The following is a 121896-nucleotide window of genomic DNA, read 5'->3' as shown; positions in this document are numbered from 1 at the left end:
CTCTCTCATATCCCTTTGGCAGCGAGAACCGCTTGCAGCCTTCCAAATGCGGCGGCACCATAGGTTTATTATGGTATATACCGCCTTATGATCCCATGAAATTGCAAGGAACGAGAGAGGGAGAGGTCCGGCTGTGTGTGTGTTCGAGAGTGCCTGGCGCGTTTCTGGAAAGCGCCTCCTGCGAGCTGCAAATGCGCGCATCTTGCAGAGAGTCCTTTGCAGGATTCCACCCCTTCTCTCTCCCACCTCCCCCCTCCCCGCCCCACTCTCTCCACCCCAATCAGGCCAGAGCCAGGTCCGGGAGGGGTCCGCCTGCAGCTGGGGATGGCTGCCTGGGAGCAAGAAGAGGACGGGGAGGTGGTGTGTTTTGTCTGTGTGTGTGTGGGGGGGGGAGGCTAAAAATACGCCCCGGCAGGAGGAGCAAAGTCCCCAGCAGGGGAGCGCAGTCGTGGCGGGGAGGCGGGGGCGCTGGCTAGCTTGAGCGAGCGGGGCAGCCCTCCAAACCCAGGCACAGCAAGGCTGGGGGTTGGTGGGAGGGAGGGAGGCCATGGGCTGGCGGGGGGCGGGAGAAGGAGGGCCATCAGCTGGGCCGGGCTGATAGCCTATCTGCCGGGTAAAAGGGAGCAGGCCGCCTCCTCGCCTCCTCCTTCGCGCCAGCCGCTGTCAGAGGATGGGCAGCATCGCCAGGGAGCCCGCCGACGGAGCCATGGAGCCCCGCGTCGAGCTGAGCGCCCCCGAGCCGCGCGCTCCCGTCAAGCGGGACTACCATCACCGGTAAGGGGGCAGGCGGGCCATCGGGGCGTGGGGAGTCGCTGCTACCTCCAGTACCTAGGGCAGAGTATGCCGGGCAGTATCCGTAGAACTGGAGAGCTGGAAAGGATCCCAGCGGTCATCCAGTCCAGCCCCCTTGCAGGGCAGCAATCACAACTCAAGATTCCCCGGACAGATGGCCAGCCAAGCTCTGCATTAAAAACATCCAAGGAAGGAGAGTCCACCACCTTCTTAGGGAGCCCAGGGCCAAGAGAGGCTGCTGCTCTATAGAGTCGGGTGGCGGGGAAAGGGGGGCAGCGGGCTCCCCCTCTGAGTGTGTGGAGCAAGGGAGTGTTTCTGAGTGAGATCTCTTAGCGATGGCAGTGATGTTTGTTTATCCAGTGGCAGGGAGTTACTCTGGTCCCCTTTGAGGATGTGGGGGCTTGTTGGGCAGGGGTGGGGGAATATGTCTCTCTTCAGCTGAATATGGTGCGAGGAGGCAGGCGGGGGACAATGAGGAAAGTGGGTTATTGACAGGAGCGGTGCAACTCCCACCTCCTCCACTTGCCCTCAGAGATTTGCAATGGTTGCTGATATAATTCCTGGCCAAGTTTGAGGTGTTACTTAACAGACTTGTTACTTGTTACTTAACCAGTTTACCTGCAGAATCACCTCGCCCCATAAGCGCCCAATCGACTGCTTCCATCAGCAGAACTGACCCTGCCACATGAGACCTATCCTGCCTTTGTAAGAACTCTAGATTTTAGGGTGGCAGCACGCCCACTTTGGAACTCCCTGCCTATTGACATCAGACAGGTGTCTTCACTGCACTCTTTTTCTTGCCTGCTAAAACCATTTTTGTTAGGCCAAGTCTCTACCCAGGTGTTCAGAAAGCTGACGCTGGTCTTAATCAGTTTTCAGTCTATTGCCATTTGAATGTTATGGATGTCTTCAATTATTATCGTTAATTTTTCTTAGTGGTAATTTCATTGTGTTCTCTCTTTTGTGAATCACTTGGAGGTTTCTCTCCTTTACAATCCGGTAGGGTAAAAATGTTAGGAAATAAATGAATGACTGAACAGATGAGTATTCCTGGGGATGGGTGAGGAGCAGGCCTTTCCCGGTCAGAGAAAGAAGCTTTGCTGCATCCAAATTGGCTTCTCTTCCACTTCAGGGCTCATTTCCATATCAAAAGCGCTTTCTGCTCTAATAACTTGTATTCTCTCTCCCCCCCCCAGTCCCCCTCCTCTCCTGGCAAGGCCTTTCCTTGCTTTCTCCTCCTGCTGGCTCTTTGGGGCCAGGACTACCCACTCTCCCCCCCCCCCCCCAGGACAATGTCAGCAGGGAAGCTGCCCTGCAGGCAGGACCCAAGGGCCAGGAAGGCTGGGGGAATGGGGTGTCCCTGGAGGGCGGTCAGTCCTGAACTGCCAAACCGCATTGCTGGCCCAGAATCTCAAGGTGGGGGAGATAGGAGGGGAAGGACTTTCCTCTGGGGTGCTCTTGTATTATTGTTGTTGTTTATTTTAATTTTTGTTATTTTATTGTATTTATATCCCACCTTTTCCTCTGCGGAGCTCATGGTTCTCTCCCTGTCCTCATTTAATCCCCCACAACAACCCTGCGAGGTAGGTTAGGCTGAGAGGCAGTAAGTGACTGGCCCAAAGTCACAACCAGAAGGCTCTGTGGCTGAGTGGGGAGTTGCACCCTGCTCTCCTGGGTCCTAGTAGAACACTCTAACCACTATGCCACGCTGCCTCTCAACAACAAGGGTGCCTCCTCCGGGCACTGGCGGCTGAATATGCAGCCTATGTGGGGGTGTCAAAAGATCCCTCCTGAGGCCCTTCTGTGGCAAAGGCGTCACTGGGCCCTTGTGACATCTCCCTTGAACCACCAGTAAGGAACCCAGATCAGCCTCATTGGTTCAGAATCTGGGTCAGGGGAGCTTGGGAACTTGACGGCAGTTTCCTCGCTTCCTTCAGATTCCGCTCACCTCTTGTTGGCAAGGAGGGTGGGAGAGACCCTGCCCTCGTGGCGTTTCGTGCCTCCCTGTTGCACCCATTTCTGCCTGCCTGGCATGTTGATGGCAGCCTGCGGGGGGCCTGATCCTTCAGGGCAAAATGGGGCACTGCTGGCCCCCACTTGCCTGCCTTCCCACTTTCAATTGGGTCCCTTCCAACTCTAAAAAAGGTAAAGGGACCCCTGACCATTAGGTCCAGTCGTGACCGACTCTGGGGTTGTGCGCTCATCTCGCATTATTGGCCGAGGGAGCCGGCGTATAGCTTCCAGGTCATGTGGCCAGCATGACAAAGCCGCTTTTGGCAAACCAGAGCAGCACATGGAAATGCCGTTTACCTTCTCGCTGTAGCGGTTCCTATTTATCTACTTGCATTTTGACGTGCTTTCGAACTGCTAGGTTGGCAGGAGCTGGGACCAAGCAACGGAAGCTCACCCCGTCACAGGGATTCAAACTGCCAACCTTCTGATCAGCAAGCCCTAGGCTCAGTGGTTTAACCCACAGCGCCACCTGGGTTCCAACTCTACAATTGTACAAATCCATGATCCCTCTGTCTCAGTTTTCAACTGCAATCTAGAGACCTCACACTTAGGAGATAGGGAGATGGGGAAGAGGAGACCGGCAGGCAGCAAAGCCACCCTTTGGAACTGGGGTGGGTGGACCAGAAGACCAACCAGAAGTGGAGACAGACCCTGTGCCAGGCGAAGCCCATCAGTTTTTGCTTTGTCCCCATGATTTGTTCATCAGTGATGCAGGGTTAGGGGTGAGCAGAGAGTGACTCACGTTTGCTGATGAGACCAAATTGTTTAGGGTAGCTAATGCATAGAATCATAGAATCATAGAGTTGGAAGAGACCACAAGGGTCATCCAGTCCAACCCCCCTGCCAAGCAGGAAACACCATCAAAGCATTCTTGACAGATGGCTGCCAAGCCTCTGCTTAAAGACCTCCAAAGAAGGAGACTCCACCACACTCCTTGGCAGCAAATTCCACTGCCGAACAGCTCTTACTGTCAGGAAGTTCTTCCTAATGTTTAGGTGGAATCTTCTTTCTTGTAGTTTGAATCCATTGCTCCGTGTCCGCTTCTCTGGAGCAGCAGAAAACCATCTTTCTCCCTCCTCCATATGACATCCTTTCATATATTTGAACATGGCTATCATATCACCTCTTAACCTTCTCTTCTCCAGGCTAAACATACCCAGTTCCCTAAGCCGTTCCTCATAAGGCATCGTTTCCAGGCCTTTGACCATTTGGGTTGCCCTCCTCTAGACACGTTCCAGCTTGTCAGTATCCTTCTTGAACTGTGGTGCCCAGAACTGGACACAGTACTCCAGGTGAGGTCTGACCAGAGCAGAATACAGTGGTACTATTACTTCCCTTGATCTAGATGCTATACTCCTATTGATGCAGCCCAGAATTGCATTGGCTTTTTTAATGCAAAAAGGGACTGTGGAGAGCTCCAAAAGGTTCTCTCCAAGCTGAGTGAGTGGATTTTAAAAGGGCAAATGAGCTTCAGTGAAAGCAAGTGCAAAGGGATGCAAGTTTGGGCAAAGCAATCTTTTAGATCTTCTTCTATAAACTTCCGAGGGAATGAGACCTTGGGGTCGCAGTAGATCGCTTGAGGAAGATGGTGATCCGGTGGGCAGCAGCCATAAAAATAAAAGGCATATACTCCTTGCTAGGTATCCTCTGGAAAGGAATCGAAAATGAAACTGCCAGTAATGTAAGGCTCTTTATACAAATCTACGGTGTGACCAGATTTGCAATACTGTGTACGATTCTAGCCACCTCACCTCCAAAAGGATATTGCAGGTTGGAAAAGGTTCAGAAAGGGGACACCCGAATGATCGAGGGGATGGAGCGAATCCTCTATGCAGTGGCTTTCAACCAGTGTACCGTGGTGCCCTGGGGTGCCTTGAATGACGGTCAGGGGTGCCCTCTGGCGTCTCTGCCTCCCAAAGGCTTGCACAGCTGTTTATTGCAGGGCGAATGGTGCCTCCCAAAGAGAGGTGCCTCTCTTTGGGGTGGTGGTGGGGGGAGCAGCTCAGAGAACCAGGACCCCCCAAGGAGAGAGGAGAGGAGAGGAGAGAAGGCTGAGGGAACACCCCACAAGGGAGGGTGTTCGAAAAGGGGTGAGAAGCTGCCAGCTCTGCAGGCAAGGGATGACCTAACTGGGCTCCTGAGCCCCACAGGGGTGCCGCAGAAAGAATGCAGTTGGTCAAGGAACCCATGGCCTCAGAAAGGTTGAAAACCTCTGCCCTTTGAGAAAAAAGGCTGCAGCATTTGGGACTTTTTAGTTTAGAAAGGTGAGTGAGAGGCGAAATGAAAGAATCATATAAAATTATGGGTGGAGGGTGGAGAGAGGAGAGAGAGAAGTTCTGTCCCCTCTCTCATAACACTAGAACTTGTGGTTACAGGTAGATAGCCGTGTTGGTCTGACGTAATCGAAACAAAATAAAAAAAATTCCTTCCAGCAGCACCTTAAAGACCAACTAAGTTTTTATTTTGGTATGAGCTTTCGTGTGCATGCACACTTCGTCAAATACACTGAAGCAGAAGATACACTAGAACTTGTGGAGAGCCAATGAACCTGAAGGTCGGAAGAACTTCTTCATGTAGCACATAGCTAAAACTATGGAACTAGGAGGCGGTGATGGCCACCAACTTGGATGGCTTTAAAAGAGGATGGGGCCACAGGATTAGGATATGGTTATCAATGGTTGCTAGTGGCTCTCTTTTACATCCACTCTGCCTCTGGGTTCCAGCTGGAATTGCAGGAAGGCAGAGTCCTGCTCATGTCCAGCTCATGTCCAGCTTGTGTGTTTCCTCTTGAGGCATCTGTTTGGCCACCGTGAGAACAGGATCCTGGGCTAGATGGACTCTGTTGGCCTGATCTAGAAGACCTTGCCTCATATTCTTAGGCTGTGTACCTTTTCCAGTTGGTAATGTTTATTAATTGTCAAGGAAGGACATACAAAATTATGCAAAACACAGTGTTATCAAAACAGGATCTGATGACGGTATTCTAGTCCATGGAGCACTGTCGAACGAATGGCCACATACTTTTGGGAGCAGGAACCTATTGAACTTAAAATGATACATGGTAAGGAAATTTGGGTGGGCCACAGCTCAGTGGCCAGAGCATCCTCTTGGCACCTGCACAGGTTCAGTCCCTGCAATCTGCAGGTCAGACTGGGAGAGGCCTCTTTCTGAAACCTTGGAGAGAGGCTGCTTGTCAGTGTAGACAGTATTGAGCTAGATGGACCAAGGGTCTAATTCAGTATAAAGCAACTTCTTGTGGCTTTAAAAGGAGATAAGACAAATTCATGGAGGAGAGAGCTATCGAGGCCTGCTAGCCATGTTGGCTATATCCTGCCTCCACAGTCGGAGGCAGCAATGCTTCTGAATGCCAGTTGTTGCAAACCACAGGAGGGGAGAGGGCTCTTGTGTTTGAATCCTGCATGCAGGCTTCCCACTGTGGGTGGCCACTGTGAGAACAGGATGCTGAGCTTTGGCCTGATCCAGCAACCTCTTCTGATGTTCTTATGTAAGCGTGAGCCATGGAAACTGCAGGGTCAGCTCTGGAAGCCGCAGAGTCAGGACTATTTGCCGTGGCTCAAAGCAAACAGGAGGGTCTCTTACCTTTGCCCGGGGCCTCCGCTCATCCTACCAGGATGGCTTCTGGCTACACACCTCCTTCCTGGCCTCTCCTGGCGGACTTTGCTTTGGCAAGAGCGGGATCCGTCCCCAAGGGAGGAAAGGTCGCTCTCCTGTGTGGCCACTGCCTGAGGCCATTACATCAGCCGGAGCTGGGGGAAGCGGCCAGAGGACCCTTTCCAAACTCTGATAGGGAAGCTAAAGCCACCACTTGTGATGCAAGGCTCTGACGCACGCGCTGAGGGTCAGGGGCCTCTCTTGGCTGCTCAAGGCCTTTCCGCAGCGCCCTGCTGGGCTTCTCCAGAGCAAGCAGCTAACACCTCCCTGGGACAGGGTGGACAGGACGAATCGCTGCATTCCCAGGGGTTAGAATCATAGAGTTGGAAGAGACCACAAGGGCCATCCAGTCCAACCCCCTGCCAAGCAGGAAACACCATCAAAACATTCTTGACATATGGCTGTCAAGCCTCTGCTTAAAGACCTCCAAAGAAGGAGACTCCACCACACTCCTTGGTAGCAAATTCCACTGCCGAACAGCTCTTACTGTCAGGAAGTTCTTCCTAATGTTTAGGTGGAATCTTCTTTCTTGTAGCTTGAATCCATTGCTCCGTGTCTGCTTCTCTGGAGCAGCAGAAAACAATCTATCTCCCTCCTCCATATGACATTCTTTCATATATTTGAACATGGCTATCATATCACTTGATAACTTTTTGGGTCCTTTCCAATGCTACGATTCTACAATTCTTCCCTACTAGCATTTTGCGGTTGGCCACGGGGGCCTTAATGGCAGGCTTTGTGCCTTGGACGTGGCTGGGTCTGCCCAGTTAAGGAGCTGGCAAGCAGCCTCTGGCAAGCACTGGCACCTTCCCTACAGAGCGGTCAGCTCCCTCCCTCCGTTCCCTTGCTCATTCAAGGAATTGGCTTGGTGTCTTCCAATTAGGCCACATTGCATTTAATGTAGAACTTGGAAGTTCCTTTGGAAGAACGTGAGTGTGAGATTTGCTTGGGCGTTTTGTTAGAAAGGAGGATTTACTTTCTAGACCTCATGGTGAGAGTGGGAAGCCCTCCCCCAAAGGCAGGGTTGGTTTCAGCTTGTGAAGGGGTGGGGTGGGAATGCAAGCAGTTGTTGTTGTTGTTTAGTCGTTTAGTCGTGTCCGACTCTTTGTGACCCCATGGACCATAGCACGCCAGGCACCCCTGTCTTGCACTGCCTCCCGCAGTTTGGTCAAACTCATGTTTGTAGCTTCGAGAACACTGTCCAACCATCTCGTCCTCTGTCGTCCCCTTCTCCTAGTGCCCTCAATCTTTCCCAACACCAGGGTCTTTTCCAGGGAGTCTTCTCTTCTCATGAGGTGGCCAAAGTATTGTAGCCTCAGCTTCACGATCTGTCCTTCCAGTGAGCACTCAGGGCTGATTTCCTTCAGAGTGGATAGGTTTGATCTTCTTGCAGTCCATGGGACTCTCAAGAGTCTCCTCCAGCACCAGAATTCAAAAGCATCAATTCTTCGGCGATCAGCCTTCTTTATGGTCCAGCTCTCACTTCCATACATCACTACTGGGAAAACCATAGCTTTAACTATACGGACCTTTGTTGGCAAGGTGATGTCTCTGCTTTTTAAGATGCTGTCTAGGTTTGTCATTGCTTTTCTCCCAAGAAGCAGGCATCTTTTAATTTCATGACTGCTGTCACCATCTGCAGTGATCAAGGAGCCCAAGAAAGTAAAATCTCTCACTGCCTCCATTTCTTCCCCTTCTATTTGCCAGGAGGTGATGGGACCAGTGGCCATGATCTTGGTTTTTTTGATGCTTAACTTCAGACCATATTTTGCGCTCTCCTCTTTCACCCTCATTAAAAGGTTCTTTAATTCCTCCTCACTTTCTGCCATCAAGCAGTTAGGGATGCTCAAAAAAGACTCTGGGGGACACATTGCTGAAAACTTTAAGACCACCGCCCAGAAGCTCTTCAAATATGTTAACAGCAGAAAACCATCTAGTGAGGCAGTTGGATGACGAGGGAGTCAAAGGAGTTGTAAAGGAGGATAAGGAGATTGTCGAGATGCTGAATTAGTTATTTACATCAGTCTTCACAATGCGGGATGTTGGACACACCCCAGTGCCTGAACTAACTTTTGCAGAAGGAAAGACAGAGAGTAGTGAGTTCTAGGCCTAATAGGCATTAAGTGTTCTTGTGCTTGAATCCTGCAAGCTGGTTTCCCACAGGTTGGCCACTGTGAGAACAGGATGCTGGAATAGATGGGCCCTTGGCTTGATCCAGCAGGCTCTTCCTCTCTCCAAGGAACCCAGGAGGTAGTTGGCAGGACCGGAAGCCCACAGCAGGGTGGCGTGGGAAGGGGTGATCTCACCAAGAGTGGATGGGCTTTTCCCTTTCAAGAAAATGACCTTTGCCACCCCGGGAATATCGACCCAGCCAGCTGCACCATCCCAGCTCCCAAACAAGCCACAGGCACTTCCAAATGCTATGTTTATTGAGCACTCATCCTGATCAAGGACAGGAAGGACAACCTCTTCCCATATGATCCCCCAGAGATCACCTTCTGACTTCTGAGACCCTCCTTTGTGTGCCTCCTCCTCGAGAGGTCCGGAGGGTAGCAACATGAGAACAGGGCCTTCTCTGCAGTGGCTCCCTGTTTGTGGAATGCTCTCCCCAGGGACGTTTGCCTGGCACCTTCATGATACACCTTTAGGCACCAGGCACAAACGTTCCTTTTTAACCAGGCCATTGGTTGATTTAGGGGACGCGGGTGGTGCTGTGGTCTAAACCACAGAGCCCTAGGGCTTGCCGATCAGAAGGTCAGCGGTTCGAATCCCCACGACGGGGTGAGCTCCTGTTGTGGCTCCCAGGGGGCCACGAGCACAGGGAGAGCATGGAGACAGATCTGTTATTTGAATGATGAGCAATGGGGAAAGGTAACCAAAACACTATGGGGACGTGGGTGGCACTGTGGGTTAAACCACAGAGCCTAGGGCTTGCCAATCAGAAGGTCGGCGGTTCGAATTCCCGCAACGGGGTGAGCTCCCGTTGCTCGGTCCCTGCTCCTGCCCACCTAGCAATTCAAAAGCATGTCAAAGTGCAAGTAGATAAATAGGTACTGCTCCGGCGGGAAGGTAAATGGCATTTCCGTGCGCTGCTCTGGTTCACCAGAAGCGGCTTTGTCATGCTGGCCACATGACCTGGAAGCTGTCTGCGGACAAATGCTGGCTCCCTCAGCCTATAGAGCGAAATGAGCATGCAACCCCAGAGTCGTCTGCAACTGGACCTAACGGTCAGGGAGGGGTACCTTTACCTTTACCTTGGTTGATTTGATTGACATCCTATGCCCTTTTAAAATGTTTTTTTTTTGGGGGGGTGTTATTGGGTTGTTGTTTTTATTTTGATTATGCATTTTGTGGTTTTATATTTTGATTTTGTTATGCGAACCGCCCTGAGACCTCCGGGTATAGGGCAGTATATAAATTCAATTAATAATAATAATAATAATAATAATAAATTACATTCTATACAAGATTTCAAAGCAGCTGTTTTATTACAGAAAAATTTCAGAAACAGACTGGAAAGAGAAGTTGCTGAATTGCAACTCATTAGCCACCTGGAATGAACAAAGACATAGGATTCTTATCTCATTATACATGATCAAGCTTTCCTTAGCACCTCAGCCCTTGCTCCCCCCCCCGCAAGACCAATTGCAGTCATTAACAGTCGTTAACAGTCATCAACAGGTTTACCACTCCTATCAGCCCATCACCCATTCCCATCACCCCCACCCTCTGAATATACTTAAGGGTCTGGTGACTTCTGTTTCAGTGTATCTGAAGAAGTGTGCATGCACACGAAAGCTCATACCAAAATAAAAACGTAGTTGGTCTTTAAGCTGCTACTGAAGGAATTTTTTAAATAAATTAGAAGAAGAAGAGCATATGCTGGATTAGGCCAGTATCCTGCTCTCATGGTGGCCAGCCAGATGCCCATTGTGGGCAACTCACAAACCTGATCCAACAAGAGGCCTGTCTCCTGCTCTTGGTACTATAACTTGCCAACTCCAAGAGGGAGTTTGCCACTTGGAATTGCAAGCGCTGGGCAAGTTTGCGGCTCCTCCTGGCCAGTCTGTGCAGGGTGTGTGACTCTGCCCTGGTGGTCCTGGAGAGTGAAAAGATAACTGCTGCTGCTCCAACCATCCCTTTGGGCCTCTTTCTGAACTCAAGAGCATCTGAATGTGTGTTGGCTACTTCTTCCGCGCAGTGGGGAGACCCCCGAGGGAGAAGAGAAAAGAGCAGCATTTTGCCTAGGTGCCTTTGGAAGCAACAGTCGGGCAATTGCAGAGCCCCAGTAATGATGATTCTCAGTATCATAAAACATAATTAGAAAATGCCTAGGGATGCCTGTGGCAGAACCCTCTGTGATCCTCGCTCAGTCTCAGGGAATGTGGGTGGGAGAGAGGAGCCCACCTTTTCTGGAGGGCTGTGTGTGTATAAGGGCTGGTGGATGTATTAAAAACTCATTTGAGAGCTGGTCTGGGTCTCGATATCTCACATTGAGGAATCTTTCGGTGAATGTTAGGTTCACGTGGTGTGTGTGTGTGTGTGTGTGTGTGTGTGCTGAGTTTCATAGCTCATAAATCCCTGTAATGGGAAATCTGTTGACACAGCCTCCCCAAGAGCCCTGCTAATGTTACACAGCTACCCTTGGTGCCCGCCAGGCCAGCTCCCTCCCCCTCTGTGCATCAAAGATGCTGCCAGGCTCATCACGCCGAGCCACCCAGGACCAGCAGCCACGAGTCAGGCCTGGGTGTGCAATAGATGCAGTAAAAAAAAATTTGATACCTGAAGAAATGGGATGCAGGGGGTCTTCCAGGAAGATTGGGCCATCTAGTCCAACCCCGTGATCTACAATTCGCACTCAGAACTCAGGGCTCTTTGAATTCGCACTCTTTGAACTCAAGGGAACTTTGAATAGGGTTTGATACATTCTTTGAGCCAGCCGGCTATAAAAGCAGGCCGCCTGAGCAGCTAAGTTCAGTTCTGCTCCAGCTTCCAAATAAAGACCTTCTTGAAGAAATCACTGTGTCGTCTGCGATGTCTACCCACAACTTAACAACACCAGTGAAGGCAGAGAGTGGAGTGTGTGTACCTTTCGAAAGAGGGTTTGGGTAGAAAACCTCCCCATGACATTGCATTCCAGTTTCCTAGGTCTTTTCCAGACAAAGCACAGCTGATTAGACGGGACACCCAAATTGTCAGCAGGTCAGGGGGCAGCTTGTGGCTCCTGGAAACCTCATGACACAGCCTCTGCTTTTCAGGATCTTTGTGAACCGGAGTCTGGCGCTGGAAAAGATCAAATGCTTTGGCTTTGACATGGACTACACTCTCGCAAGTAAGTAAGAGGCCACCAGAAAACAAGCTTGGTCCGTCTTCCATACGACACAAAGGAGACGGGGAACAGACCCCTGTGCATTTTAAGCTAGGGAACCAGATGATAAAACATCCAGCTGTGCCCCATGATGGCTAAAAACTCTAGTTTTCATACTTGGTTTTAATGTTTGCTTTCTGAATCACTTTGAGCTATTTTTGTGGAAAAGCAACTAATAAAGGGGATACCGAGTCCTTGGGGGAGTTGGGCTGTAAATGCCAACCCCCCATTTTTTTCTTACATCAAATACTAATACAGTGGAACCTCGGTTTATGAACACCTCGGTTTATGAATTTTCAGTTTATGAACGCTGCGGACCCATCTGGAACGGATTAATTCATTTTCCATTACTTTCAATGAGAAAGTTTGCTTCAGTTTATGAACACTTCAGTTTATGAACAGACTTCCGGAACCAATTACACCCATGCTTCAGTTTATGAACGCTTCAGTTTAAGTACTCCGCGGACCCGTCTGGAACGGATTAATCCACTTTCCATTACTTTCAATGGGAAAGTTTGCTTCAGTTTATGAACGCTTACTCCGCGGACCGTCTGGAACGGATTAATTCACTTTCCATTACTTTCAATGGGAAAGTTCGCTTCAGTTTATGAACGCTTCAGTTTATGAACAGACTTCCGGAACCAATTGTGTTCATAAACCGAGGTACCACTGTACAGTCATACCTCTGTTTAAGTACGCCTCAGTTTGAGTATTTTCAGTTTAAGTACTCCGTGGACCCGTCTGGAACGGATTAATCCACTTTCTATTACTTTCAATGGGAAAGTTCGCTTCAGGTTAAGTAGGCTTCGGTTTAAGTACTCCACGGACCATCTGGAATGGATTAATCCCTTTTCCATTACTTTCAGTGGGAAAGTTCACTTCAGGTTAAGTACAGACTTCCGGAACCAATTGTGTTTGTAAACTGAGCTACCACTGTACTAAATGGTTCCTCCCTGTTCAGGGGCAGTCTACCTCTGAGTATACAAGCAACGGGGGAAAGTTAGCCCGGCTTGGCTGCTCCCAAGGACACCTGGCTGCAGTTCTTGTCCATGTTGCATAAATACTTCATTTTGATTGCTTTCTAAAATTTGCTTGCTTTCTTGTTTATTTATTATTTCATAAAATTTATGCCCCGCTTGACTGTAGAAAACCTCAAAGCGGTTTCCAAAGACACCCCCCCCAAAAAAAAATCACTAAGAAAATTAACAGAATAAAAGTAGAATCCAGCTGCTACTCCAATGACTCTAGAATATCCAAAGCAAGAGGGTGGAAAAAGAATTTGAGACAAAATAAAAAAATTCCTTCCAGAAACACCTAAGAGACCAACTAAGTTTGTCATTGGTATGAGCTTTTGTGCGCATGCAGTGTACAGTGTATCTGAAGAAGTGTGCATGCGCACGAAAGCTCATACCAATGACAAACTTAGTTGGCCTCTTAGGTGCTGCTGGAAGGAATTTTTTTAAAATTTTGTTTCGACTACGTCAGACCAACACTGCAACCTACCTGTAAAAAGAATTTGAGGATATTGACATATACAGAAGTGCAATTGGAAGTTTACTTTATTTAGCAAACATATCCAGGCCTGACATAACAAATGCAACTAACATACTGGTACTTAGCAGGAAAACGTCCAAGCTTATAAAGAATGGTTCATTTAAAGTATCTTAAAACACGTTTCATTGCATTCCAATCTTGCTGTATAGGCTTGGACATTTTTCTACTAAGTACCTTAGTTGCATTGGATATGTCAGGCCTGGATATGTTTGCTAAATAAAGCAAACTTGCAATTGCACTTCTGTATTTGTCAATATCCTCAAATTCTTTTTCATCATCTTGCTTTGGATATTCTAGAGTCATTGGAGTAATCATTGCAAAGGGGGAAAAAGACTACCGGGCTGTATTTGATAGATGGGGCCCAAGATTTCCTGAGTTTGCTTTGCAACTTTTTTTGGGGGGGGGGGAATCAGACCAGCCTGCAAAGATATACCCAGGAAATGCCTCCCCAAAAGGACCGGATTTAGGCCCTAAGCTACAGAAGGTAATGGGGCCCTTTATATGTCCAGCTGTCCTTTGTCAACAACAAATTGTTGCTGTGTTTTTGTGTTGAATATATGCTACATGGTAATTTATGGACCTAATAGGTATCTCAAGCCATTTGCACAGAACAAAATATGCATTTTATCAAAGTAATTGTTGAACTGAAATACAATTAAGAAGTATATTGATAGTGAAACACACACTGTTGCTATATGTACCGGTAGGTTTTATTTCATTTGTTTTTTATCTTATATTTTGGAAATGTACATCCAAATTTTTTTCCTTTAAATTTTTTGGGGCCCCCAAGAGAGTGGGGCCCTAAGCTATAGCTTGTTTAGCTTATATGTAAATCCGGCACTGCTCCCCAAACTGCCTTTTGCCTCTGCAGTGTACAAATCTCCGGACTACGAGGAGCTGGCTTTTGAGCTGCTGCTAGAGCGCTTGGTGTCCATTGGCTACCCCCACGAGATCCTGGAGTATAGATACGATCCCACTTTCCCCACCAGGTAAGAGAGCAGAGATGCCTTGGCAGCCCAGAGGCGGGAGCCACGTGGCCAGGGGGAAAGGACCCACCCTCCTCACCCGCCCTCTCCTCTTCCCCAGGGGCCTCGTATTTGATGCCATGTACGGGAATTTGCTGAAGGTGGACTCCCACGGGAACCTGCTGGTCTGTGCCCATGGCTTCCGCTTCCTCAAAGGGTAGGTGTTGCCCTCCAGCAGCACAAGCAGGTATTACTCTCTCCAGTCCCCACCAGATATGGGCTTCTGCTGCTCCCCCAAGAAAAGCAGTCAGCCCTGGGAAGCCAGAAGGAGAAGGTCCTCTTATGTCTCCTGGGATGGACACACACACACACACACACACACTTTCCCCCGCTGGAGGTTTTTAAGAAGACGCCGGGATTCTTAAGCTGTGGTTCCTGCATTTCAGGGGATTGGACTAAATGACCCTTGTGGATCCCTTCTGATTCTTTCTATCTATCTATCTATCTATCTATCTATCTATCTATCTATCTATCTATCTATCATCTATCTATCATCTATCTATCTATCTATCTATCTATCTATCATCATCTATCTATCTATCCAGTGGTCCCTTGACTTACGAATGACTCGACATCCGTAGGTTTCGACTTACGAACAGGACAAATGGCCGCACGCTTACGATTTTTTCTACATCCGAACGGAAACCCTTGACGGCTTTAAATGCGGTTTCCTTCACTTATGAATTTTTTCGAATATTTTTTTTCCTATGGGAAGCCGTGTTTCGACTTACGAGCTTTTCGACCTACGATTGTGCATTCGGAACGGATTAAGTTCGTAAGTCGAGGGACCACTGTATATCATCTATCTATCTATCTATCTATCTATCTATCTATCTATCTATCTATCTATCTATCCATCCTCTATCTATGGTTTTTATTGGTTTTACATAAAATTATACACAGTTGCCATAACCATTCCATAACATAAAAACAGAGAAGGCCCTTTCAAACCTTCAGACCTTCCTTCCTTCCCTCCATGGCTTCCATTTCCAAAAAATTAAACTTTTTCCCTGCATCTTTTACCGTTATCAATCTATTATATACCGTAATCATATTAACCAAAGTTCATTTCACTTTATAAGTGTCATTTGTATCCCTGCCAATGATTTCAACCATTTACAGTGGTCTTTTAAGTACATATTACAAAGTTATTCCAGTCTTTTAAGAAATACTTGGTCTTCCTGGTTTCTGATCTTTCATGTCAATTTTGCCATTTCTGCATATTCCATCAGCTTGGTCTGCCACTCTTCTCTGGTCAGTTCTTCTCCTTCTTTCCATCTCTGGGCTAGAAGCATTCTTGCTGCCGTCGTTGCATACATAAACAATATTTCCTTTTCTTTTGGTAGTTCCTCACCTATTATACCTAACAGAAAAGCCTCTGGTTTTTTTAAATAAAATTTTATCAAACATTTTCTTTAGTTCATTATATATCATTTCCCAGACAGCTTTTACAGCCCCACAGGACCCCACCACATATGATAAAAGGTACCTTCTTTCCATTTCCAGCACAAATCTGAGCTGGTTCTGTACATTTTCGCAATTTTACTCAGAGTCAGGTACCTCCGATACATTGTTTTCATAAAATTTTCTTTCAACGAACAGCAGGCCGTAAACTTCAGGGTCCGCTCTCCATAACCTTTCCCATGATGAAAATTGTATATTATAACCAAAATCTCTTGCCCAGTGTATCACCACTGATTTAACTTCTTCTTCTTCTTCTTTTAAAATACCTTTATTTCAAATAAAAATTTAAAAATTGTTTACAACAAGTCTTCACAGGTGTACACAAGTAAAACGTACAACAAAATATATCAAACTAGATTCTTAAAGCTGAAATTATACATACCAAAATTATTTTTCAAGGTGTATTCCATTTCCACAAATAAACGATACTTCCAACCCTTCTCCATCATATCTGGTTTTCTTTGTTGTTGTTTTTCACAGGTTTGTTTATATTAACTTTAAAAAAAGAGTTTTTCCTCTCTATTTTTGATTTTATTTTTTATATTTTACAGATATCGTTCAAGTTCTGCCAGTAGAATGTTGTTGTTACTGTATGTTTTTAGATACTCTCTGAAAATTATCCATTCTTTTGATACCTTTTGATAACCTATATCCCGCACCCAGCCCGTTAGTTTTGCTAACTGTAAGTATTCGATCAGCAGGGCTTGCCACTCTGCTATGGTTGGGGGTAGTTTATCTTTCCATTTCCTTGCGATCAGGATTCTAGCGGCAGTCAAGCTGTACATCATGAGCGTTCTGTTTTCCCTTTTAAAATTATCGGGTAAAATGCCCAGGAGGAATATTACGGGTTTTTTCTTGAAAGTTATCTTGAATAGTTTTTTGATTTCATTATAGATTTTGTCCCAATAATCTTTAATTAAATTGCACGTCCACCACTTCTTCATCTTTAGTAAACCATTCTGATTCTTTGATTCTTCCAGGATGAGCCCCCCACCCACCCACCCCACAAGCCACATTGTTTCCACCTCTGCTGCTTGTGAACTAACAGAGGTCTAGGTTGGGGGAGCTGCTATGGCGCGGGGAGGAAGGGGGCAAGCTGGTTGCTCAGTCCCCATCAGGGTGGGCCTTCTGCCAGCTGGGGGGCCGTTGCAAAAAGGCTGCCACCGCTGAGATTGCAGAGGGAAACCAGGGCAGTGGGTGCGAGGGGCTCCTTCTGTATCTCCCTCTTTCCTGGCTGCAAGAGCTCTCCGAGGGTCATCTAGGAATTGCAGCTGAGCTATCCCTGACAGGTGGCTCCCCAACCTCTGTTTAGAAACCACCACCTTCTGAGGGAGTCTGTTCCATGGCCAACCAGCTCTTACCGCCAGGAAGTTCTTCATTCTTCTGCCACGTGCTGCTGGTGGGCTGCGGATGGGTTGTTGTTGTTATTATTATTATTATTTTATTATTTTTACTATTATTATTATTATCATCATCATCACCATCATCGTCATCATCATTTATTACTGTAATGTTTTATTAAATTTTCAACAAAAGTAACAAAAACAAAATAACAAATACAATAACAGCCACATATATATATATATATATATATATATATATATATATATATATATATATATATACACACAAACACACACACACACACACACACAAAAGCAATATCGAATCCATAAAATGGGATTCTCCGAATCCCGTGACTTCCCTCCCCCACCCCGGGTTCTTTAAATGTTCTTTTCAGCTGTATATCATTCCTACTCCAAATTATTATTATTATTATTATTATTATTATTATTATTATTATTATTATTTTTACCTCAGATTTCCTGTACTATTTCTAAATTTACAAATGTTTTTAAAATCCTGCCAATGTATTAACCTGTTTACAATACTTTTGCAAACCCATAATAAATATTTCCCATTATTGTTTAAATTTCTTGTCACCCTGATTTCTGAGCTTTCCTGTTAGCTTCGCCATTTCAGCACAGTCCATTTACTTGGTTTGCCAATCCTCTTTGGTCGGGACTGCTTCCTCTTTCCATCTTTGTGCTAACAATACCCAGGCAGCCGTCACAGCATAAATAAACAATTTTTTTTCTGGTCTTTTAGAATCTCCGCTCCTACAATACCTAATAAAAAGGCTTCTGTTTTTTTGGGTTTTTTTGACAAAGGTTACTCTTCGTGACTCCATGGGTCACGAAGAGTCGGACGCGACTAAACGACTAAACAACAACAACAACAACTCTAAACATTTTTTTCCATTTCATTATAAATTGTTTCCCATTTTTTAAAACCTTCCTACATTCCCTCCACATATGATAAAACGTGCCCTCTGTTTCTTTACATTTCCAAACCCTGATTACCGGTAGATCTTGCTCTATACATTTTTGTTAATTTAACCGGGGCTAGATACCACCGATTAGGACCCAGGTGGCGCTGTGGTTAAACCACTGAGCCTAGGGCTTGCTGATCAGAAGGTCGGCGGTTCGAATCCCTGTGACGGGGTGAGCTCCCGTTGCTTGGTCCCAGCTCCTGCCAACCTAGCAGTTCGAAAGCACGTCAAAATGCAAGTAGATAAATAGGAACCGCTACAGCGGGAAGGTAAACGGCGTTTCCGTGCGCTGCTCTGGTTTGCCAGAAGCGGCTTTGTCATGCTGGCCACATGACCTGGAAGCTATACGCCGGCTCCCTCGGCCAATAATGCGAGATGAGCGCGCAACCCCAGAGTCGGTCACGACTGGGCCTAATGGTCAGGGGTTCTCTCTTTAGATACCACCGATACATCATTTTCATATAATTCTCTTTCAGTAGAGAATTTCATATCTGTCTTCCAAAGCCTTTCCCAACCCGTCATTAATATATTATGTCCCACGTCTTTCGCCCATTTTATCATAATGCATTTGACCTGTTCCTCTTTGGTGTCCCACCCAAGAGCAGATTGTACATGGGTGGGTCTTTAACCTTCCCTCTGTGGGTGTTCCTACAGGGCCAGAGCTGGTAGTCACCTTCTCAGGTGGGAGCAGCTGGCATGACCTTGGCGGTGGCTTCAGCCTGCCCCTTGGAGAGCTGTCCCACCTCCCCCTCTCCTCCCACCCCAGCACATTCCTGCCTTGCATTGTTCCGATGTCTGGGATGGTTCTTTGCCTTCTACTGTACACAGGGCCGGGCGGGAAGGAGAAGGGACCCGTGGCAAGGTCACCCCCCCCCAATGTCTCCCTAGAGGAAGAGGAGCAACCTCTTCTGGGCATCCAAATCACCAGCCTGGCATTTGCTTGCTCTGAACCAAGAACCCTTTCGAGGTGTGTCCAAAGGGACCATGCTCTCACAGTGGCCAACCGAGTGCCCGGTATCCTGCAAGCAGGATTTGAACACAAGAGCAACTCTCTCCCCCCCTCCTGTGGTTTCCCGACAACTGGTATTCAGGAGGAGGCAGAACACAGCTCGGGTGGCCAACCAGTAGCTCTCTCTGCCACGAATTTGCCCAATCCAGGAGGCAGGATTGCTGCCTTTTCAGAATCAAGGCCCCACATCTCCCCTTTCCCAGGGTTGCCCAGTTCGGTGTTGCTTTGCCTCTGAATTTGCCCATTTCTGTGCCAATTTCAAGGTCTCTGCCATTCTGAGAGCAGAACCAGCACCCTCTGGGGCTCATCTTTGCCCTCCCTGCCAGCAAGATGCCCCTGCTCACCCTTTCCCCACGGAGGTGCCCCCCCTCTGTTTTTGTCCCTGGAACAGGCTGAGAATAGCTTTTGCAGGCGATCCAGCCTGCAGGAGGGGGAGGCAGGAGTTGGGGGGGGGATAGTTCCCAGCTGCTGTCATGATGCTAAATCCTGCCCAGATGACTTTCCCTTTCCTATAGCGCGGATACTTCTGCTTCCCTAAGTGCCAGGCTCATTGTCCCCGGATCGCACCAGCTCTGGCATCCCTCCTGATGCCACGGGGCACAGATCCCGCTTGCCTTAAACCAGGACAGGGTTGGGCAGCTGGGGGTGCAAGGAATTGGCAAAGAAATGAGGAGGCCCCAAATAGAATAATAGAATCATAGAGTTGGAAGAGACCACAAGGGCCATCCAGTCCAACCCCCTGCCAGGCAGGAAACACCATCAAAGCATTCTTGACATATGCCTGTCAAGCCTCTGCTTAAAGACCTCCAAAGAAGGAGACTCCACCACACTCCTTGGTAGCAAATTCCACTGCCGAACAGCTCTTACTGTCAGGAAGTTCTTCCTAATGTTTAGGTGGAATCTTCTTTCTTGTAGTTTGACTCCATTGCTCCGTGTCCGCTTCTCTGGAGCAGCAGAAAACAATCTTTCTCCCTCCTCCATATGACATCCTTTCATATATTTGAACATGGCTATCATATCACCCCTTAACCTTCTCTTCTCCAGGCTAAACATACCCAGCTCCCTAAGCCGTTCCTCATAAGGCATCGTTTCCAGGCCTTTGACCATTTTGGTTGCCCTCCTCTGGACACATTCCAGTTTGTCAGTATCCTTCTTGAACTGTGGTGCCCAGAACTGGACACAGAACTGGACACCATTATTCCTAATCCAGAATTTATTTCCACACCATCTATAGACGGTGGTCCAAATGCAACCAGAGCCTCTGTCAGTCTGGGGAAGCCTGCCCTGGGCCGCAAGGAGGCCCAGCTGATCACTGGGAAACAGGAAAAGACAGTGTTGTGCAGTGGTTAAAGTCTTGGATTGTGACCTTGGGGAGACCAGGGTTCAATTTCCCACTGCTGGGCGTGACCTTGGGGGGGGGTCGGTCCCTGCCCCTCAGTGCTACTTATCTCACAGGGGAACAGGTGGGATGGAAATAACTAAATAAACTTACAAAGGCGATGGCAGTCAAAGTGGAGGACTTTCTCCTGCCCCCCCCCCCGCCATCCAAGAGGGGGCCTGGTATGGAGAGAGTGGCCAGGAAGACTTCTCCCTCTTTCTCTTCTAAGAGCAGAACAGGGTTTGGGTGGGTCCAGAGCCAGAGTGTCACTCACCTGGCATCAGGTGACATCAGGTGCAGGGCAGGTAAGGCACAACTGCCAGGGAACCATCTGGCCACACAAGCCTCCCCCCCGCCCCCGTCACGGCTTTCAGCAGGGAGCAGATTGTCCACCTGATGTCAAGTGGTGGACAGGTGACCTATAGGTCAGTGATTAACTGGAACCCTGAGGTGCATCACTGCCAAATGACGGACAGGCTATTCAGGAGGTTCGCCCAACACATAATTTAATTTTCCACCATGGGGTTTAGATGAATTCATTTATTTCTTTTCTTTTCCTTCTCCTCTTTTTCTTTTCTTTTGTCTTCTTTTTTTCTCAGTATTCTATTTCTTTTCTTACTCTTCTTTTAATTCTTTTCTTTCTTTTTCTTTCTTTTTCTTTCTTTTCTTTTTATTCTAGGTAAATCTAGGAATCTAGGTAAATAATCACAGAGCCATAATGGTTCTGTGGTCTTTAATTTTTATGTATAAATGTTTTGCTCAGATCGTGTAAATACATTATTTGTTTTTTTGTTATTGTTTTTAATTGAATATATCAATAGAGGATTTTTAAACTTCAAAAAAAAGATAAATTCATGGAGGAGAATGTTATTTATTATTTTACATTATTATCTGTGATTATATATGATGATATTATTCTCCTCCATGAATTTATCTAAACCCCGTGGTGGAAAATTAAATTATGTGTTGGGCGAACCTCCTGAATAGCCTGTCCGTCAGTTTGGAGGGGTGGGGGATGAACTTCAAATTTTATTTTAAATACTGCCCCATCCCAAAGGAGCGCAGAACAGCAAGACAATCACAATGGAATGTGTATGTATCTCTGTCTCTGTGTAATATCTCCTGCTGGGGAGCCCAGGTGGGGAGAGAGTCTGCTTTTGTCCTCCTGCCCAGTTTGAGGGTTTCTCATCAGAGCGCTTTGTGGGATGCTAGGTTTACTGGGTCCCCTCTGGCCCAATCCAGCAGCCAGCCAGGCGGCAGCGGTGAGCAACGGGGCCACCGATTCACCACTCCCTTTGTGAACAGCCTTACTTTCGAAACCTCTGAACAGAGGGGGAGGTTTGGGGGACCCAGCCTGCCAGTTCCCTCCAAGGGTGCCCCCCTCACTAGCTTCTCCATTGCACACACACCCCACCTCATGCCTGTGTGCTCTCCCCTCCCCCTCCCTGCTTTTAGGGCTGAGATCTGGAATTATTACCCCAACAAGTTCATCCAGAGGGATGACATGAAGAGGTTCCACATCCTGAACACATTATTCAACTTGACAGGTGAGTGCAGATGGGGGACTGAAACCACCTTGGTCGTGCTGGTCGATGATCTCCGGCAGGCTGAGGACAGAGGTGAAAGCTGTTTCCTAGTCCTGCTGGATCTCTCAGTGGCTTTTGACACCATCGACCATAACATCCTTCTGGACCGTTTAGAGGAGCTGGGAGCTGGGGACACTGTCATACAGTAGCTCCGCTCCTTCCTCCTGGGCCGTGTCCAGAAAGTGGTGATGGGGGATGAGATTTCCCACCCCTGGGCTCTCACTTGTGGGGTGCCTCAGGGTTCCGTCCTCTCCCCCATGCTTTTTAACATCTACATGAAGCTGCTGGGAGAGATCACCAGGGGGTTTGGGCTGGGTGTTCATCAGTATGTGGATGATACCCAGCTCTACCTCTCTTTCAAATCAGAACCAGTGAACGTCCTATGTGAGTGTGGAGGCAGTTGGGGGTGGAGGGTGGATGGCAGCTAACAGATTGAGGTTGAATCCGGACAAGGCAGAAGTACTGTTTTTGGGGGACAGGACAGGCAGCTGTGGGGGACTCCCTGGTCCTGAATGGAGTACCTGTGCCCATAAAGGACCAGGTGTGCAGCCTAGGAGTAATTTTGGACTCACAGCTGCCCATGGAGGCCTCTGGGTAGGGATCCCTGCACTTCGACTGACCTCTTCCTTTGAGGTGCCCCACTGACCTCTCCCCTCTCTTTTCCTGCAGAGACCTACCTGTTTGCCTGCCTGGTGGATTTTTTCACCAACTGCTCCAGATACGTGAAGTGAGTGTGATGGATTGTTTTGCCTGGGCGGTCTGTGTCGAGGGGGCACGAGGTGCTGAGCAGTGCCCAGGGGAGGAAGGTTGCCTGGAATCGTCCAGAAATCCAAACATCTGTTTGTGGTGTCTGTTCCTCTTTCCCCAGCTGTGACACAGGCTATAAACACGGGAACCTCTTCATGTCCTTCCGGAGCATGTTCCAAGATGTCCGAGATGCCATGGACTATGTCCACCTCTCAGTGAGCACTGCAGGGTGGGGCAGTGAGGGGTGGGCATGGAGAGTGACAAGGGAGCATCACCCACCCTTTGGCCTCTGCCAACCTTCCCCAAGTTGGCGTCCTCCAGATGTTTTAGACCTTGGCTTTCACCAGCCCGAATCCTCTCAAGATCTCATCAAAGCAAATGCAGGAGGAGGTGTCGATTGATGGCTAGTTCTTTTATGTCATGCTGGGTGTGTGTGTCTGGGGAAGCCCCAAGGAGCCCTGGTGGCAGCCCCTGAAGCCTTGCCTTTCTGCTGGCCAGGGTGGGGGGGGACTCGGATGACCTCTTTGTGTCTTCATCTTCTAGGGCTCCCTCAAGGAGAAGACGCTGGAGAATCTGGAGAAATATGTGGTCAAAGATGTGAGTGTTGCCCAGGCAGAATTGCTATCAGACAGGAAATTTTCATTGGGGCTAAGGGCCCCCAGGACACAGTGTGTGTGTGTGTGTGTGTAAGTGGAAGCCAGAACAAATTACAGTGGTGCCTCGCTTAACGACCGCCCTGTAAGACGAAATTTTCGCTTAACGAAAGGATTTTTCTAGTGGAGGTTGCCTCGCTAGACGAATTCATTTTGCGAAAAATTCGTCTAGTGAATCGCGGTTTCCCATAGGAATGCATTGAAATTCAATTAATGGGCAAAAATAAAAAAAATAAAAAAAATCAATGCATTCCTATGGGATTTGCTAGACAAATTTTTCGTTATAAGAATTGACCCGTGGAACGAATTAAATTCGTCTAGCGAGGAACCACAGTACTGGGGTCCACCAGTCCAGAAGGGGGCCTGGGGCCAGACTATCGAGCCTCGGTTTTGTGCAATTCTTAACCAATCATATATTCCCTGTCAGATGCACACACAGTTCTGTATAGTGGCTTGCAAACTTGTGCTGTGGGCTGAGCATTTCCAACTCTCTATGAATGTTCACTTCTGCACTTTGACAGTATGAAACCGCAGCCTCGGCTTGTTGCGTACAGCTGATTTTTAGTGCACACCCTGTGAATGCAACACAGTGTTGTGTGGCACACGTTCTGTGTTACACATCCAAGCTTAATAGTTGATGTGTACGGTTAGTTCAGCAAGGATTGTGTGGGTGGCTGCATTATTGCTGTTGGTCATTGGGCTCTCAGTATTCTCAACAGGCACCAATGCATACCCTCCAATGTTTCTCCCATGAAAATAGGGATGTCCCATTCCATAACGATAATTTTACTATTTGTATCCCACACCTTGTTGGGTTACCCCAGCCACTCTGGCCAGCTTCCAACATATCACACACACACACACACACACACACCACATAAAAAAAACTTTCCCCTACAGGATTGCCTTCAGATGGCTCAGGGGACGGATAACTCCATACCCTCCAACATTTCTCCAATGAAAATAGGGACATCCCAAGGAAAAGTAGGACATTCCAGGATCAAATCAGAAACCAGGATGCCTTCTCTAAATCAGGGACACCCCTGGAAAATAGGGACACTTGGAATAGTAAACACTTCTGGGTCTGCCGCATTCTTAAGGTGAAAATAATAATAAGAATAATAACAACAACAACTTATTATTTATACCCCGCCCATCTGGCTGGGTTTCCCCAGCCACTCTGGGCGGCTTCCAACCAAATATTAAAACAATACAGCATCAAACATTAAAAACTTCCCTAAATAGGGCCACCTTCAGTTGTTTTTGCTTATTGCCTTGACATCTGCTGGGAGGGCGTTCCACAGGGTGGGCGCCACTACCGAGAAGGCCCTCTGCCTGGTTCCCTGTAACCTCACTTCTCGCAGTGAGGGAACCGCCAGAAGGCCCTCAGCGCTGGAAATATGCAACCCGCAGCAAACGTAACCAGAGATATGACTGTATTTATTATTAACAAAAAACTGAGATGATGCGTTTATTTTATATCCCTTGTAAAGATTTTTAGCTGGTCTGCCATTGCTGGGCAGGGACCCACTGCACATCTTGTTTTCACTGGGACCCAAATCTGCCCCCAGTGGCCCTGGTTGCCCCCCTACAAGCCCACAGCCTCTTTCCCTTCACCAGGGGAGCTCCAGGAAGCATTTGTACACTGCTACTGCCTTTGGCTTGCTCAGCACGCAACCCCCTTCCCCAGGCCACGAAGAGTCCAGTGCTGGCCCCTTTGGCCCTTGACAGACAGGCCTGTCCACCTTGAGCTCACCTTGCCTCCCTCCCACCAAGCCTGCTGAGGCAGGTGTCAGAGGGCCAGGAAGCGCGAGGCAGCTTCCAGCTCAGCAGCTGCAGCTGTCGGTGCAATTCCATTTTTCAAATTTCCTGTGCTCGGTTGTACTTCAACAGCTGTTGGCAAAGAATCTGGGGAGTGCAGATCCTTCCCCAAGGTCATTTCGCCCAGAGGAACCAGGGGGCTGAGCGGCAAGTCCAGAAGTCCCTAATTCGAATCTCGCCTCTGCCCTGACTTCACCAAAAGGGGGTGGAGCTTAGGCAAGCCCCTCCCACCCAGCCCTCCACCTTCCCTTCTGCAATATGGGGTAATAATACTCACCCTGCTTGGCGTTGCAAGGATTACATCAGTCCATTGAATGTACAGCCCTTTGGTCACACCGACGCAATTGGCAAATCCTAAGTATTAAAGGTAGGAGGTGCTTGGATTCTTCCTGGCTGGGCTCTGAATCCCCCTTATCTATCTTGAGGTCATCTAGTGATTCCTGGGTGGGTGAAGGTGCTTGGGCATCACTTGCCGCTCTCAAGATTGTTCCGAAAAAGAACAAAGGTTAGGTTTCTTGAACTTATGTACAGGCAACCCTCCATTGACCCCGGGGCTACATTCCAAGGCACTGAAGGCATCGGTGAAATCCTGTAGAATTGAAACCCATCGAGAAAGCCCGAAAACAAAAACACCCCTTTTTGCCACTGTTCTACCCTTTCAGTGACGCCTTTATGATGTTTTCTGGGGTTCAGCACAGTGAGCATATACATGTTCACACACGTATTGAACATGCATAAATGGGGGGGGGGGGGTTTGCCTGCATAAACTCCCACAGGGGAAACTCCCAATGTGATTTACAATGAGAATAAAATGCAATGATAACAATACTTCCAGAGAAAGGGCAAGGAGGAGGCTGCAGAACAGAAGTTTATAAAATTATGCGTGGCCGGGAGAAAGTGAATAGAGGAAAGTTTTTCTCCCTCTCTCAGGACCCCATTTTTTAAATTTTAATTATTGAGTTTATTACCTACTTCTCACCATAAGCTCCCAGGATGCACTACAACAGTTTAAAATACAGTACAGTGGTACCTTGGTACTCGAATGGCTTGGCTCCCAAACAAATCGGCTCCCGAACGCCGCAAACTTGGAAGTAAGTGTTCCGGTTTGCGAACGTTTTTCGGAAGCTGAATGTCGGCCGCGGCTTCCGCTTGAGTGCAGGAAGCTCCTGCAGCCAATCAGAAGCTGCGCCTTGGTTTTCAAATGGTTTCGGGAGTCGAACAGACTCCCGGAACGGATTAAGTTCGAGAACCAAGGTACCACTGTATTAAGAACGTAAGGACAGGCCTGCTGGACCCGGCCAATGTTCTCAACTCGTTGTCCAGCCTCCTGCTCTCACCATGGCAACCCAGAAGCCCAGAAGCAGGGCCCCAGCACAAGAGCCCCCTCTCCCCTCCTGCGGTTTCCAGGAACTGGTACCCATGATGATAATAATAATAATAATAATAATAATAATAATAATAATAATAATAATAATAATAATATTTATACCCCGCCAATCTGGCCGGGTTCCCCCAGCCACTCTGGGCGGCTTCCAACAAAATATTAAAATCCATCAAACATTAAAAGCTTCCCTAAACAGGGCTGCCTTGAGATGCCTTCTAAAGGTCTGGTAATTGTTGTTCTCTTTGACCTCTGGTGGGAGGGCATTCCACAGGGTGGGTGCCACTACCGAGAAGGCCCTCTGTCTGGTTCCCTGTAACTTGGCTTCTTTTAGCGAGGGAACCACCAGAAGGCCCTCGGCGCTGGACCTCAGTGTCCGGGCAGAATGATGGGGGTGGAGACGCTCCTTCAGGTATACTGGACCAAGGCCGTTTAGGGCTTTAAAGGTCAGCACCAACACTTTGAATTGTGCTCAGAAACGTACTGGGAGCCAATGTAGGTCTCGGCGGTCGCTCCCAGTCACCAGTCTAGCTGCCACATTCTGGGTTAGTTGTAGTTTCCGGGTCACCTTCAAAGGTAGCCCCACACAGAGCGCATTGCAGTAGTCCAAGCGAGAGATAACTAGAGCATGCACCACTCTGGCGAGACAGTCTGCAGGCAGGTAGGGTCTCAGCCTGCATACCAGATGGAGCTGATAAACAGCTGCCCTGGATACAGAATTAACCTGCGCCTCCATGGACAGCTGTGAGTCCAAAATGACTCCCAGGCTGCACACCTGGTCCTTCAGGGGCACAGTTACCCACACCTGCCCGCCTCCTGTCCCCCACAAACAGTACTTCTGTCTTGTCAGGATTCAATCTCAATACCCAGAAGCATTTACCACCTCTGCCTTGCTTCCACAGCCACGGGTGCCTCTCCTGCTGAGCCGCATGAAGGAGCACGGAAAGGTCTTTTTGGCCACCAACAGCGACTACAACTACACAGATGTACGTAAGCCCCACCCCACGGCTCACCGAGGGCGGGTGGGTGCACCTCTGCTCTCCCCACTTTGTGTCTGGCTTCACCCAAGGAGAGGAAACGTAGCCGGCTGCCAGACGTGTGCAGCGCTCAGCCCCCGACTTCTGTGTCTCTTCCCCACTGAGCTATCCAACGAGTGGCAGGCGTTGTTGGCTGGCAGGGGTCAGGAGGGAACCACACAGTCAGAGATGTGATGGCAGCCGGGGTGGCTCCTTTGGAAAGGAGGAAGACGAGCCTGTCTTGGGTTCGAGTTCCTGAAGGAAGCTCCAGTGACCCGTGGTTCTGTCCCTTTGCAGGCGATCATGACGTACTTGTTTGACTTTGGAGAAGACGACGTGGTGAGTCACCGCTTTCCCTGATTGCTAGCTCTCGCTCTTTCTCTTGCTTCCTGCTCCCAAGGACCAGTTGGAAAACTCCACAAGTGGGGAGAGCTTCTTGTCTCCTGCTGGGTGGCAGGAATGGGGGAGATTCCCCTTGGCGGGGTGCCCTGCCAATTCTGGGTTAGAGTGTTGGACTAGGACCTGAGAGACACCAGGGTTTGAGTCCCCTGCTTGGCCTTGAATGAATCTGTCACTAGGTGTGACATTCTATCTCAGCCTGACCTACCTCACAGGGTTGTTGTGAGGACAAAATGGGGAAGAGGAGAACCCCTGCAGGCCACCTTTCAGAGGAAAGGTGGAGTACAAATGTAATAAATAAACCAATAAGCTTCCAGACTCAGAGGTCAGCCTCTTCCCAACAAAGACTCCCTCCCTCCCAGCTCTCAGCTGCCCTCATTTTTCCTGTCCCCAGCAGGAAGCACCCCAGAGCCGCCCCTGGCGCTCCTACTTCGACCTGATTGTGGTGGACACTCGCAAGCCTCTCTTCTTCGCGGAGGGCACTGTCCTTCGGCAGGTCAACACGGTAAGTGCCCTTTTGGTGCCAGCTGGGAGGCTGGATGGGGGGGTAGAGGCATTGCAGGGGGTTGGACTAGATGGCCACTGGGGGATCCTTCCAGCTCTACTGTTCTATGATTCAATCTAGGAAGTGCTTCCTCATCCAGAATCGAGGCAAGATTGGGTGGGACGGGGCCTGACCTGAACAGACGTTGTCCTCCCTGCTGAGATGGGCCAGGATCTCTGAGTCTGGCTGGGAAAGCCCCTCTTAGAGAGGTTTCTAGAGCAGAACACATGGACAAAGGCAATTCCTATTGCTGTCGGTGGGATGCTTTAGCTTGGGTTCCTGCATTGCAGGGGGTTGGACTAGATGACCCCTGAGGATCCCTTCTCAACTCTACAATTATGTGATTCCATGCTGAGCAGCTGGAAAGCCAGTCACCCTGCCTTCCAGCTTCCCTCGTTCCTCCCCTGCCCGACATAACTCCTTGTCTTTTTTCTCAGGACACAGGGAAGCTGCGGATCGGTACCTACACAGGGCCCCTTCAACACTGCGCTGTCTACTCAGGAGGTAAAGCTTGCACCAAAGCTAGGGCCACACTGGGGAAACTGCCTAGCCTTTAAAAGAACTCTCCTTATTAGCCAGACATGGGCTGCTGCAGAAGGGAAACTGAGCCACAGGGAGTGGCAGGAACCCACCAGGTTTGGACTCTGTTGCCTCTTCTCTTTCCAGGCTCTTCAGACATGGTGTGTGACCTTTTGGGAGTGAAGGGCAAGGACATCTTGTACATCGGAGACCACATATTTGGAGACATCCTCAAATCCAAGAAGAGGCAGGGGTGGAGGACCTTTCTGGTGGTGCCCGAGCTGGCCAAGGAGCTGCAAGTCTGGACAGAGAAAAGCGGTGAGGAGGAGGAGGAAGGTTTCAATGGGTGGAGGCCGGCTCCTGTCACCCCTTTGCAATGGCCCAGAGAGCACCACCAGCCAGATTCTTTGCACACAGCCTTGTTAATCTCTGGAACTCCTTCCCACAGGAGTCAGTGATGGCCACCAACTTGGATGGCTTTCAAAGAGGATCGGACAAATTCATGGAGGAGAAGAGGGCTATCGATGGCTCCTATCCAGGATGGCTCTGCTCTGCCTCCACCGTCAGAGGCAGCAATGCTTCTGAATACCAGTTGCTGGAAACCACAGGAGGGGAGAATCCTGCTGGTGGTCTTCATCTGGTTGGCCACTGTGAGATGAGGATGCTGGGCTATATGGGCCATTGACCTGATCCAGCAGCCTCTTCTTATGTTCTCTGCCCTCCCGTGGTTAAGGGGGTGTCCCAGCCCATCCTACCTCCAGATCTTGGCTCCGATCCTTTTGCTGGTGCCAAAAGCCCAGGGACGTCTTATTTCCTAGATGTGTTTCAAAGGGCTTTGCTACTTGCTGATACCAAGAATCTAAAGACCCACCTCAGCCCCAGTCCTAAGAGGTTGAGCTGGCAGGCAGGGCTTTTGCACCTCCTTTTCAGAAGCCAAACTTAAGAATGTTCATTTCCCCCTTCATAGAACTTTTTGAAGAGCTGCGGAGCTTGGACATCTTCTTGGCTGAGCTGTACCAGTAAGTCAGGATTCCCACCCATTAGCACTTTGCCCGGGTGTTGCCTGTTGTGTGCACGTGAGAAATTTGCAAGGAGCCCATGTTTCGTATTGCTAGAAGAGAAACTTTGTTTTTAGAAAGACGAACAAGATTCTGAACGTGGAGTCGATTTCCAGGGAGTCGATTGCCATGGCTGGAACTTGACAGGAAGTGTCCTGTGGTGCCCCCTGCCCTGATTATGGCGATTATAGAATCACAGAATAGTAGACTTGGTTGGGACCACCAAAGGGTCATCAAATCCAGCCCCCTGCAATGCAGGAACCACAGTTAAAGAAGCCCTGACAGATGGCCATCCAGTCTCTGCTTAGGAGAGTCCGCTACCTTCCAAAAGAGTCCGTTCTATGGACAAACAGCTCCCACCCTCAGGAAGTTCTTCCTGAGGCTTAGTCGTAATCTCCTTCCTTGTCATTTGAATCCATTGGTTCAGGACCTGCTTGGCAGGGGGTTGGACTGGATGGCCCTTGTGGTCTCTTCCAACTCTATGATTCTAGGACTTACTCTCTGGAGCAGCAAAAAAAGAAGCTGGCTCCATCTTCCATGGGACAGCCCTGAAGATACTTAAAGATGGTAATCAGATCCTCTTTGTTTGTGTATTTAGAGCATCTTTTTGTTGTCTTCAGCCAAAAAGAATGGGCGTACATACAGTAAAAACGAGACAGGCTTACAATTAAAAAAAGAAAGTCCTGTGACAAACAAAGGAAAAAAGACAGAGAGGGAATAGGAAAATCTCAACATCCAAATTCAGGCACCAATTTCTAAACAGCTGTCCCTATAATGCCTAACTTGTACAGTTTAGGGGAAAGGAAGTGCTGGGGGGAACTGGGCCCCCAGCAAATCTTTAGGCAGGCAATGTGACCTCCACACAGAAGGGATTCAGGTGGGATTTTGAGCACAGGTGTCCTCTTTTCCCCCCAGGCACCTGGACAGTGGGAGCAACGAACGGCCAGACATCAGCTCCATCAAGAAGCGGATCCAGGTATCTCCCCCCCCCCCCACTGAGCCTCACTCAGACATAAATCCATTTAGGGTTTGCTTAGTAGGCAGCAAAGGGGACCCAGTAGTAGGCAGTAGGGGACCCAGGTGGTGCTGTGGTTTAAACCACAGAGGCTAGGGCTTGCTGATCAGAAGGTCGGTGGTTCGAATCCCTGCAATGGGGTGAGCTCCTGTTGTTCGGTCCCAGCTCCTGCCCACCTAGCAGTTCGAAAGCACCTCAAAGTGCAAGTAGATAAATAGGGACCGCTCCGGTGGGAAGGTAAACGGCGTTTCCGTGCGCTGCTCTGGTTCGCCAGAAGCAGCTTTGTCATGCTGGCCACATGACCCGGAAGCTGTCTGCGGACAAACGCCGGCTCCCTCGGCCTGAGTAATTTCGTTGTTCCCGCAAGGGGACAATGACAATAAAGATATCTTATCTTATCTATAGAGCGAGATGAGCGCCGCAACTCCAGAGTCGGACACGACTGGACCTGATGGTCAGGGGCGCCTTTACCTTACCTTTACCTTTAGTAGGCAGCAGAGCTGGCTAAAGAATGGAGCCTTCTTTTAGGCTCTGCTGTCTTATGGTCCAGATGCCCAGTAGCGTCCTCCTCTTGGTTCCTACCTGGGGGACTATGACAGGCCGCAGGTGACAAGCAACAGGTGTAACCAGGACATGAGAGCATAAGAAGAGCCTGATGTATCAGGCCAATGGCCCATCTAGTCCAGCATCCTGTTCTCACAGGGGCCAACCAGAAGCCCCAACGGGCAAGCAGGATCTGAGCGCAAGAGCCCTCACCCTCCTCCTGTGGTTTCCAGCAACTGGTGTTCAGAAGGATTGAGGCCTCTGGCTGTGGAGGCAGAGAATAGCCTTCTCCTCCACAAATTTATCCAATTCTTTTTTAAAGCCGTCGCTGCCTCCTGCAGGAGTGAGTTCCATAGTTTAACAATGCGCTGCGTGAAGAAGACCTGGCTTCTGTGGGCAGGAGTGGGGGGAGGTGGGTTTCTCACAGAGCCTGTTTTCTCCCACAAAGCAAAGGTCGTCTTGCTGGTCCTAGGCAAAATCCCAAAACCCACACGAGGGGCAGGACCTTCTTTTAGCCAAGCAACATGTTGCACAAAGGCTCCCCTTTATCAGTTGGTAAACAGGACGATGGGCAGGTCCAGCAGCGGGGAGAAAGTCCGTGGGCAATGGCAGAGGTTATAAGAAAAATACCTCTAATTCCCTTATGGGGTTTAGAGCCCGTATAGAGTCCCTCAGGAGATCTCTATTGGTCAGAGAGGAAGCGGAGGCCAACCAGAGTACAGTGGTACCTCGGGTTAAGAACTGAATTCATTCTGGAGGTCCGTTCTTAACCTGAAACTCTTCTTAACCTGAGGTACTACTTTAGCTAATGGGGCCTCCCACTGCCACCGCGTGATTTCTGTTCTCATCCTTAAGAAGCAAAGTTCTTAACCCGAGGTACTATTTCTGGGTTATCTGAGTCTGTAACCTGAAGCGTCTGTAACCCAAGGTACCACTGTATATTGAAAGCAAAGCGGCTAGCAAGCCTGATCTTTATTAAAGGAAATAAACTGTTGCAACAGGGTCCCCACTCACCACACACAGGAGTGAGGAGAACCCCGAACAATGGTGCGCAAGCCCCTATAAAGACTCTTGAAATTGCCCACTCTGCAGCCCAATACCACCCCCCAAAACATCATACCTACATCTAAGAAGGAGGTGGTCTCCATCAGAAATTTGAGAGTGTTGCTTCTCTCCTGTCTGCCAGGATACCTGATAATGCCTCACTTCAGTTCTTTAATCTCTTATCCACATTGATAGTGGGCTCAGCTTAACAGATACTTGCCAGACTGTATTTGAAAAGGGAGGTGTAAGCCCCTACAGTCCAAAGACAACTGGAGAGCTTTTCCCATTCCCTTCCTCCTTGCAGAGAAATATTTGAGGTCAATTTGGGAGAAACAAAATGGCTTCAGGATTGCTCTCCTGTACTGTTTCAGACACTATACTTATGCATGTGTGTTTGAGACCTTAGAATTCTTATAACAACCCTCTTAGGATGGAGTGTGGGAGGAGGGAGGAGGCCATGCAGTGGGGACAGAATGCTGGACCAGATAGGCCATTGGCCTGATCCAGCAGGCTCGTCTTATGTTCTTAAAGGTAAAGGTAAAGGGACCCCTGACCGTTAGGTCCAGTTGCGGACGACTCTGGTTGTGGTGCTCATCTTGCTTTATTGGCCGAGGGAGCTGGCGTACAACTTCCGGGTCATGTGGCCAGCATGACTAAGCCACTTCTGGCGAACCAGAGCAGCACACGGAAACGCTGTTTACCTTCCCGCCAGAGTGGTACCTATTTATCTACTTGTAGTTTGACGTGCTTTCGAACTGCTAGGTGGGCAGGAGCTGGAACCGAGCAATGGGAGCTCACCCTGTCGTGGGGATTCGAACTGCCGACTTTCTAATCAGCAAGCCCTAGGCTCTGTGGTTTAGACCACAGCGCCACCTGTGTCCTTATGTTCTTATTGATATGGGCAAAAATCTGCCTTTATTCCCTTATTGGGTTCTCCATCGGTTGGAGAATATAACAGAGGCCAACCAGAGAAGTTTGAGAAGCAAAGCCTTTATTTTCGCTGTTGCAACAGGGTCCTTCCTCTCACGCAGGAGAACAAGGAAGGAACCCCAAACAAAGATGTCTTGCCCTTAAAAAGAAATTTGAAATTGGTTTCAGCCCACCCCCCAGAAGCATCATCCATATGTCACAGAAGGGGTGTAGCCCAAGACCCCCCCTCCCTAGATAGATAGATAGATAGATAGATAGTTTATTACGGCCATAGGCCCATATTCAATACCAATATACATTGTACAACAAAGCAAATATGACAAAATAAAATTAATAAAATTAAAATACATATCTAAAATCATAAATTTCTAGATTCCATTAAAATAAGAGCAATACAGCACTTAAAATGTCAGATTATCACTATAGATCAGTATTATATAAGCGAGATCAATAATCATAAAGTAATCCATTTTTCCTCTTATAAGCTAAGACTGTAATCAGAAACCTGGCAACAAAAAGGGACCTACTCGGATCAGAATCTTGCAGTAAATGTGTTAACTGTGTTTCCAAGGAGTCACCCGAGGTTTCCGATAATAAAGGGAACAAAAATCTGGTCCTAGAAACTGAATGCAGTGGGCAGCAAAATAGTATATGTTGTAAGGATTCAATAGATCTATTATCACATACACACACAGCTGAAATCTGACCTTTGGAAAATCTATTGTTCATAACATTGGAAGGAAAGGCATTAAATCTTGCCTTAATAAAGGCGTATCTGTGGACCGCTACAGACAAGGAAGTCAAATAAGATGGTATCTGCTGGGAAGGCACTATGCCAAGATTTAGTGGTGAGCAAGTGCCACTACCCAGAATGGTGTTTTGTTGGAGGTCAATCTCCTCAAGTTTTTGAATGAGGGTTCTTTTAGCCGTGGCTAGGTCCAGTTTTAATAGTTCTGATGGGGACAATCCATAGGTCACTACTTTAGAATGGATCTCTCTTGCCCATGGGCTGGGAAAATCATCCCTCCAAAGACATTGAATCAGGTACAGATTCGGGAGCCTATGCCATAAGGACAACCAATAGCAAAGGCTGCGCCTCCAAAGAGTATTTTCTAAAGATGTAGTTTTTAATTCTAAGCGAAGAGCCGCATTGCTAACGCACTGAGGGAGTTTTAACAGCCGTCTTAGGAATTGGTTTTGAATTACCTCCAATGGCATCAAATTTACTGCGGTCCCCCATAAAGGGACAGCATATGCCAGTGTCGCGATCACTTTGGCTTTAAATACCTTCAGGGCGGATGGCACATGAAGAGCCCCATCGGAAAAGAAAAAGCGCAAGAGCGCAAAAAAAAAGGGCTTTAGCCTTATTTGAAATATATGCAATATGCGCCTTCCAACCCAGATTGTATTGGAGAAAAACTCCCAAATATTGAAATTTATAAACCTGTTCAATAGGTTTTCCATCTAATTGCCACTTATAGGATTTTCGACTTTTTGAGAAGATTAGTACTTTGGATTTAGATTGATTTATAGTAAGGGAATTGGTTTTACAGTATGAAACAAATATTTTAAGTGCTCTCCTGAGGCCAATTCTTGAAAATGACAAAATTACTGCATCATCAGCATAGAGTAGTAATGGGCATCGATAGTTTGCAAGACGGGGGGCATGAATAGTTGTCTCAGATTCAGCCAATGGTATCCTCATGTCACTAATAAATAAATTGAAAAGAAAAGGAGCTAGGATACAACCTTGACGGACTCCTCTGTTGATGGGCACAGAGTTTGTGAGATCGCCGACTGGGGCCCCCCTCCCTAGATTCATCATAGGTACATCATGAACGGGGAGGTCTGGTGGCAGTAATCTGAGCAGTCTGGACCCTGCCCCCTGCCCCCAAAACCTAATCAACAAAATTGAGAGATATTTACATTTCCCTGTTTCCCAGCCAAGTTAATCACAACCTTTTGTCTGGCACTCAGGTATCAGGATGCCAGGGATTATCACTTTAATTCCTGAGACAATGAGAAGGTTCCCCCCACCCCCCTTCTTCCTTGCAGAGGAACACCTGGTCAGAGAGAGAGTCAAAATGGTGTCAGAAAGGCCTGTCTTCCTGTGCTGCTTCAGACATGTGCCTGTACTGTACATTCATGTACATGTTTTATGAACAATTATTATATATATATATATATATATGACCTCAAAATTCTTATAACATTATGCTAGGTCAAATCAGCACAATAGCACAGGTAGAAGTTGCCTTCAGGTGGGGGTGGCATGAGCTCTCAAGGCTTCCCAATTTTTAATCCCGTTTTAATTTTTTATTTTTATTTTACCTAGAGGCTCTGCATTGTGATACCAAAAGTGGTTCCCTCAGAGCCCACCAAGTTTGTTTTAGCTTGATTTAAAAATCAAATAAAAGAATGGAGTGTTGTTGTTGTTTTCTTTTTTAAAAAAGATTAAAAGTAGTGCAGAATATCTGGTGGGCCAGCCTTTTGGACGGCACCCTCAAGAGCTGTAGCTCTCCCCATGTCCACTTTTCCCCATGCTCTTCCCCCCACAGGCCCAAAAAACGGTAAGCCACCGCCACCCTGGTTTTAGGAGGCCACAGAGAGGTCTGCTCACGTAGCACAGATTATTCAGGCAGTCTGGGAAACATGGGCTAGAACCACCAGATTCAGAACATTGCAACATAAGCTCGCCACAGAGGAAAGTTTGTTTTTTTCTCAGGCCCTTGAGCACTGCAATCCAGCTGACCACAGCTGGTTTTGCAACATCCTGAGGGGCTTACTCCAACTTTAATTACGCCTCTCTCTGTTTCCTGTGTTAAAAGTTAACCAATCCTGATAAGAGACTTCTGGTTGTTGTTTTTTTAAAAAAATGTTCTGTTATAGAGAAGTGGTTCCCAAACATTTTGGGGCCACTGCTCCATTGGTTCCATATTATTCGGCATTTTGCACACCCTATTATGGAAGCTAATAACAATAAAATTCAGAACATTAAGGATGAATTGCACATTTATTCAAAACCCAATCAGAACAGTTTTTGTTTAAGGAAGTCAACAAAAGTGATGAACTTGATCAAGTGGTACCAGCTTTTTGAAATATGATAGTCATTTATACCTCCAGCGCCCCCCACCCGCCCCCTTGGTCATCCTATGATTCCAGTGGGTGCTACAACCCAAGTTGGGAACTCACTGTTATGGAGTCCTGTACATTGGTTCTCAAACTCAATCTGTTCTTGAAGTCCGTTTGACTTCCAAAACGTTTGAAAACCACGGTGTGGCTTCTGGTTGTCCCCGGAAACCATGCCGACAGCCGAAACAGACGTTTGGCTTCCGAAAAACATCTGTAAATCGGAACACTTATTTCCGGGTTTGCGGCATTCGGGAGCTGATTTGTTTGTCAACTAAGCTGTTCAGAAACCAATGTACCACTGTACTTAAAATGCCCCTGGCACCTGGACATTGTTGGGCGGGTGAGGTGGGGGAGCATTAAATGTTTCCCTGTTGTGAAAGTCCCGGAAGAAAATGAGGAAGAACACACTGTTCTACAACAACACAATTAAGGGTTCAATGTGAAAACTTAAAATATTAGTCGGAGCAGCCAGAGATCACTTGAACTGCTGTTAAGGCTTCCCAAAACTAAACAAAACTACAAACAAAACAGTGATAAAGACAAAATCAATTACAAATCAATAAAGCAAAAAGCGGTCCTTAGACTATAGACCTGACCTCCCGTCCATTCCTTATTTCAGTTATCTATTATTTGTTGCCAATACACATTTTTATCTTAAATTAACCAATTATTGATTTATCTTAAGTTTCATATCTTTCTTAAATCTACTACAGTACTAAAGTTATTCAAAACCTGCAGCAGAGTTTAAACTACTGTAATTGTTTTTCAAATAAACTTTGAAGACTTCCCATTTTGAGCTAAATTCCTGTTTTGGTTTGTTCTTTATTTTTTTCTGATAAACCATCTAACTCCGCATAATCTGTTGGCTTTTGGATCCATTCATGGATAGAGGAGATTTCATCCCTCTTCCACTTTGTAGCGATAAGAACTCTTGCTGTCACTGTGGCATATAAAAATATACTCTTCATTTTTTGCGGGATATCCAAATCTCTGATCCCCAGAAGGTAAGTTTCTGGTTTTCTCTTAAAGGAAATCTTTATCATTTTTTGCATTTCTAAGTGGATACTCTCCCAAAATGCCTGGATTTTTTTTTTTTTTGCATAGCAACCACATGTGATAGAAAGTGCCTGATTTATCTCCACACCTCCAGCAATTACTTGGGATGTTTTTGTACATCTTTGACAGTTTCCAAGGTGCTAGATACCATGGGTGTTGCATTTTTAGGAAGTTTTCTTCACAAACTGTTATGTCTTAAGAGTAGTAGTATTAATTAAATAATTAATAGTTTAGTAAAACTTGCATACTAGAAAAAGCTACCTCACATGCGGAGCAAGAGCAACATGACAGGTCATTTGCCAAGAAGCTGCCGCCATCGGCGAGCTTTCTTGCTTGTAGGATCTGCTGACTTCTTCAGGGACGCTTCCCAGTTGAGGGAGTTGGGGATGTTTAGCCCGGTGAAGACTGAGAGGTGACACGATAGTCATCTTTAAATACCTGATGGGCTCTCAAGTGGAAGATGGAGCGGGCTTGTTTTGTGCTGCTTCCGAGGGGAGGACCCGGAACCAGATGACTCTTGGCGTCCCTTCCAACTCTACAATTCTAAGATTCACTTGGGCTTTCATTTGCAACAGTCCACAGTTCGAAAGCACGTCAAAGTGCAAGTAGATAAATAGGTACTGCTCTGGTGGGAAGGTAAACGGAATTTCCGTGTGCTGCTCTGGTTTGCCAGAAGTGGCTTTCCACATGACCTGGAAGCTGTACGCCGGCTCCCTTGGCCAATAACGTGAGATGAGCGCCGCAACCCCAGAGTCGTCCACGACTAGATCTAATGGTCAGGGGTCCCTTTACCTTTACACAGATGGTAGACTTGGAAGTTGTGGCCGCATCTCGCACAAAGCATTTGTGTTACCACCACAGAGAGACAGGGGCGTCTCCTCTCCCCTGACAAAGGTCATAAAACCAAAAAGGGGTAGCTGGTTGCCAGGACCCCACCTCCCAAGCCTAGGTTTCTCCGCTTCTATCTTTGCCACCTGACTGAGCAGGGTCTTCTCTTGCAGAAAGTCACCCACGAGATGGACATGTGCTACGGGAAGATGGGGAGCCTCTTCCGCTGTGGGTCCCGCCAGACCCTCTTTGCCAACCAGCTGATGCGCTACGCAGACCTTTATGCCGCCTCCTTCATCAACTTCCTCTATTACCCTTTCAGCTACCTTTTCCGGGCACCACCCACCCTGGTATGTGGGTAGGGCATCCTGGGGCAGGAGATGGGTGTGTGTGTGTGGGGGGGGGGCGTGCCTTTTGGCCCAGGGAAAGGGCTGAGGATTAGACAAATTCAGGGAGCAGAAGGCTATCGATGGCTGCTAGCCCTGTTGGCAGTATTCTGCCTTCACGGTCGGGGGCAACGATGCTTTTGAATGCCAGTTTCTGGAAACCACATGGCGTGTGGGGAGAGGGATTCCCACTGGGGCGTCTGGTTGGCCACTGTGAGAACAGGATCCTGTACTAGATGGGGCCCTTTCGGCCTGATCCAGCAGGGCTCCTCCAATGTTCTTACATCACAGGCTTTCTCCATGGAAGAGACTCCTGCTCTAAGCTGGTGGGGGGACGGGAGGAGAGGGGCAACTGTCTAGCCTTCCTGCACAGGCTTGCAGCTTTTGGCCAGTTCTGCAGGAGCTTCGCTTTTTTTCTCCTCTGGGAGGCTGTGTCCGCCTCCTGATGCCCACCCCCACCCCTGACAGTTGCATGACAATTCTTGCCCCTCCAGATGCCCCATGAATCTACTGTGGAGCACACCCGGGTGGAGTTCAGCGAGACGGGTCTCCTGGCAGGTCATGTGATGCCCCAACATAGGCCACTGCAGGTGAGTCTCTCTGCTCTTCTGCTGTTTCAACACACCCCTGCATTCTTCCTCCTTTCCCTCCCGTGGTTTTTGGCTGCCCTCTACTGACACCCACATTGGCACACTGAAAATGGCTTTAGGTTTCAGTAAGTCATTGCCAATACAGTGGCACCTTGGCTCTCAAACTTAATCAGTTCCGGATGTCCGTTCCAAAACCAAGGCACGCAATCATTCGGTAGCTGAACTGTGCTCCAAACAGTCACAAAAACAAAACAAAAAGAGCCTCAAAAACAAAAATGCAAAATAAATAGCAAAAACAGACAGACCTCAGCGTAACACTTTTCCTGCTTGGCAGGGGGTTGGACTGGATGGCCCTTGTGGTCTCTTCCAACTCTATGAGTCTAACACTCAAAACGGAGGTGTAGCACTCAAATTGGAAGTGTAACACTCAAAACAGAGCATGTTCGGCTTCCGAAAAAAGTTCGCAAACTTACTTTGCAGTGTTTGGGTTCCAAAGGTACCACTGTACTCCTAAAAGCTGTGCCACACTAACTGAAACATCCAAGGGTTTCTGCAATGCAGGAATATCAGCTGCCCCACATGGGGCTCGAACCTGCAACCCTCGCATTATCTGTACCGTGCTCTAACCAACTGAGCCATTGTGAAAGAATGGAGCAGAGATTTTGACCTCTTGGACACCTGAGTGCCAGCGCCCGGAGCCAATGAACACTCTGGGATCCAATGTCCACATTCCATGCAGCTTCTTTAACAGGATGACACTGTTCAAATCCTCACTTGGCCGTGAACCTCACTTAGGGGTGACCTTGGGGCAGTCACTGCCTCTTAGCCTAACCTACCTCACAGGGTTGTTGTTGAGCATAACATGGGAGAACTGTGCCACCTTTTTGAGCTACTTGCAGGAAAAGTGGGATATAAATGCAATAGCTAGCCAACTCCCCTCTGCCTATCCCAACAGAGGACAGGGTGGGTGAAGCACCAGGGCAGAGAGCGCCCCTCTGAGGAACGGGCGACCTTGGCATGATGGGCTGCTGGGGTGGAGCATGGGTGCCCCTGCAGTAGAGTGTGCAAGGCACCCACCCAAAATCCGAGGGAGATGGGCAGACATGTCTTCTGCCCGCTAGAGAAAACACACAACAGGTCACTAGCTCTAAGATAATTCCGCCCCACAATATAGACTTATTTCAATTCGCTTGTTGCTGTGAACTACCTTTAGAGGGCTGCATAGCCTTGAAAGGTGGGACGCAAATACCTACCTAAACAAAGAGGAGCAAAGGACCTACGTCCTACGACAACCAATTCTGAGCTCAGAGAATTGGGTTCTAGCACAAGGGTCATCTAGACCAACCCCCCAGGCAATGCTGATTTTCAGCTTTTTTTGGGGGGGGGCAGTCCCTGCATTTGGCTGCCATGTGGCTATTCACATTTTTCCTCCTTGCTCTTCTGTGTGCCTTACTGACCTTTCGAAACAGCCTTGGCCCAGTATACCTGAAGGAGTGTCTCGACCCCCATCGTTCTGCCTGGATACCAAAGGCCTTCTGGTGGTTCCCTCCCTGCGAGAAGTGATGCTACAGGGGACCAGGCAGAGGGCCTTCTCGGTGGTGGTGCCTGCCCTGTGGAACGCCCTCCCACCAGATGCCAAGGAAATAAACAACTACTGTGTTTCTCCGAAAATAAGACACTGTCTTATATTTATTTTCCTCAATATTTTCGGGGGATGTCTTATTTTTATTACGCATCCAGCCTCGCCTCTTCCTTGGCGCCCTCCAGAACTGCGCCTATCACTATGTCTTATTTTTGGGGTATGGCTTATATTGCGCAAATGCGTAGAAATCCTGCTACGACTTATTTTATGGGTATGTCTTATTTTAGGGGAAACAGGGTACCTGACTTTTAGAAGGCAGCCCTGTTTAGGGAAGTTTTTAATGTTTGATTCTATTTTTAATATTCTCTTGGGAGCCGCCCAGAGTGGCTGGGGAAACCCAGCTAGATAGGTATCAATAAATTTATTATTATTATTATTATTATTTTATTTTCCTCCCCCCCACTGCCTGAGGGTTATACTTCATGCAACTAGATTTGAGTCCAGGAAAGAAACTGCTTAAGTGTTTAGTTACAGGTAGGTAGCCGTGTTGGTCTGAGTCTTAAGTGTTTAGCATGCAACACTTAACTGCTGCTTAGGGACCTCTCTGAACGCTATACCACTGTTTCCCTGTCCCATAGAAGCTGCACAGCGCTTCCCAGGAAGACACAGACGATGAGCACGACTGAGCCAGACCCCAACGGAGGATGCAGAAGGGAAATCTTGAGTGGGATGAACGCCATAAGCTGCTAAGAGAGGGGTGGGGGGAGGAGAGTTCCGCCCCAGACCCTTCCTTGCGAGGCTCCCGATTCCAAAGTGAGGCAAAGGGCTTCTGCTCAGCTTCCCAGCGGGTGGCTCCAAGAGGTCATTTCAGGAGGCTTACCCCAAAGGGACAGCACCCCACGGCTGCTTTGCAGTGCCCATCAGCTTTCCAAAGTGGGAGCTTTCTGGGGAGCCCCCCCAGCTGAGCTTCTTAGGGCTGCTTGCTTCAACCACCTCCCCAAAGGGCTTTTGAGATCCCTTCCTACGCCCAAGCACCTGGGGCCCAGGATTTAAGGGAGAAATCCAGCGTGACCCTCTGCCGCTGTGCTGGAGGGAAGCCTCTTCCCTCAAGGCTCCAGCCACTAGGCCCACCTGCTCTTCCAAAGGCTCAAGAAGTCCTGGGCGGGGGGGCAGAAAGCAGGAGATGCTTACAGCAAAGGAGAGGCTCTCTGGTGGCGTCGGAGAAATCCCAAGCCCCTCTTCTGCCTGGGCACCGAGGGAGGTTGCCAAAAATGTAGGGGGCTGTGGCTCTGTGTTTTGACAGGAACAGCTGTGGCCTTGTCGCTGAGCACTGGCAACCCAGGCAAGGCCCTCAGCTGTCCCTCGAGCACAAGGACCTCCCAGAGGAAGAGAGTGCCCGAGGGAGAAGAGGCAGCCGGCATTTGGGGGCACCGTGGCCGCCCACTGAGGGTGGGCTTGCAACGGAGCGGATTTGAGCCTGAAGTGACTTGCAGAGAACTCAGAAGCAGCCCTAGAAAGGAGTTTAGCAACAGCCCCACGCCAGGTCCAAGGGAAGCCCTGAGCTTCAATGCACCCCCCCCCTTTGCCACAATGCCCTCTCTTGCGAGAAACATGGAAGAGCAAACAATCCACTCGCAGCTCCCAGGAAATCCGCACAAATGCCACCACCATTCACAGGCACCTGGCAGCCAAGACTTGGACTTCGTTGAGGTCTAGGGTGAGGCCCCGCGGTGCCAAGCCCAGGACACCAGGCCCCACCCCTCTCTGAAAAACCCATTCCACAACCAGGACATGGGGAGGACCCTTCTCTGCCTATGCCCACAAAATGGCAGGCAGAAGCTCTCCGCCCCCCAGATTCCTTTTGCCCAGAGAGAAATCCAGCTGAAAGAGATGAGGAACCCCCCCACATTTCTTGGAGCTTCCTGAAGCCACCTGTGTTGTCAAAAAGGTTGTTTTCTTTTTTAAATCATTTTAAAAATAAAGATGCTTATATATTCTGGAAAGTCCCATGCTACCATCACACATTTCCAGTCCACCAATGCAGCAGCTCTAACAGAAAAGGGTTAAATAAACTGGAGTTCTCGTTAGTAAATGCACCAATAAAAAACAGATTTTTGTTGTATATATCCTTATGGCTTTGAGTTTATAACTTCTGTATGGCTATATGTATTCTTGTTTTTGCAATTCATATTTGATTTGTCAGGAGGGATTATCCTCACTATTGAATCTTATATTGGCCCGAGTTCTTGGTCTAACAGAAAAGGGGCCTGCGCAGGGGTGGGGCTGCGGAGGTTGGCGCCGAGGTCCGTGGCAGAAACCCCTCCATCTCTACTGTCTCTGGCAAAGCTTCGTTCTTGCGGAAGATGAAGCGACAGCTGTCCTCTGCGTCCACGATTTCGTCCAGACAGGACACGACGGGGTTGTGGTCCCTCAGCATCTGTGGGTAGTGAGCAGACGCCCGCTCAATTCGCAGGGACCGCCGCACTGGGGTCAAGAGCTTCAGGCCCGTCCTATCACTTTGCTCCTTGGCTCTGAAAAGGGACAGAGGGCATGGAATCACACACACCCCCAGACCCAGAAAGCGGCCCTTTTGTTGCAAAAAGCAGAGCTTGGGTTTGAACGAGGCCCCCGCATGCCACAGTTGCCCATGCCTGCTCTGCCGCCTCCTTTCTTTCCTGGTTGCCCCACCTCATCAAGGATAGGGTAGAGTTGAAAAAGACAGAGCTAAGGCCCACCCCTTACCTGGGCAGCGATGCCACTTGGAGCTTGATTGCCGAAAGAGGCTGGCAAGCCGGTCCTTGCCCGTTGCTCTGCGCCTGGTCCTTGCCGGGAAGTCGGAGTTCAGCAGGGGTTGCTGTTGGGGGAGAAGAGAGAGAGTAGCCAGTGGAGGACAGGCAGTGGCTGAAGAGGAAGAGCCCTGAGCTGGGTCTTCTTTTGCCCAGAGCAGCCTGGAGGGGCCTTGTTGGCAAGGGCAAGAACGGCAAACCTGTTCTGGTTTTGCAGAAACTGCTCCATGTCCCCATGCAGAAGACTTGTCCTGCTTCCAGGGGCAAGCAGTCTCCCAGAGGGCCCATTGCCACAATTGGCAACTGATAGCAAGCTGGGCCTGAGGGACCCAGGTGGCTCTGTGGGTTAAACCACTGAGCTTAGGGCTTGCTGATCAGAAGGTCAGCGGTTCGAATCCCTGTGGCAGGGTGAGCTCCCGTTGCTCGGTCCCAGCTCCTGCCAACCTAGCAGTTCGAAAGCACATCAAAATGCAAGTAGATAAATAGGGACCGCTACAGCGGGAAGGTAAACGGCGTTTCCGTGCGCTGCTCTGGTTCGCCAGAAGTGTCTTTGTCATGCTGGCCACATGAACTGGAAGCTATACGCCGGCTCCCTCGGCCAATAATGCGAGATGAGCGCGCAACCCCAGAGTCGGTCACGACTGGACCTAATGGTCAGGGGTCCCTTTACCTTTACCAAGCTGGGCATCTTTCTTTCAGGCTGGCTCCAGAGCACCCTGACCTGTTTCTGCCTGCTGCCTACCCAGACACGCCGCCAGGGAGGCAACTCCAGCGCTCCCGGGCCCAACAAGATTTAAATGGTGCTGAGATTCTCCAACATTACCCCTCCCTGCCCGCCCCCGTCAGTCCAGGCCCAAAGCTCTCTCCCTGCAGGGCTGCATTAGGGCATTTCTGACCAAGGACATGCAGAGCGAGCTACGGTACATTAAGGCACAAGAGAAGCAAAATATAAACTGAACGTAGACTTATATATGCAGAAATCGCAATCTGGTAAAAAGATAAAAGAAACACACACACTGCCTTCCCCGATGATCATTGCTTGAAAAACTGAAGAACAGGGAAGGCTGAAGGAACTCTGCTGAAGGAAAGGCATGAATCAAGCAGTCCATGGCCACTTTGGGGATCGAGAACGGGGTCACGAGATCCACTGTGTTGGATTTGGAGGTGCACGGTTCCTTGCAGATACTAGGGCCAACCTGGGACACACTCTTTCAGGGAATGGTCCTGAGCTCTAAGGAAGCTTTGGCAAGAAGCAGAGGAACATCCCGGGAAGGGGGGGGGGGAGAGCTCCGCCAGCAGGAGGGTTTTGGCACAAGGGGGCCAGAAAATGGAAGCTTTGACTGGGACCCCAAGAAAGCTCAGCCCAATCCCATCTGGAAAAACCAGGAGCCATTGCCTGCAGAACCGAGAGAGGGATGCAGGACTTGCTGTGGGCATTGTCCGCAAAAGGCCACCTGCATATATTCCCAGATGCAGAGGTACATCATTAACTTCCAGTGAGGAAATGGAAAAAATCATTTTGGCTACAATTCCTTTGCTAGGCACTGGCCTTAAAGCAACAGTAAGGTATTCTACACAGGGGAGGAGAAGCTGCTCTCTCCTCACTCTTTCGTGTGTGTGGTTTTTTGGGGGGCAGAGTTTAGCTGGCAGGCTCGAAGGCCAGACTGACCAGCGATGGTGGCTATGCTCTGCCCTCCACAGTTGGAGGCAGCGATGCTTCTGAATCTCAGCAGCTGGAAACCACAGGAGGGGAGAGGGCCCTAAATGGCCTCGGTCCAGTATACCTGAAGGAGCATCTCCACCCCCATCGTTCTGCCCGGAAACTGAGGTCCAGCGCTGAGGGTCTTCTGGCGGTTCCCTCGCTACGAGAAGCCAAGTTACAGGGAACCAGGCAGAGGGCCTTCTCGGTAGTGGCACCCACCCTGTGGAATGCCCTCCCACCAGAGGTCAAAGAAAACAACAATTACCAGACCTTTAGAAGGCATCTCAAGGCAGCCCTGTTTAGGGAAGCTTTTAATGTTTGATTTCTGTATTTTAATGTTTTGTTGGAAGCCGCCCAGAGTGGCTGGGGGAACTCGGCCAGATGGGCAGGGTATAAATAATAAATTATTATTATTATTATTGTGTGGGTTCCCAAAGGCATCTGGCTGACCACTGTGAGAACAGGATGCTGGCCCAGATGGGCCATCGGTCTGATCCACTGCTTACCCCAGGCTTGACTGGAATGCTTCAGAGTGTCAACGAGGGCATCTCTCAACTCTTGCAGCGGCTGGAATGAGAGCAAAAGAAAGTCCACCACTGAGCGACCAGAGCAAGCCTCAGAGCGCTGCCTGCAGGGTGTCACAGAATCATAGAATTGTAGAGTTGGAAGGGGCCCTAAGGAGTCATCTAGTCCAACCCCCTGCAATGCAGGAACCCCAGCTAAAGAATCCTCGACCTCCGCTAAACTAATATCCCATGAAGGCAAGTCCACCACCTTTTGAGGGAGCAGGTTTCCTGCGCAAACATCCTTTTGCTACAGCTATTTGGGGAGCAGGGGGAGGGACACACAGCAAGGGAAATCACACAGGACTGGCTGCTTAATAGCTCGACCCCAGGACGGATGGTGCTTTATAGCAGAGGTGGGAGGACCACAGCCAATTGCAACCCTCCTCCCTGCCTGTGGGCACACGCGTCTTCCAGCAACCCCCAGAGAATCGTAGACTTGAAGGGACTCCCAAGGGTCACCTAGTCCAACTCCCTGCAACACAGGAAAGTCCAGCCCCCGTGATCGGATGTGAACAAGAGCCCATAGCAAGAAATGGCTCCTTCTTGGGGATGCGCCCCACATTCTGGGGGCATCTCTTGTGCAAATCCCAGTCAAGCAGATGCTCAGAGAATTCTCAGCCCAGGTGGGATGGCCAAAGGCATCCCGCTTTGGGGTCCAGGAAGCTCAAGCCCAGACGGTTCCCGAGGAAGATGCCCTGGTCTCCTTGCTTCTGTGCACCGTCAGCCAGGGATGGAGAGCCCAGCGGGAGGGAGGCAGGAGGCTGGCTTAGGGCTCGGGCTCTGCCTCTGCTGGGGAGCCCTGCACCTCCCCACCCCTCTTGGCATGTCCTTGTAAGGGGAAAAGCTCCTTTGGGCCTGACTTGATTTTGAACCCTGGCCTCCCAGGTCCTGGCCCAGCACTCTAACCACTACATCACACTGCCTCTCTGCCGTAGACACAGCAGATGAGAGTCCAAGAGTGAGGGAATGCCACTTACCACAGCTCCAGCACAAGCAGCAGCATGGTACAGCCCGGCTGCATCAAACGAGCCTTGGCGGGCCAACAGCTTTGCCTTGCAGGCCCAGAACCGGGCAAACTTCTCTGCCTCTGGGATGCGGGACAGCATGGCCAGGAGCTCTTCTGAAGGAACCCCCTGGAGGGAAACAGAAAGGAGTCATAAGGAGGCCGGCAGATGAGGGACACTTGGGGCTCACTCTGTAGGCCGGCTGTTTTCATTGGGCAGCGCCAGCCCAATCTTAAGGGTGTGTTTGTGCAAAATTGGTTTTTGTTTGGCAAAGTCACTGGCACCGAAGACAGAACACTGGCTGGGCATTCCTGTACCTCCGGACATTACAGAGCCAGGCATTGGGAGACCCGGGCCTGCCAAAAAAAGGAGGCGTAAAAAAAATCAGTCCCTCTTGACCCTGGAGACGTATATTTTAGAACCCTCCTTATTTCTGTAATTTTGAGTTGTTTTAAATTGTTTTTTGTTTGGTGTGATTTTGTGCTTTAATTGTTACCCGCCACTTGAACCTTAGGTCACCCAACCTCCCTTTAAAAACCTGAAGGAAGTCAGCCACTTTCCAAGATAGTCTGTGAAACAGCTCTAATAAAAAAAATGCATACAGGTCCTGCATTCTGACTTCCCCATAGAAAATGGGCTTGAACTCACTGCCCGTCAGGCCTGACATTGTCCGCTTTGGTCTGCAAAGCGTCAGGGAGTTCCACAGGCTCAATGCAGATCCCCACCCCCCACCCCCCGGATCTAAATGATTTAGGGAACTTTCCCTTTGATGTTGGACAACGGTCACTTCTGAAAACGTCTCTGTTTCAACTGACTCTTGGACTGCCCAGTTTGTTTCTTGAGAGTTACAATGCAATGGGCCAAGGGCAGAAAACAATAAAAACCTGATTGACTTCCTTATTTCATTTATATCCTGCTTGACAGTGAAGAACTCTGCTCCCGGCAGGGTGGGAGAAAGGATAGTTTCAAAGTAAAGAAAAATACTATTGCACCAGGACAGGTTTTTCTTCCCGCTTTTATCATTCCTTGTGGGTTTTAATGATTGCCATAGCTGCCAACTACCCCGTTTTCCCCGGGAAACACCCGTTTTTACTTACCTTTTCCCGGTGGTCCCCCGTATCACTTCATCTCCCGTTTTTCTCCATTATTTTCTCCTGCTGGCGGCCATTTTTTTCTTTCCGATTTGCCCTTCTATGGGCACCAAAAATGGCCGCCGCCGGCTTCAAAAGTCGCATCTACGCATGTCCGGAAGTGCATAGATGCGACTTCCGGTGTTGGCCATTTTTGGTGCCCATAGATGGGCGGAGCGACACCGGAAGTTGCGTCGACGCACTTCCTGACATGCGTACAAGCGACTTTCGAAGCCGGCGACCGCCATTTTTGGTGCCCATAGAAGGGCAAAGCGACACCGGTGTCACACGGCTGCCGGTCCCGGATTCTGCAGTCCGGGACTTGGAAGGTAAGATGATTGCATGTTTTGTTTTGTAAACGGTTCTGCTTTTAAGCCACACAGTGAATATTTATTGATGAGTCGCTGCTTATCAGGCACTTTCTGCCCCATCTAAGGATGCAGTCTCCCAGGACGACCCAAAGCTCACCTCGTCTGCCAGCTTCATGCACTCTGCCAAGGTGCTGGCGATTTGCTGTGCCACCTTTTGTTGCTCCATCTCTTCTTCCATGCAGTCCCAGAAGGAGCGGTCCAGGGCCTCCTTCTCCTTGGGCGGGGGTTGCCTTTTAACGGGGAAGGTCATTGGGGGCCGCTTGTAGCATTTCCCTTTGGATGCCAACCATTCCTCTAGCAGCTTCCTAAGGGAGAGCAGGGAGAGGTTAGACGACATCAGAACCGAATACAGGCCGGCTGGATCAGCCGCCAGTTTCATTTCAATTTTAATTTGTGTACCGCTTTTCTATATTACTACAAACAAGGCTGTTTACAAGCTGAAGGAACAACAAAACAGACAGCAAAGATCATGATCTGACCCAATACAGTGGTCCCTCGACTTACGAACTTCATCCGTTCCGATTGCACACTCGTAGGTCGAAAATTTCGTAAGTCGGAAAGCGGATTCCCGTAGGAAAAAAATATTCGGAAAAATTCATAAGTTGAGGAAACCGCATTTAAAACCGCCAACGGTTTCCATTTGGATGTAGAAAAATTCATAAGCGTGCGGCCATTTGTCCCATTCATAAGTCGAAAACTTCGGATGTCGAGTAATTCTCAAGTCGAGGGACCACTGTACAAAAAATTCCATAACAATAAATCTAATGAAGACATATTCAGTAAGGCATTGAAATATAACAGTAAACAGTAAAATTAAATGCCAGCAGATAATAATTAAATAGTTCACACGTAACAATAAAGAATTGCAAAAGTATAATCAATAAAAATGGCAGCAATTTACAATGCATAAAATACCACAAAACATACCATATTTTTCGCTCCATAAGACACACTTTCTTCCTCCTAAAAAGTAAGAGGAAATGTCTGTGCGTCTTATGGAGCGAATGCATGGTCCCTGGAGCCGACTTTCCCAGGGGTGAAAAGTAGATCGTGGTTTTTTTGTTTTTTGTTTAAATAGAAAGAGCTAAAGGCTAACAAGAGGGAAAGAGAACCCACTCAGCAGCTGATTGCAAGAGATCGGGAGGGAGATAAGAGAAGCTAGCTCCCTTCCTGGCCCCACCCCCTTGCCCAGGCCTCCATTGTTGTGTTTCCCCAGCGACATGTGACTGGCTGATTAGATTATCTGTCTGGAAACTGTAGAAATGGCTCCCTTTCCTTTCCTAAAGAAGCTGCAGAAATGTGAGTTGAACTCCATAAAAACAGGATTTTTTCCCCTTTGCAAGGTAAGCTGCACAACTGTGAGCTGATCCTCAAAAAAATGGAGCTTTCCCCCTTTGCAAAACAAAAAACAAACAAAAAAACCTGCACAACTGTGAGCTGATCCCCCACAAAACAGGGCTTTTCCCATTTGCAAAAGAAGCTGCACAACTTTGAGCTGATGCTCAAAAAATGGAGCTTTCCCCCTTGCAAAAAAAACCCCTGCACAACTGTGAGCTTATCCCCCCAAAACCAGGGCTTTCCCCCTTTCCTCCTCTAAAAATTAAGTGCGTAGTTTGGTCAGGTGCATCTTATGGAGCGAAAATTATGGTACCAGATGACGTAAAAGGGTCAAATTGAGAAACGGGGACACACAACTTATTATTTTTTCTTTATTTATAAAAAATACCCCTTCTCTCTTCCCAGCTGCTTCTGCTGTTCTTAAAGCCATGGTCTGGGAAAGACTCCTAGAGCTGAAGGATGGGGCTAGGCAGGTAGAAAAAGCCCTCTTCTCCTCCATGAATTTGTCTAATCCTCTTTCAAAGCCATCTGAGTTGCTGGCTCTCCCTGCCACCCTTGACGCATCTCCCAGGCTACAGTGAGAAGCCTGTTATTGATCAGAGCCTCTGTGGCTTTGTGGGCAATAGGATGGCCAAGGACAGGGGTCAGCAAACTTTTTCAGCAGGGGGCCAGTCCACCGTCCCTCAGACCTTGTGGGGGGGGGGCGGGGCTGGACTATCTTTTGAAGGGGGAAAAAATGAATGAATTCCTATGCCCCACAAACAACCCAGAGATGCATGTTAAATAAAAGGACACATTCTACTCATGTAAAAACACGCCGATTCCCAGACCGTCCGCGGGCCAGATTTAGAAGGCGATTGGGCCGGATCCGGCCCCCGGGCCTTAGTTTGCCTACCCATGGCCAAGGAGGTTCAATTAATAGTTAGAGGCCAGAGCAAGATCTATGACCCCCTGCAGGCCTATCACTTTTCTTCTTCCTTGTCCCTCCTTTGTCCGGAGCTGCTTTCTGCATGCCTTCAGTATTCATAGAATTGCAGAGCTGGAAGGGACACAAAGGGCCATCTAGCCATAGCTGTCAAGTTCTCCCTTTTTTAAAAGGGAAATTCGCTTATGCTGAATAGGCTTCCTCGCGAGAAAAGGGAAAACTTGACAGCTATGCATCTAGCCTGACCCGTTGCAATGCAGGAATCACATTCCCAAGATGAGCTCCTGCCCTTCAACCAGAGGGTGGCTCCTCATGCACACGGACATGATGTCCCCGGTCAAGTGTGGAAGGTCTATTTGCAAGCAGATTCACTCACAAGGAGGCACTTTAGTGTGTCTTTTCTGAACTATAATCTTGAATCTCTTATTAGACCATCAGCAGAATCAGGTGGAGAAATTGAACACCTCAGCTGAACAAGGATCTAGGGGTTCCTCTGCACATTACAACACACAGGTGCATGAGGGATTGAGGCAGCAGTTTGGCCATGCGCTGGCCCACCCTTAAGGGACACGCCTAGAGCCCATTCCCCATGCAGGAAAGACGGACAGATGGAACAAGACGGTGGCATCAGTCCAGTCCTGTGGAACCCTCTGCCACTAGATTCAGCAGGCAACCTCTGTGCCGAACTTTAAATGCCTGCCTGTGCAGACAATTAAGAATACAACATCGTTGTACCTTGGAACTTGAACATTCGAAAACCAAATCGTGGCTTCTGATCGGCTGCAGGAACTTCCTGCAGCCCATCAGAAGCCGCGGAAGCCCCGTCAGATGTTCGGGTTCCAAAAGAACATTTGCAAACCGGAACAAACAAACCGGTTTGCGGCATTCGGGAGTCAAAACATCCAAGTTCCAGGGCGTTCGGGATCCAAGGTACGACGCTATAGTTCTATCGCATTATTGGCCGAGGGAGCCGGCGTATAGCTTCCAGGTCATGTGGCCAGCATGACAAAGCTGCTTCTGGCAAACCAGAGCAGCACATGGAAATGCCGTTTACCTTCCCGCTGTAGAGGTTCCTATTTATCTACTTGCATTTTGACGTGCTTTTGAACTGCTAGGTTGGCAGGAGCTGGGACCAAGCAATGGGAGCTCACCCCGTCACAGGGATTCGAACCGCCGACCTTCTGATCAGCAAGCCCTCGGCTCAGTGGTTTTTAACCCACAGAGCCACCTGGGTCCCTAGTTCTATGGCATAGTTTTATGCATTTATTGCTTTGATGTATTTTTATAAATAAATCATTGAAGTGGGTGCAAGAGCCACCCGGGTACCCACTTTTCTTATCGATTGTGAACAAGGGCCCAAATATTCCAGGCATAAACCCAAGAAGGGGCACCTTATCGGCCCAGATCCCCACACCGCAAAGCCCAGATCCCCACACCGCAAAGCCCAGATCCCCACAATGCACCCTTGCTAGTCGCTGCTCAGGGCAGCCTCAGCCCAGATGGGATGAGTGAATGCAACCCGCTCTGGGTTCAACTTGCCTCCGATCCTGAGTCCCTGGGGTCTTGGGCTCTCGGCCTGCCTCCCTCGCCGGCTGCTTTGCTCCGAGTGTGCCTCTCCCATGTCCGCCAGAGCCCTGCTCCGAGGCTCTGTGCCTGGATTTTGGCTCAGGAATCCTGGGCGCTTGCTTGAACTTCTTGCTGCCTGGGTCCCTCCCTGCTGGGCTTCTGTTTTGCTTGGTGCCACCAGGCGCCGCTGAACGACATCTCTCCGGAGTGGCCTTCCGTTTCCTCTGCAAGGCCCCATAGCGACTGGGCAGCGTTCTCTCCTGGAGAGCACCAGCCTGCGGCCTGGACCGACCCCTCTGAAGAATGCCCAAGGATGAGGATGATGCGGTTTCTTCCCTCCTAGCCAGAGATCCTCTGGGCCCAGGCGGACCAACGGCCTGTGGAATCGCCACAGGCTGTTTTATTAATCTGGGATTTTGGCCTCGGACTCCTGGCCTAGAAACAACCGAGGGCCGCCCGCGGGGTGGTGAAGTCGGCACTACTGAGTTGCTGTGGCCTTGGCTCTGAGGACCCCCTAAGGGTGCTCTGGGCTTAAGTTTTGCTGCGGCAGCCCTGTGGTTTTTCGAAAGGGTACTGTTCCCCACAGCCTGCTTGCTGTTCTTCCCGGGCGGTTTTGAGCCAACTTGGGATTTCGATTGGAGGCTGAAGCGAGACGTCTCTCTCTTCTGAGGCTGCCCAACATGCTTCAGCCCAGAGTTCTCTTTATCTCGCTCTGCCTTGCATGAGTCTGAAAGGACTTTTGATGTCCCAGATATTGTGGCCAACTCCCTCTTTCCAGGTTCTCTCGTCCTGCCTAAGCGATGTCCAGCGGATGAATTCCTGCTGATCAGCTTCTCAGGGTGTTTTCTAGCAGGGGGCTTTGAGGGAAGAGGAAGTACGGGGCCCCCCTTCCTTGGAATTTGTGTGGGTGCATTGTTTGGCTCCCGATGTACAAGAGCCCTGGAAGGCTTATCTGGAAGGACTTTGCTAGCAAGTCCCGACCCCTTTGCCTCCCTTGTCAATGCACTTCTGGCTGTGCTTGGGGCAATGTTTTTCCAGGATCCGACAGTCTGGAAATGGAGAAAACAATATGGTGAAATTATTTGAGAAACTCTTTAAATCAACTTTTCACCAAATAGAGCTTTCAGGGCATTTTATATAAATCAGAATTAGAAAAAATAGTAAAAGCTTTTGAACAAACAAAAATATTCAAATCCTTACAGACCCCAATTGCCTTTAGTGCCATTGTGCCCATCCTGTGGAACTCTCTGCCACTAGATTCAGCTTCTGTGCCAACTTTTAAGCACCTGCTGAAAAGCATTCTATTCCGTCAGACCTATGTAGGCAACTAAGAACAAATTCTTCCACAATGGTTAACTGGTGTCTGATTTTAGCTTTGTTATGCTTTTATTGTTTTTATTGCTGCAAAGCAAAAACACACAGTATACAGTGGTACCCCAGTTCTCAAAAGTCTCCGTTGTCAAACGTTTCAGAACCCGAACGCCGAAAACCCAGAAGTAAATGCTTCCGTTTTTTAATGCACCTCGGAAGTCGAACGGCTTCCGCTCCGTGTTTTTCAATTTTCTTAATTGCATTTGCAGCCAGCCCCTTTGCATCTCAGTTTTTGAACGTTTCAGAAGTCGAATGGTCTTCCGGAATGGATTACATTCAAGAACCAAGGTACCACTGTATATATTTATGATTTAGCAGTATACATTTATTTTTATAGATAAATAAAAATAATAATTATAGCATGGAGACCTTGGACAATTTCTTCTGATGCTCCACAGAGCCTGAGTAAACAAGTGCCTCTTAACCTGGTCCTGCGAACCCAGCAAGGCAGGCAGCCTCCCCTGCCACTATTCAGATCTCAACTTAGCTTCAAAAGTGCCATGACTGTTCAGCTATTTTGAAGGAGTTTTAAAAAATATATATAGATGTATAATGAGCCCTATGGACAAATTTGCTTTAACAGAACATTGTGACATACTCAAGGGATAACTTAATGCCCGTGCAATCATCACATGAGGATAATTTTAGTGAGGAATACCTTTAAGCTGAGTAAGCCAATGTATAGAAAGACAGGAGCATTTGGGAAAAGAGTTTTTAGACAGCAGAGAAAAGGGTGAGGGGGGGGGGAAGGAAGGATAAGAAATATCACACTTTCACAGTAAAACAACAGTGAATCTGACATGTTACTTGTTTGAATTTGGGGAAACTAAAAGCATGTGCAGAGTTCCTTGCAGAAAACATGGTCTGAAAATGCATTATGTGCATGAGATCTTTGGGGGAGGCTTTTTTTCCACCTCACCACCCTCACAGGCATGCTTCAGGATGTGGGAGAGGGCTAGTGGAACTCCCTCCCTATTGGAACTCCCTTCCTAATGACCCTAGACTGCCTCCCTCCTTGCTTTCCTTCTGCCAGCAGGTGAAGATTGTTTTATTCTGGCAGGCCTGTAGGAACTGACTGGGTTTTTTTTGGGTTTTTTTAAGGAAAGAGCTTTCAATAGGGTTGTGCTGTTTTTATTATCTGTATTTTAATAGAATTAAAATAATATAAAGAACAGATCTAGTTGAATTTACCTACTTTAAAACTTTTTTTTAATGCTTTTAGCATCCTGTATTTTGTCTGTCTTGTTTCAATATGTGCAAGTCACCTTGAGTCCCATTATGGGGAAACGGTGCGATATAAACAAATATAGTGATAATTCAAGAAATGGTCACCAAATTTGTACGGCCCCAGAGGAGAGAAAGAATGAGGATGATATTTGTCGGAAGTGGAGACCAGAGGAAGCCTCCCTTCTTCCTGTGACAGGAGGTTTGGACCAGTGTCAAAGCAAGGTTTTCCTCCAATGCGAGTTGCCACCTTCCGAGTGGCCTTGGGCTCCACTGACAAGACTCAGAGAGCTTGCCAGCTCACACCAGCTATTGTGAGGAAAAGAGAGATTATTTATGCTGGTAAAAGGGACTGGATCTAAATCGCATGCAAGGGTGGCCCCCAGAAAGATCTAGAGCCTCAGACACACTTCATGCCATTGGTCAGAATATACCATACATTTCTTATTTATTGATTGCACTTATATTGCACTTTTTCCTTCAAGGAGCTCAAAGTGGTGTAAACATGGTTCTTCAATTAACCTGAGAGGCAGTGACTGCCCCGGGTCACCCAGGGAGCTTCATGGCCAACTGATTTGAACCCTGGTCTCCTGGATCCCTCATTGACTATGCAAAAGCCTTTGACTGTGTTGACCACAGCAACCTATGGCAAGTTCTTAAAGAAATGGGAGTGCCTGATCACCTCATCTGTCTCCTGAGAAATCTCTATGTGGGACAAGAAGCTACAGTTAGAACTGGATATGGAACAACTGATTGGTTGAAAAATGGGAAAGGAGTACGACAAGGTTGTATATTGTCTCCCTGCTTATTTAACTTATATGCAGAATTCATCATGCGAAAGGCTGGACTAGATGAATCCCAAGCCGGAATTAAGATTGCCGGAAGAAATATCAACAACCTCAGATATGCAGATGACACAACCTTGATGGCAGAAAGTGAGGAGAAATTAAAGAACCTTTTAATGAGGGTGAAAGAGGAGAGCGCAAAATATGGTCTGAAGCTCAACATAAAAAAAACCAAGATCATGGCCACTGGTCCCATCACCTCCTGGCAAATAGAAGGGGAATAAATGTAGGCAGTGAGAGATTTTACTTTCTTGGGCTCCTTGATCACTGCAGATGGTGACAGCAGTCAGTCACGAAATTAAAAGACGCCTGCTTCTTGGGAGAAAAGCAATGACAAACCTAGACAGCATCTTAAAAAGCAGAGACATCACCTTGCCGACAAAGGTCCGTATAGTTAAAGCTATGATGTATGGAAGTGAGAGCTGGACCATAAAGAAGGCTGATCGCCAAAGAATTGATGCTTTTGAATTATGGTGCTGGAGGAGACTCTTGAGAATCCCATGGACTGCAAGAAGATCAAACCTATCCATTCTGAAGGAAATCAGCCCCGAGTGCTCACTGGAAGGACAGATCGTGAAGCTGATGCTCCAATACTTTGGCCACCTCATGAGAAGAGAAGAATCCTTGGAAAAGACCGATGTTGGGAAAGATTGAGGGCACTAGGAGAAGGGGACGACAGAGGACGAGATGGTTGGACAGTGTTCTCGAAGCTACGAAAATGAGTTTGACCAAACTGCGGGAGGCAGTGCAGGACAGGAGTGCCTGGCATGCTCTGGTCCATGGGGTCACGAAGAGTCGGACACGACTAAACGACTAAACAACAACTCCCGGATCCCAGTGCAGCATTCTAACCACTACACCACTCTGGCTCTTTAGATCACAATACAGAGGCTCACTGCATCTTGTCTACTTACAGGCTGTCCTTTGGAGGGAGCTTGAGTCTTCTGCCTGCTATTGTCCTTCAAGTAGGGCCTGTGCAGCATAAGGAAAAGTTTGAAAATAATTTACTTTCTTTTTTTTAAAAAAATTCTGTGTTACAATTTAAAGTGCTCATCTTTACATCCTTAAGATATCAATGACTTCCCTTCTTCTGTTTCCATGGTTCATTATTCACACTGTTGAATTTATCTTAATGCTGCCAGCGTTTTCAGCTGCACACAGTTTATTCTCATAAATTCAATAAACATTTTCCAATCTTCTCTAAACATATGCTCTTCTAGTTCTCTTATTCTATATGTTAAGTCTGTAAGCTGTGCATAATCTGTCAACTTAAGTTGCCATTCTTCTTGGGTTGGGACCTCACTCGTTTTCCATTTTGGGGCTAACAAAACACGGGCTGCCATAAATATTTATTACATAAACAATCTGTTTTGAAACCTGGGAATTTCAGTCTGAATTATCCCCAACAGAAAGGACTTTGGTTTTTTTTGGGAAAGTAAACATTTTTTTCAATTCATCATGGATCATTTCCCAATACTCTTTTACACCACGTATGGAAGAACGTTCCCTCTACCTTCCCTCTACTTTCAAGTGATAAAAAAATACAGACCACCTTGAACTCCTTGGAGAGAAAGGTAGTGTTGTAAACAAAATCTGCCCTTAGTCCCTTATGGAGTACACAAGAGCCCTTATAGAGTCCTTTGTAGGTTCTCCACCAGTAGGAGAAAATAACAGAGGCCAATCAGAGAATATTGAGAAGCAAAGCAGCTACAGTAGTAAGCCTGATCTTTATTAAACTGTTGCAACAAGGTGCTCCCCCACACGCAGGAGAGAGGAGGACCACAAACCATGTGTGCTTGCCCTTATATGGCCATTTTGAAATTGCCTGCCCTGGAGCTCAAGACCACCCCTCGATAATAATAATAAATAATAATAATAATAATTTATTATTTATACCCCGCCCATCTGGCCAGGTTCCCCCAGCCACTCTGGGCGGCTTCCAACAAAACACCAAAATACAGAAATCCATCAAACATTAAAAGCTTCCCTAAACAGGGCTGCCTTAAGATGCCTTCTAAAGGTCTGGTAATTGTTGTTCTCTTTGACCTCTAGTGGGAGGGCATTCCACAGGGTGGGTGCCACTACCGAGAAGGCCCTCTGCCTGGTTCCCTGTAACTTAGCTTCTCGTAGCAAGGGAACCACCAGAAGGCCCTCGGCGCTGGACCTCAGTGTCCAGGCAGAACGATGGGGGAGGAGACGCTTACATCATACGGTACCTACATCACAGAAGGGGTGTAGCCCAAGACCACCCCCCACAAACATCATACCTACATCACAGAAAAGGCGGTCCACTACAGAAGATGGTAATTACTTAATTCCTGAGACAATGGGAAAGTTTTTTTCACCTCCTCCCTCCTTGCAGAGAAACACTTGGTCAGCTTGGGTGTCAAAATGGTTTCAGGACTGTCTTCCTGTGCTGCTTCAGACATGTGGTTTATATATTTATGTACGTATTTGCTTGGTACATTTATGAACATTTTAAGGTAGATATATAATATATATCTAAGACCTTAAAATTCTTATAACAGTAGGATGTAAATGCAATGAATGAATGAGGGTTGTGATCCCAAAGGACAGAGTGGCATTGAAAGCCTGTTTGGTTGCAAGGGAGAAGAATGAGCGCCTTTGACAGAAGCCTGCACCCCCACTTGCATGTTTCCAGGCCCCAGTCCTGCCACTCACCACCTGGCCTGGGCAGGGCCTGAGGCCTATAAGAACTGCTGCTGCTACCAGCCAGGAGGACTCCCCTGCTTATCGCCTGAAGGCCACAGTCCTGCCATTCACCACCTGGCCCAGGGTGGGGCCTGATGGGCTTTATAAAGGACTGTTGCCGCTGCCGCCGTTGCTGGGCAGAGAGGGCTCCATTTTGTTTTGTTTTTTGTTTAAATTCCTGTTATTTTTTTACCTATGTTATTTTAAACTGTATTAAGGATGTATTCTTAGTTTTTGATTTATGTCGAAATTGCTTTCTATTCGGTTGTGTATTTTTTGATGTGGTTTATGTATTGTTTGTGACTTTTGTAATTGTGCTATTGCTGTATTGTTTTGATATTCGACTGGAAGCCGCCCAGAGTGGCTGGGGAGACTCAGCCAGATGGGCGGGGTACAAATAAAAAATTATTATTATTATTATTATAAGTTCACTTCAGGTTAAGTAGGCTTCAGGTTAAGTACAGACTTCCGGAACCAATTGTGTTTATAAACCGAGGTACCCCTGTACTAAATGGTTCCTCCCTGTTCAGGGGCAGTCTACCTCTGAGTATACAAGCAATGGGGGAAAGTTATTATTATTATTATTATTATTATTATTATTATTATTATTATTACTACTACTACTCCAGCTGGCCCACTGAGGCAGGCAGGCAGGAGGACAGGCAGGGGTTCCCAGCCCCATCAGAGCTCCTTCTTCCTCCAACTGCCACCTCAGGCTGCCTCAGTGGAGAGCCAAGAGGAAGCAGGAGGCTCTCTTATTGCACTAGTTTTACAGGAGGGCCAGATCCAGGGAGCAACTCTTTGCCGTTAAACTGTGCCTCCTTGGTGCCTGCATTCTGAGTTTTCCTCTTCCCTCCTTGTCCCTTTCCCCTTGCATGCCATGTGATGATGATTGATTGTAAAGTTGAGGGTAGGATAGGGACTTTATTGTTTCCATGCCTATGTAAGCAACTCCGAAATCAAAGACTCACTTGGTGCTGGGAGGTCTCAGCCTTCCTTTGGCCGCTAAATATTCTTGCAGCCTCTGCCGCCGCTCCTCCACTGCTGCTGCTGCTGCAAGAGAAAGACAGGGAAAGCCCTCAGGGGCCGCAGCCAAACGGGCGCCCCCAATTTTCTGGAGACCCCCCACCCAGGGCCCAGCCCCTCTGGAGGGTCAGCAAAGAAGTCCAGAGAGAAAGGGAGAAAGGGAGAGAGGGCGATCCCCCCCCCACGGCCGCTTCCAGAGGTTCCTTTCCTCCTGGACACCCTTCTCCGTTCGCGCCTGCTTAGAGGCACTCTGCACATGCTCCGGGGACCCCTGCACCCTTACCGATCTCCTCTCTTCCCCCTCCTCCGCGCCGCAGCCCCGGTCCTCTTGCGCTCCGAGGTGCCTCCATGACATGACAGCCAGCAGCAGCGGCTTCCCCCTCGGGCGGGCGTTTCCCCGTAGCTCCCGTTCAAAGGGACCAATGGGCTGCGGGGGGCGGGGAGGAGTCTATCCAATTGGCCGGGGAGAGCTGAGTGGGCGGAGCCGGCGATGGCCCTTCAGAAAGGGAAAGGAGACTCCTCCGGCCGCGCCCTTCGCTGCTTAGCCACGCCCAGGGCAAACTCCCTTCCTCTTGCCACGCCCCCGTCTCCTGCCGAGTTTTCCCACGTGCAAAAGGCCCGGCCTCGGTGGTGGGGGCGGGGCTGCGCAGGGCCATCCATTTTCTCCCCACCCCCACTTTTTAAAGGGTGTCCAGCCCCTCCCCGCCCCCTGCAAATCCTGTGCTCAGACGGGAGCGCCGGGACTGCAAGGGGGTTTTGTCCTGGTTGGGTGCCTTGTCAATCATGGAATTATGTGATTCCTGCACTGCAGGGGGTTAGACTAGATGGCCCTGGGTGGTCCTTTCCCAGTCTAAGATTCAGTGACGGTTCCCGCCCACCTATCAAAGTAGGGCCCTAGGTAGAGATCTGGCAGCCGCCTCGCACCATCCAGACAATGGAACCCCACTTCTCGGCTAAACTGTTCCTTCTAGGGGTTTCTCCCTGGGGAAATCTTGTTCTTTTGGCTCTGGGACCGATGCCTCCCTCCTTCCACCCCTGGAGTCAGCGGGGACCCTTCTTCCGCCACTGAAAGGGGGCTTTGGCCGCAGAAGATGCAGCTTGCATTTTTATTTCAAGGTATTTTCTCATGGAACCATAGAATTGTAAAGCTGGAAGGGGCCACGTTTGCAATATTAAGTCCCCATTTGTAAACAGGATTTGGGTTGTTGGTTTGTTTGAATAACCTAGTGCTGCTCCTCTATAAATTGTATGAAATAAATAAAAATTAATAAATCTGGAAGCCCCTCCATCTCTGACCGTCCACTTTTTGGTGAGTCCAGGAAGTGTATGTGGATCTAAAGTCAAAAGCTACTTGTATGCGTTAATGTGAAGTGAATGCAGAGGTAGCAAATCCACATTTAACCAAAAACCAGCATGTATTAAGTAAAGTACTTTTTAATGCATCAAAATGTTCAAGTAGGTCAATGTTAATAAATAAGTAAGCAAGTGAATGAATAAACAAACAAATAAATAAATGCAACATTTCCATAAAAACAGTATATACATGATAAAAAAACTTGTTTACAAAAACTGCTCTGAGGTTGTTGTTTTTTACAACATATATATATATATATATATATTGTATAAATTTTATGAAATAAATAGACAAATAAATAGACAAATAAATAAATAAATAGTATAAAATGCAAGCACAGGAATTGGGATTTCTGTATGTGGTACATACATGGCCCCTGAGAAATTCAGGCAGCCTAAAAAGACAACCAACCAACATATCACTGTGGCTGAAAACATGAATTGCTAAAAAAATAAATGAAAGTCCGTGTAGAAACGTTCTCCGGTGACGTTGTGCATCTGTACGTGGCCGCTATGCTTTGGGGTGGCCACGTACCACCCGGGACAGACCAGGGACTGGAAAGTGAAGGTGGTGCTCGCTTGGCTCTCGCTGGTGGGCTTGTAATAAAAGAGGAACTTCTGGTTGTCTCTGGAGATTTCCCTCAGGGGCTTCTCTGCTTCCTAGAGGAAGGGGAGAGCGGTCAGGGGGCTGTCACACTCCCCAGCACACACAGCCAGAGTCTTGGGGGCCACACAGAGCTGTCTGAGGAGCCCCATGCATTTTGTGGGGGGGGGGTGCTGAAGCCCTACTGCTCCCAGCTGAGCACCGGCTATCTTGCAGGGGCCTCTACCACCCACCTTGCCAGGGCGATGGGGCCAGCTCTCACTTGGTGCTGCTGTGACTCCAATAGAGGCGGAGTTGGCAACCAGCACCGGAGGGCATGGGTGTACCCAGCATGGGGCAGCGGGGTGCAGCTGCCCCCCCTTAGAAGGCCAAACCGCGGGCCCGACTAGGGAAGCAAATACCCTGCGCAGGCGCCCCGCTTATTGACACGGGAGGGGAGGGGGGGAGGAAACGCTGCTGGTGCCGTGGTTCCTCGGTGGCGGCTCCTCCTCTCAGCCCGCCCTGCCTACATTTGCACCAATTCCCGCCCACTAAAGCCTTCGCACCTCCCAATGGAAAGCCCTGCCGGGCGGCAACCTCTCCTGCCTAAGAGTTCTGCTGGGCTGGCAAGCAAAGGAGACGCGGCTCCCTGCATTGGTTGCAGCCGTTGCCACGCTCTGCCTCCCGGTAGGCTGCACTGCGATCGTCGGCGCCGCGGGCTGGGAATCGCCCCCTTCCCCCCTCCGCACCCCCCTGAACAGCTGAGAGGCGCGCCTGGGGCGGCCTCCACCGCGCCTCTCAGCGGGCACACCGGCGCCCCTGGTGGCCTGGCACCCTGGCGCCCCGCGCCACCGGACCCGGGCCTAGAGACGGCCCTGCTTCAGAGCAGGGGAATTTCGTGTGAGAGTTTAGGGGGTTCATTTAGCGGCTGCAGCCGTCGCCGCAGAGTCATCAGGCCCGCTGGTCCTGTAGCCCCGCCCACATTCCCACTTTGTGGCCCCTATCCTCCCATGCCTTGGTCCCGCCCCTGAACGACCATGGCTTGGGGCCCCCCCCCCAGTTTTGATCCTGGGTACGCCCGTGCCGGAGGGCCCTTTGGGGCAGCAGGCTGGGGGAGACCGCCCCTCTCCTGAAGGGTGGACCCCTTCTTCCCTCCTTCCCTCTGGGATACTCACCTCCAGCTGCAGGTGGCACCCGTCTCCCTCCTTGATGCACGTCAAGTACAGCTTGCTGTCTACAATGTCCAGAGCGACCAGCTGCCCAGAATTGGCATCGCTACCCAGAGGTGAGCGATAGAAACGCAGGTCCAGTTCCACTAGGAAGAAACCAAAGGGCAAATCCTGCCTCAGTTCTGATGAGGACACAACCCTTGCAGAGGGAGGGCCTTGAGCTTTGGCTATCTCTCTCTAAGCGCATGCATTTCCAGTACACAGAGTCATAGATCAGGCACAGGGTGGGTTTCTTTCTGGTCTCCTGCCTCTGCCCCTAGCTGATGTTCTCACCGATTCCCTGCTGAAACGTCTAGAGGGGTGACTTAAAATGCACCCCTTAAAATGACAAGCAGGCTGTATCGCTCTCTTGGGACACTTGTTCATGTGACCCAGGTCAGCAGACTTTCACAGCTCAAGCAGGAGGTCCTCCTTGGTGCTAGATTTCCCCTCTTTTTTTAATTTATAAACATTTATAAATCCCATGCAACTCGGTACATTTGAACCACCTAATGCATGGGTAAGCAAACTAAGGCCCAGGGCCCGGATAAGGCCCATTCACCTTCTAAATCCGGCCCGTGGACGGTCTGGGAATCAGCATGTTTTTATATGAGTAGAATGTGTGCTTTTATTTAAAATGCATCTCTGGGTTATTGGTGGGGCATAGGAATTTGTTCATTTCCACAAGGTCTGAGGGACCCTGCTGAAAAAGTTTGCTGACCTAATACATAAGCATTAGATGCCAGGAATGTTCTGATCTCGCCCTCTGCCTGCAAAGACCTGGGCAAAAAGATGTACCTTGCCCTGACATTGAAATACAATGGTACCTCTACTTACGAATAACTCTACTTACGAATGGAGCTCCGTCCGCCATCTTGGATGCGGTTTAGATAGGATGTTTTCTACTTACGAATGTTTAGATAGGGTTGCTTCGACTTACGAATTTTTTCTCCCAATGCATTTCTATGGGATTCAACTTACAATTTTTTTCAACTTACAAATGTGCGTTCGGAACACATTAAATTCGTAAGTAGAAGTACCACTGTATATGCCACGAGGAGGCTGGGCATGCCAGAAACTGGGAGCCAGCACAGAGAAGACCCTCTTACTGTTTCCCTATGTTTCATTGAACAAACCGTTGGAGACCATTGGAGGAGGAGACAGATCCAGCATGGACGTTGGCCAGCCTTCCCTACCCTGGCGCCCTCCAGATGCCTTGGAGCATCTATAACTCACCCTACAGTGGTGCTTGGCAGGAGAAAGGAGGGAGGCTGGTGTATGAGGGAAGATGGAGAGGTGGCAGGCTGGCACTTTCAAATATCTGAAGGACTGTCCCACAGAAGATAGAGCCAGCTTGTCTTCTGCTGCTCCAGAGGGTAGGACCCAGACCAATGGATTCAAATGGCAAGAAAGGAGATTCTGAGTAAATGTTAGGAAGAACTTTCTGACAGTAAGAGCCATTGCACAGTACAACTGGACTCCCTTGGAAGGTGGCAGATTCTCCTTCATTGGAGATTTTAAAGCAGAGGTTGGATGGCCATCAGTCAGGGATTATTTAGCTTTGCAGGGGGTTGGACTAGATGCCCCGGGGTCCCTTCCAGCTCTACACTTACATGATTCCTTACCTGGCTTCTCGTTGGCTTGTAAGTGCAAGGCAAGGAGCTCGGGCTGCCCTGGGGTTCCGTCCAGGAAAAAGCACTTGTTGTCAAGGTCTTGGATGTTCCACCTTTGCACCTTGACATAGGTGTAAGCGGACGGAAGCCCTGAGGACACAAGGCTGGCTTCAGCAAAGGAGGATGGACCTGGACAGAGCACAAGAGAGGGGCCAGCAAGACTTGGAAACTCTTCCACAACCCTTCCAGAACATTCCTCTCGACGCTCCTTCTGGTGGAAGCGATATTCTCCCAGTTTTATCACATCTTTATCCTCTAAAGACCTCTGGTTGCTACACATGGTTCTCTGCCAGCTCATGTTTCCCTGTGAGGTAGGTTAGGTGGGGCGAATGTCACCTGGTGAACCTCATAGCCGTGTGGGAACTTGCATAAGAACATAAGCAGAGCCTGCTGGATCGGCCCAATGGACCGTCTTAAGTCAGGCACCCCCAAACTCAGCCCTCCAGATGTTTTGGGACTACAATTTCCATCATCCCTGACCACTGGTCCTGTTTAGTGATGATGGGAGTTGTAGTCCCAAAACATCTGGAGGGCCGAGTTTGGGGATGCCTGGTCTAAGTCCAGCTTCCTGTTCTCACAGCGGCCACCCAAATCCCTGTAGGAAACCAGCAAGCAGGATTTGACCACAAGGGTCCTCTCCCCTCCTGTGGCTTCCAGCAACTGACGTTCAGGAGCACTACTGCCTCCAACTGTGGAGCCAGAGTCTGGCCGTGGCTAGTAGCTGTCAATAGCTTCCTCCCCCTCCATGGGGACGTCCAATCCCCTTTTAGAGCACTGCCATCCTTTGGACCTCCTCCCCACTCAAACTGGAACTGGCTGAATAGAGGGTGCTCAGTACCTTCCACCAAGTTGCTGCTCAGCATCTCGCTCAGGTCGGCATCTGTGAACAGCCTGCTGCGGCTGGGCCTTCTCCGTCTCGGCGGCTGCATGCTGCGCTTGGTTGTGGCATCTTCTAGAACGGAAAGGATATCTGCATGCTGGACAGACTCATAGAAGGAGATCTATAGGGGGGAAATCAGCCGGAATAGTCAGAAAGGGCCCCCGGAACAAACAGCGCAAGGTGTCCCCTTATAAAAGAGCTCAGGGGAGCAGCCCCTCCCTCACGGGCTCTGGCACATTCTGATGAGACCTCCTGCTGCTTCCCCCCCCCAATACACCCTGCTTTTGCGTCCTCCCATTGCTCCCATTGCACCCATCCAAGGGAAGGAAGTGGCAAGGGAGGTCTGTTGTCTGCTGCTGATAAGAAGGCTCGGGCTCAGGCTCAGGCCCTTTTATTGGAGTGGATTTTCTTCAACTGACTAATGCTGTTGTTGTTTACTGCATTTATATCCTGCCTTGCTTAAGGTGGTCCGCATGCTTCTCTTTTTTCCTTATTTAATCTCTGCAACAACTCTGTGACGTAGGCTGAGAGGCGGTGACGGGCCCAAGTGGGGATTTGAACCCCCCTCTTCCGGGTCAAACACCCTAACCACTGTACCACACTGTCTCTCAGTTACAAGAAATGAGATTCCAGCTAAACATTCAGAATAACTTTCTGGTGGCAAGAGCGGTTCAGCAGTGGAAGGTGGTGTGGACCCTCCTTCATTGGAGGTTTTTGAACAGAGGTTGGATGGCCATCTAACAGGAATGCTTTCCCCCCTCGTAATCCCTGCATTGCAGGGGGTTGGGCTAGATGACCACTGCAGTGCCCCTTCCAACTCTGTAATTCTAACCAGACCCAGCTGTGACGTTTGAGACAGCTTTGCTCGGCCGGAATTATAGCAGCCGCTGGGGAACACACGAAGGTGGAGTCCGTAAGGCATTTGCTTTCCACAAGCATATAGAGAGGCATTCCTCAGCCTTAGCTTTACACATACGTAGAAATTAAGTACAAAAAGAGCAGTTACAACCAGATAACTAAGCTACAGCCTTATCAGAGGAGCAGAAGTAACATCCTAGGCCAGAACTGCAGAGGAGCTGTTGAGGGAGTTGAATATGTTTAAGCTTAGAGAGGAGATGGCTGAGAGGAGATAGGATAGCCGCCTCCAAATATGTATAGGGTTGCCACATGGAAGGTGGAGCAGGAAGAGCTTTCTGACGGTAAGAGCTGTTCGACAGTGGAGCAGACTCCCTCAAGCAGAGGTCGCCTGGTCATCTGTCATGGATGCTTTAGTTGAGATTCCGGCGTTGCAGGGGGTTGGGTAGATGAGCTTGGGGGGTCCCTTCAAACTCTACAGTTCTAGGATTCTATTATCTACGAGCATCAGCAAATTCCTTCACGCTTCCTCACAGACATACTGACTTCACACGTACTTTTACTGCCTATACATCTTAGGCTATCTGTTAATATGTTTTTCTGCCAGAGGACCTATGGCTCCCCTGCCTAGGACTAGAGCCTTGTGATGGGAAGAGTGATAGCTCAGTGGTAGAGCATCTGCCTTGCAAGCAGAAGGTCCCAGGTTCAATCCCCGCTGGTACCTCTGGGGAGGAATGGAAGAGATCCCTGCCTGAGATCCTGGAGAGCTGCTGCCAGTCAGTGCAGACAATACTGAGCTAGATGGACCAGTGGTCTGGGTCAGTCAGTATAAAGGCAGCTTCCTATGTTCCTCCGATAGGGGCATCTGCATGACATCGTGATGACATCATTGCCCTCCTCTGTTCTATTGTTAGCCTTTCTTCAGATTGCAGAATATCCAAGTTTTTCTTTTTGTAAGTACTGCAACAGCAGCAGTAGTAGCTGCAGCAGGTCACCACAGAGGTGGATCCCCCTTTTTATTTGTTCCCTCAGAGCAGTGTGGGGGAGTGGGATTGGCGGGGATGCTAAAAGGCAAGCAGGCAGCAGGGGGCACTGGAGGTATAAAGGAATATCAGACTTTGGAAAGCTGGTATCACCAGATCAAGTTCATCAGTTCTGTTGAATTAATTCAGCTAAACAGTTCCAACTGGGTTATGAATAAAGGTGCAATTATTAATAGTTGCAGTTTAGAAATTTTCATTGTAGTAATGATACATTGGGCTAAAGATATCGGGCATAATATACCAATAGAATAGACAATTGGGGGTGGTTATGGAGAGAAGGAATAAATTTTACTGCCTGCAGTGCATTAAAAGAAAATATAATGAAAATGATGTACAGATGGTATATAACACCGGTGAAACTAGCCAAAATGTATAAAAACGAATAATATATGTTTGGAAATGTAAAGAAAAAGAGGGCACGTTTTACCACATGTGGTGGGAATGTAAAAAAAGTGAAAGACTTCTGGGAAATGATTTATAACGAAATAAAAAAAAGAGACAAACCTAGACAGCATCTTAAAAAGCAGAGACATCACCTTGCCGACAAAGGTCCGTATCATTAAAGCTATGGTTTTCCCAGTAGTGATGTACGGTATGGAAGTGAGAGCTGGACCATAAAGAAGGCTGATCGCCGAAGAATTGATGCTTTTGAATTATGGTGCTGGAGGAGACTCTTGAGAGTCCCATGGACTGCAAGAAGATCAAACCTATCCATTCTGAAGGAAATCAGCCCTGAGTGCTCACTGGAAGGACAGATCGTGAAGCTGAGGCTCCAATACTTTGGCCACCTCATGAGAAGAGAAGAATCCTCGGAAAAGACCCTGATGTTGGGAAAGATGGAGGGCACTAGGAGAAGGGGACGACAGAGGACGAGATGGTTGGACAATGTTCTCGAAGCTACGAACATGAGTCTGACCAAACTGCGGGAGGCAGTGGAAGACAGGAGTGCCTGGCGTGCTATGGTCCATGGGGTCACGAAGAGTCGGACACGACTAAACTACTAAACAACAACAACAACAAAAAAGTTGAAATATACATTCCAAAAAAACCAGAAGCTCTTTTATTGGGTATGGTAGGTACAGAAATTCATAAAAATGATTAAAAAAACCTGTCTTTATATGCGACCACGGCAGCAAGAATACTATTAGCCCAAAGATGGTAGCAAGAAGAAATGCCAACAAAAGAAAAGAGTGGCGAATAAAATTGATGGACTACATCGAGGGGAAATTCAAAACCAGCGGGACCGGACTTTCCTAAAGGACTGGAAGAAATTTATGTTGTGTTTGAAAGACAACTGTAACTACTTAAGATCGCTTGTAGGATTGCAAGAAGTTTTGTAAGGAGGACTATCCAAATTATTGTGAGAAGTATTAAGATTATCTGATGTAAGATTGGATTTAAAACAAGAAGCATAGTAATTAAATGCATAATTAGAAAGGAATTCAGAAAAGCATTAGAAGGGGTTGATGGAAGTCCTAGGCTATGACAGCCAAGAATTTGCTACCGGTATGTTGTGTTGGAAAAATTGTGTAAAATTATATATATATATATATATATATATATATATATATAGAGAGAGAGAGAGAGAGAGAGAGAGAGAGAGAGAGAGCAAAGAAAAGAAATTTTCATTGTGTTATCTTCGTCGGCAGCTCGTGCACACCACTATTCTAAACAATGCTTTTCATAGGGGAGGGTAGAGGGAGGGAGGGAGGGCAGGAGGCCTGGCGGAAAAGATCTGGGGCTGTCCCCTCCCCAACGATGGCCCTGCACCCAACTATGGCACTGCGCTTAAGTGCCAGGTGAAAAACACCTTGGGGGCTCTACAGCTCTCTTTCTGGAAGGGCGACTTCCTGGGCTGAGCCCCAAACCTCCCCTGCCCTCTGGGTACCATTGAAGCCACTCCGATAGCCCTGCAAGCCACCCCTATTCTCAAGTGGGAGCCGAATAAGGGGGTGAGCAGTGTTATGGGGTTTCCCCCTCCCACCCCCCAAAATGCTTAAGGTTTCTTACCTCGTTGCTGAATGAGAACTCCATCTCCATCTCTTCCTTACTAGAAGGGAAGGAGGTGAAGAAGTGAATTTGGATTCTGAGATATCAATCAGACCCTTAAGGACAGGACTCAGTAATGCCCGCCACTGCCCTGGCCAACTGGCGACTCTTCCCATCCAGGCTACAGCAGGGCCAGCACTGGTTGGGGTGGGGAGATGCCAAAGAGGGTGGCACTCCTCAGAAGGGTACCTAGGAGCCCCACAATGGGAGAATGGACTTTGGGTTGGGGCAGAAAAATAGACGGCAGCGCCAGGGTCAAGCCAGAGGCTCTGGCACCTGGAACGGGGCACATGCTGTGGACCCAGGGGGCGGGGCAAGCGTTCCAGTGGGGCACCACGGTGATTGGCGAGTGTCCTGGCGGGCAGTGATGTCACCCCCCCAGGGATGACACACCCAGGGCGAACCACACCCCCTTCCTCCCCCAGTGGGTCAAGCAAGGCCTACATATTTCATAACATTTATACAGTGCCTGAGCATTAAAAAACAACAACCCTCAAAGCAATGTACAAATGAAGATTGGCAGAGGGAGGTGGGAACTGTCTCAGGTGGCAACTGCTGGAAGGCAAGGGAGGCTGTTCCTCCCAAGGTTCTCAGTCAGGGCCGGGTGCAGAGATTTAGTTGCTTGAGGCAAAGGATCAATTGGTAACCGCCTGGAGCTACAGCTGAACCTCAAATGCTAGAGATGGGGCTTCATCCTCCCCCATCCCTGAGGGCAGCAAGCTGGCACCTGCATGGCATTCATAGCTGCTCGGCCCTCCAGCATCTTCCGCCTGAGGCAACGGCTTGCTCTGCCTTTGCCCTGTTTTCCTTGGGGCCCTCAAGGTTGGTGCAAGATGCGGTCCCATTGCTGGCAAGATTCAGCTGCTGGTCGATTTGGCTTCTGTGTAAGAGCATCAGAAGAGTCTGCTGGATCAGGCCAAAGGTCCAGCTGGTCCAGCACTCTATTCTTACAGTGGCCAACCAGGTGCTCATTATGGGAAACTTGCAAGCAAGTGCCCTCTCCAATCCCACTGTTTGCCAGCGACTGGCATCCAGGAGCATTGCTAACTCCAACTGGGAAGGCAGAGCGCAGCCTCTGACAATGGCTAGTAGCCATTGACAACCCTACTCCTCTTTTACAGCCACCCAAATTGGTGGCTCTTGCGTGCAAAGCCGTGGTGTTGGTGAGCATCTTGTCCTCTGTTCCAGGCAGCAAGTGGGTCAGCCCTGAGACCGAGCCCTGCTAAGGAGCAATGATGAGGTTCATGGGCTATGTGAGGGGTGCCCCATGACTTCCTATGGGGCCACCCATTATACCACACCACAGAAAACCCTGCTTCTGCCTCTGCATAAGCAGATACCAGGAGTGCAGATGAAACATTAGGAAGAACTTCCTGACAGTAAGAGCTGTTCGGCAGTGGAATGTGCTACCAAGGAGTGTGGTGGAGTCTCCTTCTTTGGAGGTCTTTAAGCAGAGGCTTGACAGGCATATGTCAAGAATGCTTTTATGGTGTTTCCTGCTTGGCAGGGGGTTGGACTGGATGGCCCTCGTGGTCTCTTCCAACTCTATGATTCTATGATTCTATGACCCAGCAAGGAAAAAGGGGGAAGATGCTCACCTGATGTCTCTCAGCAACACATCTGGGACTCTGGCCATGGTTGTGTCTGGAAAGGGAAAAGTGCAAGGGTGAGCCCCACTCACCACAGCCCTCCCCTGAATAAGGTTGCCATGTGTCCCCTTTTTCCAGGACACGTCCTCTTTTTCAGGGGTAAAATTTCTGTCCAGGTGGATTTTTTTAATTTGCTGAAATGTCTCTGGCTAATACTTTCTGGTTGAGTCATAGGCATAACTGGTGGTTGAAGACTTGCTTTACTCTCCCCCCCCCATAGCAATATATCACAGCTTCTATAGCCTACATAGGGTGTAGGGGTATTTAAAATGAGAGTCATCATAGCGTCCTCCTTTTTGCTCTTCAAACTATGGCAACTCATGCCAGCTGGCCTTTGGACATACCACAGCTCAGGGTGTTTTGTTGCTGGAAGTGGAAAATTGGCACCACGCAGTGAAAAACAAATCCTTAGACCCTTATTTATTGTATTTATATACCCCACCTTTTTCTCAAAGGAGCTCAAGATGGCGTACATGGTTCATTCCCCCTCCTCATTTAATCCCCACAACAACAATCTTGTAAGGTAGGTTGGGTTGAGAGGTGGCGGCTGGCCCAAATTCACCACCCAGCAAGCTTAATTCATGGCTGCATGGAAGGATTTGAACCTAGCTCCTATTCCGTCACACTAAGCCAGACCTTTCCAAACTTTTCGTATTGGTGACACACTTTTTAGAAATGCATCATTTCGCGGCACAGTAATTGAGTTTTCCTAGCAAACCAGAGGTCAAGCGAACCCCTTTCCAGCCCCGGGAGGAGCACGGGGAGCGTTTGCGTGACACGCCAACACACAGTTTGGAAAGCTCTGCTCTAACCACTATGCCATGTTGGCTATTGAGCTGCAACCTGCCAGTAGCTGAAAGACATGACCATTCCCTGGAAGCTTCTCTTGGCAACCCCAATTGGCAGGAGGCAAGCTCTGGCAATCTGGGTGGAAGGGGCTGCTGCCATTGCCCCAGGCAGGGTGGTGAAGGGGAAGGAGACTCAGGATGTGGCTGCAAAGGTGAGTTTGGGTATCCTCTCCAAAGGAAGTCTCCCCATCCATCATCTCAGCAGAGCCACCAAGAGAGGAGGATGCCTGTGACCAGGAACCAGGTGGGAGGGGAATCTATGGAGGCATCCTTACCTGTGGTTCTCGATCCAAGGCTGCTTGAAGCTCCTCCGCTTTGGTTCTCACTCCAGAAGCCTCTGTCCAAATTTATAGCATGGAGAAGGTGGGGCTTGAGCCTGGAATTTCCTCTTCTGCCTTTTCTACAAACCTGCTGTCAAGCTCAGATTGTGCAATCTACTTTTGCGTGCCTGCAAGGCTGGAAAGTCTGTGCGTGGGGTGGAGAACTGTCTTGGCTCCACTCCACCCATGAGGAAGACCAGCTCCTTCCTTCCAGCTGTGCCTGGGGTCAGAGATCAGATATTGGAAAGTTCTTGGCCTCTGGCCTGGTTTCTCTAAATGCAAACCATCTGGGCTGAACATTTGCTGCTGGATCAGCCCAAGCTGCAGAATCCATCCCCCCAAGCAAGGCTTTTCTCTGCTTCTCAAGAGCACAAGCCCAGAATTATTACCCCCCCATTTTTTTTGCAAACACTTTATGCCAAATGTATGCTTTCAGTTTTTAGCCCCATACCGGTAGCTATTCAAGCTGCAAATCCTGGGATACAGCAGATATTCTGGAGATGTCCCCAAATCTGGGAAGATATTGCAGTGGAAATTGAAGGAATAACTGACTATACCTATGGACCTCCTAATTTTACAATGTTGATATGTATTATATGAACTCTTAACTGCTGCCAGAGTTATTATTTATCAAAACTGGGGGGGGGGGGGCGCGCGATAATGAGGACACTATCTATGAAAGAATGGAGAACTAAAATTTTGGGACTTTGTATGCATGGTTAAGCTTGCATATATGGTGAGAAACAGAGAGGGCAGGCAACAAGATAATGTGCCCTTATTGAGAAATAGGTATTTTTATAATTTCCTGGAATAATAAGGTATGGGCAAATGTAAACACATTTGTGTTACTTGTAGCCTTGTGATATTAGTTAATTAATTATGTTTGACTTTGGTGTGGAAATTTGTTCCTATGTGTTTGGTTCTAGATATCCCCTTCTACTTTTGCTTTATTGAAAGGGCATCTCCTTCATGCCTCCCGTCCCATTTTACAGCTTGGAGAACTGAGGCTGGGGGCTTTCCTTATTATTTATCACTGAACATAGTTTACTTCTGAGTGAACAGTTACAGGATGACACAGCTCAACAGCTCTTACATATTTGGGCATATGGAAAAGCCAGTGTAGTGGTTAAAGTGTTAGATTAGGACCTGGGAGACCAGGGTTCAAGTACCGACTCAGCCATGGAGCTCACTGGGTTACCTTGGGCCAGTCACAGTCTCTCAGCCTAGCCTACCTCACAGGGTTGCTGTGAGGATAAAATGATGAGGAGAACAAAGGTGGGATATAAGTGCAAGGAATAAATGAATAAGCTATTTATTTGGGCTAATAGCAGGACAGGCTCAAGAGCAAGCACAGAGTCTGAGGTCAGGATCCTTCCAAGGTTCAAGGGCAAGGGAAGAGCTGCAGGACGGAGCAGAAGCAATGAAAACGTCCCAATGGCTGCCATGCTCCCTCCTTCAGGGCCATCTGATTGGCCACTGTGGATACAGGATGCTGGACTAGATGGGCCAGGGGCCTGATCCAGCAGGCTCTTTTAATGTTCTTATTTTGGTCCTACGAAGCAAAATTCCAGTGTAAGCATCTAGCACTTCCTGTGACTCACTTCCTTGTCATTTTGTGATGTCATTCACCAGAGGCTCCCATGGACACTCCATTGAGTTTTTCCCCACTTTAGATCTCTCTAAGAAAAGAGTAGTTTAGTTCCTTGTTTTGAAAAAAGGCGGGGGGAAGGCATGGAAAAAGCAATTCATTAAAAAGCAAGAAAGGCAACATATTGTTCCAAAATTAGAATTGAAAATCTACAAGAATATTTTTCATTATGATGGGAAACATGAAAGAAACTCGGGGATTTCTTAGTAAGTTTTGATTCTAAATGATCAAATTTCAGAACCCCAAATGATATGTCCAGGTTTAATATTGTTATGAGTTTGTGGGTGCTAGGGTTTGTGGGTGCAAGACACCCATAATTCCTGGACTTAGTAAATGTTAGAATTTAACCAGTGCTTGGAGAGTTAAATTGGAAGTCAGACTTTCATCTCCCTGTGTTTAAAAGATCGCTTGAAAGATGCACCATTAGTGGGGGGGGGGGAGTTGGACTATCAGCAAACCAAAGACTCTGTGCCAACCTGAAACAGTGTGGGGAGGAGAGACCCTCCCTGAGCTCAGAGTTTTTATTAGGAGGAAGTTTTAGGATTTCAGTTGGCTGTGGCATGATCAAGGAAAAGAGGTGTCAGTCTGTTAAATGCAGCAAACTGGAGGAGTGGTGGTGAAAGGTCAATTTGGGCTGACAGTTTGAATCCAAGGCGGCAGCAATGGGAAAAACAGGCCCCTCTTGGAGTGTAATGCCTCCATGGCAGGCTCAGGATGCATATATGTGTAAATAAACCATCTCTCATAAAGACACCACAATCTCAGCTGTGGCTCATTTCCAAAGGAAAGCCCCTAGATTCCTGGAAACTTGCACCGCTCAGAAAGTGGGGTGGTGGCATGTAAGAATATCTTAGTTTTCTAAAGGATGTTTTCAGTCTGCTGTGACGGCCAACTCACACCCACAAGGATATTGACAAACTGTGCAGAGGAGGGCAACCAGGATGATCAAGGGTCTGGAAACCCTAAGGGGAGTTGGGTACTTTTAGCCTGGAGATGAGAAGACAGAGGTGACACGATAGCCATCTTCCAAAATAAAAATAAAAAATCCTTCCAGTAGCATCTTAGAGACCAACTAAGCTTGTCATAGGTATGAGCTTTCGTGTGCATCTTCCAATAACTGAAGGGCTGTCACACGGAAGATGGAGCAAGATTGTTTTCTGCTGCTCCAGAGGGTAGAACCCAAACAAATGGATTCAAATGACAAGAAAGGAGATTCCAACCAAACCATTAGAAAGAACATTCTGGCGGCAAGAGATGTTCAACAGTGGAATGCACAACCTCAAAATGTGATGGACTCTCTTTCATTGCAGGTTTGTAATCAGAGGTTTTAGGGATTCTTCAGCTGTGATTCCTGCATTGCAGGGGGTTGGACTAGATGACCCCTTGGGATCCCTTTCAACTCTGCAATTATGTGATTCCTTCATTTGAATTGCAAATAAATCCCCAAGGCTCCACCCAATGGCATGTGGCCCCCTGAGCAGACCTTCCCTCTGGGGAACTTCCATATCTCATGTCATCATCAGGAAACTGGAAACCACAATTTCCTCTGCGAGGAATAACCAAACTGGCTAGAACCGTCCAGATTTATAAGACATCCTGGGTGCTTCTGGGTGTCACCCCAATGAGGTTCATAGCTCTGCCACTGTGTGTGTGTGTGTTTCCCCCCACTTTATTGCGAAACAATTTACATATAACAACACAGACAAACAAAGACAATACCTCAATGGCAACTAAACATTAATTACCGTAGCAACGCATCGTCTAACATCACACACACTTTTGACTTCTGATTCACTTCATTGTGCTTTCTACGTATTCTTGACCTTTATGCATTTCCTGTTATATCTGTTACATATCCAGAAAATTTTCTACATTTATAGTTTTCCTTAATATTCAAGATTCAATCTAGACCTGTCAGGAGATTTGCATTTTCAAAATATTGTTTTAGATATTCTTTAAATGTTATCCATTCTTTACACACCTTCTGGTTTGAGTTTCCTCTTATTCTCCCAGTCATTTTCGCAAGTTCCAAGTATTCTATCATCTTCATCTGCCAGTCAAGCTTTGTAGGAATTGAGTCTTTGTAGGAATTGTAGGAATTTCCAGGTTTTGGCTACTAAAATTCTAGCTGCCGTAGTTGCATATATAAAGATGGTTCTAAAGTTTTCTGGGATTTCATAGCTCTGCCATTGTGAACCTTGTCATCACAATAGGACTTGTACACTTCCTCAAGAAAGCATGCCATTACACATGTGCAGAGGGCCTTTGTCTTCGCACTAAAAAAAATCTCTGCACTTCTTTCGACAGGGAAAGAGCTTCCATGTGAGAGCGTCAAAATATGATTTTGAGATAAAAATAACTCTATATCTCTTATTTTGAAATTAAGCCATATTGCATGCCATAAGTTTATGAATTTATGTATTCATTACATCTACACATCCATTGCCCCCCCCCCAAAAAAACTAAAACACTAAACTAAAACCAGGACACTTAATTCCATTTGCATGCAGTTTTCCTCCCTCCAAAAATTAATTTAACTTTTTCCTTGAAATGAAAAATATTCCAACCTACAGACAAACAATGATTTTATTTTAGCCAGAGTGTAAGCCTACTGGATCAGGCCAAAGGCTCAGTTGCGCTCCCTGCAGTAATCAGCTGATCACTGCTGAATGTGTTTCTTCAAAAGAGGTTGCTGCAATCGCTGATCAGCTGTTTGACAATTGCAGCAACCTTATTTGAACTGGAGCCAATCACCTGACATCATTATGACTGACAGGTGATTGGTCCCAGCCCCCTGCCCAGTTGACCGACCAACCCTGACTTATGAAGGGGTAGAGAGAATCCCTATCAGATTTTCAGACAACACAAAGCTGGGAAGAACAGCTGACACTTTGAAAACCAGGTACTGTATGTGTGTATACAATACAACACAACTGGAGAAGGTTTTGGGACAAGCCAGAACTCTGCAGAATTAATGGGAGCTACCTACTTAAACCCAATTGGAACTAGATGGCTGGCACTTAATATAAAAACTGTTGCAGAGTCGCTTTTAAACTGACCCCTGGGGGAATTCTGAGAGGAGCTGGGTACATCAGGCTTGGGATGAATCACCCCAAGGAATTAGGGCAAAAACATCTCTTGATAGTCCAAATGAGGGCAGAGAAGGAAACTGCAATGCAAAGGAGCATGACAGCCATTCAAAGAGGGCAAAGTACACACACCACAGACATTTGGATAAAAATCCCTCTCATTTATTTGTATGCTGCCTTTCCGTAGTTAAAACCATGCTCAAGGCAGCTTCCAACATGACAAGATTTGCACAATTAGAAATATATAATAAAAGTAGTTCCAAGAAACAGATTAAAAAACAACAACCCCAAAATGTACACAATAGAGTTATGCTCATACCAATGATAAACTTAGTTGGTCTCTAAGGTGCTACTGGAATGATTTTTTTATTTTATTTTGTTGCAATTCCCATGCAAGTCATAATAAGGTCTCAGAATAAAGATACAAATAATTCATATCAATGATCAGCAAAATTCACATCTCCAAAATCAAATCTTGACCCCAACGGAAAGCTTTAACCATACCCCACCCCAGGAGTCTGCAGGCATCTTGAGAGAGGTCTGGAAGGACTCGCACTCGGGCACTCACTGTTCAATAGGAAGTCAACCATTTTTTCCCCCATTTATTTATTATTACGGTCAGGGACCAGCTCTTAGAAGTAAAATAGAATAAAAATAAAAAATAAAACGGATCCCTTTGAAAAACAGTTTCCGGGAGCATAACATATAAAAGTTGCTTTGAACAAGATTTAAAAGAAAATTATTAATATATAACAGTGCTAAAAGTTTAAGCCTTAAAATAGTGGCTGCAGAAAGCTGAGCCTAGCTCGCTCGGGGTGCCATTGAGGAAAAAATCAGATGGGCTGGGAAGAAAGTCTGTGTCTGCATATTTGGGCACAGAATCTGGCGACCGCCCTGGTTGTTTTCAGATCTTTGCCTAGCAAGAGCAGGTTGTATAATTGCTTTTCCGGGAGGCTTGCTAAGCTCACCAGTATGGGGTCCAGGATCTCCCTTCGAGCTTCTTCAATAGGAAGTCAACCAGTCAAGGCCCTTCCCTGCCCAGCCAGGTGGAATGAGGTTAGCAAGACAGGAAGTAGGTCTTGCAAGACTCACTGCCTTGGATATGTGAAACCGGAGAGGTGATCTAATTGCCTCTTCAGATACCTGAACAGCTGTCAGGTGGAAGACAGAGCAAGCTTGTTTTCTGCTGCTCCAGTGGGGAGGACTTGAAGCAATGGATTCAAATGGCAAGAAAGGAGATTCTGACTAAACATCAGGAAGAACTTCCTTATGGTAAGAGCTGTTTGACTTTTAAGAAGAACTTTCTGACAGTACGAGGTCATGTTTGACAGCGGAACGGACTGTCTCAGAAGGTGACGGACTCTCCTTCCCTGGAGGCTTTTAAGCAGAGGTCGGGTGGCCATCGGGACCGGGATTCTTAGCTGTGATTCCTGCTTTGCAGGGGGTTGGACTAGATGGCCCCTAGGGATCCTTCCAATTCTTTCTATGGGGTAGTTTTGCTGTGATGTGTGTCAAAAAAGGCATTTCGCAACAAGCTAGAAATCCCAGAAAGGGCGGACTCCTCCACAAAGCCAGATGCATGAATACTAATGAACTTTTCCTGCTATGCAAATTGCAGGGGGGAAACATCCACCCCCACCCCCACCTGCACGTCATAGACAGAGCAAAGATTCTCCAGGCTCTTTACTAGGAAGTATAAATGATTCTCAGTACTATTGTTGGGTGAAGATTATGTCATTGCCTGCTGACAAAAGCACGATGATCAGCCAGGAAGTGATATTTCCAAACCACAAAATTTCCGGCAATTCGAAATATGACAGAGGCTTAATGCGGCTTCTATTTAGGCACATGGCCTCAGGGCTGCTAGAGAAGCAGTGATTTAGAGCGAGCAGTGAGTACGATTTAATGGCCAATCCATTCAGTGAAGGTTATCCATCAATTTGGAGGGCCAGTAAACCTTGCCAGATCATCACAATCCTGGAGACTGGAGTTATTTCCAGACAGTGGCTGGCTCTGATAATGCAATGATACGGTCACCAATATGAGGGCTGAAGTCACCACATGCTGGCGACTGCCTGCTGCATCACCTACATGGCAGGCAGGATTAGACCCTAGTTGGTAGAGTAAAACACCCAAAACACTTTTCCAAGTGCCGCATTAAACTCAATCATTTATTGCAGCAACACCAATCCTTTGGAACTCCCTGCCTATTGATATCAGGCAGGCGCCTTCAATGTGTTCTTTTTGACACCTGCTGAAGATATTATTATTTAGACAAGGCTACCCAGATGTTTAGATGTTTGTAGGAGTTTTAATTTGTTTTTGTCTATTTTATCGCATTTTTAACTTTCTGTACGTTCTAAATTATGGTTGTAAATTTTTTGTGATAATTTTATTTTATCTTCTTTGCAAACCGCTTGCGGGTCCCCCCCCCACAAGCAAATTTTATGAAATAAATAGCTTAAAAGAGCAAAAAGCCTCCTTTTCCCACCGGATCCCTAGCATCAATTAGCGGTGATTGGAGGGGGTTGGACTAGACCAGGGGTAGTCAACCTTTTTATACCTACCGCCCACTAATGCATCTTTCTTGATGGTAAAATTTCCTTACCGCCCACCAGTGCTCGATGGAAGGAGGATTCAGCTTGTGCTGTAGAACCCCCTACCGCCCACCTAGAATCCTGAAACCCCCACTATTGGGCAGTAGGAACCAGGTTGACAACCCCTGGACTAGACCCTTGGGGGTTCCTTCCAACTCTCCTACGATTCTAGTAGCAGAACTCAGATACCTTTTCCTCCCTGTTGCTCCCAGGGGACAAGGCAGGGTCTGGAAAGGAACCAGGGCTGTGAAACCAGAAGGGCCACCCCAATACATTTTGCTGCCCGAGGCCAACATGGCACCTGCACCCCCATGTCCATTCCATGCACCAAGAAGCTGATGGGATTTAAGGTTTGTTGAAGTGCCCAGATGGACATGCACACCAGGCATAGATCAGAAGAGCTGAAGGAGTGATGGTTTCATTAGAGTGTGATGCTCTCACCACAGAGATGGCCAATGGAGGCTGGGCCCTTGAGTGCAGGCAGGTTCTCCAGGAAAACCCTGGTTTAGCATGAGGGAGCCAGGGGCAGGCCTTGATTCGGGGAAAGGGAAAGCACAGGAATTTTTATGGGCAAATGATGTGGGGCACAACATCATGGTGGAGGATTGGGAAAGGTTATGGAAGCAAAATTTGAAATTTACCACGTGTACCGTTTTAAAAGAAAATGATGTATAGATGGTATCTGACTCCGGTAAAGTTAGCTAAGATTTATCATAAACAAGACAATAAATGCTGGAAATGTAAAAAACAAGAAGGTACTTTCTTCCACATGTGGTGGACGTGCCCCCAAGTGAGAGACTTCTGGGAAAAGATTTATAATGAACTGAAAAAAGTGTTGAAAAACACTTTCGTTAAGAAACCAGAGGCTTTTTTACTTGGGATAACGGGGGATGATATCCCCAAGAAAGATGTTGTTTTCTTTTTGTATGCCACAACAGCAGCAAGAATATTATTGGCAAAGAATTGGAAGAATGAAGAATTACCAACTGTGGATGAATGGCAGAAGAAGTTGATAGAATATATGGAACTGTCTGAGCTGACAGGGAGACTCTGGGATCGGAGCGAAGAAGCAGTGGAAGAAGATTGGAAGAAATTTAAAATTTATTTGAAAAATAAGCATGTAATAGATTGACTTAATGATAGTGAGGGAGATACAAGGAGGTGGTAGATAATACAAGGGTTTGAAAATATGTATTGTTAGAAGATAAGGATATTTTAATTGAGAAGTAAGATATAGATTGAGTGTTTAAAGGATAAGATATAATAGAGGTAGTAAAATGATAATATTGAAGCAAGTTTAGAATTTATATAAGATTCAGAACTTACTAAATATGAAATATAAAGAAGCGCAGCAGGAGGTGGGAGAGGAAGTTAATAGATTAGAAATAAGGTTTTTAAGTTAAAATTTTTTTTTGCATTTTTTGTATCTTTTGTATTTTTTGTGTTTTGTATTTTCATATTGTGTTTTGTATTTTTGTATGTTTTTTGTTGTTTGAAAAAATCTTTAATAAATATTTTTTTTTTAAAAAAGGAAAGCACAGGGTTTTTTTTATTGTTGTTTAAGGCCAAATGTTTCATTGATGACACAACTGGGAAATTTGTTGTGTTAAACAGTCAGGCACGTAATCGCAGCGTGTCTGTTGCCAGTGGTGAACAGAGTGTGTGCAAAGATGTACTCCATATGCCTTCCATCTGCATGCAAATCCCAGGCCATTTTTCACGGATACAGGGCTGCATGGATTCCCCTTTGACGTGCTGCTGCTGCTGCACACGCACGCACCCACCCCGTGAGAAATGAAGACCGAGTGGAGCGGAAGGAAAAACTCAAGTCCGCAAGACTCAGAAATACAACTATTTTAACATAGAAGCATTGCAAATAAGGAAGTGGAAGTCTGGAGCCAAAGTCTGGCAGCGTTGCTGAGTAGGCACTGGTAGTAAAAAAAGGGCAAACAGATTAGCCTGAAATTTAGCCATGCTAATACAGTGGTACCTTGGGTTACAGACGCTTCAGGTTACATAGACTTCAGGTTACAGACTCCGCTAACCCAGAAATAGGACCTCAGGTTAAGAACTTTGCTTCAGGATGAGAACAGAAATTGCGCAGTAGCGGCACGGCGGCAGCAGGAGGCCCCATTAGCTAAAGTGGTGCTTCAGGTTAAGAACAGTTTCAGGTTAAGAATGGACCTCCGGAATGAATTAAGTTCTTAACCAGAGGTACCACTGTATGTGTATTGTTGTTGTTGTTTAGTCGTTTAGTCGTGTCCGGCTCCGGCTCTTCGTGACCCCATGGACCATAGCACACCAGGCACTCCTGTCTTGCACTGCCTCCCACAGTTTGGTCAAACTCATGTTCGTAGCTTTGAGAACTCTGTCCAACCATCTTGTCCTCTGTCGTCCCCTTCTCCTAGTGCCCTCCATCTTTCCCAACATCAGGGTCTTTTCCAAGGATTCTTCTCTTCTCATGAGGTGGCCAAAGTATTGGAGCCTCAGCTTCACGATCTGTCCTTCCAGTGAGCACTCAGGGCTGATTTCCTTCAGAATGGATGGGTTTGATCTTCTTGCAGTCCATGGGACTCTCAAGAGTCTCCTCCAGCACCATAATTCAAAAGCATCAATTCTTTGGCGATCAGCCTTCTTTATGGTCCAGCTCTCACTTCCATACATCACTACTGGGAAAACCAACAACAGGCATCCCCTTCATGGATCAATGCCTTGTCGTGGCGAAGGGGCTTGAATAACTCAGAGAAGCTATGAGCTGTGCCATGCAGGGCCACCCAAGATGGACAGGTCATAGTGGAGAGTTTTGACTAAACGTGATCCACCTGGAGAAGGAACTGGCAAGCCACTCCAGTATCCCTGCCAAGAAAACTCCATGGACAACGACAACAGGTATGTGTGTATGTATGTATGTATGTATATATATATATATATATATATATATATATATATATATAGAGAGAGAGAGAGAGAGAGAGAGAGAGAGAGAGAGAGAGAGAGAGAGAGAGAGACAGAGCACCCTAAATTGAGACATGACTACAGTGGTACCTTGAGTTACAAACGCCTCAGGTTACAAATGCTTCAGGTTACAAACTCCGCTAACCTGGAAGATTTACCTTGAGTTGAGAATTTTGCCCCAGGATGAGAACGGAAATCGTGTGCCAGCGGCACAATGGCAGCAAGAGGCCCCATTAGTGAAAGCATGCCTTTAGTTAAGAACAGTTTCAGGTTAAGAACGGACCTCCGGAACGAATTAAGTTCGTAACTAGAGGTACTACTGTATTCTGATAAGCATTCGTTCTGCCCGGACACTGAGGTCCAGCGCCGAGGGCCTTCTGGTGGTTCCCTCACTGCGAGAAGCAAAGCTACAGGGAACCAGGCAGAGGGCCTTCTCGGTAGTGGCACCCGCCCTGTGGAACACCCTCCCATCAGAGGTCAGAGAGATAAACAACTACCTGACATTTAGAAAATACCTAAAGGCAGCCCTGTTAAGGGAAGTTTTTAATCTGTGATATTTGATTTATTTTAATGTTTGTTGGAAGCCGCCCAGAGTGGCAGGGGAAGCCCAGCCAGATGGGCAGGGTATAAATAATAAATTATTATTATTAATTATTATTATTATTATTATTAAATTTATTTATTTTATTGCATTTCTATCCCATCCTTTTCTCCCAGGAGCTGCTCTCAGAGCCTTTTCAGCTGAAGATAGGGGTACAAATGCTGCAAACAATAAGCAAGCAATCAATCAATCAAACCAACCAACCAACCAACCAACCAACCAACCAACCAACGGCTGCATATGTGGTCCCGCCTCTCCTTATTTAACCCCCACGACAACGACCCTGTAAGGTAGGCTAGCCTGAGAGGCAGCGACTGGCCCCCACCGAGCTTCGTGGCCGAGTGGGGATTCGAGTCCTAGTCTCTCAGGTCCTAGTCCAACACCCTAACCACTATGCCATACTTCCAGTGGAGGAGGCTTTGCTTGTGTGTTTGTGTGCTGTGCCCACGGGGACTGTGGAGATGGAGGTAGTGCCGGGGGGGGGGTTGCGGAGGAGGCAGTAATTTGGGGGCTGTGGAGGAGGCGGCAGTGGCGTGTGTGTGTGTTGCATTTTCTGGTTTTTCTCAGGCAAGCATCAAAACATCCTGGGTCAGCCCTGACTTCATCCCAAAGCATGGCGAGGGCACATTGTGCCAATGCCCCCCCCCCAATTCCAGTGTGAGACAAGAGCTTTGAAAGGGTGTGCTGGTCACATGGACCAGGAATTCCTGGGACCACTCAGGAACCTACCAGGCTCCATAAGTCTCCAAGGGCAGGTCATCTCAGTGGATCCCCTACCCTTGGCAGAGCAGAGGAACCATGCACAGGTCGTGACCCGTCAATGAAAAGAACTGACCATGAACTCCCCCTCCCCCTCCAGTCAACATCGCGCCACTAGTCCGCTCTTTGGCAAAGACCAGGTCGAAGTGATGTCTCTCCACAAGGGCCAGGTGGACGATGTACCCGAGAGCAAATTGTGTGTGGTAGATGTTTGATTGTGGGCAGATTTGGCTAACTCCAGACCAGACGCTGGGCTAACAGGCAGCCTCAAATCCAGGCACATAGGAGTGAATCAGAGAGGGAAAACAAGGACTCTGATGTCACTAGCCCTCCTCTTGGGGTGCCTTGGCTCCAGGCCAGCCTCTCCCTCTTGGGGTCTGGCCAAAGGGACACACCCACCCTCTTTCGGAAGGCCCTTCTCTTTCCGTCCGGCTTGTTCAGTTGAGTGTCGGAGGTACAATGTACAAACAGCAGTTAGAGGCCAACCTTACACACCAGATAATTTATTCAGATGTCGCCAAGGCAACAATAATTATTAAATTATTAATAAATACTTGCAATAAATATACAGCAGAGTCAAAAGGGGCCCAAAGGGCCATTTAGTCCAACCCCCCTGCGATCCTCATTATTCACTGCTTTCTTGGCAACTCCCAACTCCTTCCAGAGAAAGGAGGCGAGTGTTGTGTTGTCTCAGTGTGATGGGACTTTCCTTGTCACAGAGTCAGGAGGCTGAAATTTGTCCAAAGGCACATGTAAGGATTCTGCGCTTATTCCGCGTTTTATGTGACAATATAATCCACGATGGAGACCTCCCCAATCCGGTTTGTCACGCCCACAGCTTTGTTGACCTGGGCAGATGTGCAGATGTACCACTGAGGGAAGGCAGCTGACTCGAACCTGGTGTAGTCCCCAACTGCAACTCTGTAGAAGAGGAAGCGCCCTTTGTCAGATTTGTCGAGGTCCCCTTCGATGCTGGCCTCCTGCGGGTGGAAAAGCTGAGATTACATCTAAGGAAATCCACTTTCCAAAGTGCCTACACTAGCTCCACAACAACACCAACAATGTATGTTTACCGCCCTATACCCGCAGGTCTCAGGGCAGTTCACGACATAAAACCACAACAAAAAAGCACAAAATCTATCTATATATATAAATGTAAATTGGGCATGTGGGTTATTATCCACTTTTCTCCGAAACCGCTTCACCGACTGCGTTCAAATTTGAACACAACGTCCAAAGCGAATGTCAGAAGGACCTTAGAAAGTTACCTAAGACAGATGCCACACCTGTGCCATGTAAAACCCCCAAAACAACGTGTTCCAGAACACACCACTCAGTCGAAAGTGCATGCTGGGAAAAGAACTAGGTTGCAAACCAGCGCCCTCTAGCGGTGGCTACACTGGTACTACACCTATAGAACCTTCCCTCTCAACAGCATCTCAGCTGCCGTTTACATACTAGGCTGAAGCCTTTACAGACTACACCGAATGGAGGCCAAAGCCTTTACAGACTAGGCTGAATGTAGGTACTGACCCACCTACGTGGGGGTTGGGGAGAGGAGGGGATGGGGTAGGTCAGGACACGGTGGGACCAGTCACAGGGATGTGCCAGGGGTGGGGGGGAGAAGGGGACGTGATACGTCATGGGTCGGGACAGGGAGGGGGGAATCTCAGGGATAAACTGGGGGTGGGGGGAGGAGGGGGCGGGATACATCATGGATCGACACAGGGTGGTGGCAGTCACAGGGATTAGCCACAGCAACGCGTGGCAGGGCCAGCTAGTACATAATAAAAACAAGAACAACCCAATAACCTTCCCCAACACATTTTAAAAGGGCACTGAATGTCAATCGGCCAAAGCCCTAGTTAAAGAGGAATGTTTTTGCCTGGTGCCTAAAGGTGGGCAGTGAAGGTGCCTGGCGAACCTCCCTGGAGAGAGAGCATTCCACAAATGGGGAGCCACTGCAGAAAAGGCCCCGTTCTTGCATTGCTCCCCCCCCCAGACCTCTCAAAGAGGAGGCACGTGAAGAAGGGCCTTGGAAGATGAACTCAGGGTCTAGGTGGGTTCATCTGGAGAGAGGCAGCCTTTAGGTGCTGTGGTCCTGAGCCGTTTACTCTGGCCATCGCAACAACAAAAGAAGAACCTGCTGGATCAGGCCAATGGTCCACCTAGTCCAGCATCCTATTATCACTGTGGGCAACCAGGTAGCAGGATCCAAGCACAAGAGCCCTCCCTCCCTCTTGGAAGCATAAGCTGAGAAGGAACCTCTCACCTCCAGCTGCAGTGCTGGTTGGTCTCCACTCTGCACACAAGACAGATACAGCTCCTTCCCTTTGATTTTCAGGGCGATGGGGATCTTCGCAACGCCTTCCTCGATTTTCGGCCGATAGACGTACATTTTCACCCTCGCTGGAAAATGTGAGGAAACAGGATTAATAGCAAGAAACATTTCAGCCCGGCTAGGACTGGCCGCCCGTAGGAGATGGTGGGTGAGGAGTTTTCAGGGGTGGGGGTTCCTACCTTCTCTGCTGATGTCAGCCTGTTGGAGCTCCAAGGCCACCAGCTGGGTTGTCCCGTTCAGGACAAGGGACTTCTGGTTGACGTCTCTGATGTTGCAGGAGATGCTCCTGCTGAGGTGGTAGATGGGATCTGTGGCATAGGTGCATTGGCGGATGTCAAAGTCAACCGGTTCTGAAGAGGAAAAGACACTCCAGGTCAAGACCTGCCACTTGCAAGGGAGCAATAATAGCTGTTCTTCAGTGGAACATATGATCTCAGAAGGTGGTCAGCTCTTTCCTTTGTCGGAGGCTTTGGAACAAAAGTTGGATAGCAGAGATCCTGTAGCAGTGATTCCTGCATTGCAGGGGGTTGACCTTGGGGGTCCCTTCCAACTCTATAATGCTATTTTTCTATGATCCTTTGAGGCTCGCCTCAATGAGACCCAGACCCCACCTGCTGCTGCCCCCACCCTTTCCAAGTCAGAGGTGCTCCTTGTTTTTTACCCCCACATCCAGCGGCGGAGCAAGCCGATTGGGTGCCTGGGGCGGTGTGCGTGCCCTGTGCCCAGGGGCAGGGCCAGCTGCCCGCAGGGGCCGGGGTGAGCCAGGGCAGGACACTCCGTGGGTCCTCCGAGGAGTCTGCCTGCCTCCTCCCACTCAGCAGCCATGTGGCTTGGGTGCGCTGCAGGCCCCGTGGTGAGTGCTGCCTGGCAATTTGTCACCCCCCCTCAGTGTTGACACCCAGGGTGGCCCGCCCCCACTGCACCCCTTCCTCTGCCCCTGCCCGCATCTTACTCAGTGTTAACTCCCAGAAGCGTTTAGGCAAACAGGAAGAGAGATCATGTCCTCTGTGTGGCCCTGATCCACCTCAAAGGAAACTCTGGGACTTTTGAAGGGCCCTGCCTTCTCTTTGTCCTCCTTAGCGGAACGTCTCCCACTGCAGTCCAAAGGCTGTTGCTTCCCTCTAAAGAGGGATGGCGGAAAAGAACAGCAATGGCAGCTTCCACTTGGGTCTGCTTAGCCAACAAATGGAATAAAGTGCTTTGCCCTTCAACCACCTCCTGCTGCAGGAAGCGGCCCTAGGCTCCTCACTGTGGTTTCCCATTGGGGGCACACCTGTTAGAGGTTGTTACTGCTACTCCTGAGTAACGACCTTCCACATACTTGTCTTTTAAAGTCTTTATTGGTGCACGTTATTTACAGTGTAATGAGCTGTCGGTTTCATGTCTTCTAATTCCATTTCAGAATCCGGCACTGACCCTTTACGTGACTTTGACCAACATAAAAGCCTCGGGACAGTGAATCTCCTCCCCTTTCTCCTCCTCCTTAATTCCGGTGCCGGGGGAAAGGATATACGATCCGTTTTTCCCCTGTCCCCTCTTCCCGCCTCTCTCTCTTCCCGCCTGTGGAGCAGGGGCTCTCCCATGCTGCCAGAGACCTGGCACTCTCTCTCCGTTTCCTGACTAGCCCCTTCAGACCCCGCGCTTCCATCACTGCTTGGGGAGGAACTGCTCCTGATGAGAGGGGGAGGTTCTCTATAATCTCTCCCCCTTACAACACCCAATATGGCAGCCAGCTGGTTTTCCATACTGTACCTAAGACGGAATTGATGATGTCCATGAGGTCGTCATCTGTGAAAAGCGCTCTGGCTTTGGTGGACTTCTTCTTCTTCTTCTTCTTCATCCTCTCAATCGCCACCATAATGATCACTGCCTTCTGGAAGCCCATAGCTGAAGGGCGGTTGGCGATCTTCACCTGAATGCCCACTGTGCAGGCAGGGTGGTTCAGCCCTGGGAAGGCCTCCTGGGGTGGGGGAGCAAAGCAGACATCAGCGGAAGTCAAACCGTCAGTAGCAAAGTCCCCTCCTGTCCACCTGGGGATAAGAAGTCCCATTCCACAATTGTAAGGACTTGATTATTTCTGTGTGGCGGCCCCTGAACTCTGGAACTCCCTGCCTATTGACATCAGGCAGTACTCTTTTTGGTGCCTGAAATTTTTATGATATTAAATAAATAAGGCAAAGTGCTGAGGAATGGGGCACCAGGCAACGCTCATTGCTCTTCAGGGAGGAGTTGTCTAGCCTCCTTGGAGTGATTTTAAACATTTTTTTCAGTTCATAATAAATCATTTCCCAGAAGGCCTTAGCTATTTTGCAAGTCCACCACATGTGGTGAAATGTACCTTCTTTAACATTACACTTCCAACGTACGTGGGTCGTGTTCTTATACATTTTCACTAGTCTTGTAGGAGTCAAATCCAGTCTATACATCATCTTTATATAATTCTCTTTTAACGTACAGCAAGCTGTAAATTTTAAGTCCTTATTCCATAACTTCTCCCATGAAGCAAATTGTCTCACATCTTTTACCCACTGTATCATTACAGACTTCCTAATCTTTTGTTTCCCATTCCAGCAACAATTTATACATTTTTGACAGAACTTTTCCATTATTTTCTAACAGTTCTTTCTGCACTCTCGAAAATTCTTTACCAAAGCCGACTCCTTTGTTCAATCTAAAAAATGTCATTTAATTGATGATATTGGAGCCAATCAGTTAACAAATGCTTTATATCCTCATTTTTATTTTTATTTTTACTTTCAATTGCTTTTCCTCCTCAGTTAACAGTTCTCTATGCGCTGGCCATTCTTTTTCCATATTTATTTTTTTCACTGACAATGCTTCTAATGGTGGCAACCACCATGGAATGTCTAGCCTCCTTGGAAGGCGAGTGGCCTTCTTGCTTGGACTAAGCCCTTTTCAGATGTTCATTTCTGCTCATGATCAGGATGGGACGGAGGAGCTTTCTTGGACAGAAGCAGCCTGGAGAAATTCCTTACCTTGGCCAGAGAAGGCTGGTCCGCTTCATAGAACTGCATCTCGTCCACACTGCAACCGGAAAGCAAGAGAAGCAGGTCAGAGGGACTCCCAGGCAAAAGTCAACATCATTGGAACTAGGCTGAATACGAGCATCGCGCACGACACATTTATTGGGGTATTTGCTGGCATTGTAAGGGGAGTCAAGGTGTTGGGCAAACAAAACCCAGGCGACAGCTTCTGGGAACTGCCTCTTTAGGAAAGGCAAAGGCCATTTTCTCACCAGATCTCCCCCACCCTGGTTGTCCATGTCCAGTGGGATCAATAGAGATCCCCCTGTCCAGTTCCTATGGAAGATCTTCTACCAGGGACACAGCTACATTAGGTTTTGTTTTTTTAAAAAGCGTTTTAAATGCGTAATAACACTGTGACACCAGATGGAGCTATAGAATTTTAACCTTTGGCAATGTGATTTCCCATTATGAGCTTTACAACACATTTTCCTGAAATGTTTTTTCATGTGTCTAGATCCAGCCAAAAACAACACCGGCTGCTTCTGTTCCATGTCCAGACCAAAAGCTGGATTAAAATGGGTCTAGCTCAGTGGTTCTCAAAGCGGGTGGTGGGATTACCTGGTGTGTGTGTGTGTGTGTGTTTGTGCACACGCTAAGAGTCAAGAGGGGCAGGGGGCCAGCTGAGGTATAAATGACTACCTGTCTTTGCAAGCTGGCATCACTGGGTCAAGTTCACCAGTTTTGTTGAATTAATTAAACTGAATAGTTTAATTGTGTAAATCATTTTTTACTGTTTTGAATGCTAATTGTACTATTATCTTCCTTTCTGGGTCATGCAGACCACTATTATGAACAATGCTTTTTATAGGGTAGGAGCACTGGGGGTGAGTTTATTCTGGGAACCATTGGGCTAGGGAATCCACATAATCAATCAATATCTGGACCTGAGAAGCAGGTGGCAGTCATAGTGGCGTAATTAATCTCTGCTGGAACCATTGGGGGCACCAATTGTTCCCCCTGCCTTGGACCCATAAAAGGGGGAGCTGCTGCTTAAGTGCTAATTCTTGCTGTCCCTTAATGTTTTCACAGGGAACAAACCTGTTGCCTTTCAGGCAGGAAAATGAATGTTGGATTTGCTGTTTGGAATATTCAGATTTAGTCTGATTTTTATTGAATTATTGTGTTTGCATTGATATGTTTGCATTTGCATTGTTTGTGATGACACCTTGGGGTGTCATTTTTGCCCAAAGGGTGGCCTATAAGTGAATAATACCATAATGGTGTGTGTGTGTGTGTGTGTGTGTGTGTGTGTGTGTGTGTGTGTCCGTCTGTCTGTCCCTGAGCACCCAGCCTAGCTTCACAGCCTGGGGCCACCAGTGGTGGTTACCTGCAGAAGTCCATCACCTCCTCTTCGTACTCAGGCACTCTAGACATGGGGGCTTTTGATCTAGGGAGAAGAAAGAAATGGACGGAAGTTAGCGAATGAGTCTCACTTTGCAGCACCTGCAGAGGAAGGAGAAGCGAAGCTGCTGTTTCGTAACCAGACAAACAAGATTGTGACTGAAACTATGTGCCACATTGTGTGGACAGATTACGAGCAGCCCCAGCCCCAGGAAAGGTCTTCATTACGGCTGTTGTGGTCCCACAGAATACAAAGCAGGGCAGCAAATATGTGTCAAGCAAATTACTTAAATGAAGGTGGAGTTTATGATCTTTGTTGTCTGAAAACAAGCAGTTCCCTTAACCACTTAGAAACTCAAGAGAATTTAGATTTCTATGATTCTATTTGATGGTGTTTCCTGCTTGGCAGGGGGTTGGACTGGATGGCCCTCGTGGTCTCTTTCAACTCTATGATTCTAGATGTGATTTAAGTCGGAGCCTTTGCTGAGTACTGTGTTGTCCCCACATGCCCCCTTGCCCAGTCTCCTGACTCTTTCTTAGCATCCTCCTCTAATTCCCACAAACTTTCACCTCCGCATAGCCTGGAGAGGGAAAGGGAGAATTTCGGGGAGTGAAGAGAACCCTTGAACATGCAAGAAAAGGAAAGCAAGCAGGTCAAGTGCACACATGCCCTCAAATAACTTTACTTTGCATGAGGAATTTCAGCTTGCAGACTTCCCAGAGTCTTCTGCGAGGAGCTGCAGAGCTTCTGCAGAGAAGGACAGACCCAGGAAGGGGCCATAACTTAGTGGTTAGAGCATTTGCCAGGCAAGCAGAAGGTCCCAGATTCATTCCCTGCTAGCATCTCCAGGTAGGGTTGGAAGAGACCCCTGCCTAAAATCCTGGGGGGCAGCTGCCAGTCAATGGCCCAACTTGGTAAAAGGCAGTTTCTTATGTTCCTGCAGGCTGGAGCATCAACCTCAAGGCAGACTGTCAGGTGTCCATGGGCATGCTCCCTCTTCTCCAATAACACCCAACCAATGACCATACAAATACTTTATGATATTTCTGTGGGCCTGAGATACAGCAATTTATAGGTATTGCAAGCCAAGTGGTTGAAGGCAGCCTTGCATTCTGAAGGGTCAGGCAAAGCAGGGCCGACCATTTGGGGATGAATCAAGAACTGTAGAGTGGGAAGAGTCCTGCTTGGACTACTGCAATGCTCTCTACGTGGGGCTGCCTTTGAAGGTTACTCAGAAACTGCATTTAATCCAGAATGCGGCAGCTAGACTGGTGACTGGGAGTGGCTGCCGAGACCATATAACACCGGTACTGAAAGATCTTCATTGGCTCCCAGTACGTTTCCAAGCACAATTCAAAGTGTTGGTGATGACCTTTAAAGCCCTAAACGGCCTCGGTCCTGTATACCTGAAGGAGCGTCTCCATCCCCATCGTTCAGCCCAGACACTGAGGTCCAGCGCCGAGGGCCTTCTGGCGGTTCCCTCGCTGCGAGAAGTGAGGTTACAGGGAACCAGGCAGAGCCCCTTCTCGGTAGTGGCACCCGCCCTGTGGAACGCCCTCCCACCAGATGTCAAAGAGAAAAACATCTACCATACTTTTAGAAGACATCTGAAGGCAGCCCTGTTTAGGGAAGTTTTTAATGTTTGATGCTGTACTGTTTTTAATATGCGGTTGGAAGCCGCCCAGAGTGGCTGGGGAAACCCAGTCAGATGGGCGGGGTATAAATAATTTATTATTATTATTATTATTATTATTATTATCATTATTATTATTATTTGTTGTGGGGTCTCTCTCCTCAAAGTCATGGTTAGCAGGGTCCTCTGCCTTTCTTCATGAGATGATCTGGCTCAGCCTGAGCCAGCTTCCCCCTCAAACCGGTTCCTTGTTCTCCGCTTCATAGGAACCTGCCTTTCACCGAGTCAGAGAACTGGGTTTACCTGGCTCAGTATTACCTAGGCTGACTTGCAGTGGCTCTGTGGAGTTTGAGGAAGGAGTCTCTTCCACAATTACCAGAAGATGCTTGCAGGGGTTGAAACTACTGACAAAGGTAAGATCCTCTGCCACTTAACTACAGCTTCTTAGAGTCCTGACTCCTAAACCATCCCATTTTCACATGGAACCCTCCGTCAGATGTCTGCCTGGGGGTCCGTTTAATCCTTGCAGAACCTCTTGGCTGACATTTAATGAAGCCAATCACAGACTCAGCCTTGCAAGCCAGACATAGTCCTCAAGACGACCTCCCTGAAAAGCAATGCAGAAGTTTTACCTGTCCAAGGAGGCGACGCCGGTCTCTTTCCAGAACAGAGGATTTCTAGCCTTCCAAGCTGCTCCTCTCGCTGTGAAGTGGTCTCTGCTTCAGCAGGGATGGCCCTCTTATCTGTTTCTCGGCAGCGGAAGAAGACGTGGTCAGGCCAAGGAACTTCCCTCTCGTACCTGGGCCTTTCGAAAGCGGCGAAAAGGAAGTCCTTTCCTTCCTGCTTCCATGAACAGGAAGTGGTTGTGTTGCAAAATCACCACAACAACACAAATTGTGAAAGCGCAGAATTTTGTGGGGGTTTGCTGCGCTCGGCAGAGGCAAATGACAAGAATACCACAAGAAGTGACATCCTGGAGGCTTTCAAGAACTTTGCTTCTGCTGTGTGATGTAATCAGGCCGTTTTGGGATTTTTTCCGGAGTCCCAGGCTAGGTTGGCTGGTTCAGTCAAGTAGTATTCCTGCACCCCCACCTCTTTCATGTGGCTTCCCACCCAGTAATCCAAATGAAGGAGAGCATGGGGATAGCATCCCAGAAATGAGGAGGCGCCACTAGCTGTTTGATGGCGCAGAGCAACTCCTTTGGTTATGCTCCTTGTGGTGCTTAACCAGTCAGCCAAAAACCATTCCCGTCCTAGACAAAGGGACTGGTTTGGCAAGCTTGGTCTCATACCTTCTACTCCCACAGATCCAGGCTCCCAAGAACTGGAAGGGTCTCAGGCAGAGCCGTCTTTCCTATTGGGCTTACTGGTGCATTGCACCAGGGCGCTGGCCTCTCAGGGACGCCCAGCGAGTGGGGGAGCTGCACGGTTTTACCAGCGGCCTCCCCTTTCCCTGCACGCCAGCCAGCTGTTCCCCGTCAACCATATGGCTGGTGGGCGTGCAGCTTGCCTCCCAAACCTCAGTGCGAGGAGAGCGATCCCTGCAGAGGCTTAAGATGGAAGCTGCGCCCTGCCAACTATATGGCTGGTGGGCATGCAGCTTTCTTTCCAAGGCTCTGCGGGAGGAGAGCAATCCCCGCAGAGGCTCGGGGAAAGGTTGGCAACTCTGGGAAAGGGGGGGGGGCGCTGGAGGAATCTTTGAACCACGGCGCCGGGTATGCTTAAGATCACCCAGACTGTGCCACTACGGCAGCAAGGATTCTAATTGCGAAATATTGGAAGAAAAATGAATTGCCTACTATAGAAGAATGGCAAATGAAAATGATGGACTTTATGGAGCTCGCGGAACTGACAGGAAGACTCCGGGACCAAGCAGATGAGATGATGGAGGAAGATTGGAAGAAATTCAAAGTATATTTAGGGAAATATTTTAGAACATAAAAGACTGAGTATCTATGGGAATATTTTGTTGTTAAAGCATTAGGGAAGGAAAAATGGGAGGAAAATAGATAAATGAATTAAATTTAAAGGATTGAGGTAAAAATGGAAGGAATAATAATATGATGATTAATATTCGAAGCAATGAATAAGAAACTGCTAAAGATGATTTGAAAAGGAAAATCAGTTAGAAGGGGTCTGGGGAAGTACAAGAAACAATGGTTGTAAAAGTTGAAATAAGTTGATATGTTTGAATCTATTTTTATTTTCATGTTTCTTTTTTGTATTCTATTTTTTCTTGTTATTGTTTCTTTTTTCTTTTCAAATATTATTTTTCTTTTTAATATTTGTTCTATGTGTGATGTTGATGTACATATAAAACCAATAAAAATTATATATATATATATAAAGATCATCCAGACTGACCCTTAAACCCACAACCTTGTTAATGCAGGACATCTAGGTTTGCTACGACCGGCAGTTCAGTAGATGGGCATGCACTGCTTGTTGAAATGCCAGCGTGGCTCGTGCATTTCTCAAGGGGGATGTGTATCCAAATGAGACACACTAAACAACAGCACTGCATGAACCGGCTCTTCAGACTGAACTCTGGGTTTGCCAGCAGCCCTAATTCTGAAGCCCACCAGGGAAAGCCTCTCTGAGCGTTCCTGCCCATGGGTTTCTGTGGTAGCTCAGCGGTACAGCAGCTGCCTTGCATACAACAGAAGCTCCCAAGTTCAATCCCCAGCAGCTCCATGTAGGGCAGAGAGAGAGTATGCTGCCGGAAACCCTAGAGCAGGAGTCAGCAAACTTTTTCAGCAGGGGGCTGGTCCACTGTCTCTCAGACCTTGTGGGGGGCCAGACTAGTATATTTTGGGGAAAGAAAAAAAAATAGAACGAATTCCTATGCCCCACAAATAACCCAGAGATGCATTTTAAATAAAAGGACACATTCTACTCATGTAAAAACACGCTGATTCCCGGACCGTCCGTGGGCCGGATTTAGAAGGGTTTGCCTACCCATGCCCTACAGCAGGCATCCCCAAACTGCGGCCCTCCAGATGTTTTGGCCTACAACTCCCATGATCCCTAGCTAACAGGGAATTGTAGTCCAAAACATCTGGAGGGCCGAAGTTTGGGGGTGCCTGCCCTATAGAGTGGCTGCTGCCAATCCGTGTAGACAAAACTGAGCTAGAGGGACCCCAAGGGCCTGACTCGGCATAAGGCAGCTTCTTACGTTCCTATGTTCTGTTCTGCTCCAGCAGTTAGGATGACTCAGAGATTCACCCATCTCAGCCCACAGTCCTGCTGGCGACGGCCTGGCCTGAATCCCAAAAGCCACAGCCTGGTCAGGATTCCAAGTACCCCTTGAGCAAAACTGGAAGTTGGACGTCACAGATGCTCTGTCTGAGCGCATTTCTGGGCACCCCTGGGTGCGCGGTCGCTGCTCGGCTGTGGTCACGACCGAAATCGAACTTCCTCCCTTGCATCACCGTAACCCGCTTCCTGTTCATCTCATTGGCTGGGCTCCATTGTCCTACGTGGGGTTTGACTAGGGCTGGCAGGTCTCTTGATTTACATATGTGGGGATTTGTGAAATTGTGACAAGTCCCCCTCTTTTCCCTGCTGACCCAGCAGGAGAGCAGGAATGGTGACTCAGGTGGGTTTCCAGGTTGGATCCTGCGTTGGGAAAACCCGATCTCCATGCCCAGTGGATGGGGTGTAATGGAAGGGAGGGCCTGGGGGCACTTGAGGGTCTCCTTTTTGTAGCTGAGTGTTGGAGCTCAGGGAGCGGAATTTGCAGCGAGAGCCGTTTTGTGCATCCGCTGAATAAAGAATGAAAATGTAAAGGTAAAGGACCCCTGACAGTTAAGTCCAGTCGCAAACGACACTGGGGTTGAGACGCTCATCTCGCTTTACTGGCTGAGGGAGCCGACATTTGTCCACAGACAGTTTTTCCAGGTCATGTGGCCAGCATGACTAAGCCATTTCTGGTGAACCAGAGCAGCACACGGAAACGCCGTTTACCTTCCCGCCGGAGCGGTCCCTATTTATCTACTTGCACTTTGATGTGCTTTCGAACTGCTAGGTTGGCAGGAGCTGGGGCTGAGCAACAGGGGCTCACCCTGTTGCGGGGATTCGAACTGCCAACCTTCCGATCGGCAAGCCCTAGGCTCAGTGGTTTAGACCACAGCGCCACCCACATGCTTGAATAAAGAATAGAGGCCTCTAAAGGAGTCATCCCTTGAGAGCATGACAGAGACATCCTTGGGGGCCCAGAATCTCCTGGGCCCAGCAGGAGAACCCTGAAAGCACAGCAGCCTCTCAGTCTGGGCCAGTGGCACCCAAATCTTTTTAGGCCACTGCCCCCTCGGTTACATAAACAGGACCCTGGAAATGCAGTGAGGTCGAGGGTATGTTCTTTCACTTGTGGTGGACCTGAAAAAGTGTTAAAGAGTATTGGGAAATCTAAGGGGAAGGGCTTATAGAGAACAGCCCCCCCCCCTCATCAGAAGCAGCCCATCTCCAAGCAGTCATGAAAGCGAAGGGACGGATGAGGAAAGTCAGGAGACGGAAAGGGAGTGCCAGACCTCTGGCAACATCCAAGAGCCCCTGCTCCACAGGCAGGAAGAGAGGGAGAGGGAAAGAGAGGAGAGGAATCAGGCAGAACGCAGACCCTCCCCCCCCCCCCCCGACTCCGGAATTGAGGAGGAGGAGAAAGGGGAGGAGATTCACTGTCCCGAGGCTTTTATGTTGGTCCAAATCGCGGAAGGGGGACAGTGCCGGATTCTGATTCGGAATGAGGAGACATGAAACCTGTAGCTCGCTACACTGTAAATAATGTGCACTAATAAAGACTTCTGAAAGACAAGCAGGTGGAAGGTCGTTACTCAGGAGTAGTCACAATAACCTTTGACAGGAAATAATTTAGAATGAATTGAAATAAATGTTTTAAAGCACCTTTCCAAAAAGAAAGAAAGAAAGAAAGAAAGAAAGAAAGAAAGAAAGAAAGAAAGAAAGAAAGAAGCCCAGAGTCCTTTTCGTTGGGGATAATTCAAATGGAAAATCTCAGGTGTCAAAAAAGTTTTTTTTTTGCATGCCACCCCCGGCAGCCCGTGTTTTGTTAGACCCAAAACAGAAAACGAGCGAGGTCCCAGCCAAAGAAGAATGGCAACTTAAACTGATAGAATATGCGCAGCTTGCAGACTTAACATATATAATAAGAGAACAAGGAGAACATTCGTTTAAAGAAGATTGGAAAATGTTTATAGAATATATGGGGGGAAATTGTGTACGTTGGCAGCATTAAGATAAATTCAACAGTTTTGATAGAAGTAATGATGGAATATTGAATGGTTTATATAAAATATGCAGGGATTTATGCTATGCAAAACGAACCATGGAAAGAGAAGAAGGGAAGTCTTTGATATTTTAAGGTTCAATGAATACTCTAAATTGTAAAACAGAAAATTTAAATGCACACACATGGACACACACACAAATTGGACACTCTAAGTGTCCCAATGGAGTTACGAAAGCCAGCCCAGTTTCTGATTTGAACCTGGAATGTCCCTATTCCCCCTGTTGGTGCTGCCGCCTCTGAGCTCAGGGAGAAAGATGACCTGACATGTGGCTGTGAGCCTGTGAAGGAGCATTGCGTTGCTTCCCCATGGCAGCCACTCCCAGTCCTCCCTTGGGCAGCTAATAGTGGCTTCTGGAGAGCAGGCAAGGAGACAGAGAAAGACAGGGAATGGAGGGGAGCAAAAGTCTTGATTAAAAGATCCCGTACTTTTCTGTGTATAACACGCCCCCTTGTATAAGACGCCCCCTATTTTGGGGGACTCCAAATTAAGAAAATGGCCCAGAGTTGTTGATTGAGCTTTTTTTGGAGAGGGCGGCCCAAAGTTGTTGAGCTTTTTGGGGACGTTTGGAGTTTTTGAGCTTTTTTGAGGAAGAATGGCATGAAGTTGTTTTTTTACAGAGGATTTCCCAGAGTTCTTGAGCTTTTTTTGGGGGGGGGGTTGACAAAGCTTGTTGAGGGGTGTTTTTTTTTGGGGGGGGGTGCAGTAAAAAACTAACCCGATGGTTACAATCACTCGCACATTAATTTACAGTAAAAAAAAACCCTGTATAGTCCTATACACAAAAAGTATGGTACTTTGTGCGTCAGGGTCTAATTTTTCCCTTTTCTAAAATGTCTTTATTGGTGTGTGGTTTTCTTTTGGTAAATCTACCAAAGAATAAAATAAAATAGGGATTAATGGGTTTTCTCTGGATGGTGGAGGTCCTGTTGGTGTCGTGGTGGTGGCACTTGCCCTGGGGTGGGGGGCAAAATGGGGTGTTGAGGAGGGTCAGTTGTGGGGAGTGAGAAATGTCTCTGTTTTCATCTGAGGAATGTTGGAGGGAATATACTCCCTACTCTGTAAAAAGCGTTATGCAGAATAGCAGTTTGCATGGCCCACCAAGGAAGATAATAACACAGTAAAATTCGAGACAGCAATGATTAATTGCACATCTATTAAAAAAAAAATACATATATGCTCCAAACTATGGTAATCTTGTAGCTAAAAGAGAGAAAAGAATATACAGCAAGAAATATTGCCTGAGAAGTATTCTTACGCATTCTTACTAACGAAAAGTTAAGGGCAAAGGAAACTTATAGCATAAAATATTTATATGCAACCACTTACTAAATATGCACAAACCTTCAGCAGCCACAGATGTACGGTAACTAATTTATAAGGAAATCAATAGCTATTTCCAATAATTGGCTATCTTGTGACCTGTGGTAACTCAGCATCATAAATACAAAACAAGGTGTCCCAAAGAAATGGCTTTGAAACCGAGAAGAGCAGGAAAACTCTTAAATAGGAAGCAAAGGAGGGCATTTTGCTCAAGGCTCTGGTCAATTGCGAATAAGCCACACACCTGCCTGGGTCCTTGTAGGGCCTTCACACCTGCGCCAGGTCCCATAAACCTTCTGGGGGTCACTGCAAAACTGACCCTGGGTGTGTGTGACCAAAGGCTCTCCTCCTTGCCCAGGGCGCTATTGACCTGAGAGCTGATTGGAGAAACACGGATTCAGTAGCGTAAAAAGTTGTCCTTGCGCTGCCATTTGCACGAGGAGGTCAAGCAGATGCCAGGGAGGCTGGAGGAGCTCTGAATGCCCCCTGTTATATCTGTCTCTAAAAATATTTGTATACCACTGCGTCATTGAAATATATATCAAAGCATTTTGCAGCCATGAAAACATTAGGCTGCAGGGGACAAGAAGAGTTCAGTTAGCATAAGTGTTCAGCTGCCACCTTTATTTTGAAAATGCCCAGTCCTTGAATGATGTCCTGTTAATTCTGAGCCTGAAATAAAAGCACATGTTCTACTCATGTAAAAACATGCTGATTCCTGGACGGTCCATGGGCCGGATTGAGAAGGCGATTGGGCCGCATCTGGCCCCTGGGCCTTAGGTTGCCTACCCCTGGCCTAGAAGCATCCGATTTTGTCCTTCTCGCCTTGGCTGATGACCCCCACCTAGTGGCCAATAAGGGAAATTTCACTGTATGGCTCAGGTTTGAGTTTGAGGAGAAGAGAAGAACATCCTGTTTCCCACAATAGAGAAAGAGTTGCTTTCAAAGTGTGGGGTGGTATATAACCCGTGTCAGGTTACTTAATAAAAGAATTAGGCTGGATCCCTAAATCCAATGCACAGAGGTAAACACACTCTCCGGCAAGGGAGAGCCCGCAACAGAATATTAAAATCACAGAATCATGTGATTCACAGTAAAGAGCGAGGAATATGTTAGATCCTTTAAATATCCCATTTAGTCGGCTTGCAGTGCTTCCCCTCTCTACCCCCTCACAATGAACAGGCCACACCATCTGTAAATTTAAATGCTTTACTTATAAATGCCAAAGGTCAGATTCATGTGTCATTCCATGCAGCAGGAAGAACACAAATAGAAGAGTATTGAGCTACAAAATACAGTGCAAAAAAATATTTCTGAGTACAGTGGTACCTTCGGTTACAGACACTTCAGGTTACAGACGCTTCAGGTTATAGACGCCACTAACCCATAAATAGTACCTTGGGTTAAGAACTTTGCTTCAGGAAGGGAACAGAAATCGCGCGGTGGCAGCGGGAGGCCCCATTAGCTAAAGTGGTACCTCAGGTTAAGGACAGTTTCAGGTTAAGAACGGACCTCCAGAAAAAATTAAGTTCTTAACCCGAGGTACCACTGTACATAGTCTGGGCTTGAGGTGGTCAAGGCCAGACGTGTTTCCTGGTTGGCTTGATATGGTGGAGGAGAATGAAGAAAGAAGCTTTCTGCCAGGGCCTGGTTGGAGAGCTGGGGGCTGCCAGCCGAAGAGCCCTGCAAGGAGGGCTTGGACTGGCTGGCTGAAGAAGAGTGGTGGGAGCCTGCCTCCCAAGAGCCCCCCAGGGAGGCTCTGGAGATGACACCTTGGGAGGGATTTAGACTGAAAAGCTAGAGGTGGAAGGCCCTGCCCAGAGCTTAGTTTCAGCAATGATATTTTTGATTTTGGAATATATAATTGGCTATTATTTGATTGATTGATTGATTACGGTTCTTGACCAGCACACCTAAATATGCAATACATAAAACAATAAAAGAAAAACAGTAATAATCTAAAAATAGGCAATAAATATAGGATTTAACCATTGTTTAAAAGAAAACTGATTAAAAGGAGTGTTAATACTTAGGGAGGTAGACTACAGCAATTAATTATTTGTATTGTGATTTGATTGGTTAATAATTGGTTGCTCTTTATTGAAAATGAATAAATAATAATTATAATTACTATCATTAAAAAAAGTTTCAGCAATGCCTCTGTTGAGTTAAGACAAACCAGCGACATTGCTGGGTTGTTGTTTTCAGCTATTAAAAAGCTAATTGTCTTCTGTGCCTTCCGTGTGTGTGTGTGTGTGTGTGTGTGCGTGCCCGGGGCAGAGGAAGGGGGGGTGCGGTGGTTGTGGGCTGCCCCGGGTGTCTCCACTGATGCGGGGTGACAAAATGCTGGGCGGCACACACTGTGTGGCCTGCAGTGCACCAAAGCCACAGGTCTCTCCTGGGAGAGACATGGTGGCTTGGGCATTCACAGGCTCCGGTCTACCTGCTACCTCCCTCCCAGCTGTAGGGTGGCTGAGTGGGAGGATGCAGGCAGACTCCAGAGACCCCGTGGTGTGTGCTGCCCCAGGCGCCCAAGCGGCTTCCTCCGCAGTTGTGTGTGCCTGGCCAGGGCGCCCGCCCGCTGCGGAGCTGCGCCCGCCCACCCGCTGTGGAGCTGCACCCCCGGCAGCCGCGCTGTGCGCTGCGCCTGCCCGCCATGCTGGGAAACGGGGCAGGGGCGCATGAGGGTTCCGTCACACCACGGCGCCAGGGCGCCAAATATACTTAAGACGGCCCTGCTGCCCTGTGGATGACCTGGCTTGTTGACACCTCCTTGACACTTTCACTTCCTTTTTCACTGGAGGTGAGGGGGTGTGACCCAACTGAGCCCAGGAATACAGTTCTGTGGCCTTAACCCCTTCATGCATTACCTAGCCCTAAGCTGGCCAGTTATATTTGACTGCAATTTCTCACCCACGCAGAGGGTCTTGAAGGCATCAGCCCACCCTCAATGCCACCACCTAGCTGAACGATGCCTGACTGCTCCTTTGAAAGCAAGTTTTGCTGACAAAACCTATTAAGGGCTCACGATCTGCACTTCTGTCTGTCCCTGGATTTATTCTGTTTGTCCCATGATTTCTAGGCATGGCTCAGGAAAACTCGCTGTTTGCCGCTGATTCGGAACGACCGTCAATCTGTAGAAAACCTGATTGACATTTGTTCTAATTCAGCAGTAAACGGTGGGTTTTCCGGGGGAAAGTGGTGGAAGGAAAGAAAAACCCTCCCAAACTTCTGTCACAGTTGCAGCCAAGGACCTTGCCACTTCCCACTTTTCCAACAGCAACATTTTGTTCTTTAAAATGTTGCCTTCTGCCAGTTATCCCACTCCTTGTGGATTTAAGCAGCGTGTGGAACGTGGCTGTCAGTTTAACAAGACTGATTGAGTGGTTCCTGCGACATTTGTGTTGGCGTCAAACACAGCTGCCCAATCACCCCGCAGAGAATCATATCGCTGTAGAGTTGGAAGGGACCCCCAAGGGTCATCTAGTCCAACCCCCTGCAAATGCAGGAATCACAACTAACACTGCAGTGCTGGGTGGCCCCTCATTCACAATGACTTAGATACGCCTGACTGTGGGAGTGTTGTAGATTCTAGGAGAGGATATATTGACTTAATAGTATCCTTCCTCACTCACGCTTGTGAGCCAGCAGCAGAGTGCACTTCCCAATATATAGCAGGAAGCTAGTTAGTAGATTCGTTTGAATCCCTTTACTTAAACAATCCAATCTGTGGTAATTTGGGGGTGCTGGGCAGATAATTGCACCCAGGCGCTGCATCTGCTAAAGACGGCCCTGTTTGCCACATGTATTTATTTATTTCATAAAATCTATACACTCCTTGATTTTTTTTATTTTTAAAAAACACCCTGCTCCAAGCGGTTTACAAAAAAGAGAAAACAAATTAAATTGCAAATTAGAAGAATTAGCAACAATAATTCTTGACTTCCAAAAAGTAAAACTTAAAAAACAAACAAACACCAACCCATAAACTAAAAACAGATTAAACTTGTGTCAAGTTCCTAAACATTTGGGCCAGCTTGTTTAGACATAATTATTTTATTTCATAAGCTTTATATACTGCTGGACTGTAATGAAACCTCAATATGGTTTGCAAAAAAGAAAAAGAAAAAAAGAAAACCAGCAATAAGCTAAAAACCAGATTAAAACGTATCAGCATACTTTACTACATGTCAGGCTTGCCCAAACAAAAACGTTTGTAGCAGGTGCCGAAAGAGTAAAGCAGGCATCCCCAAACTTCGGCCCTCCAGATGTTTTGGACTACAATTCCCATCATCCCTGACCACTGGTCCTCTTAGCTAGGGATCATGGGAGTTGTAGGCCAAAACTTCTGGAGGGCCGCAGTTTGGGGATGCCTGGAGTAAAGGGAAGGCACCTGTTTGGTGTCAATAGGCAGGGAGTTCCCAAGTGTGGGTGCTGACACACTAAACTACGCACCAAGTTCCAGCAAATGTGGGGCGAGGCGATCTCGCAAGTAAACTGGCCCCAAGTCATGTACTAACTAATCGCGACACCTTGAATTCGGCTTGGTAGCAGATCGGCAGCCAGTGCAGGCAGCACGAGTCGTCGCTTGCTGACAGGGTCTGTCTCCTCTCAGGATACGTGCCGCAGCATTCTGCACCGACTCGAGTGCAGCTTCTGGATCAAGTGCCCCGCATTCAGTGCACAGCTATGCGCTCTTTCTTTGCTGCGCTTTGTGCAGATCTTCCAGAGGTGTAGTAGAAACAGGAGCAGAAGGACCACGAGATGCCGTCTCAGGCTGACCCGCACCAGCCTCGACAGGAAGAGGAGGAGGGCGCTTTCCCGAACTCAGCCACCAGATGGCAGCAGCAAGCTGCGCAAGGGAGGACAGGACCGCTTTGCTGAGCTGCGCTGCCCTGGACCTCCAAGTCCGTCCTGAGCAGCTTTTCGTCAAAGGAGGAGCTCCCGCTGCTTGGAGCGAGCCCCCTTCTGCTCTCGGTCTCCCCATGAGGATAAAAACCACAGAATCATAGAATTGCAGAGCTGGAAATGCAGAACAGGTATCACGGGGCACTTTCAACAATGAAGCTTCTGCAGGTCAAAGCGATCCAGTGGGTGAATATATCGGGTCAGGTGATATAGAGGCCAAGTTTCTAACTAGTTTAATTGAAATCACACACACAAATCACACACACACACACACACGAGTGTTAATGCTTCATTGCTTTTTAATGATTTTTTGCTATATATTTTTTAGCTGTTTCTGTTTTATTTGTAAGCCGCCTTGAGTCTCTGCCTGGGGAAAAGGCAGGATATTAATAAAAATAAAAAATACGTTCATAAAACAATTCCAGTTGCGGGACCCTTCCTCCCCACCCACATTCCCAGAGTTGTCAGCACCTCAGTGTTCTTGGTGTTCTATCAAAAATAAACATTTCGGTCTTGAGTTGACAAATTTCAGACCCTTTTGTTGGGATTTCAGTGGGTAGAACATAAAAGATGAGCAGATTTGGGTATAACTACTATTTTGATTAACAGGATTTAGTGTTCAATTCAGTTTACTCCACCTGTTTAGATCCTTCTCTGTAATCTCCCATAAATATGGTGGAATGACTTGAGGTTGTTTGCAAATTCTTGAGGTTTTTTTGTTGTTGTTGTGTGCTATTCTTATGTTCTTAATTAGCCTCTTGAATAGCCCTCTTGAGTGTTGCCTAGTGATACACTCAGGGCATGTGGGATCTTCAATGGAGCTACTGCTGCTGCTATAGGGACGCGGGTGGCGCTGTGGTCTAAACCACAGAGCCTAGGGCTTGCCGATCAGAAGGTTAGAGGTTCGAATCCCCGTGATGGGGTGAGCTCCTGTTGTTCAGTCCCAGCTCCTGCCAATCTAGCAGTTTGAAAGCACATCAAAGTGCAAGTAGATAAATAGGTAAACAGGAGGAAGGTAAACAGTGTTTCTGTGTGCTGCTCTGGCTCACCAGAAGTGGTTTAGTCATGCTGGCCACATGACCCGGAAGCTGTACGCCGGCTTCCTCGGCCAGTAAAGCGAGATGAGCGCAGCAACCCCAGAGTTGTCCACAACTCTCCCCTCCTGTGGTTTATAGCAACTGGCATTGCTGCCTCGAGCTGTGGAGGCAGAGCACAGCCATCCTGGCTAGTAGCCATCGATATCCCTCTCCTCCAGGACTTTGTCTAATCCTCTTTTAATGCCAGACAAGTTGGTGGACATCATTGCCTCCTGCAGGAGCGAGTTGCACAGTTTAACTCTGTGTTGCAGGAAGGAGCACGTCCTTTTATTTGTCCTGAATCTTCCAACACTCAATTTCATTGGATGCCTGCAATCTCTAGTGTTAGAAGAGAGGGAGACAAACTTAGAGTGGCTTTCTCTGCCTTTCAGCTGTTTCCTGCATAACCAAAACCCAATGGCCAAGGGGCGTGTGTTGGCTTCCCAGTCTCAAATTTCAGCAGCCACCCTATGTGAAGGCAAAATTCAGTGCCTCTCTGCCTCTCATGCTCCGTTTTAGATCATGGGCAGGCAAACTAAGGCCCAGGGGCCAGATCCTGCCCAATCGCCTTCTAAATCCGGCCCGCAGATGGTCCGGGAATCAGCGTGTTTTTACATGAGTAGAATGTGTGCTTTTATTTAAAATGCATCTCTGGGTTATTTGTGGGGCATAGGAATTCGTTCACCCCCCCCAATAAAATATAGTCCGGCCCCCCACAAGGTGTGAGGGACAGTGGACTGACCCCCTGCTGAAAAAGTTTGCTGTCCCCTGTTCTAGATCCTAGTTGCAGTGTCCCAGGTGCCCCAGGCTCTGTACCCACTGCAAGCCATCTGGTGACGCTCCCTTAGATCTGCCTCTGCAAGAACCCTCCAGGGTGACTGACTCCCTCTCCCCACATTCCCGGCCCCTTCTGCCTGCTACCAGTTGTGAAGCTGGGTAGTGGCTCCTCCGAACTCAAGGGCTTGGTGGGTCCTAATCCATCTTGTTTGTTTGTTTCCATTAATCTAAGAAACAGCATTAGCTGGCGCTGGGCTCAGCAGGGGCCTGTTATTGGAGTGAAGTAAATTGTCTCCTTAATAACTACAAATCAATTATCAGCTGGCTTCCCGGGAGAATTTCCCCCCTACCTTTAGACAGCAAACAACAATCAGCTACCATCTCTCTCGTCCCATGAAAGGAAAGAAGCAGCTCCTGACATGATGCCAAAATGGTAATAATAAGGGGAAACCAAACCGCACAGATAATAATAGATCAATTAATAACCCTCGATGGGGCAGGGTTTGTGTGTGGTGGCAGCCATGAAGGGGTTTACACTCAGGAGAGTTCATCTGCAAAGAGGGAAAAGAAGGGCTGTCTTTTCCTTGCCGCGTACATAGACTGACACACTTACATGCTCTGGTTGCTCAATTTTTAATTGTACTTTGAAATGATGATGACGATCCTAACATTTTTCCAGGCTGGGAGTCAAGGTGGCTTACGGATAAAAGTACACAGCACGGATAAAATCTGAAAAGCTAATCCCCCAAAGATTTCGGAGCCCGGGCATGTCTATATGGGAGAATACTGTCCTTCTGATAGTCCAGGCCTAAGCCATTTTAAATATTTGTTAACAATTCTAATAATAAAAAACAGGGCCATCTTAAGCATATCCGGTGTTGTGGTGCAAAGATCCCTCCGGCACCCCAGTCACTGTTTCCCAGAGTTGGCAACCTTTTCCCAAGCCTCTGCAGGGATCACTCTCCTCCTGTGGGGACTTGGGAAGGAAGCTGCACGCCCGCCAGCCATATACTTGGTGGGGTGCAGCTTCCATCCTAAGCCTTTGTGGGGATCGCTCTCCTCCCGCGGAGGCTTGGGAGTCAAGCTGCACACTCGCCAGCCATTTGGTGGGCGTGCAGGAGGGAAAGGGGAGGCCGCCGGCAAAGCTGCGCAGTTCTCTCACTCGCTGGGGCTACCCTGAGAGGCTGGCGCCCTGGCGCAACGAACCACTAAAACGTATGGGAAAGACGGCTCTGAAGAAAAATAATAATTTATTATTTACAGTATACCTCTGGGCGGCTCCCAACAGAATATTAAAAACATGATAAAACACCCAACTTTAAAAACTTCCCTAAAGTGGGCTGCCTTCAGATATCTCCTAAAAGTCAGATCATTGTTTATTTCCTTGACATCTGACAGGAGGGCGTTCTACCGGGTGGGTGCCACTACCGATAAGGCCCTCTGCCTGGTTCCCTGTAGCTTCGCTTCTCACAGCGAGGGAACTGCCAGAAGGTCCTTAGAGTTGGACCTCACTGTCCGTGTTGAACGATGGGGGTCGAGTCACTCCTTCAGGTATACAGGGCCGAGGCTGTTTAGGGCTTTAAAGGTCAGCACCAACCCTTTGAATTGTGCTCAGAAACGTACTAGGAGCCAATGTAGGTCTTTCAGGACCGGGGTTATGTGGTCTCAGCGGCCACTCTCAGTCACTAACAGCTGTCAGGATAAGAAATGTCCCAAATAAATGAAGAAAAGAAATATGGTAGGGACCCCTTTGATTCTGTCACCATCATAAGGAGATGATAGCAGAAGGAATAAATGATGTGGGTTTGGGGGGTCAGTCTGGATGATGCCCCGAGCCCCTTCCAATTCCTGGGGTCCTGTAGTCAATGAGGGTTAGAATCTAACAGAGGAGTCTATTGCTGAACTAGGCAGACAAGTTTTTTTTGTAAAACAGTGACCTTTGTTGGCTACTTAAATGTCCTCATCAGCATCCCAAAATATAAGCCAGGTTGCAAAGGCTACAACTAAGTGATGGGGCCCTCTAAGCTACTGGTGGGCCTTTCTTCCACCCCGACCAACTAGCTGCTAGCTAGGAGAACAATATCATGTTCAGAGTGTCTGGGCTGAGCTGGAAGCAGGCTGGAAGCTGGAGACACAGAGACCTGCTTGCTCTGTGCTGGGTCTAAGCTGTGACTAATGGAGAAGCAAGATCTGTTGGGGTGTTGATGCTGTGAGCCCCTCTAGCTTGTATCGATGTGTAAATAAAACCATATATCCTAAAGATGCCTTCACTGACCTTCATTCCAAGGAAAACAAACCCGAATAACTGCCTAGAACCCCTGGATTCTCTCACTAACTGGAGATCGGGGTTGGCATGTAATAATATTTTCTTTTGGTTGAGGAAGAAAGCTTAGGTTAAGCCCAAGTCTTTGCGAAGAGTGAACAATGGTAATAGAATGAATTAAAATATTGATATTTGGCCATCCAATTTCCTTGCTTTCACTTGCACTGATTGGAGGAATAAAGAGCGGAGACTCTGGTGTGTGGCTCAATCTGCCTCTCCCATTTTTTTTATATGTTGGAGAACATAAACTGTCAAAATGATGGATTCATCTATGCTCGCAACCGAATTGAGTATGGCCTGGCAGGATTTATGCCTCAGTAACATAATTGATTAATTGCTGCAAACACACGCATACTCTTTCCCACAGAACAAAATGGCCATTTTTAGCTGCATCAAACGGGGATTTCCCATGCTCCTTTAGTTCTTTAAGACCCAAGCCCAAAAGCCCTCTCCCCTCCTGTGGCATTCAGAAGCATTGCTACCTCCGACTGTGTAGACCAGGGGTTAGCAAACTTTTTCAACAGGGGGCTGGTCCACTGTCCCTCAGACCTTGTGAGGGACCAGACTATATTTTGGGGAAAAAGAACAACAACGAATTCCTATGCCCCACAAATAACCCAGAAATAGTAGCCATCGATAGTCCTCTCCTCCTCCATGGATTTGTCTAAGCCTCTTTTAAAGGCATGCTAGTTGGTGAGTGTTCCTTAGATTAACTATGGATTCGATCCTAGGATTCATTGATCCTGATGGGAAGGAGGCCCAGAGAACCATCTGGCCCTGTTGCCATCTTTTGCAGCCCACAGGGCATTTCCCTGGCATGGCCAAGCAGAAGCTACGAATGGGAGGCAAGATTGCCTTGAGCTGATTAAATCCTCCCTTCACCCATGTTTGCAGAGGAGCCTAAATGGATGAAGCAAAGGCTGGACATTTGTAGGTACTTTATTCTCTCCCCACCCCCCATTACGGTCTCTGTGGAATCCCTGTGGGTGGCGGAAAGGCTGCCTTGTGGTCTCTGATACAGGATCCGGCCTTGTGTCCCTAACACCTTTTCAGGGGATTCCTATCTCTTTTCAGGGGATTCCTATCTCTTCTGCCTCCCAGCATCTGATCATCTCTGTTTTCAGACCCATGTGCGGCTTCTATAATAATAATAATAATAATAATAATAATAATAATAATAATAATAATAATAATTTATTATTTATACCCCGCCCATCTGGCCGGGTCTCCCCAGCCACTCTGGGCGGCTTCCAACAGAAAAATAAAACACAATAATCTATTAAACATTAAAAGCCTCCCTGAAAAGGGCTGCCTTCAGATGTCTTCTAAAAGTCTGGTAGTTGTTTTCCTCTTTGACATCTGTTGGGAGGGCGTTCCACAGGGCAGGCGCCACCACCGAGAAGGCCCTCTGCCTAGTTCCCTGCAACTTGGCTTCTCGCAACGAGGGAACCGCCAGAAGGCCCTCGGTGCTGGACCTCAGTGTCCGGGCAGAATGATGGAGGTGGAGACGCTCCTTCAGGTATACTGGACCGAGGCCATTTAGGGCTTTAAAGGTCAGCACCAACACTTTGAAATGTGCTTGGAAACATACTGGGAGCCAATGTAGATCTTTCAAGACCGGTGTTATGTGGTCTCGGCTTCTATGATGTTTGCAGAGCACAAGGTGCCTTGGTCTGTTTATGCCCCACCCAGATGGTGGGCGAGAAAAGTCTTGAAAAGCACAGAGCGCAGCAGAGACAAAAGCACAGAAGAGCACAAAGGGACAGCCAAGCAGCAGCGGTACAGCAGTGGGGACCCCTTTCCCCCATAGACCAGTCTGTCCTCCCTCCATCCCTCCCCTTTCCTCTCTGTCTGGGCTCCACTCTCCCCAAATTCATCAATAAATAAGCATCATAAAAACATAAAAGTAAACCTATTCTTTGGTTAATGCAAGGAGTTTATGATCAGCTGCTCTGATTTAATGGCCCTATAGCCATTCAGTTGTTAACAAATCAATATTTCCCCAAGAAACAGTATGGACTTGCCATAAATATCCCTGTAGTTGTAGGAAACTGAGCCACATAATTCATGCGCTGGAGCAGCCGTAATGAGCTACATGATGGCTGCGTCAACGGGAAAATTTATTAGGGAAGAATGCAAGTTGGGATGGGCTGGGGGAGAAAAAGCAGGCCCACAAACCCTGTCCGTGCTTCTCATAAGAGAATAAGAATGAGCCTGCTGGATCAGGCCATTGGCCCATCTGGTCCAGCATCCTGTTCCCACAGTGTCCAACAAGGTGCTCCAGTGGGAAACCTGCAAGCAGAGGGCAAGAGCAGCCCTCTCCCCTCCTGTGGCTTCCAGCCATGGGCGTACCCAGGATCAAAACTAGGGGGGGGGCAAGGGGAGGGGCCAAGGCATGGAAGGGGAGGGGCCACAAATTGGGCGGGAACGGCGAACTCGCGCTCCGCCGGACTGTGCCCCTCCCTAGAAGCAGGGCTGGTGGGCGGAGGCGGAGCCCAGCCCAGCGGAGCGCGAGTTCAGCGTTCCCGCCCGCCGCGCCGCGCTCTCTGGTTCCCCGCCGCGCTTGGCCTTGCCAGAGGGCGCGACGGGGAGCTGGAGGGAGGGCGCAGCGCGGCGGGCGGGAACGGCGAACTCACGCTCCGCCGGGCTGTGCCCCTCCCTAGAAGCAGGGCTGGTAGGCGGAGGCGGAGCCCAGCCCAGCGGAGCGCGAGTTCGGCGTTCCTGCCCACCGCACCGCGCTCCCTGGTTCTCCACTGCGCTTGGCCTTGCCTGAGGGCGCGCCAGGGAGCTGGAGGGAGGGTGCGGCGCGCCACGCCGGGAATGGCGAACTCGCGCTCCGCCGGGCTGTGCTCCGCCTCTGCCCACCAGCCCTGCTTCTAGAGTAGGGCAGCTGCCCTAACTTGCCCCGTGGTGGGTACGCCCTTGCTTCCAGCAACTGATACTCAGAAGCGTTGCGGGCTCTGACTGTGGAGACAGACAGAGCAGAGCTGTCCTGGCTAGTAGCCATCAATAGCTCTCTCTTCCTCCATGAATCTGTCTTAATCCTCTTTTAAAACCATCCAAAGTGTTGGTGCTGACCTTTAAAGCCCTTGGCCCCCAGTATACCCAAAGGAGCGTCTCCACCCCCATCATTCTACCCGGACACTGAGGTCCAGCTCTGAGGACCTTCTGGTGGTTCCCTCCTTGTGAGGAGTGAGGTTACAGGGAACTAGGCAGAGGGCCTTCTCGGTAGTGGCGCCCGCCCTGTGGAATGCCCTCCCATCAGATGTCAAGGAAATAAGCAACTATCTGACTTTTAGAATACATCTGAAGGCAGCCCTGCTTAGGGAAGTTTTTAATGTTTGATGTTTTTTGTGTTCTTAATATTCTGTTGGAAGCCACCCAGAGTGGCTGAGAAAGCACAGCCAGATGGGCGGGGTATAAGTAATAAATCCTCCTCCTCCTCCTCCTCCTCCTCCTCCTCCTCCTCCTCCTCCTCCTCCTCCTCCTCCTCCTCCCATAGCTGCCAAGTTTTCCCTTTTCTCGCGAGGAAGCCTATTCAGCATAAGGGAAAATCCCTTAAAAAAAGGGATAACTTGGCAGCTATGCCTCCTCCTCCTCCAAGCTGGTGGCCATCTCTGCCTCCTGTGGGAGGGAGTTCCATAGTTTTACTCTGCACTGCATGCAGAAATCCTTTCTTTCATCTGCCTTGAATCCTCCCGCAGTCAGCTTCATTGGCTGTCCGCAAGTTCTGGTGTTGTGAGAGAGAGGGAGGAATATTTCCCTCTCTAGTTCACTTTCTCTACGTCAGGCATGTCCAACAGGTAGATCATGATCTACCAGTAGACCACTGGACGTCTGTGGTAGATCACCGGTAGATCAGTGGCTCCCCCCAAAGAAGCTAAAAAACTTTGGCTCCCCTAAAAAATCTCAACATCTTTGCCCTGCAACCCTAAAATGATCTGAACCACCAAAAACAGGGCTTTCCTTCCTAAAAAAAGTTCAATGTTGCTTTCCTCTTCCCTAAAGAAGCTCAACAACTTTTACATGAACCCCCCCCACCAACATGGGCCTTCCTCCTTCCTAAAAAAAGCTCAACAACTTTGACCTGACCCCCCCCCAACATGGGCCTTCCTCCTTCCTAAAAAAAGCTCAACAACTTTGACCTGAAACCCCCCCCCCCCAAAAGGGGGTAGATCACTCCCAGTTTTTAACCCTGTGAGTAGATTGCAGTCTCTTGGAAGCTGGCCACCCCTGCTCTACGTCATGAATAATTTTATAAACTCCTTTCATGTCCCCTCTTAGTCATCTCGGAACTGAAAAGCCCCGCACATGGCAAATCTTTTCCACAGGGGAGTCACCTGTCCACCACATCAAAGAGAAACTGCATCTCAACTTCCTTCCCCTCCCACCTGAACGTCCCTCCCCATCCCTGTGATCTCCAGGAGGGTACTTGCCCTCTCCAGGCTGCTGGAGGTTGGAGAATTTGGGATCTGAAATTCAGATCCCGCCTAGCCCTTCTCTTTCCTTCTGGGAAGGGAGTGGAACGTAACTCACACATGAACACAGACACAGAGAGGTCTGCCTGATCTGCTCCCTTCTCACCATCTCCTGCCCGCGCAACCGAAGCACATTACAACCCAAGTTTTCACTCACAATTTTGTGCTGAGGCCAGGTGGAAATTGCTGTCAATTTGAAGGAAATGGTTGGAAAATTGCTGTGCTTAAACCCATTTGTCATTAGCGCGCACCAAAATCATAGAGGTAGAAGAGGCCAGTGGCAGGAACCGGCTGCTGTTTCCTCTGCCTCCCTGATCATTATGGCATTTGTATACAAACGTCCAAATTGAGGGGGGAGGGGGGAGAGAGAGAAAGAAATGGCCTCTTAAGGAATCAGGAAGGCAGGTGTAATTCTCCCTCTCTGCTGTTTCTCTCTCTCTCTCTCTCTCTCTCTCTCTCTCTCTCTCTCTCTCTCTCTCTCTCTCTCTCTCTCTCTCTCTCTCTCCCTCCCTCCATTGGCTTGAAGAACGTCAATCCCATGCTAACCTCAGAAACGGTTCAGAAAAGGGGCAACCCTGATGATCAATGGAATGGAGCGACTCCACCACAAAGAAAGATTGTGGCATTTGGGGCTTTTTAGTTTAGAGAAAAGGTGAGTAAGAGAATTTGTCTAATCCTCTTTTAAAGCCATCTCGGTTGGAGGCCCTCACTGCTTCCTGCAGGAGCGAGTTCCACAGATTAACTATGCAGCGCTTGAAGAAATCCTTTCTTTCATCTGTCCTGAATCTTCCAACCTTCAGCTTCATTCGATGCCCACCAGTTCTGATGCTAGAGGGGAAAAAACCCTTTTTGCTTTCCACTTTCTCCATGCTATGCTTGATTTAATGAACTTCTGCCATGTTGCCTCTTCTTCTCCTTTCCTTCCTCTAAACTAAATAATAAAAAATGCTGCAACCTTGCTTCATAGGGGAGGCACTACACCCAGGTTGCCCTTTTCTGAACCTTTGCGGAGAGGTGACCAGAACTGGGCACAGTTCCAAATGCCATTGTATCGGTGATCTATATTATGATGGTGGCAGTATTATTTTCAATTCCATTCCTAATGAAGACATGCCTTCCTTTCTGTTTGGCTTGGGTCCGAGTGTGGTGTGCCCGCCTCCCTTCCTGTCATGCAGGATCCCACCCAGCCAAGACTCCTTGTTTATATTCCATCCAGAGACTTTGCTAAAGGCTTGTGAGCTGCATTTGTTCCAGGGAGCTTGTGTGTGTGGGGGGGGGGGGAGAGAAACTCAGGCTGTTGATCAAATTAGAGAGCTTTTCAGGGCTTGGCTCACATGTTTGGAACGAGATGCTATTTAATGAAGTGCAAAGCAGCTGGGATCCAATTTGCATAAATCTGCATTGCCAAGGTGTTGCGTAAACAACAGCCTCCCTAGATACCAGCCGTACAAGGTGGATCCCTTCATTGCTTTACTACAAGGTGATGCCATTAGTAAGGTGGGGATTGCCATTTTATACAGTTTTGCTGCTAATTGCTCTCTCCCACCTTCTCCTGTCTAAAAGTCCAGGTCTTAAAAAACAACAACAACCAGCTGCAAACATAAAACCACAATATGGCAAATTATGTAAAAGAAACCAATGTGACCTTCTGAACGGCCAGCTGGAGTTTGTGGATGAGACCTGACTGGTGGTGGCCCCCGAGGGTCAACATTGAGCTTAGGACATCTTTGTGGCATCAGGTGATGACTGGATAGAGTCCCATGGAAGGTCAGCTGCCAGCGGCAATCAACCGATAGCTGCTAAATGCTGGCTTTCAAAGCGCTGGCTCCCAGCACCCATTAGCTGTTGGGTACTGGGAGACCTCCTGACTGCTGTAAGGTGTTCCAGACGGAGTCTGTCCAAGTGGAGTTCACTGATCCACTGACAGGGAGCCCCACTGGCCAAGGAATAGCCCTTCCAGCTGTTCCTCCACAGTCATGGATTCTTCTTCCCCTACCTGATCGGCAGGTGCATTTTGGGGAAATGTGGATGGACCTAATGAGGCCTAAAGGGGCAATACTTGCCCATGGCTACTGCCGCCACCGAGGGATGCAGATTTAGGGAAGGCTCAGTGGTAGAATGTTTGCCTTGCAAGCAAAAGGTCCCAGGTTCAATCCCCACTGAAATCTCCAGGGAGGGCTGGGAGAGACTCCTGGCTGAGACCCTAGAGAGCTGCTGCTGCTGCTGCCAGTCAGTGTAGGGAACATTGAGCTAAATGGACCAATGGTCTGATTTGGTATAATGTAGCTTTCTCTGTTCCTATGGGCTGGAGCAGGGGTCAGCAACCTTTTTCAGCCATGGGCCGGTCCACCGTCCCTCAGACCATGTGGTGGGCCGGACCATTTTTTTTGGGGGGGGGGAATGAACAAATTCCTATGCCCCACAAATAACCCAGAGATGCATTTTAAATAAAATGACACATTCTACTCATGTACAAACACACTGATTCCTGGACCGTCCGTGGGCCGGATTGGGAAGGCGATGGGCCGCATCTGGGATCAAAACCACAGGAGACTCTGCTTCCCTTGGTAGCTTGTTCCTGTATGAATGAAGCCTGGGGGGCAGGGGGGGCAGGCGGCTCAACTTGGCTTTTATTGAGCTGGGCTCTGTGCTGTCCCCCCCCCCCGGTGCTTTTTAGATTGTCAGATACAGAGGTATCAAACAACTTGGAACCCAAACACTGGAAACCCAGAAGTAAGTGTTCCAGTTTGCAGACTTTTTCCAGAAGCCGAACATGCTCCATTTTGAGTGCCACACTTCTGTTTTGAGTGTTACATTGAGGTCTGTCTGTTTTTGCTATTTATCTTGTGTTTTGTGGCTTTTTTGTTTTGTTTTTGTGACTGTGTGGAACCCAGTTCAGCTACTGATGGACTGATTGTGTGACTGCAGTACATTGTTTATTGCTTTCATTTTATGGATCAATGGTCTCATTAGATAGTAAAGTTCATGTTAAATTGCTGTTTTAGGAGTTCTTTTTTAAAAGTCTGGAACGGATTAATCCATTTTGCATTGCTTTCTATGGGAAAGCACGCCTTGGTTTTGGAACGCTTTGATTTTGGAATGGACTTCCGGAACAGATTACAGTGGTGCCTCGCTTAACGAATGCCCTGCTTAACTAAATTTCTGCTTAACGAAAGGTTTTTTCTAGTGGAGGTTGCCTCGCTAGACGAATTCGTTTTACGAAAAATTCGTCTAGTGAATCGCGGTTTCCCATAGGAATGCATTGAAATTCAATTAATGCATTCCTATGGGCAAAAAAAAAATAAAAAAAATTCAATGCATTCCTATGGGATTCTCTAGACGAATTTTTTGTTATAAGAAAAGACCCGTGGAACGAATTAAATTAAATTAGTCTAGAACCAAGGTACCACTGCATGCTGATATGTCCATGTATCACCTTACCGAAATAGCTAATTACTTTTATTTCTTTTCTTGGGGTCTCTCTTCTCTTTTACCTTTAACCAAACTGCAGATTCCCCCCACCCCACCCCGCATCCTTGCAGAGAAATGTCAGTGTGCACAACTTTCCATTTAGAAAATTGCTTCCATTTCCCACCTGAGAATTGGTTCAAGTTGCTCCAGCAACTGGAGAACAATATCTCAGGGTCTGCGTCGTAGCAGGAGTGGGTAGTTTATGAAGCCAATTTGTAGGCTGAGTGCACACATGCTGCTTTGGCCAGCTCTCCACTTGTGGGCAGGGCCAAAGCATGTCAAAATAATGTGCTTGCCTCTTCCGGGGAAGTTGGGAGCTGTATAGCTCAGCATCACACCGTCTCCCAGAGCTTTGTTGCTCTGCTGCCTTTCATAAAACCTAAGAAAAGCTCTGCTGGATCAGGTCAGGGGCTCATCCAGTCTGGCATCCTGTTCTCACAGCGGCCAACCACGTGCCTCAATGGGAAACCCGCAAGCAGGATTTGAGCATCAGAGCAATTCTCCCCTCCTGTGGTTTCCAGCAACTGGTATTTGGAAGCGTTGCTGTTCCCAACTGTGGAAGGCAGAGCATAGACATCCTAGTTAAAGGTAAAGGGACCCCTGACCATTAGGTCCAGTCGTGACCGACTCTGGGGTTGCACGCTCATCTCGCATTATTGGCCGAGGGAGCCGGCGTATAGCTTCCAGGTCATGTGGCCAGCATGACAAAGCCACTTCTGGCGAACCAGAGCAGCACATGGAAACGCCGTTTACCTTCCCGCTGTAGCGGTTCCTATTTATCTACTTGCATTTTGACGTGCTTTCGAACTGCTAGGTTGGCAGGAGCTGGGACCGAGCAACGGGAGCTCACCCCGTCGCAGGGATTCGAACCGCCGACCTTCTGATCAGCAAGCCCTAGGCTCAGTGGTTTAACCCACAGCGCCACCTGCGTCCCTGGTTAGGACATCCTGGTTAGGAGCCGTCAATAGCCCTTTCTTCCATGAGTTTGTCTAATCCCCTTGCTTTGCCTGGTGTTTCCCCTGTGATACCTACTGAAAACACTCTGGAGATGAAGGCAAAAGGGTCAGGGTTTCTCACAGGCACCTGAAACAATGGCAGCTGCCAGGGACAGCAGCTGCCATGGGCCCACCTACCACGAATTCACTTTTGCCTTTGGCCAGCAAGCAGAGTGGATAGCTGTCTCCAGCCTTTGGTCTGCCAGGGGGTCAAAGTTGGCCTGCAGAACCATTTCTCCCAAACTTTGCCCACTACGTTTAGGGGGTGGCATGACCCAGGAGAGGGTCTTCTCTGTGGTTGCCCCTGAGCTGTGGAGCTCCCTCCCCACAAAAAGATGTCTGACAGCTTCATGGCACAACTGATGAAAGATGCTGAAGACACACTTCTGGTATATGTTCTTGGGACCCACCTTATTTGTGTGATTGTAAGGTGTTTTCAGTATTGTGTTTTAAGGCTGTAGCCCACCCTGGGAACTTAGGGTGAAGGGCAAACTATTATTGTAATAGCAACAGCAGCAGCAGCAACCCCCCCCTTCCATGAAACTCAGGCTGAGAAGAGGTGAAGGAAAAAGGGCACTGGGCATTAACTTGGCCCAAAATAAAGCCAGGGTTAAATGCTGTTCTTTTTGTAGATGAGGAGAGATGAGTTTAATAGACGCTTGAGGGCTCGTATCGAGAGCATGAGTGGGGGCGGCAGCCCTGCCTGCGCTCAGCTTTGTTGACAATCCTGCCATTCCCTGACTTTCTGCAACATCAAACACAGCCTTTGCCTCCAAACCATTTTCCACTGTTTGCTTTAGCGGACAACTCTTGTCTTATTGATTGCAAGCCACAGGTGGGCATGTGGCATCAGAAGGCAGCCTGGGGCCATCAATCAATGTCAATCCCGTGGAGCCAGATGGTGTCCCAGTTCAGAGGAATGCCTTGATCCTTGGTGTGTGTGTGTGTGTGTGTGTGTGTGTGTGTGTGTGTGTGTGTGAAATAACCCCCACTTTCTGAGCTTTGATGGTGGAACGTTTGTCCTCTGAACTTTTCAGACAGTGGGGCCTGCAGGAAGCAAAGCAAGTCTTGTCCTCTTCCATGGTCTACAGGAGAGCTTTCCAAACTCTGTGTCGCGACACATTAGTGTGTCGGCTGCAGTTTGCAGGTGTGTCGTGAGTACGTTCCCCGTGCTCCTCCTTGCACTGGTTTGCTAGTAAAACTGGTTTGCTAGTAAAACTGAATTACTGTTTCATGAAATGATGCATGTCTCAAAAGAGTGTCACCAACGTGGAAAGTTTGGAGAGCTCTGGTCTACACCTATTTAACACAACAAGTTTGGCCCCGCCTAGCTCCCCAGTCAGCTGGTGTTTTGATATGCTCCTGGACAGGTGTCATTGCTCTTCAACGGGGACAAATTTTGCTCATATGATTTTACCATGCAAACAGCCTCGGCTGAGCTTTCTTTTTCTGCACCAGGACCTCAATACCTCAAGGACCACCTCTCCCTATATGAACAACTCCAGGCCCTATGATCCTCCTCTGGGGCCCTTCTTCATGTGTCTCCTCTGTGAGAAGTCCAGAGGGTGGCAACACAAGAATGGGCCTTTTCTGCGGTGGATCCTCACTTGCGGAGTCCTTTGCCCAGGGAGGCTCGCCTGGCGCCTGTGTTACTTATGATTAGGCGCCAGGTAAAAACATTCCTCATCTTCAAGGCCTTTGGCTAATTAAAAAGGCCTTTTAAACCATGGAAATTTAACAAACACATAAATAAATGGCTGCATATTTGGAGAAAGAGCCAGCAGGGAAGATGTCATTTATGGAATTTGTTCCCACAGGAGGATTTAATGGCCACCGGCCTAGATGGCTTTAGCAGAGAGGATTAGACAAATTCTTGGAGGAGCTACTAGCCAGGATGCCTATGGGGGCGGTAATGCTTCTGAATACCAGTTGCTGGAAACCACAGGAGGGAAGAGCGCTCCGGTGCCTTTGGGCTTGCGCACTTCCCTTTGGAGCATCTGGTTGGCAGATCCAGCAGCCTCTTTTGATGTTCTGATGTTCTTATGACGGACACACTCAGCTCCTGGAAGGAGGGAGACCTTGGGCCTGAGTTTCCATCAGCCTTCCTACTTTGTGCTCTGTCCAGGGTCCTGAATTAATAGCTGCATTTGCTGCCGGTTGCTTCACCACACACTTTCCCCTACTATTGCCATGACCAGGTGACCTAACACAATCCTTCTTTCACTTTTGCACAAGGCACAGTCCAGGTCTGCTCTGTAGAAACAACAGTGGGCAAAGAGAGCCATGGGGTAGTGAAGGTGCCTTGGCTTTGATGGCGGACAGCGGGCTTCAAATCCCTACTCAGATATGAAGCATCCAAGGATCATCTCTCTGCTTCCCTCTTCTGCGCTCCTTGGCTCAAACAAGCTCTTCTGTTTTAACAATCCAACTGGATTGGGGCCAGGTGGCCAGCCTGCCTGATGATTATGACTGAGTGGGGAGGCCCTTAACATAAGAGGAGGATCCAAGCTGAAGATAATAACAATGCAATAAGGGCCTGCTTGATGGCAGAAAGTGAGGAGGAATTAAAGAACCTTTTAATGCGGGTGAAAGAGGAGAGCGCAAAATATGGTCTGAAGCTCAACATCAAAAAAAACCAAGATCATGGCCACTGGTCCCATCACCTCCTGGCAAATAGAAGGGGAAGAAATGGAGGCAGTGAGAGATTTTACTTTCTTGGGCTCCTTGATCACTGCAGATGGTGACAGCAGTCATGAAATTAAAAGATGCCTGCTTCTTGGGAGAAAAGCAATGACAAACCTAGACAGCATCTTAAAAAGCAGAGACATCACCTTGCCGACAAAGGTCCGTATAGTTAAAGCTATGGTTTTCCCAGTAGTGAGGTATGGAAGTGAGAGCTGGACCATAAAGAAGGCTGATCGCCGAAGAATTGATGCTTTTGAATTATGGTGCTGGAGGAGACTCTTGAGAGTCCCATGGACTGCAAGAAGATCAAACCTATCCATTCTTAAGGAAATCAGCCCTGAGTGCTCCCTGGAAGGACAGATCGTGAAGCTGAGGCTCCAATACTTTGGCCACCTCATGAGAAGAGAAGACTCCCTGGAAAAGACCCTGATGTTGGGAAAGATTGAGGGCACTAGGAGAAGGGGACGACAGAGGACAAGATGGTTGGACAGAGTTCTCAAAGCTACGAACATGAGTTTGACCAAACTGCGGGAGGCAGTGGAAGACAGGAGTGCCTGGCGTGCTATGGTCCATGGGGTCACGAAGAGTCGGACACGACTAAACGATGAAACAACAACAAACAAGGGCCTGCTGGATCAGGCCAATGGCCCGTCTAGTCCAGCATCCTGTTCTCACAGTGGACAGCCAGATGTCTCTGTTGGGAGACCTGAATACAGGATTTGAGCACAAGAGCCCTTTTCCCAACTGGTATTCAGGAACATTGCTGTCTCTGATTGTGGAGGCAAGAGTATAATCATCCTGGCTAGTAGCCATCAGTAGCCTAATCCTCCTCCGCGAATTTTTTCTGATCCTCTTATAAAGCCATCCATCTTATATGGCCATCACTGCCTCCTGTGGGAGCCAGTTCCATCATGTAACTATGTGCTGTGCCTTTCTCCTGCTCTAGCCGCATCTGCTGCAGTTTATTTGACATTTTGCTTTTAATCGATGGGTGGGGATTTTTAGCTAGCCCCAACTGCGTGGACCAACTCTAACAGGTGGAAGGGCCAACCCATTACATGCCATCATTATGGCACATTATGGGGTGTCCAACCCACTTGTCCAAATCTCTTGTGCAGCAATTTCAAAGCCATCTGCCTGATTGCAGAACAAGATGCTTCTCTGCTTTTATTCTCTGTGCTTTAGGAAGCTGGCAAAAAGCTTTGTGCTATGGCTTCCATGGCTGGGCACCTGGGGACCCCCCTCTACAAGCCCTGTGTGCAGAAGTGTTCATTATCGCCCTCATTGTTTATTTGCATGCCATCTTTCCATAGTCAAAGCCTTGCTTAAGGCAACTCACAACATGAAAATATTTACACAATGACAAAGATATAACAAAAGTAAAGGTAAAGGTACCCCTGCCGCAAGCAATAAATAAAAACATATCAAAACGCACACGACAAAATTAAACAATCCTTGTATAAGTCATAAAACATCTAATTTAAAACATCGATCACAGCGAAATCAAGCATTGCCAAAATTAAATCTTGACCGCCTACAAAATACCCCTAAACAAGACCCCACCCCAAGAGTCTTCATTTGAGGCTGGTTGGCCCATTGATCAGGGATACTGTTGACTGCAGATCCCCTGCCATGGCAGAAGGTCTGGTGGCCTAGATCAGGCATCCCCAAACTTCGGGGCCCTCCAGATGTTTTGGACTACAATTCCCATCTTCCCCGACCACTGGTCCTGTTAGCTAGGGATCATGGGAGTTGTAGGCCAAAATATCTGGAGGGCCGCAGTTTGGGGGGGATGCCTGGCCTAGATGATCTTTGAAGAACCCCTGGATCTTTATTGCTTCGTGTTTTGCAGAGCAGCCCCTGCCTCATTGCTCCTCCCTGCTGGATATTTATAGCATGGCAGCAAAGTTCCCGGTGCTATTTAGGAAATCGTGCGAGAGGCAGGTGCCGACTTCAAAGAGTCAGCGCTGCATCAAGAAGAAATTGCGGGGGGGGGGGAGGAGGAGGAAAGATTTAAATAGAAAGAGGCACTAAATAAACACTGGTCAATAGAATGAGCTATTAATCACAGGGAATTTGAAGGC

General features: G+C 48.2%; 4 protein-coding genes and 1 non-coding gene across 8 annotated transcripts; 1 reads left to right on the top strand and 4 right to left on the bottom strand.

Moving 5' to 3' along the window:
* Positions 1–323: 323 nt before the first annotated feature.
* On the top strand, positions 324–43569 carry LOC118086598 (cytosolic purine 5'-nucleotidase). Of its 3 annotated transcripts, none has more exons than XM_035118411.3 (18): positions 324–774; positions 11736–11809; positions 14271–14388; positions 14486–14581; positions 22063–22154; positions 22863–22920; positions 23062–23155; positions 23484–23537; positions 27698–27781; positions 28109–28150; positions 28608–28715; positions 29192–29258; positions 29421–29591; positions 30241–30292; positions 31247–31307; positions 39053–39229; positions 39760–39855; positions 42076–43569. In XM_035118411.3, exons 1-18 carry the CDS (start codon positions 671–673, stop codon positions 42121–42123), a joined length of 1596 nt encoding a protein of 531 aa, XP_034974302.1. In that variant the 5' UTR covers positions 324–670; the 3' UTR covers positions 42124–43569. The 3 variants fall into 3 exon arrangements, with proteins under 3 accessions (XP_034974302.1, XP_034974301.1, XP_088527595.1); XM_035118410.3 differs by having other exon boundaries at positions 451–774; positions 28605–28715; XM_088671469.1 differs by lacking the exon at positions 11736–11809 and having other exon boundaries at positions 484–774.
* Positions 41515–60561, bottom strand: CKAP2L (cytoskeleton associated protein 2L). Of its 2 annotated transcripts, none has more exons than XM_088671467.1 (9): positions 60287–60561; positions 59949–60030; positions 57180–57237; positions 52795–53874; positions 49094–49297; positions 47469–47624; positions 46432–46492; positions 44180–44291; positions 41515–43968 (listed from the first exon to the last, which is right to left on the bottom strand). In XM_088671467.1, the coding sequence occupies exons 1-9, from the start codon at positions 60351–60353 to the stop codon at positions 43689–43691; spliced, it is 2100 nt and encodes a 699-aa protein (XP_088527593.1). In that variant the 5' UTR covers positions 60354–60561; the 3' UTR covers positions 41515–43688. The 2 variants fall into 2 exon arrangements, with proteins under 2 accessions (XP_088527593.1, XP_088527594.1); XM_088671468.1 differs by having other exon boundaries at positions 59949–60027; positions 60287–60377.
* LOC118088060 (small nucleolar RNA SNORA57) lies at positions 47757–47868 on the bottom strand. Its single transcript, XR_004692920.1, has one exon. It is a non-coding gene; the product is annotated as a small nucleolar RNA SNORA57 (small nucleolar RNA).
* An 858-nt stretch (positions 60562–61419) lies between the features above and the next one.
* LOC118086854 (interleukin-1 receptor antagonist protein) lies at positions 61420–72549 on the bottom strand. The gene is made up of 7 exons (XM_035118852.3): positions 72420–72549; positions 71246–71291; positions 69609–69648; positions 65659–65821; positions 64773–64949; positions 63115–63254; positions 61420–62016 (listed from the first exon to the last, which is right to left on the bottom strand). The coding sequence occupies exons 2-7, from the start codon at positions 71281–71283 to the stop codon at positions 61801–61803; spliced, it is 774 nt and encodes a 257-aa protein (XP_034974743.1). The 5' UTR covers positions 71284–71291; positions 72420–72549; the 3' UTR covers positions 61420–61800.
* A 12051-nt stretch (positions 72550–84600) lies between these two features.
* Positions 84601–94531, bottom strand: LOC118087328 (interleukin-1 beta). Its single transcript, XM_035119869.3, has 7 exons — positions 93109–94531; positions 90829–90888; positions 89451–89499; positions 88207–88414; positions 86634–86804; positions 86386–86522; positions 84601–85093 (listed from the first exon to the last, which is right to left on the bottom strand). The coding sequence occupies exons 2-7, from the start codon at positions 90873–90875 to the stop codon at positions 84893–84895; spliced, it is 813 nt and encodes a 270-aa protein (XP_034975760.1). The 5' UTR covers positions 90876–90888; positions 93109–94531; the 3' UTR covers positions 84601–84892.
* Between the last annotated feature and the right edge of the window lie 27365 nt (positions 94532–121896).

Source organism: Zootoca vivipara, chromosome 6 (assembly GCF_965207765.1).
Source record: "Zootoca vivipara chromosome 6, rZooViv2.hap1.1, whole genome shotgun sequence".
In the NCBI taxonomy this organism is placed as follows: Eukaryota; Metazoa; Chordata; class Lepidosauria; order Squamata; family Lacertidae; genus Zootoca; species Zootoca vivipara.
This window is presented reverse-complemented; position numbering and strand designations above follow the sequence as displayed.

Excerpts from the sequence above, each read along its gene's own strand:
- LOC118086598 (XM_035118410.3), top strand. The coding sequence starts at position 671 with ATGGGCAGCATCGCCAGGGAGCCCGCCGACGGAGCCATGGAGCCCCGC. Across the intron at positions 29,592-30,240 it reads AGTCTGGACAGAGAAAAGCG|AACTTTTTGAAGAGCTGCGG; the intron begins GTGAGGAGGAGG and ends CCCCCTTCATAG. Across the intron at positions 39,230-39,759 it reads TCCGGGCACCACCCACCCTG|ATGCCCCATGAATCTACTGT; the intron begins GTATGTGGGTAG and ends TTGCCCCTCCAG.
- CKAP2L (XM_088671467.1), bottom strand. The coding sequence starts at position 60,353 with ATGGAGGCACCTCGGAGCGCAAGAGGACCGGGGCTGCGGCGCGGAGGA. Across the intron at positions 57,238-59,948 it reads CTGAGACCTCCCAGCACCAA|GCCCTACTTGAAGGACAATA; the intron begins GTGAGTCTTTGA and ends TATGCTGCACAG. Across the intron at positions 53,875-57,179 it reads CTCCCTCCAAAGGACAGCCT|ACTGTCGGATCCTGGAAAAA; the intron begins GTAAGTAGACAA and ends CTCCATTTCCAG.
- LOC118086854 (XM_035118852.3), bottom strand. The coding sequence starts at position 71,283 with ATGGCCAGAGTCCCAGATGTGTTGCTGAGAGACATCAG. Across the intron at positions 69,649-71,245 it reads GTGTTGCTGAGAGACATCAG|TAAGGAAGAGATGGAGATGG; the intron begins GTGAGCATCTTC and ends CTTCCCTTCTAG. Across the intron at positions 65,822-69,608 it reads AGTTCTCATTCAGCAACGAG|ATCTCCTTCTATGAGTCTGT; the intron begins GTAAGAAACCTT and ends TCCCCCCTATAG.
- LOC118087328 (XM_035119869.3), bottom strand. The coding sequence starts at position 90,875 with ATGTCTAGAGTGCCTGAGTACGAAGAGGAGGTGATGGACTTCTGCAG. Across the intron at positions 86,523-86,633 it reads GGCTGACATCAGCAGAGAAG|CGAGGGTGAAAATGTACGTC; the intron begins GTAGGAACCCCC and ends CACATTTTCCAG. Across the intron at positions 85,094-86,385 it reads AACCAGCACTGCAGCTGGAG|GAGGCCAGCATCGAAGGGGA; the intron begins GTGAGAGGTTCC and ends TTCCACCCGCAG.